Genomic DNA, 144,179 nt, shown 5'->3' with positions numbered 1-144,179 from the left:
TTAGAATTAGTATCTTTCCTATTCCATTTTTCTATATTGAACTTTTATAATGGATTTAGCATGTATGTTAATTTCATTTTAAAATACTCCCACGACCAGTTAACCCATTTTTGGATAGCCAGCAGCATTGCTGGGAGTAGTAATGGTCAAGGCATTCAACTTTCAAAAATGGAGCAGTATGAAATTTACTGGGTTGTTTACTGAACATAAACTGAAGTTTTGATATTTGTGCACACTGCAAATTGTGTGCCCGCAGTGGTGTTGCAAACGGTTTCACAGAAAAATGGTGTCCTCGAGGCCTATGGAGTAGCTCCATTTCAGAATAGTAGTATGTGTTTTGACTGGTACTTCTGAGATTGTCTTTTACAAACCCTGCATTAAAATTGCATGAGCAAGGAAGGAGTTTTAAAATTGAAAGTGTGTTCAGAATCTCTTGATTCCTCTTTAGTTTGAAGTGAGTTAGGTTTTGAATTCTTCACTCATTTTCAAAGTAAAATTGTATCCAATGTTATGTCTGCAGGTTGTTTTCTGACCTGGTATTTACAGGGCTTGGAAACCAGTATGACTAAACAGTGATCCTTGTTTCAGATGCTTAGGAGTTCTGCAATATGGCTTTTCAATCTTTGAACATACATAACGACGGGCTAAATTGACATCCTAAAAGATTCTCAAAAAAAACTAAGATTGCAATTTTAACACAGGTTACAAACATAACTGAGAAAAATTCTTAAGGAAATGTGTATTTGATGGTTCCTTTAAAGATTTGCAGGTGCAAACCAAAGTTTGATATGAAGTTAGTAACCTATAATCAACGCTGTACACTGGACTAATGCTATTTGTTTTAATTTCCTCTTTTTAAAAAAAAAACTATCTTTTTATATTCATCCTGCTCCAACTCATCTATGCTGTGATGTATACTGAAATACTTTGTCATGGCATCAGTGTGGACTGTAACTGAGTGCAGCAAGGAAATTTTATTGATCAGTGTGGTTTTTCAAATATGCAGCTCTTATTCGCATCTTGATCACTTGGAATCAGTTGTGCTTCTGTAGTACTGTTGCAGTATGGGGGTTAGGGTGATCAAATAGTCAAGGCTAAATCAACATCGCAGAACTGCTGGGACAGCATTTGTAGCTAGCTTGCACAATTCCTTTTCTTTAATATGTGTTAAGGAGAAAATAATGGGTACTGAGGAAGAAAAATCAACCATGGAAGCCTGTCATGGGCAATATTTAATATAACGCACTGTTTAAATCTGGGAATTTCTTCATGTTACACTGCTGTACATGCACTCATTTGAAATACAGCAACTTAGGTTGAGTTTGAAGTTTAGTTCTTTGGATTTAAAAAATCTTGGTAGACCAAACTATGCTTTGTTGCACAAATTATGACGAATCACTCATTTGGTGCTTTAGCCACCCATTAATGTTCATACTGATCACTGAGAATCCAAAATTTTAACCTCTTTAACATCCAGAAACCTTTGGGCACCCAAGTTTGAAATTCACAAATGTCCATCCAACTTTTTGCACATTGTGATGAGAGACATGGAAATTAATTTTGAAGGAACGTGCAAGCTTGGCATACTAATTCTATTTGTTCTCCCTTCCAAAGGTTCTATTCGGAGAAGGTAATTAACGGATTTGTAGAGTTACATTAGGGATAAAATGCACTGCAAAATCTGTAGCCTCATGCAATTTTGAGACTTTGACAGTTGCTTCAGAATATTTCCAAGCTGCTTAGGTAACGTATGCCATATGCTCAGGGACTGATTGAGAATGACCACCTTGTGTTGAGTTAGATTGTGTATTTTACCATGGTTCATGAATGCTGTATGTAATTGACGTGTATTTTCCATTTAACCTAATGCATCAACAGTTCTGGCACTCAAACTGGATGTGTTCCTTGAATGCAATTCAGACTTCAACTAAAATAATTTGCAGTTGACAATATCTGTTCCAAATATTGGGTTGAAACAAAGAGCAGTACAATAAACATCAGTTAATTTGGATCTATGGGGAAAATATCTCTTTATGAATTGTATGTGCTTGCATGTTCTTTTAAAGTTGTTAACAACTGGGTTGACTTACCCTGCAAATGTTGGATCCCTGCCAAGTAATCACACTGTTTTTGTAATAATTTTTAGAGATATGTAGACTGTCTGCTTTTTTTCCTTCCCTCTTTTGCATTATGAACATTTATTGGGAAACAGACTACAGAACCTAATTTTAATTGAACCATTAAAACACAAAAGACAAAGGAGCTGCCATCTGTTCTCAGAATACTCACCCGTGGCACCTCCCCACCAGCTTGCATTCTCATCAGACCCAGTGTGAGTCAATGTACTCAGTCACCTGCTCAGCGGTAGTCTAGGTGGATGTGATCTGAAATATTTTCCTGTTTTAATAAAAAAAAAGTTGGGATTTTGAATTGCAGAATCTTACAGGATGAGTAGATTGTGTTTGTTGGTGTGCAGTGTAGTGCTGTATGACAGCTTTTCTGTTCAAAATAAAATGAGCATATGCAACACATAGACACAACAGAATCACCCCAGTGAGAGTTATGTACATTTTTGTTAGAGGCACACTTTTTTAAATATTTGACTTTTGAACACTATGCTTAATAAAAAATATTATTTTGGTACTTTAGTCTCTGTGTCGTCTTCCGGAAATCAGTTTTAAAGCACCGTTTTACATTGGATAACATAAACCAGAAATTCTGACAATTCCTTTCTGAGCCAGTTCAATTATGTGTAAATTCATACATTGTTATTTTTTTAAAAGCAATCTGACAAGTAGATGAGCTCAGATTTAAAAAGAAACTTCAAGGCATGTTTATTGTAACAAGAATTGTTATGTATTAATACTTAAGTTTTCAATAAAGATTGACTTGTGTTGCTTATCTTGTGTTGTGAACTTTATTATGCTTTGGTTAGTAGAACTGATGTTACAGTCCATTGGATGGCATTTGATTTTGATGACAGCATAACTCATTGCCAATTGTTAGATCAATCAAATAGATTACTCCACATTTTTATAGGTTTGGATACCAAAGATAAATCAACTTGATTTTGTGAATAGGGACAGAAAGTACAAGCAATTATATGTCTGTACACCTATTAAAATAGGATATCCATGTGGTCTGTGAGCTAATCAATCCAGCTCAGTCCTTGGCATGGAATACCAAAGAATTACTGGAAATAAGTTTTGGGCTGCATATAAGTGTCACCAGTATTCAGCGAGAATAGAGTTGATTGGGTAGTTCCCCTGTCACTCGCCTCAATCACTGATTTAAGTGATTGGATTGATTTTATGTTGTGTAATTTTTGTTGTGACTATCCACACACTGCATTTGGCTGGAGAAATAATTTATAGTATGTAACAATCCGCTCTCTGCATTTTGCTGGAGAAATCACCAGACCTTTGAGAAGTTACTTTTGTTACTTCAGTTAAAAGAAATTCTTTTTAAATAGAAACTCTGTTTCTCTCTCTACAGATGCTGCCTGACCTGTTGAGTATTTCCAGTACTTTGTTTTTATTTCAGATTTCCAGCATCTACAGTATTTTGCTCCTCTTTTTAAATACACTCTGTTTGTTGGCTTTGCTGCACACAGTTTGCTGCAAGGCCTGCTCCACTGCCAGCTCATTGGTTGACACAGTGGGATCAATGGACAGTTTGTTCCTGTCGGTATAAATAAGCCAATGTCAGAAGACTTGCTCTGAACCTATCAATTCTGAGGTTGCTGTCATGTGATCTTTGCATACACTGGATGGTGATGTACCATATACACTCCATTCTCATTGTAATGTAAGTAATTATGTGGAAGACAGCACAGTTTTGCACAATTACAAACATCACATCTCAATAGAGTCACAGTTGAAACATAAGCACGTTGACTCCAAAACAGCTATAATTATACATGCTTAAATTGCGTTAGTCTGACACCACCTGCTTGCTTAGCATTTCCCTGTGTAATTGTTACAACCTAACCTAAAAAATGTGTTGGCATCTGGTGCTCAATACATTATCAGAATGCAATATTAATAGTGACGTCAGTATTAAACTGTTTTTCTTGTACAGTCACTACCCTACACAGATGAGCTCCATCAATCCACAACAATATGATCTCTGCAGTGAATGCATGAAATAAAAAATAAAAATGTTGCAATACACCACAGATCTGTCAGCATTTGAAAAGTTCAAGTTTTGTGTGTGAACTCTTCAGAAGTCTTTTGTTCACTTAGTGGGCTAGACTTTAAGTAAAATGCAACTATTTTAATTGACTGAATCATCTGTTCCTCTGGTAAGCATGAAAAATTCACCAAAGGAAGCTATCCTAGTTTTTTTTTTCAAGCCAGTTTAATTGAAATGCACCACTGTTCTGAATATGGAAGACATAAATGTTATGCCGAACACCTGGATTAAAAAAAGTTTTATCTTAAATTTGTTTATTGCCTGTGATTCATTTGTAGAGATTCAGTTCAAATATAACATTATATCTCAACTTCACAAAGATTATAAAGTATAGTAGTATAAATATAATTTGTACTTTCCATGATAGATTAACAGTTCTATATAAACTGTGATTTGCTGCAATTTAACTTGCAATGATTAGATGTGGCGAGATAGGCCATTCGGTTCATCTAGCCTAAAAACCCTAAATCGCAGCATCCCAACTGTTAAATCTTAAATCATTTCAAGGTTTCTGCTTTTAATGCAGAAACAAGAAGCCCATTCCATAATAAAAACAAAGTGCTGATGAAAGGTCACAGACCTGAAATGTTAACTCTGCTTCTCTCTCCACTAATGCTGCCTGACCTGAGTATTTCTCGCACTTTGTTTTTATTTTAGATTTCCAGCAACTGCAGTATTTTGCTTTTATTTTAGCCCATTCCATATCTGTCCTGTCTTAAATTTGTCTTATGCCAGTCTGAATCTCTGCCTCCATATTCTGCTCTCATAATTTAAATAGGTGGTGTACCAGATTTACTTTTGCTATTACATGAGCTCCTGAGTTCTGTCTTGGTGTGAGAAGGTAAAGTTTTTCCCTTCTCAGGCCTCAGATGCCAGGATATGACAACTCAAGGTGTGGTCCATTTAGAGCACTGGTTTCAGCATGAGATCCTGTCACTTGTACTCCGATTTGGCTATGTCAGTAAGCATTATATTTGCTCGTTTGCAGTAGCTGGATATATTGATTGCTGAATCTAATGCCCCGATCTCTCAAATTCACAGCTATTTCTATGCCATTCATGTAATTTTTTGTTATTAAAAACCAAGTATAAAAAAACAGCCAATTTGATAATTTCTCAGTTACAAATAGTACTCAATTAATCAGGTCTAAGGGGTTAAAGTTTAAATTAAAAAGCGAGGAATAGTAACACTGAAGGGTTGTGAATTTTTCAGTGAAATCTTAGATATATAGTTAAGTAAAAATGTTTAGGTTAACCTCCCTATAAAATAGTAACAGTACAAGGGAAGCAACTGGATAATGAATAACTGGTGAGTGTCTAAGTCTCTAAGTTTATTTCTGTTAAATCAGTTAATAGTCTATTTAAATAGAGGCATAGCATCTTGGTCCTGCGGAGTGCACATAGTGTTCCATGTGGGAACTCTAGGGTTTTTCTCGTGTCCTGGATAGCCACATGTGCAGGACCAGATGCAGTCTGAGGCTACTGAGGGAAGTAAGGGTGGAAATTGCAGAAGCACTGGCAATCTTGTAATTCTCCTTTGATACAGGGGTAGTACCAGAGGCCTGGAGAATTACAAATGTTGCACCCTTGTTCAAAAAAGGGTGTAAGGGTAAGCCCAGCAACTGCAGGCCAGTCTGTTTAACCATGGTGATGGGAAAGCTTTTAGAAACAATAATCTGGGACAAAGTTAACAGTCACTTGGACAAATGTGGATTAATTAAAGAAAGCCATCATGCATTTGTTAAAGGCAAACTAAGTTAGATTGAGTTTTTGATGAGGTAATAGTGGGTGGATGAGGGTGATGTGGTGTACATAGACTTCCAAAAGGTGTTTGGTAGTGTCTCATAACAGGTTTGTCAGCAAAGTCAAAGCCAATGGAGCAGCATGGATAGAGTTGGCTGAGTGACAGGAAACAGGAAGGATGTGGTGAACTGTTGTTTTTTGGACTAGAGAAAGGCATCAAGTGGGTTTTCCAGGGGTCAGTACAAGGGCCACTTTTCTTTATCCATGTTAATGACCTAGACTTGGGTGTGCAGCGCACAATTGGTGGGTGACACAAAACTTGGAAATATTGTGAACTGTGAAGAGGATAGTGATAGACTTCAAGAGGACAGAGACAGGCTGGTGGAATGGGCAGACGTGGCAGATGAACTTTAATGCAGAGAGTGTGAAGTGATACATTTTGATAGGAAGAATGAGGGGAGGCAATATCAATTAAAGGGTACAATTCTAAAGGGGGTGCAGGACCAGAGGGACCTGAGGTGTATGTGCACAATGATTGGAGGTGGTTGGGTAGGTTGAGAAGTTCATTAAGGCATACGGGATCCTGAGCTTTAAGAATAGAGGCATAGGGTACAAAAGCAAAGAAGTTATGGTGAGCCTTTACAAAATACTGGTTTGGTCTCAACTGGAATATTTTGTCAATTTTGGGCAGCATACTTTAGGAAGCACGTGAAGGCATTGGAGAGGGTTCAGAAAAGATCTACGAGGATGGGTCCAGGGATGAGGGACTTCAGTTTACAAGGATAGATTGGAGAAACTGGGGCAGTTCTCCTTAGAGAACACGAGGTTGATTGGAGATTTGATAAAGGTGCTCAAGATCCAGAGGAGTCTAGACAGCAGAGAGAAACTGTTTCCATTGGCAGAAAGGGCGATAGGCAGAGGACATCAATTTAAGGTTGAATGGCAAAAGAACCTAAAGTGACATGAAAAACTTGTTTATGCATCAAGAGGTTAGGATTTGAAGTGCATTGCTTGAGTGGTGAAGGCAGATTCAATAGTGGCTTTCAAAGGGGAATTGGATAAGCACCTGAAGAGGAAAGATTTGCAGAGCTAAGGGAAAAGGTGGGGGAGTGGGACTGGCTCAGTTGCTCTTGCAGCTAGCTGGCACAGACGCAAAGGGCTGAATGGCCACCTTCTGTCTTGTAACCATTCTATGATATGAATTATATAGTAAACCTATCCCTATTGATTTTCATCTGCCTCTGCTTTGGCTGTTTGTCTGTTACCTAAACTCATTTCGTAAGTCCATAGTTGCCTGTTTATTTTTTATTTATTTAGAGATACAGCACTGAAACAGGCCATTTGGCCCACCAAGTCTGTGCCGACCAACAATCACCCATTTATACTAATCCTACATTAATCCCATATTCTCTACCACATCCCCACTGTTCTCCTGCCACCTACCTACACTAGGGGCAATTTTTAATGGCCAATTTACCTATCAACCTGCAAGTCTTTGGAGGTGGAAGAAAACTGCAGCACCCGGCAGAAACCCACGCAGACACAGGGAGAACTTGCAAGCTCCGCAAAGGCAGTACCCAGAACTGAACCCGGGTCGCTGGAGCTGTGAGGCTGCGGTGCTAACCACTGCGCCATTGTGCCCTCCATCTAGTTCAATTTTCCCCTGTCCAAGTTTTGTATCATTTGTAAATTTGGCCAGCTTGCATTAAGTTTTTAAAACCTAGGTTAAGTAATTTGGAAATACTTAGGTGTTCTAACACCTATTGAATGTATCCTTGCAGTTGTTGGAGGTCAATCATCTCAGCTCTATGACATCATTGCAGGAGTTCCTCAGGGTAGTGTCCCAGACATAACCTACAGCTGCTTCATCAATGAAATTCCTTCAATCATAAGCTCAGAAGTGGGGATGTTCACTGATGATTGCACAATGTCCAGCACCATTTGTGACTCCTCAGATGCTGCATTTCTGCACGAACTGTTTCAATAAGATCTGGACATTATCCAGGTTTGGGCTGATCAGTGGCAACTAACATTTGTGCCAGGCAATGACCATCTCCAATAAGAGAATCTAACCATCTCCCCTTGACGTTCAACGGCATTAAGATCGCTGAATCCTCCACTATCAACATCTTGGGGGTTACCATTAACTGGAAACGGAACTGGAGTAGCCATATAAATACTGTGGCTACAAGAACAGGTCAGAGGCTAGAAATCCTGTGGCAAGTACGTCACCTCCTGACTCCCCAAAGCCTGTCCACTGTCTACAAGGCACAGGTCAGGAGTGTGATGGAATACTCTCCACTTGCCTGGATGGGTGCAGCTCCAACACCACCCAGGAAGCTCAACACCATCCAGGACAAAGCCAGCCAGCTTAATTGGCACCCCCTGCACAACATTCACTCCCTCCACCACTGATGCACAGTGGCAGCAGTGTGTACCATCTACAAGATGCACTGCAGCAACGCATCAAGGCTACTTAGGCAGCACCTTCCAAACTCACGATCTCCACCACGTAGAAGGACACAGGCAACAGATGCATGGGAACAACAACACCTGCAAGTTCCCCTCCCAGCCACATACCATCCTGACTTGGAACTATATTGTCGTTCTTTCACTGTCACTGGGTCAAAATCCTGGAACTCCCTTCCTAACTGCACTGTGGGTGTACCTACCCCATATGGACTGCAGCAGTTCAAGAAGGCAGCTCACCACCGCCTTCTCAAGGGCAATTAGGGATGGGCAGTAAATGCTGGCCTGGCCAGCAACGCTGACATCCTATGAAACAAAAAAAAATCAACATATTTTCATGTGGGCGAAAGTGTCAAGTGTTGCATTGGTAGTGAATGTCCCATTATCATTTGGGGCAGTCAGGTGAGGGAAGAAGGAAGACTAATTTCCATTTTTGAAGTTATTGCACATCAATAAGCTGAATTGAGTGTACAACAGCTTGAGTTCTTGTAGTGTGACTGCCTTTGTGAAATGCAAGTACTTATTTCTGTACTTGGAGGAATCTATTTTCTTCCTTGGTGCAGCGTATTGAATTTATTTCCAGCTTTTACTCCTATCTCTAATAACATCTGAAGTATTAAACTGAAAACTGCCATCTGGAACTGAGTATTAACTGGTAGTGTTGTGGAAGGATATAATTAATCTCATGGGATTCTTGTGAATGGTGCCAGATGGCTGGTAGCACTAATTATTACTGCAAGCTTGAAACATTTTACAACATTAACAATTCTATATAAATGCAACTTGTTACTCCTCTCGGTTTGAGTCTTGGACTCTAAGCATTGAGTCAGAAGACTAACAGTCTATGACTATTGCTTAATTTCATATGTGTCTATTTGCATGCATGTTTTAGATACAGCTCCAGACCTGAGCCCATTACTTCTATCTCCCATTTTCCCCTTCTCTCTTAGCCATCCTTGGGCCCTTCTTTCCTGCTGATTTCCCTTCCCGTCAGTTAGTTATGTCACTTTTTCTTCCCCAATCCCTACTCCAAACCCATCACTACTTCCTATTCTTTAGCCACTATCTTCATGCTTGAGCTCCCCCTTGGATAATCTCACAGCTACCCTTTGTGCCTCTCCGCTTTCTCAGTGATGTGTGGTGGCTGCAGTATGTGGGAGCTCCTGGATGCCACGCCAACCACATCTGTAGTAAGTGTCTGCGGCTTAAGGACTCAGTAGATGAGCTGCAGACATTGCGATGCATCAGGGAGGGGGAAAGTTACCTGGACACTTTGTTCTAGAAGGCAGTCACATGCGTTAGTATAGGGTCATCTGATTTGGTCAGGGACAGGAGGGTGTGACAGAATCAGGCAGGTAAGGGGATTGCAAAGGTGGGAGTGGAGCAGCCTCAGCCCGTGTGATTGAGCAACAAGTTTGAGGTTCTTGCAGCTTGTATGGACAAGAGCGAGGGCTGTAGTGTGAATGAGCACACTGACCATGGCATCATGGTCCATATAAGTACCAAGGACATAGGTAGGATTAGGAAAGAGGTTCTGCATAGGAACTATGAGGCACTAGGCACTAAATTAAAAAGCAGAACCTCAAAGATAATAATCTGGATTTTTACCTGAGCCACGTGCAAATTGGCGTAGGGTAAATAAGATTAGGGAAATGAATGTGTGGCTCAAAGACTGGTGTCAGAGAAGTGGGTTCTGGTTCGTGGGGCAGTGGCACCAGTACTAGGAAAAGTGGAGGCTGTACCATTGGGATGGACTTCATCCGAATCTTGCTGAGACCATTGTTCTGGCAAGTCATATAACTAGGGAAGTAGAGAGGGCGTTCAACTAAATAGAGGCAGGAAGGGATCATGTAGGCGAAGATTGAGTAAATTAAAGAGAAATGACAAGGCAATAGATCAAGGTAGCAATAAAGGTAATGATAATCAGAGTATGGCAGGAAGGGACAGTGATTGCAAACTTAAGAGTGTGCCAGCAGATAGGGCCAGAATTTACAAAAACAGTAAAAAAACGGAATTAAGGGCTCTCTATCTGAATTGCCACAGCATTTGCAATAAAACAGATGAATTATTTATTTTTTATTTATTTAGAGATACAGCACTGAAACAGGCCCTTCGGCCCACCGAGTCTGTGCCGACCATTAACCACCCATTTATACTAATCCTACACTAATTCCATATTCCTACCACATCCTCACCTGTCCCTATATTCCCCTACCACCTACCTATACTAGGGGCAATTTATAATGGCCAATTTACCTATCAACCTGCAAATCTTTTGGCTGTTGTCAGCTCAAATAGAAGTTCATGTGTATAATCTTATCCAAAGGTACGTGACATTCAGGAAAGACAGGAAGCTGGGATAAGGTGGTGGGGTACCTCTGTTAATTGTTATGGAAGTATTTCCATTTTTAAAATATTTTGTGAGGACTTGTGTTTTAAAATTGTGGAAGTGAGTTCTTTTGGAGAAGGGAAGAGATTCCATAGGTGTTGGCCTCTTTTTAGTAAAAGGTCACAGGAAGGACTTTGGGACTTGGTTAAAAAATAAGTCTTACTGGATGTCACATCTTTTAAGCTAAATGAACAACAGGAGCTTTGACTCAAGGAAGTTGTTTACAGAGAAGTGACATGCCAAGATTTATGGTGGTCAAGAGTTGGTTTTGTTTTGAATATTGTTTTGAGGCAGTTGGGGGTCAGCCTGCTAAGAGAAAATACCAGTTTTTCCTTTCTCCACCTCTCTGAGAAACCCTAAGAATCCAATGTGAGCTGAACCCTCTGTTGCAGCATTTCTCCTGGAAAGCCTTCCAGACTATTCCTCAACATTGCCTGAAGAGGACTGCTCCAAAAAGATCCCAGTTACAGCTGTCCACACGTATTTGGGATGCCAGAAAAGGGCCAACTGATTTCATTCCATATCTTACCCTTTTTCTTAAAGAATTGACAAGTATTTGGCCAAAGTATTTTATTTTATTTTTTTCTTTGTAAAGTGATCTCCGCAGAGAAAGCCTCTTTATATTTTCTTTAACCTTTGTGTGTGTTGGGCTAAGTTAGAAGAGAACTTTTACATTTCAATCTGTTAATGTTTTGCATCTTTACTGAATATGTCTTGTTTTATAATATTGATAATATTATTTGTTAAAGAAACCTGGTTGGTGGATTTTATTCTGAAATAAAAAGAATATGTAATTGGCCATATCGGTTACTGGGTAAACATTTAAATATATGTTGTGACCTGTGCTGAAGTGGAACAAGAGAAAGACAGTGCACTCCTCCCACCTCAGTCATAACATTATTAAAGAGGAAATGGCAGAGATTAAACAAATACTTTGTGTTTGTCTTCATGGAGGAAAATACTAAAAACCTCCCAGAAATAATGAAGAATCAAGGGACCAGTGTAAACGAGGAACTGCAAGATATTAATATTCGTAACAAAAAGCTAGAGTAAGTACTGGGACTTAAAGTAGATAAATCCCCTGGACCTGATGATCTATATCCCAGAATGTTGAAATAAGTGGCTGTAGAGATTGTAGATGCATTGGTGGTCATCTTTCAAAATGCTATAGACTCTGGAATAGTTCCTGTAGGTTGGAAGGTGGCAAATGTAACCACACTATATAAAAAAGGAGGGAGAGAGAAAACGGGAAACTACAGACCTGATGGTCTAACATCAGTCAAAGGGAAAATGCTTGAATCTATAATAAAGGATGTGATAACAGGACACTTAGGAAATAATGGTAGGATTGGGCAGAGTCAACATGGCTTTATGAAAGGGAAATCTTGTTTAACAAACCTGTTGGAGTTTTTCTGAGGATGTGCAGATAGCAGAATAGATAAGGAGAAACAGGTGGATGTGGTATATTTATATGTTCAGAAAGCTTTTGATAAGGTCCCACACAAGAGGTTAGTAAACAAAATTAGAGCACATGGGATTGGGGGGAATTTTGTTGCATGGATTGTGAGCTGGCTAATGGACAGAAAACAGAGAGTAGGAATAAATGAGTAATTTTCGGATTGGCAAGCTGTGACTAGTGGGGTACCACAAGGATCAGTGCTTGGGCCCCAGCTATTCACAATCTATATTAATGATTTGGATGTGGGGATTAAATGTAATATTTCCAAGTTTGCAGATGACACAAAACTAGGAGGAAGTGAGAGTTGTGAAGAGGATGCAACAACCCTTCAAGGGGATTTGTAGAGGCTAAGCAAGTGGGCAAAAATTTGGCAGATGGAATACAATGTGGAGAAATGTGAGGTTATCCACTTGGGTCAGAAAAACAGAAATACAGAGTATTTCTTAAATGGAGAGGCTGGAAAATGTTGAATTTCAAAGGGACTTGGGTGTCCTTGTTCATGAGTCACTGAAAGTCAACATGCAGATACAGCAAGCAATTAAGAAGGCAAATGGTATGTTGGCCTTCATTACACAAGGATTTGAGTATCGGAGTAAAGATGTCTTGCTGCAATTAGATAGAGCCTTGGTGAGACTGCACCTGGAGTCCTGTGTGCAGTTTTGGTCTCCCTTACCAAAGAAAAGATATACTTGCCATAGAGGGAGTGCAACAAAAGTTCACCAAACTAATTCCTGGGAGGGAGGGATTGTCCTATGGGGAAAAATTTAATTGACAGGGCCTTTATTCTCTGGAGTTTAGAAGAATGAGAGGTGATCTCATTAAAACCTACAAAATTCTTACAGGGCTCGACAGGGTAGGTGCAGGAAGGATGTTTCCTCTGGCTGGGGTGTCTAGAACCAGGAGACCCAGTCTCAGAATAAGGAGTAGGCCATGTAGGACTGCGGTGAGGAGGAATTTCTTCACTCAGAGGGTGGTTAATTTTTGGAATTCTCTGCCCCAGAGGGCTGTGCAGACTTAGTCGTTGAATATGTTCAAGACTGAAATTGATAGATTTCTACATATTAAAAACATCAAGGGTTACGAGGATAGTGCTGGAAAATGGTGTTGAAGTAGAAGATCAGCCATGATCTGATTAAATGGCAGAGTGGGCACGAAGGGCTGAATGGTCTTCTCCTGCTCTTATTTCTTATGTTCTTATTTCTCCAAAGGTCACACTAAACAAGCAACTCCAGCTGTGCTATCCACATCTCACTGAGCTACCTGCCCAGTGAGCATGTTGAAGACTACTCTTGTGAAATTTCCAGTCCCACAGCCCAACCATCACTGCTCTTGGACTCTGCCAGCAGACCACAATCAGAAGCCCCCCCCCCCCCCCCCCCCCCACCAACAGAATATCCATTCACTGCAGCAAGGCCCTTGCAATCAACAACCTTATTGTGGATGGTGTCCTAACCTTTGACAAACCTGGGTCACAAATAGCAACATCAAGACCCTTTCTGAGGCATCCCCCACTAGCTATACTATTGTCCAAATCATTGCGACACCAGTGTGACCCAAATCACAACTTTGTTACTCTCCCTACTGCTCTATTACTTCCACCTCCTTTGATCACCACCTCTTATCTATTGCTCCCCCCACCAGCACGCCCCTCCAATTTCTCAGAAAGATATCCTATCTTCGCCTTTACACTGAGTCACCCCTCATACTTGGTGATTTTAGTCTTCATCTCCGTTCCTTGTCCTTGTTCCTCCAGATTTGCTGACATCGCCTTAGTAAACCCCTCACGGGATATAATTTCTCACATTCATACAGCTGCCACTTTGACCTCTCCACTGTCTCTTCATAAGCATGGTTTCTATTAAAAGCAAGGTCATTTCCAACTACTTCCTTCTACTCCTGTACTTACATTTCCCCACCAACCCCATTTCCTTCTGTGTCCATCACTGTAAGAAAGCTCCCCCCCCCCCCAAAAGTACATATCCAACTACAATTTCTAAGTACCAGCTGCTTCGCCTTTGTGCCTCCATTCGCCAGAATACTTCTCCAGCTATCAATCTGTTTACCCACTCCCTCATGTTCACCTTTGACCCCAGCAAAACCTTTACTCTCTCTGCCCTCGTCATTCCCCTAGCATAGCCTCTGTCTTTTCTCACGAGTCCACTGAACAGATCTGGCACACCACTGGATTAACCATCCATTGTCACATCTGCCTGAATCACATTTAAGCACTCAGCCACATCCTCCTCTGCCAAAGCCACCCACTACTCCAGGATCATTCCGGAGACCAGAAGTTACACCTGGCTTCTTTTTCCCAAACCCCAGCAACTCCTTGATTCCTTCTCCTCACAATTCCACCTCCAACAAATGATGAACTCATAGACTTTTATCATTGGGATTGAGAACACCCGATCAGCTGTCTTTGGTTCTGTCTGTGTACCTCCACTCCTCCCCATCTTGTCCATCAAGCCAAACTTCCCTCCTGCTCCAGGCTGAACATATGTCTTTCTCTAGTTTTTCTCTTCCATCCTAATGCTTTTTGAGTTCATCATGTCCAGGATACCCACCGCCCGCTCCCTTGACCCCATTCAATTTTGCTTCCTAGTGTCCATGCTAACTGATGTTACAAAGGACCCCCCCTCTATCTTTAACCTCCCTTTACTCTTCAAAGTTAATTGTCACATCAGCTCTCAAATCTGTGCCCACCTTTCAAACAATTCTATATTTCAATCTCTCATTAGGTATCCTTCCCTGCCACGGCACTGATATGTCCCAAATCAAAGTCACACATGACATCCTTTGGAGGTGGATCACCCTCCTCAAACATATGAAATTGATGATCAGGAAAAGACCAGCTGGTTCATCGAGCTGGCCCCCGCTCACGATGGCTGGAGCATTATGACTAGACGTTTAACACTGCTGTCTATATCTCTTTGTAGCCTCTTTGCATCCTCCTTACATCTTAATTTCCCACCTAACTTTGTAATATCAGCAAGCTTGAATACATTACATATGGTTCTCTCATCTGAGTAATTAATATAGATTGCAAATAGCTGAAACCCCAGCACTATACTTTGCAGAAATCCACTAGTTTCAACGTGCCCTGCTAACCTGAAAATGACCCAGTTTTTCCTGCTTTCTGTGTTCAGTGCTAATAAATTATCCACAATCCTATCAGCTTGTTAATGGTTGTCAGAGCCTTCAGTATTCAGAATCTATGTCTGTGTAGTGCAAGAATAGGACAGCTGTGTTTCATAAATTTCAGTGAAAAACTTCCTCCTGTATTTCAACACCTTTAGTGTAGAAAAATGTCCCAAGGACCTTCAAAGAGGTGTAAACAGGAAAAACAACAACTCTGGCCAAAAAAGGAGACTCTAAGATAATCAAAAGCTAGGTCAAAGATGGGTTTGAGGAAGACAATTCCAGAGAGTGGGACATTGGCAGTTGAAGGCAATGATGGGGGTGGGGAAGAGTGGAGGGTGCACAAGAGGCCAGAGTTGGAGAAACAGAGTTTTGGTAAGGCTGGAGAGGCTATGGAGATGTGGAAGGTTGAGGCTGTGAAGGGATTTAAACGTATTGATTTTAAATTTGAACCATTGAGGGACTGGGAGCTACTGTACGTCAGTGAGCACATGGTTGATGGGTAAGTGGGATAGGATATAGGCAACAATGTTCCCTCTAATTTCTCTTTGCTGTGCATTGCCTGCTTGTTGTGCTGTGCAACCCCTCTAAGATTGGACATGGCTGTGCATGCATGCAGCTTAGATGGAATGTTGGTGGGCAGCAGAATTTTGTATGTGATGTTTAGAGGGTGGATGAATTGAAGCCAACCAGGAGACTGTTGGAATATTTGAATTTGAAGATGACAAAGTCACAAATGAAAGCTTTAGTAAGAGTTTGGAGGCAGATGATATTATGAAGAGAACTTGGCATCAGAAACTCAGCTTAGAGTGAAAAAGGCTGGACAAGATTGCAAACACTGGTTCAGGCTGAGACAATGATCATGAAGGGAAATTCAATCAGTAGCAGGGGCACGGAGGCAAAGACAATGGCCTCAGTCTTCCCAATATTAGTGAAGGAAATTGTGGCTTATCCAACCTTGGATATTGGATCAGTAGTCTAACAACATTGAGTCAGTCGAAAGGTCAACAGAGGTGGTGGAGATAGAACTTGGTGCTGTCAGTGTTCATGTGGAAGCTAACCCCAAGTCTTGGGATGATATCACTAAGTGGCTGCATGTTGTTGAGGAAAAAGAAAGGGCCAAAGAAAGTTCCTTGGAGAACTCTGGAAGTATCCTTGTGGGGAGCAGGAGGAGAAGGAGATGCCCTGGTTTTGATTGGGTAGGGCAGTCCCAATGAGGTGGACAGTTGAGAGGTGTTGGAGGGGGATGGTGTGGTTGGCCATCCTGGAGGGAGCTGAGAGGGAGGTTGAAGTCACCTAGAATGAGGAATCGTTCAGTATCTAGTCTGAGGAAGAAAACGAGGGAGGATAAGGACATCTTAGACAGAAACTTGGGGTGGAGCTTGGGGGTTGGCAGATAATGTGGATTTTTAAAGAGGAGTGGCTCAAAGGCGGGCAAGGTATCAGAGAAATAGACAGAGAGACTGAGTTGTGACTTGAAGTTGACACCACCTCAGCAGTTTGGGTGGGGCAGGTGATGGAAGGTTTTGGCAGATGGGGAGGTTATTCAGAAGAGATAAGGTGTCACCACCCATGAGTCGTGTTTCACTTAAAGCCATAATATCAATGCAATTGTCTGCATTAAGATCAAGAATGGCAAGAGTCTTGTGCACAAGTGAACAGACATTCTGGAGTTAAATGTGACAAGGAGAAATTGAGCCAATCCAGACTGGTTAGTTGACTGGACATGGGAGGCTTAATTGTATGCCACAACGGCCAACTCATCAAATGAAATCGATGGCAGAATTTACTCTCCAGAAAATCTGATGCTGCTGGGCTGTAATTTCTTCACAGCATCATGAGTCCATAGTAGACCTCCATCTTAATGCCTAAAAGATCTGTAGTTGGAACAAACAATAGGATGCCCAAAGCTCAGCCATAGCGTTTCTCTTGTGTGTGAAATTCCCCAGGCATGAGTTTGAACATATTTGTCACTTGTTGAACAACAGATAGAAGTGTGGAAGATGAGAAAAATCTGTTGGTACTCTAGTGTCTCTCTGCTCTCAGCAATGATGGGCATCCAATTAGGGAGACTGCGGCTGTAATTCTCTCAGATTGTACCTCATCGTTCAATTAAATGTGCAGACATTCTTTTACGTAACTTCAACTGCAGTACTACTGATGTGCTGTGGGTGTCAGCAAACAGCTAACCAGCCATGTTACAGGATGCAGATACTGAGATACAAGTAGTTTATCTTGAATACATCGTCATCACATCTCATCACAAATGATGGCTGCAGAAGCTGATACTGAGACAAATCAGCTGAGAGTTAATTCATATAGTGGCATCAGTCTCCTTACATCAGTTTCCATTTAGTGTTGCATTTCTACGGACAAGCTTTGATGAATATCATCCTAGTTGGAATTGCAGCTGTGGAACTGATTGCAAAACTAAACAACAATTTTCATTTATATAGTGTTTTTAATGTAGTAAAAAGTCTCAAAAGCACTTCACAAGAGCATTATTAATCAAAATTTGACAGTCACAGAAGGAGGCATCAGCTGATCAAAGAGGTAAATTTTAAGGAACATCTTAAAGGAGGAGATAGAGGTAGAGAGACGGCTAGGTCTAGGGAGGGAATTCCAGAGCTTAAAGCCTAGACAGCCAAAGGCACGGCCGCGAATATTACAGTGATTAAAACTGGGGATGCTCGACAGACCAGAACTGGAGGAGACAAGAGATCTTAATGGGTTGTAAGGCTCGAGGAGGTTACAGAGATGGGAGTGGTGAGGAGATGGAGAAATTTGAAAACCAGGATGAGAATTTTTAAATTGCAGCATTGCCGGACTGGCAGCCATTTTAGGTTAGCAAGCACAGGAGTGATCGGTGAACGGGACTTGGTGCAAGTTAAGATATGAGCAGCAGAGTTTTAAATGAGCTCCAGTTTATGTATAGTGGAAGATGGGAGGCTGGCTAGGAGAGAATTGGAATAGTCAAGTCTAATGGGTAACAAAAGCATGGATGAGTTTTTCCAGCAGCAGATGAGCTGAGGCAAGAGCGGACTCAGTATATGTTATGGAGGCAGCCTTGGTGGTGAAGTGGACATGTGGTCAGAAATACATCCCTTCGTCAAATACGATACCAAAGTTGCAAACAGTCTGCTTCAGCCTCAGAAAGTCGCCAGGGCAAGGGTTGGAGTTGGTGGCTAAGAAACGGAGTTTATAGTGGGGACAGAAGACAACGGCTTTGGTCATCTTCATATTTAGTTGGAGAAAATCTCTGCTTACCCACTACTGGATGTTGGGCAGGCGGTGTGCGATGGAAATCACACCTCCAAATGGAAACATATTAATTTTGTCATTTTTTTTTTTAGAGATACAGCACTGAAACAGGCCCTTCGGCCCACCGAGTCTGTGCCAACCATTAACCACCCATTTATACTAATCCTATACTAATCCCATATTCCTATCACATCCTCATCTGTCCCTGTATTTCCCTACCACCTACCTATACTAGTGACAATTTATAATGGCCAATTTACCTATCAACCTGCAAGTCTTTTGGCTGTGGGAGGAAACCGGAGCACCCGGAGGAAACCCACGCAGACACAGGGAGAACTTGCAAACTCCACACAGGCAGTACCCAGAATTGAACCTGGGTCGCTGGAGCTGTGAGGCTGCGGTGCTAACCACTGCGCCACTGTGCCGCCCATGGAGCAGTGCTTGAAACTTTTTTACTGGACATTGCAAAGAACTTGTTTAAAAAAACAGAACTGAACAGCTGTAAACATGGTTGCACATTTGCATTCTGAAAAGACCAGGACTAGCCAACAGACAGTTGAATAGAGAGACAATGGGAGTGCTCACTGATTCAATTAACGAGATAGGTTTTGCCAATAGTGATGATCAAAAGACACCGACAGCTTTTGACTTTGTACTCCACCCCCCCCACCGAGTATGTCTGGGAGGCTCTGGAATCCAACCACCCTCCAAAAAGTTGCTGTTTCAAAAAGAGATGGTCACATGACCTACCTGCTGGTAAGATTCTGTTTTCTTTTTTAATTGTACCGCACAGAAAGGAACAGACTGCAATTTGAACACCAAGGAGAAGATCTCTCTCTCTCTTTCCAGCAAAGTGCCTGGGAACCCATGATAACAGCTTAAACTTCAAGATTACAGACAAAGCCCCTCTTCGGCCTTCTGGTACCAGAGAAGCAAATCTGGAATTGTGCACCGGGTTCCCAGTGAGAACTCCAAAACCTTCACTTCAATCAAGAACACTACTGCAAGGACACTAAGAACTGTATCTGTATTCCATTTATTATGAACTCTACTTCAACATCCCCCTAATTTTTCTCCCCCTCTGTATCTATCTGTGTGTGGCTCTCGTATGCATGCGAGCATGGTTGTGTCGCGTATTTTAATGATTTTAACCAGATTAGAGTGATAAGGCTAATAAACTTACATCTTTCTTGTTTAAACATAAAAAAACCTGTCTGATTGGTTCATTTGCAATTACAATTACAGTGCAGTGAGAAAGGGCTCACTGAGGGGTATGCTAAAATCACTGTATTTTAAAAGATAAACCCTGTTACGACCAAACACCTAAAGGGGAAAGAGGGGAGCCTGAATTCCCTTTCACATCCGGTCATAACAGAAATTTGGGGACTATCGTCCGAGATTGGACCCACAAGCAAACGAGAAATTGGAAGTGGGAAATCAAATTGATCCCAAGCAAAAAGAGAAAAGACTTCAATACAGATTTTCTTGTGGTTGTGTGTGCAAGAATACTAACATGTCCGCGACCGAAGCCAGTACCTCCCCAAGCCAGGGTGAAGTAACTTGGGATAAATTGAAGGCACTATCTATGGAGGAGTTGAGGAATATGGCTGAGCAGTGTGGGATCACTTTCCATGCCAAAGCTAGGAAATTGGAACTCCTTAAGACTAGTGGCCAACCGTTTTTCCCTCAAACCCAAAGAATCAGAGACAGTGTTAGAAATTTTCCCAATTGATTACAAAGTTCAATGAGGGAGATGTGGAGGCATTTTTTTGTAACTTTTGAAAAGCTTGCAAGGCAGTTAAAATGGCCGGCTGAGACCTGGACTCTCCTGCTGCAAAGCAAACTAACAGGAAAAGCCCATGAGGTTTATTCCCTGTTGCCAGATGAGAGTTCATCAAATTATGAACTAACTAAAAATGCTATCCTCGGGGCATATGAGCTCGTACCAGAAGCTTACCGCCAGAAGTTCCACACCCTCTGGAAACAAGCTGATCAAACTTACTTGGAGTTTGAGAGGAATAAGCAGCTGGCTTTTGACCAGTGGTTGAGGGTTCTGAAAGTACAGCCCATATATGAAAACTTCAGAGAAGTAATTCTCTTCGAGGAATTTAAAAACTCTCTTCAATTAATCCTATCTTGTTGCACAATACCAGTCTAGTATAGCCTGCTCTCTGGTTTGCGCCAGAACTTATTGTTCCAAGAAATTATCCTGAAAACATTCTATGTACTCCTCATCTAGGCTATCTCTGCCCATCTGATTTTTCCAGTCTATATGTAGGTTAAAATCCCCCATGATTATTGCTGTACCTTTCTGACTAGCTGCCATTATTTCTTCCTTTATACCCTGTCCTACAGTATGGTTAATGTTAGGTGGCCTGTACACTGCTCCCACAAGTGACTTCTTGCCTTCATGATTTCTCATCTCTACCCAAACTGCTTCTACATCCTGGTCTCCTGAACTTAGACCATCCCTCTCTGTTGTGTTCATCATCATTAATTAACAGAGCTACCCCTCCGCCTTTTCCTACCTTCCTAAATGCCATGTACCCTTCAATATTCAGGTCCCAATCTATGTCAGCCTGCAGCCATGTCTCTGTAATGGCTATCAGATCATACTTATTTATTTCTATTTGTGCTCTCAGTTCATCTGTTTTGTTTCAAATTTTACATGCGTTCAGATACAGAGCCTTTAGTTTTGTCCTTTTATTATTTTTGTAACCTGTTGATTTACTCTTAGATTTGTATGCTCTATCCCTTCCTGTTACAGTCTGTTTATCATTTCCCATATGAATAACTTTCTCTCTTGCCTTGTCTCTACTCCTTGATTTACCATATCTCTTGAAATTTGATCCCTTGCCTCCACTATTCAGTTTAAAACTCTCTCTACTTTCCTAGTTATGCAGCTCCAGCATGGTTCAGGGTAGACCGTCGCAACGGTACAGCTACCACTTTCCCCAGTACTGGTGCCAGTGCCCCACCAACCAGAACCCACTTCTACCACACCAGTCTTTGAGCCATGCATTAATTTCTCTAATCTTATTTGCCTTATGCCAATTTGCATGCGGCTCAGGTAATAATCCAGAGATTATTACCTTTGAGGTACGGCTTCTTAATTTGGCGCCGAGTTCCTCATACTGACTATGTAGAACCTCTTTCCTGAGCAGATGTCCCGAACCCTGGCACTGGGCCGGCAACACAGCCAACACAGGACTCTTGCTCTTGGCTGCAGAGAACAGTGTCAATCCCCCTAACTATACTGTCCCCTACTACCACTACATTCCTTTTTTCTCCCTACACTTGAATGGCTTCCTGTACCAAGGTGCCATGGTCAGGTTGCTCATCTACCCTGCAACCCCCACTCTCATCCAAACAAGCTGAAAGAACCTCAAAGCTGTTGGACAATCGCAAAAACTGAGGCTCCGGCCCTCCGGGTCCCCTTACCTGCCTCAGCTGCAGCCACACTCTCCTGTCCCTGACCACTGACCAAATCAGAAGACCTTATCCTAAGGGTTGTGACCGCCTCCTGGTACAAAATGTCCAGGTAACTTTCCCCCTCCCTGATGTGTCGCAGTGTCTGCAGTTCGGACTCCAGTTCAATGACTCTGAGCCACAAACACTTACTGCAGAGGTGTTTGCCCTCGATCACACTGGCATCCAGGAGCTCCCACATGCTGCAGCCATGACACATCATCTGTCCTGCCATCCTTAATGTATTTTAATTAACTTCTTAATTATTTATTCAATTATTTATTTTATTTTCCTTTTTTTAAATATTTCATTAAGCTTACTACTAGTTCCTTTACTATTTTAAACATTAGGATTAGAATGGACCTGAATCACTTACCAGATACTCACCAAACAGGTAGCTTCTTCCCAAACCAATCACCTACCTGCTTGCCTGTGAGGTTTGATGCTATGTTTGATTTAAATTAAATTAAAAATTTACCTGTATACTCACCCCAGCAGCTCTTTGTTTTCCTGCTCTCTGTTTATTGTGATGTCACTCTGATGTCACTGTTGGATTTTTTTCTCTGCTCTGCTCCTGCTGCTCCCACCATGCTCCTCTCTCTCTCCACTCCCGCCGTGCTCCTCTCTCTCTCCGCTCCCGCCATGCTCCTCTCTCTCTCCGCTCCCGCCGTGCTCTTCTCTCTCTCTGCTCCCGCCGTGCTCTTCTCTCTCTCTGCTCCCGCCGTGCTCCTCTCTCTCCCTGCTCCCTCCATGCTCCTCTCTCTCTCCGCTCCCGCCATGCTCCTCTCTCTCTCTGCTCCCTCCATGCTCCTCTCTCTCTCCGCTCCCGCCATGCTCCTCTCTCTCTCCGCCCCCGCCATGCTCCTCTCTCTCTCTGCTCCCTCCATGCTCCTCTCTCTCTCCGCTCCCACCATGCTCTTCTCTCTCTCCGCTTCCGCCGTGCTCCTCTCTCTGTCGCTCTGTCTCCGGTCCAGTCTTCAGCCAATTCGATTCACTCCATGTGATATCAAGAAACAACTGACGGCACTGGATACTGCAAAGGCTATGGGCCCTGCCAACATTCTGGCAATAGTACTGAAGACCTGTGCTCCAGAACTTGCCGCGCCCCTAGTCCTGTACACAAAAAGCAGGACAAGTCCAACCAGGCCAATTACCGCTCCATATATCTACTCTCGATCATCAGTAAAGTGATGGAAGGTGTCATCGACAGTGCTATCAAGTGGCACTTACTTAGCAATAACCTGCTCAGTGATGCACAGTTTGTGTTCTGCCAGGACCGCTCAGCTCCAGACCTCATTACAGCCTGGGTTCAAACATAGACAAAAGAGCTGAACTCAAGAGGTGAGGTGAGAGTGACTGCCCTTGAAATCAAGGCAACATTTGACCGAGTATGGCATCAAGGAGCCTTTGCAAAACTGGAGTCAATGGGAATCAGGGAGAAAACTCTCCACTGGTTGGAGTCATACCTAGTGCAAAAAAAGATGGTTGTGGTTGCTGGAGGTCAATCGCCTCAGCTCCAGGACATCACTGCAGAAGTTCCTCAGGGTAGTGTCCTAGGCCCAACTATCTTCTGCTGCTTCATTAATGACCTTCGTCCAATCATAAGGTCAGAAGTGGGGATGTTCGCTGATGATTGCACAATGTCCAGCACCATTCGCGACTCCTCAGTTACTGAAGCAGTCCGTGTAGAAATGCAGCAAGACCTGGACAATATCTAGGCTTGAGCTGATCAGTGGCAAATAACATTTGTGCCACACAAGTGCCAGGCAATGACCATCTCCAGCAAGAGAGAATCTAACCATCTCCCCTTGACATTCAATGACATTATGATCGCTGAATCTCCCACTATCAACATCCTGGGGGGTCACCATTGACCAGAAACTGAACTGGAGTAGCCATATAAATACTGTGGCTACAAAAGTAGGTCAGACGCTAGGAATCCTGCGGCAAGTAACTCACCTCCTGACTCCCCAAAGCCTGTCCACCATCTACAAAGCACAAGTCAGAAGTGTGATGGAATACTCTCCACTTGCCTGGATTGATGTAGCTCCAACAACACCATCCAGAACATAGTAGCCCTCTTGATTAGCACCTCATTCTTCAAATAGGAGCAATCAGGGATGCCCACTGCTTCAAAAGGCGGTGGAAGCAGAGTCTTTGAATATTTTTAAGGCAGACATAGATAGATTCTTGATGAGCAAGGGAGTGGAAGGTTATCAGGAGTAGGTGGAAATGAAATGTGGAGTAATCAGTTCAGCCACGAACTTATTGAATGGTGCAGCAGGCTTGAAGGGCTGAGTGGCCTACTCCTGCTCCTAATTCATGTGTTCGTATGTTCATAGGTGATGCTGGGGACATCAGGAGGAGGCCAAGATGGATTATCCACTCAGCACTTCTGGTTGAAGATTGTTGCAAATGCATCAGCCTTATCTTTTGCACTGATGTGCTGGGCTCCCTCATCATTGAGGATGGGGATATTTGTGGAGCCACCTCCTCCTGTTAGTTGTTTAATTTGTGGCAGGACTGCAGAGCTTAGATCTGATCCACTGGTTGTCGGATCGCTTAGCTCTATCATACGCTGCTTACGCTGTTTGGCAAACAAGTAGTCCAGGATTGTAGCTTCACCAGGTTGGCACCTCATTTTGAGATATGCCTGGTGCTGCTCCTGGCATGCCCTTCTGCACTCTTCATTGAACCAGAGTTGGTCTCCTGGCTTGATGGTAATGGTAGAGTGGGGGATATGCTGGGCCATGGCCTACAGCGCCTCATGGATGCCCAGTTTTACATTGCTAAATCTGTTCGAAATCTATCCCATTTAGCACGGTGATAGTGCCACACAACACGATGGTGGGTACCCTCAGTGTGAGGATGGATATTTGACTCCACAAGGACTGTATGGTGGTCACGCCTACCAATAATGTCATGGACAAATGCATCTGTGACAGGTAGATTGGTGAGGACGAAGTCAAGTATGTTTTTCGCTCTTGTTGGTTCCCTCACCACCTGCCGCATACCCAGTCTAGCAGTTTTGTCCTTTAGGACTCATCCACCTTGGTCAGTAGTGGTGCTACTGAGCCATTCTTGGTAATGGGCATTGAAGCCCCCCACCCAGAGTACATTCTGTGTCCTTGCCACCCTCAGTGCTTCCTCCAAGTGGTGTTCAACATGGAGGAGTCCTGACTCATCAGCTGAGGGGGGGCAGTAGGTAGCAATCAGCAGGAGGTTTCCTTGCCCATGTTTGACCGGATGCCATGAGACTTCATGGGGTCTGGAGTTGATGTTGAGGACTCCCAGGGCAAATCCATCCCGACTGTAGACCACTGTGCTGCCACCTCGGCTGCGTCTGTTCTGCTGGTGGGACAGGACATACCTGGCGATGGTGATGGCGGTGTCCGGGACATTGTCTTGAGTATACAAGCAGGGAAGTTATGCTGAAACTTTATAAAACTCTTGTTAGGCCACAGCTAGATTATTGCATCCAGCCCTGCTCACCTCAGATGGTAAGCAAGTCTGTACCTCTTAAAACCATGCTTAGGCTATGTAGCAAACAAGGAACGGTAACTTTTTGTCCTGGAAGCTAGAATGTGAGGACTCTGTGCTCTAGAATGAACAACAACCCACAGTTCACAGCAAGTGTACGCAAGCCAGCCCTGACTGATGGGAGCTACACAAACTTGGTGTCAACACTCCCATCCTACAAGAAACTAGATTAACCGACACAGGCTCTATTCGAGAGGCTAATTACAACTTCTACTGGCATGGAAAGAGTGCTGAAGATCGCTGTGAGCATGGTGTAGGCTTCGCAGTAAGCAATCAACTGACACAGTCAATTGAGTCACCAGTAGCAACCTTAGAGCACCTCATCTCCCTGTGGCTACCATCTGATGGAGGCACAGTCAACATCATCTGCATCTATGCACCTACTCTGAATGTCAGCATCTCAGATAAAGACCATTTCTATGACTCCCTAGGTGTTGTTCTGAGGAACATCACAAAAGGCTATTCATTCTGGGTGACTTCAATACATGTGTTGGGGCAAACAGTGATTCATGGCCAATGTGCTTCAGTTGTCCTGGGGTGGGCAAAATCAATGATAATAGACAATGCCAGTCAATCTTCTATCCATGCTAATATGTTATCCCCTACACCATGAACTCCTACTTTCCACAATAACCTTTCATGTGGTACCTTGTCAAATGCCTTCAGGAAATTCAAGTACAGTACATCAACGAGCTCCCCTTTCTCCACAGCACATGTTACTCCTTCAAAGGACTCCAACAAACTGGTTAAACATGATTTTCCTTTCACAAAACCATGCTGACTCTTCCCGATTACCTTGAGTTTTTCTAAGTGCCCAGCTACAACCTCCTGAATTATTGATTCTAACACCTTCCCCACGACAGACGTCAAGTTAACTGGCCTAAAGTTACCTGTTTTCTGTCTCCCCTTCTTCTTGAATAGAGGAGTGATTATTTGCTATTTTTCAGTCTGATGGAACCTTTCCAGAATCGAGCAAATTTTGAAAAATTAACATCAATGCATCTACTACCTCATTAGCCACCTCTTTTAAGACCCTAGGATAAAGTCCATCAGGACCCGGGGACTTGTCAGCCCACAGCTCCATCAGTTTGGTCAGTACCACTTCCCTGGTGATTGTAATTTCACCAAGTTCCCCTCTTCCTTCCACATCCTGATTTACGGCTATTGCTGGAATGTTTTTTGCATCTCTATAGTGAAGACAGAAACAAAATATTTGTTCATTGCATCCGCCATTTCCTTATTGTCTACTATTTGCTCCCCAGGGCAGGGCGATACTGCACAAAAAAAATCACTAGATCAGCTTCTGTCAAGAAATCCAAACTGCATATGACAAAGCAAATCTACGAGCCATGTACGAAAAGATCAAGAGGGTGCTTGGCTCTGCCATCACCAAAGTTGCTTCCCTGAAGTCAGTGGGCATCTCCCAGTCTGTGCTTGATGCTCTCCTGCATCTTCCTGGAATGGATGAGTTAGATGAAGAACCCACATCACTGGAGCTTGGGAAGGCCATAGACCACCTAGCAAACAGAAGGGCACCCAGCAAGGACGAAATTCCAGCCGAGTTGCTCAAGCATGGTAATTCCATCTATTGCCATATCTTTATGACCTTCTCCTTCATGTCTACACTGCTTGCTATGCCACCAATCTTTGTGACTTTGACAAACTTGGATATTATAGCTCTCTATTGTGTTATCTAAGTCATTAATAAATATAGCGAATAGTTAAGGCTCTGGCACAGATCCTTGTTAAACACTACTAGTTACTTCTTTCCAATTTGAGCACATACTTATTATGCCTACTCTCTGACTCCTACCATCTAACTTATATCCTAACGAGGACGATAACATACCTTCAATTCCATGAGCTTTTATTTTAACTAACCATCTCTTATGTGGAAACAAATTTTGACTCTTTTAATGCACATTGAGGCCAGTTCCCAGAAGAATCCAAAACTGGCACAGCCACTACAGACCTGTCATCAGCCTACAAAATGGTTTGAATTAAAGGACTGATGCTGAAACTTGAAAGAATCATCCCCTGCCTAAAAGCACTACTCCTGCTATGAACGATGCTGAGCAAGAGGCGGCTGTGTTCATTTGGGTGACAAAGTTAACTCACCCCAGTTCCTCAACAAGAGACTGCCACAAGCATCAGTAATTGGGGTGACACTCTTCAATACCTATGTGTCGATCAGTTGGTAGTATTCCCACTTCTGAGTCAGAAGGTTGTGAGTTCAAGTCCCATTCAAGGACTTAAGCCTGAAAATCAAGGATGACGTTCCAGTGCAGTACTTTTCAATCTTCCATGAAGCTCATGGGCAACACAAAACTGCATCCATGCAAACTATGGCAGATGTGAATTCTTGATACACAAGTGGAAAGCTAAAAACTCTCCAGTGTGTGACTGTGATCACACAGAATAGACCATGAAAGATATAAGGACTCAATGCCTGATTCACAACTAAGAATCACAGTGATACACTCCACTAATCCTGACTCAACTATCTGGCTTAACCACCTGAATGTAAAACTATAGCTGTTGCTCTACATCTAAATAAGCCATAAGAAAAAAAGACACGTGGAGCCTTATCAAATGTCTTCGGGAAGTTAGTATAAATTAAATGCATAGACAATCCTTTGTCTACTTTTTTAGTTACTGCCTCAAAAACATCAGTTAGGTTAATTAGCCTTTGCAAATCCACATTAGCTTGCTTGAAGCTTCACAAATTTCTCTTAGTGTTCAGACACTCTGTCCTTAATTATAGATTCCAATAACTTCCCAACAATAGATGTTAGACTAACAAGTCTATAATTTTATTTTCTTTCCTCTCACCTTTTGCAATTTCCATTCTGAATTTCCAATTCCTGAATCAAGAGTGCTTTGGAAGATTATGGCTAAAGCACCTGCAATTTCTTCAACTATTCCATTAAAACCCTGAGGTGAAAAGTCCTGAGGACTTGTCAGTCTTCAGTGCCATTATTATTTCAAATACAGTTTTCTTATGTTAACTTGAGTGAGTTCCAGTCCTTGATTCGTTATCAGTTTCCCTGGAATGTCAGGTATATTATTATCACCATCCTCTACTGTGAAGACTGACACAAAGTAATAAATCAAAAAGTCTACCATTTCCTTGCTTTTAGTTGCAATATTATCTGCATCTGTTTTTAAAGGTTCCACATTACCTTAGACTACCCTTTTTCTTCTAATTTAATTGTACAATTTTTTTGTGTTAATCTTGAGATCCTCGAACATTTCTTTTCATATTCCCTTTTTGCAGCTCCTACTATCTTTTTTGTCATCCTTTGCTGTTCTTTATATGTTGCCCAGTCCCTGAATCGTCACTAGTCCTAGCACTTCTGTATGAGATTTCCTGTAGTTTTATGTTATCCCTCACCTCTTTTGTTGACCATGGCTGGTTTATTTGGTAAGTGGAGCTCTTGTCCTATAAAGATATATATTATCCCTGTATTAAGCTAAAATATTTTTTGAACAATTCCCACTGCTTATCTGTAGCTTTACCCAATAACAGTTTTGCCCAGTTTGCTGTCAACAGTATCTGTCTCATCCCGTTAAAGTTAGCCTTACCAAAAGCTAGAATCTTGGTATTGTGTTATGTTTCTCCTTTTCAAGCCTAAGATTGCATATGATCATATTATGATCTCTGTTACTAAATGTTCCTGATCATAGAACCATACAGCAGAGAAGGAGCCTTTCAGCCCATTGTGCTTGCCCCATCTCTTTAGTAAATTAATACTAACTACCCCTCTGCTTTTTCCATATATACTTTATATAAATTACTTTTCGTAAAAAATTAACTCACAAAGAAATTCTGAAGTTTATATGTTATGCCACTTTCTTCTACTTAATGCAAAACATTACTTTCAAGGCCTAGGTCTTAGTTGTATCAATAACTTTTTGTTGATTGGAAAATTGCTAAAAAAAAAAAACCAACAAGTTCTGCTTTGCAGATGGTCAGTGTCAGGCAAACCCCCACCTGCCAAGGCTGAGGCACACATTATTTCGCCACATGAACATTAAAACTTTAAAAATTGCACTCTCTGATTGGAAAGACATTTCCATGGTAACAGACAATGTTGAAACAATGGAGACTCTGCAGTTGCTCTGCAATGCACAGAAGTGGTCAGACTGGTTTTAGTCACATGGCTCGCTGGCTGGGGCAGGGAAATTTGAGTCTCCAACAAGGGATGTAAAGAGACTGTTCCATATAAGGAACTAGTCACATGACTAACCTGCTGAGCACCCTGGGAGCTTTTTGAATTTGAACTCCCAAACAAAGAAATTGCCAGGCAGAATGCCCTGTGCTCTCCTGGAACTAAGAACACCTCCTGCCTGCCTATCTCTCAGGGACCTGAAACCATTGAAGACACGTGAAACTCAAAGCGAGAAAAATTTCCTACTTAAACAAAGTTTTCAGCAGATTACTGGGCCCCAACGAAACGCAAGAATATAACTTCAATCATGGACTAGAGAGAGCTCGAGAAACAGTAACAAGATTTTGCCTCAAACTGTGCTACTTATCGATTCTTCTACTCTTTTTTGTCTCTGCATGTTTATATCGGTGTGCATGCTAGCGTGAGCACGTCATAGATCCACAGGCATGAACTGTATTAGAGTTAAGTTTAAGGTTTAATAAATTTCCTCTTTCTGCTTTAAGCCTAAGAAAGCCTGTTTGTGTTCAGTTATTTGCCTGATAATTGGAAACTGTGAACAAGAATTCACACAAAGGGTAGCTCAAAACACAGTGTGTTTAAGAAATAAAACCCTGTTACAATAAGACCAGGTAAAGACAGCGAAAGACCCCTAGACACCTTGCTCACCTGGTCATAACATCAGTCTAGAGGTGATTCATATATTAAAAAAATCCAGAACTGACCTCTGATAAAGTCTCAAAGACCATGGCTTCGGCAGTTTTAAATTCACTCTATTACCTCACAGGTTTTTGGACTTTTGCATACTGGTCTGCATGGGGCAATGCTTATAAACAGCAAGTGTTGGCATGCTTTGTGAATACTCATTTTACTCAAAACCAATATAAAAGGGGAGGTGCTTGCCAACCACTGTCCTGGCTAAACCAGCGAACACGGCACAGACTGGAGATCAAACCTATGACTTTCCTGTTCAGCATTACAATGGGCAGCACCTAAGTAAAGGTTTATTTAAATAGTTCAGTGATTATATTTCATACCTGTAGTCTGAGTGTTTGAGTTATTGTGCAATATAACATTTTACATACGATCTGCAAAGCTCTGAGATTGATTAATAACCTGTAACCAGAACCTGGGTAACCATTGGCAGATATCATCTGTCTCATATTAATTTTCAAATGATGGATCACCGAGTTTCTTTCTGTTAGCAACTTCACTTTCAGGGAATACTACTACAACAGATTGTTTACAGCTCATTGCATTATCCTTTATCTGGGTTGCATATTTCACAGTTCATGGTTCAGAGGTTTATGGGTAAGCATTGGTGACATCACAAAGGAGTCTTGGTTACCATTCTCAGTCTATGGTCAATGGCTGTTTCTTATTCTTGTGTGAAAAATAGACCTAGTTGCTTTTCAGTAAGTTCATCTGCAGGACAAGCATGTGGATATTTATATTTCTTAACAGCAAATTGGGCCCTTTTAATAATCGAGTGAAAAGGTAAGATGGTACAATTATAGCTGTTTCAGCTGATGGAATGTCAAAATAAATCATTGAAGTCGGTGAATGGCAGAGCAGGCTCGAAGGACCGAGTGGCCTACTCCTGCTCCTAATTTGTATGTTTGTATGTTCAAATGCTGGGAGAAATCACTTGTTTCCTAAAGTAAAATGGGTACGTTTTAAAGGACAGTTTGATATTTGAGTTGAAGTAAAATGCCCATAGACACAAACAAGTAAATGCTTTGCTCAATACAACAACCATATTGGAAAGAATATTGAAGCACAGAAATTCCTGCATGTTAAAATTACTATTTTTAATATGTAAACAACGTGCTCCTAAAACAAAAAGGGAACATTTCCTCTGTGCAGGAAACATATAAACAACTTGGTGCTAAAACGAAGAGGGAACATATCCTCTGTGCATGAGGTGTAGCTAAGTTGTTAACACACTTATGAAAAACACATTTACAATTTCACTACACATTGGTCGCAAAATTTGGCTCCACAACGCATGTCTTGCCTTTGCCTGCCCTAGTGCTCCTATGCAGTGCTACTCCAGTGGCCGCATCATGACTGCTGGAAGGCTGCTGACTTTCACTGGAGGAGACTGCAGATGGCCTTGCAGGACACCCTCTGGCAGCTCTCGGCTTTGACGATCCGGTTTTAGACTGCACCAAACCAGTTGAATCCAGTTGGAAATGTCAATTGGTCTTAACTGGTCTCTTCTGGTCTCAACTACAAGTAAGTGGTCTCAACTGGTGTTGGCTGGATACAGCTGGGATAACTGGCAATCTTAAGTGGTAACCATTTGGTACTCCCAGTTGCCCAGTCGACTTTAACTGGAATCATTTGGGCTTATCTGCTACCAGTTGGCTTGCTGATTAGTTCATTTGGGAGCAGTTGGTCGGCAAAGTGGAACCAGTTGGAATTATGTGGAGCCAGTTGTCATACAGCTGCTTCAACTGTAACCAGTTGCCAGGCAGAATCTTTGAACTGGAATCCAACTGAATTGACTTAATCAAATCAGTAAGACTGCCTGCAGCTGAAAAGAAAATGCCCCTGTGTCTCTGTCTGTGTGCTCTTTCATTCGTTGGACCCTGCTTTTGTATCTTTTTTTTTCAGAGCTGCCCATGTGATATCCATAGAACTGGAATGTATTCTACATTACTGCAGCCTTCACTGACTAATATAGCTCTGTGAGAAGGTGTAAAATATGTTTAAATTCATGTTCTGATTAAAAAGGTCTAAGTATATTTAAATTCATGTTTTGATTGGAAAGACTGTAAAAATGTGTAAAGTCATTTATGAAAAAGCTTTTTATTGAAAGGATTGTCATATTAATTTTTAAAGATGCTGTTTTATGGAAGTGCTTTTGTAACTGACAGTGCCATTATGTCTGGTGAGACAGGCGAAGCCAATCAGGTTAGGGCAAAGGTATCAATTGTTATAAGGTGAGAAAGGACAAGCTGCACAGAATTTGCAATTTGGCATGTAGGCACCAATGGAGAGAAAAAATACAACAACAGTGTCCTAAAAACACAGAATTGATAGAGACATAGCAAGAACCACAGAAGAAGAGGCTAGAGTAGAAGTAGACATCAGAGAAGGACTGAAGACAACATCACCTGTGTCCAGGCAGCTTCAAGGAGCAAGGATCGACAGTGGCTAGTCTACTATCGCCTGTTGTTAAGTATTTTGTTTAAGCATTTATTCTGTTGACTTGCTGCACCGAAACCATTGTTTGAATGTAATTAATTTTAAAGTTTTGTATTTTGATTACAGCTCTAACTTAACTTTTACACTTTAACAGCTGTGTTCACTTATTTCTTGATTTCTGCACTGTTTGATTTGGTTTTTACTATTTAAGTGTGTTTTGTGTTTTTCGACATCACAATCAAATTTGAAATGAACACTGCAGTCAAGAGTGTTTTTAGCTTCACTGCATGACCACAGCATACACCACATAGGTAATTTTCACTTGTTAGTGGTACTTATAGGAACACTTTTCACAGGTTAATACCGTGCTCTCAAATGGAACGAGTTGAGCCAGAAACCAGTCTAACTGGTCACAACTATAAGCAATAGAATTTTCAGCTGAAACCAGGTTCACTGATCTCAACTAGAGCCAATATAATTTTCAACTGAACAAGTTCAAATGGTCAAGTGGAACCAGTACAACTGGTTCAGTTGTCCAAATTTCCATGGTCAACTGGTTCAAGTGGACCAGTTACAACTGGTTTGGATTTATGGGATGGCAGCAGTCTGGGCTGGCTGAAAGGAAAGCAGGTTTGTGCACTACAGAGCCACTGCCACTACCCCACGGCAGCACTTCAGCAATCATAATAATCTTCTGGAGCACAGATTGTTGGACTGCTGCAAAAGCCTGCAAATCCCTTTGACCACTGGTAGCCACAGTCATGATGGCAACAGTGTGAGTCTGATGGCACTAAGCATGGATCTCATAACATCAGTCTGAGCTTCCACTGCAGTGCTGAGACATTGGGTGGCTTCTGCCTGTGCTGCAATGGAAGCTGAGACATAAGCTGTATCATGACTTGGTCTGCTGTCATGGAGCTGGCCACCACTTCCACACTGGAAAGGATAGGCTCCAAGCTCTACATGTAGCCTTGTGCCGTGTTGGAGCAGAACTCCTCCATGCTTCTTGACAGTGATAGGAGGCTCAGTGGCAGGCCTGCCAATGCATCAAACATCTCTGTGTGCATGACCATCAGCATTCTCCTGTAGGCTGTGATCCTGAGAGGACAGTAGGTTTGTGCTTCACAGAGCCACTGCTACTCCACCGGGGCAGTGCGTCAGCAACCTTAGCAATATGTTGGAAGACAGCTTGCTGGACTTCCATGATCCTGTAAGCTCCTTTGATCTCTGGTATCTGTAGCTATGTTGGTAGCAGTATGAGCTTGAATAGCAGAAATCTAACCTTGATAAATATGCACAATAAAATGCTTGGTACATTGGCAGGCCTGCCAGTAAGCCTACATGAAATATCAAGCGGTACAGAAGAGTCTGTGAGATTTGCAGCAGGGCTAACGTGTGAGGGTGAAGTGTAGCAATGAACGTTAGCTATGAGTCGCGAAAGATAGAGATTGTTGGTAGGTGAGTGATGCGGGTGTGGTGCATTGAGCAATCTGTGAAGCCAATGGTGCAGTTGGTGGGATATGGCATTTGATGCATTCACTGACCTTGACCACTCGTGCGTGGTAGTTGAACCTCTTGCAGCATTGCATCCAGGTCCTTGGGACTAGATGCCTGGCATTGTAATGGCTATCTATTCCAATTACCTATTCAAAGTTTGTCTGAAGGCCTCCTGGCCCCCTGTGGATAAAGGCCATCCCTTCTCCTCTCCACCTTCTTCACCAAGGTGTCACTATCTGAGCTGGTGGCTGCGAATGTCAGATCAAGTGATCGAACCTCTTCATTAACAGTGTTGTGTTGCTCTCTCTTCCTTCCTCTGGGGCTGCTGTAGCTGGGCAGGTTGCAGTTCTTAGGTGTCTGAAAGCAGAAGATCAGTAGACTAATGCTTTGTCTTTCAACACACCATTAACATATTGTTTGCCTTTGCTCCGTGACCTTTTGGTCAGCTATGTGGCCTGGTCCAATCTAGACCTCCTTTGTTATCTCTTGCCCCACCCCCACCTCACTTGCTTATAACCTGTGACTTTTCTAATATTTGTCAGTTCCGAAGAAGGGTCACTGATGCGAAACGTTAACTCTGCTTCTCTTTTCACAGATGCTGCCAGACCTGCTGAGTGGTTCCAGCATTTTTTGTTTTTATTCCATCAGAATCAATGCGGGCGAGTTGCGAATCTTGACTCCAAGGCCCAAAAAGTAGGGCAAACCAATTTTTAGTCCATTGTTTTCATGGATCAGTTAAAAATAAACCTGAATCAGTTTTTAAACAGATTAATAAAGGTCTGTGGTGGAAATCTAAGGGGGGCAATTTCACCTTCAGTATTTGGCCAGTTAACCCGCTGCCATGCTTGCGAGAAGTGCAGTGATGAAAAATTACAGACGAAAACTGAAGCGTTATAAAAACTGACTTTACCCTTTTAAAAAATGGACAATGCTAGTAAAAATGGCCACAGAAGGTAAATGGCCTGCCCTTTGTATATTCAAAGGCTGCATTTGCTGACAGCGCAACCATTAGGTGGTGCAATACTAGCACATGCGCAAATGCAGCCTCTTCCACTTACACATCACTGTCTGTGACGTTCAGGCAGCTGCCAGGATTAAAGATGGCACTGCTCAATTTATCACAGAAAAACAACTTTAACTCGAAAATCCGCTGAAAGGTTGCCATCGCCGCCTCCATCCCACCCCCAACAGTCCCCTGCTCCTTCCTGCCATTGCTTCATTTGTATAATTTCTTGGATGTCTCCTGCTCAACTGTTTTGGTCTTTTTGGACAAAGAAAGAACTCGGGTATGATACTGCTCCTCACTTCCCTCCTGCCCTGACACCCCACTCTCCGGCTGCTCGCTTTCCGCTCCTTGCTTCCCCCACCCCCATCCCATTCTCCAGCCGCTCGCTCCCCGCTCCCCGCCACCCCCCCCATCCCGCTCTCCGGCTGCTCGCTCCCCCCTCCCCCATCCTGCTCTCCGGCCACTCGCTCCCCGCTTCACACCCCCCCCACCCCCATCATGCTCTCCGAACGTGTGCTCCCCGCTTTCCCCCACCTCCCACCACCCCCCGCCCCCACCCCCGGCTCTCCGGCTACTCGCTCCCTGGAGCGAGTGGCTGAGGGGGGAGAATGGCCAGTGGGACGGGAGAGGGTAGCTGAGTGGGGGGAAGCGAGTACCAGATGACGTTTCCCCGCGCATGCGCTAATTAGTCCTAGCAAGTGGGAAGCTGCGCATGTGCAGCATCTCACTGAGTACAGGAGACTATTTGCACATGTGCTCAGTTTGGAGCGTGCTGATGACGGCGGGCTGCTGCATTGTCAGGAGTCACTTTGATATTCAAACTATCTGACAGGGACAAAGTAATACCTTTTGAGCTGGGAGGAGTCAGATACACCCATCCTGAAACATTCCTGAATTAAACGGGTTCTTCTGAAACACAGAAGGTATAAAGTGCAAACATGATAATAGGATTCTCATCCTGAACCCATCAAGGGTCACTTTTGAATTGAATGGGTTCCTCTGAAACAAAGAAGGTGTGAAGTAACCACATCCTGGGTCATTGGTCACCACAAGGAGAGAGATCCACATTTCCCAACAGAGACAAAGGTGTGAAATCATTTTTGACCTTAAAGATAGCTCCCTGAAGAGAGAAAGAGAGAGATATCTAGAAAGAAGCATCACCAAGAAGCTTGTTTCCAGCTAAGGGGCTTGGAGCAATCCAGCCATCCAGAAGGAAAGCGTCCTTCTGTAGTATTCTACATCTTTACATATGCAGCAGTGAATTAAAAGTGATCCACTGTCTTCAACTGGACTTTCCACAAGAGAGAAACCTACAAACACCTAAGGCTTGCAACCAACGAGAACTTGACTTCCAAGAGAATTCAACAGGTTTACCATGACCCTCGAAACCTACCCCACTTACCCCTTTTCCTCTCTACCTGTCTCTTGTGTGTGTGCATGCGCGAGTGAATGAATGAGTGGATGCGGGTGTGACAATTTTGGGATAGGCGTATTGATCAATAAATAATTGATTTTCTGTTTTAAGTCTCCTGTCTGTTTATTTGACAAATAAAACACAATGGGGTTAAACACTAATAACAAAACACATTTGCTGCGGTCAGGTGGCAGTTGACTAGATAGCCATTTTTAACAGCATTGTTCACTTTTTAAAAGTCAATTTTTTGAAAGACAATGTCAATTTTTAGAACTCTTCAGTTTTAGTCCGTAATTTTTCATTGTTGCATTTCGTGTACACGTGAAATCAGGCACAGTATTTAAGAGTTTACAAGACATATGCACAGTCACGGGCTATTTTTAACTTTGTCATTATAGTCTCCCTGGTAACAGAAAGGAGAGAATCTATCACTAAACTCAAGTAAAGCAGCCATTGTGATTGGTTTAGTTATGGATATGACAGCCTGCTATTATTTGAATGGATCTGGCAGTTCTGAATTTGTAAAGAGCCTTGGCAATCACACAAGGGGTCATACGTACAAAAGAAGCCACAGGAAGGAACTTTTGAATCAAACAGATTAACATATTTGCAGAAAGTTGAAAGGAGTTAGCTGGCTCCTGCAGCCCGTGGACAATATTAAACTGATGGAAGCTGAAGATGCATAAGTGGTTTATTGAAGACGAGTTTAATATATAGATGGCAGGCTTTTGTAGCTTTCCCTTTCAAGGCAATGAATAATAGTATTTCTAGCATAAATAAAGATAAAATGTCTTTACTATTTCACTTCATTGTTTAATACAGTTGTTTAATAGTTTTAAACTTTACAGCAAAAATTGCAAATCTTTTATAAGAACCGACAATGTTGAAGAGATCCCAGCAAATCAAGTTAACAACAGAAACGTAGGTATTTAATTTAGTAAAAACACTTGATAAGAAGTTAGCTAGAATGAAAGGATTTTGAGAGGACTTTTGAAAGAGGGGAAAGAGGTGATGTAATTTTGGAAGAGAATCCCAGAGAGTAGGAATGTAATAATTTGAACATCTGCCTCCTTAGGTAGTGAGGATGAATAATAGTTCAGAGTCAGAGGAATGGTAGGTGCCGGTGCAGCTGTAGCAATTTGAAAAACAAGGATAGAGGTTTTGAAATGTTTGCTAGGCCAGAGTTGAGCCATACAAGGAAGCAGATGAGAATGCGAAGGGGCTTTGCGCATGATAACACTTAGCATCTGAAAAAGAAAGGGTCACGTTTCACCTGGAGTGTTCACTGGATCTATCTGATCACCCTGTTGTGCATGTCTGGTGTTTACTGCTGTTGAAACAGGGCCTGGATACCATGGGCAGAGTCGACCAGTTTGCAGCTTTAATGGCAAAATGGCTGATAAATGTGCCTTGTGCATTCCCACTTCACCCCAATGTTGGCAGCCCTGCCTTCAGCCGTTAAGGCTTAAAGTTCCAGAACTCCTTCCCCAAATCTCGCCACCTCTCTCTCCTCATTCAGAACCCTCTTTAAAACTTAGCTCTTTGACCAAGCTTTTGGTCCTAATGTCTGATGTGCAGTTGGCTTCATTCATCTTTATTTGTTGTGGTGTTATGTTAGGGCATCGAGAGTTTTCTTCAATGAAATAGTCTGACCCTCAGAAATAAACCATTTAAACTTGTGTAATAAATCAGACTTGATTTTTATTGGTGATAACAGATGGAGAATTCCATTCATAAGACCATTAAAGTATGAGTTTAAAAGGGAAATGTACTGTACTGAATTACCACATAATACTAAATATTGTTAAGAGAGAGATTACGCTGAATTCATAAATGCGCACTCAGTTGTGCGCAACATTTCCCATTCTTGATGTAGCTGGAGTAAAATTTCTTGAAGTCACGGGAGGTAGAATCTGCTCCTGAGCTGTCTCTAAACAATAAAATAGGTGTACAGGTATCCCTCCGAAGCATTTGTTATGGGTGATTCGTCAGAGTACATTTCCTTTTCAATATTGTGAATTTGTGTAACTGAAATGGAATAGTTGTGAGCTTATAATAAAACCTCCATAAAGTGGAAATCAGAATTACAGAGTAAAACTAGCCCAAAGAAGTTAAATAGATTGCGTGTACCAAGATGGGAAGTAATATTAATAAGGAACAACAAGAAAGAAGGTGGGCCACAGTTAATATTTGTGAAGCACAAGTTAGAAGTTGTACTGTGCAAAAATTACCAGCAGAGGGTAAGATAGATGAACTGCTCCGCCTGATGAGCATGGAGGAGAGCACATCCACACAGTTCTGTTGTGGTTCAATAACATCTTTGACATTGCACATCATTCACATTATTGAGCATGCTAGTTCCCATGTACCGTGTTCACTTTCCCCTTTTATCTGCATTCAGTCAAGCTTCATAGGCAGACATTCAATACCAAAGTATTATGGTGTCATTTTTTTTAAGCAAAGCAAAACCTCCTCATGTTACTGAAAGCTGTGGTTTGAAATCACATCTGATTCTGTTTCTGGTTCTTCCGATGACAATGATTCTGTGCTGCTTGAACTCGAAGAGGAGCTGGAGGAAGAAGAAATCTGGGCCATCACTGAATTCTTGTTTTGACGAGGGCATGTTGGATATGTTGAAGCTTTTATTGGTATTTGTTCACACTCACGATCTGCTTGGCAAGAGGTTTGTTTGGCCTTTCCTGTTTATGAAAGACACAGGGAAAAATATTAATCACAGGGGTCAAAAGATACTTCCTCACTCCCTCTGTTACCCCCAATCAACATTCTAAGCATACAAATCTTGAGACAGAAGATCAGGGAGTACGTCAAATTTCTCACCATAATCCTTCAATTGCTTCTCTGTACAAATTGATCAATTTGTTTTCCAACCCTATTTATAATTTTTTGAACCCATTTGTTTTATCCAATGTGCAAAAATAAAAGTTCTTCCTGATTTTCCTTCTCATGCCTACCTTAAAAGTTTGTAATAGTGCCTGTTCATCATGGCAAAGACTTCAATTTGCCTCGAAAAACTCCTTCAAAATGTTGAAAACTTTAATTAGGACTCTTGCAATACTTTGTTTTACCAAAAACAATAAGCTCAACATTATCTTTCATCCAAACAAGTTCCTTGTACCTTAAATCACCTTTGTTATTTGCCTCTGAATACTCTTGATGGCAATAACATCCGTCCTTTAGACAGAGACCAGAACGACACACAGCACTCCAGGATGAGGTCTGACCACTGCCTTATACAGCAGTAATACAATCTTGTTTTTTATTTATATACTCTGTCAATCACTAATGTAACCAAGAAGCTTATTTGTCCTTCTAAAAAAAAATTGCAGCCAAGCACTTTGATTTGTTCCTCGTACTCTTGTGTAAATAAATGTTTGAAAAATGTCGAGCACCACAAAAAAAGACATTTTAGCAAACAATGGGCCACATAGTTTAAAAAAAAGAGTTGATTTAGTTCATCCCACTGATACCATAAATTGGCAATATAAGTAAGTACACTTTATTAAAGCTGATATTTATTAACAGTCATGTACCACACTAACTTCACATAGGAATTGTTTTTCCAGGGGACATGCATACTATTTGTAAATGGGTATGTATATTTGCATGGTGGTTATAAACTGAGGTTCAAGGTAGATGAGTGCAAAGACCACTTGTCTCCAACATTGACTTCATTGTTATGGTTGGTTACACAATTTGTGGCCAGACAAAAACAGGGATAAAGATCTGATGTAAGTAGGGTTATCAGTTTTTGCAGAGTGGGCAGTGTAACTGAACTGAATTAAATCAGCGTGAGTTTGTTTATTTCACAAACCTCATCTTACTTGAAGAATGCTTTATTATGTAAAAACTACCCTCTAAAATAGAGTGCAGAATGGTTTAGATTTTTAATAAATTGAGTCTGGTCATAGGATATGAATCTTAAGTAAGAACTGAAAATGATGTCCAAATTGCTCTAAGTGGACATCATTAATAACTTATGGTTGGCAGTGTTTCTTGGCCTTTCAGATTGGATGTCTCCATGATAAAGCTGGTCAACTACCAAGACAATACTTAATAGTTGGAGGATGAGCAAGGATACTGGCTCAGTAATCCTAATGAATAAATAATCATGTCTATTAATAGTACACATGGTGAATAAAAAGCATCCTTTGATACAAAGACAGAGTGCACTTGAAACTGCAAGAACAGCTGGGTATGTGAGAACTAGTTCTAATTAGTCTAGTGTAGCATGATATTTACAAGCATAGTAATGGCAGGATCAGAAGATTGGCAAATGCTCGTTACAAAATGTATGATGTGCAAGCTACACAATATTGAGGATGAGTACATATACATAATATGTCAGTGAGTTGTGTTGCTGAAGCAAAGGAAATGCTAATCTAGGGCAGCAGTTGGTCAGAGTCTGCAAATACTAGGATGGGATAAATTTCGAGAAGTCATTTTCTAGAAGGGGGAAGAACAGAATATGTTTTGACATAACCTGCTGGTTACACTGTTCAAGGAAAATCCTGGCCTATGATGTTCTGACCCTTCAATTCATGAGAAAGAGAGGATGTATTGATTTGAAATAAAAACAGAAAGTGCTGGAAACACTCAACAGGTCAGGCAGCATCTGTGGAGAGAGAAACAGAGTTAATGTTTTAGGTCTGTGACCTTTCATCAGAACTGGCAGAGGTTAGAAAAGAATTAGGTTTTAAGCAGGTGAAGGGTGGGGGGGTGATTTGGTGGGGAAGAGAACAAAAGGGAAGGTGTGTGACAGGGCAGAGTGCAGGAGAGATTAAATAACAGCTGTCATAGGACAAAGGCAAAGAGCGTGTTAAGGCTTGTGGTAAAAGACAAAGCATTAGTCCAGCGAGATTCTTAATGGCAGAATAATGGGCAGGTCTGACTACATGAAAAACAGGCATGTGGTTAAAAAATAAAATAAAATTATACAAAAAATATAAAGATATAAAAAAAGGCCAGTCATGCTCTGAAATTGTTGAACTCGAGGTTGAGTGTACAAAGCTGTAGAGTGCCCAATCGAAAGATCAGGTGCTGCTCCTCGAGCTTGCGTTGATGTTCACTAGAACACTGCAGCAGGCCAAGGACAGAAATGTGGGCATGAGAGAAGGGACGGGTGTTGAAATGGCTGGCAACTGGAATCTCGGGGTCATGCTTCCGTCTGAGCGGAGGCATTCCGCAAAGCGGTCAATCTGCGCTTGGGCTCCCCAATGTAGAGGAGACCGCGTTGTGAGCAATGAATACAGTATACTAAATTGAAGGAAGTACAAGTAAATCACTGCTTCACCTGGAAGGAGTGCTTGGGGCTTTGGATGGTGAGGAGAGAGGAGGTAAAGGGCAGGAATTACACCTCCTGCGATTGCATGGGAAGGTGTCGTGGGAAGGGGACGAGGTGTTGAGGGTAATGGACGAGTTGACCAGGGTGTCACGGAGGGAACGATCCCTTTGGAATGCTGACAGGGGATGGGAAAAGAAGATGTGTTTGGTGGTGGCATCACGCTGGAGGTGGCAGAAATGGCGGGGGATGATCCTTTGGATGTGGAGGCTGGTGGGGTGGAAAGTGAGAACAAGGGGAACTCCTGCATTGATTTGCATGTCTTTGTTTAGTCAGTGCAAGCTTGCATGGAATCGAACAGTGAAATTTGCACCACTAATCAGAATGATGCTCAAAATCTAAAGTTTTGATGGTTAGGGGTGGGTGGGTCTTTATCTAGTTTACACCAGCATTTTGGGTTAGAATACTATAACTTAATAAGATATTTAAAATGCTGAAAGGCATAGACGACTGAACTTATAATTTGAAAATTAGGTAATGTGCTTACAATATTGGCAAGTCTTTTTCCATAGAATAGTTGAACAGAATCCCAATAGTCCATTGATCAGGCTATACCTGAATTACTGTGTTCTGTTTTAGTGACAACACTGTATAAAGGATTTGCATACATTGGAAATAAGAACAACAGGAATGATCCCAAGTGTATAATGGATGAGCTCTGAGGAAGGATCACAGAAGCTCAGGTCGTACAGTCTAGAGAGAAGATTGCGGTGGATTTTGTTAAGATGTATAAAACAAAGGAGTGAAATTGGTCTAGGCCAGTAGCGTGGCTCGGAAGCAAATCAGCAGCCGAGTTTCCACTGCGCCCGATCTTCTTTCCACTGAAATTCATAGAACAATAGTTCAACTTCTTTTTGGAGATTCATTTCCCAGTCTTACTGTTGCTTTTACTTGGCTCAAAATTAAAAATGTTGGCAATATTTTCCAAGACAACAGAAAATAAAAACTGGCATGGTGTGTAACGGGCTGCTGATTCACTACAAGCTTGTTTTGCACTGCTGTTCCCCTGTAGGAGGGCATGGCAAGAATGCAAAGAGGATGTTGGACATAGTGGCCAGGAAATTCCTCTAAATGAATAAGGGCAACATATAGTGTCACTTAAAAGTAAATCAAGTTAATATCACTAGAGAGCATAAATTTAAGTGTTTGGAATAATCAGCTTGGTAATGTACTAAATAAAAGTAATAAAGACAATGACATACATTTGACTGCTATACTGGGTGCATTAATATACTAGACAGATGAGCATCAGTGGAACTAATGACAATTTTCTTGTCCTTGACTGTTCTTAGGTTATTACTATTAAGGGCAAGTCATTGTTATATTCCTACAGCAGCATCACCAAAAAATATGCCAAGGCTGTGAGAAGCTGAGTGGGTCAAACGCTGGTCACCTCTTCTTGGTCAGAATAGAAGGTTGGCACTATTTAGAAGTGCCTTGTCTTCTTTCCCAAAGTGATCAGCCATTCCAATGAATGAGTAAATGATGAGGACTTTGATTCTATTTCTTAATGTCAACCTTCCAAAGACAAACTTTCCAATATCCCTCATAACAGATTTCATAGTATTCACTCCATACAGATGGAATTAGGAAGAAACTTTAACTCTGGCTTTTTCCGATAGTGTAACAGGCTCCCTCGACTACATGGTGTCATAGGCAGAAAACTCAAAGAGTCCATGAGACCTAAATCTGGTGGTAGTATTGTTTTGTTGTTTTAATAAGAAATTGCTTTTGTATTTATCAAAATGCTGTTGAGTACCCTAATATGACTAAGCAATGGAGCAACGGCTTTATGGTGAATTTGACTGCAGTCTGTCTTTGGCAGGAAAAATAAAGCTTTTCTTACTTCAATGTCTGCATTCACCTGTTTGTATACAGTAACATATTTTCCAAAGTGATTACATTTTACTAATTTTTCCTGATTCACTGCCGCTTTCTCTGTTTCTGCTTTGATTATGTTGTTTATCTCAGTAATTTCTGTTCCTCCTTATATTTATTTTGCTTTAGGTATGGATTTCCAAAGCACGTACATATCTCTGTACTCACTGTGGGTTAGACAGTATAGTAAGAGGCTGTGCCTGAAAGGCAGACTGCAAAGGGTGGTGCTGCAATGGGAGGTGCCAGAGTCACCAGCCATGTTCCACAGGGGTTGGTTTTGGGACCGCTGTTGTAATTTTTTGAGTGGAATTTAGAGGAGGGAACATTGCCTAAGGTAGTTAAGTTTGCAGACGACACAAAATAGTACAATGGCCAATCATGTCAGCTGATATGCAGTAACTCAGAGAGACTTGATAGGCTAAGTCAATAAGCAAAGGTGGTGAATGGAAATCAACAGGTAAGTCTAAAGCGGTGAGATTAGGTAGAAGAGGTATAGAAGAGTTATGAGTACGAAGTATATATTATATAAGATTTAAATCAAAAATCAGAGATTTGGGAGTTTTGTTAGCTCAGTTATTAAATACCAGTTCAGTGTTCAAAGAATCATAGAATATGATCATAGGCAGTCATAAAAGCAAATAGAATGTTAGAATGTAGAGCTAAGGGTGAGATTTATAAGTCAAAAGGAGTGATTTTGAAGTTTCATATGACCTTGATGAGAACATGTGGAGTAACATATTCTATTTTGGTCTCCATATTACAGATGGTCCTAGAACTACTGTACAGAGCCCAAAGATGGGCTATGAGGCTGATTCCTGAAGTTAGAGGGCTGAGTAATGAGGGATGATTGTCCACTTCAATCTCTCGAGAAGAGCGGGGAGAGGGGGGGCTTGATATTCAGCCTCAAGATTTTCAATGCTATCAGGGAATTAGATCCAGGAAAGTTTTTTTATATTATTAGGCACAACATTTCAGCACTGTTGAAATGTGCAATTTGATGCACATTTTTCCTTTGTTTATGTCAAATCGAGTAGATTTTCTGATCAGTTATATGCAATTAACAGATGTAAATCTCTGGTATGTTAGATTTCCACCTGCTTAGTGGCACATCCACTTTTTCAATCAGGTTTTGTACTTGTGTCCAGCAGCCTGCAGTTAACAAAATTAAAATGACTCCCAGCAACTTTATTTAGAAATGCACAAAATTTCCTCGTCCTTTGTAAAATTTGTACTCATTTGCCTATTTATTTAAAATGGCAATCCAGGCTGCTAGGGTGTGCCGTTCATGGAAGTGTATTTAAAAAGTCACACAGTAAAATATGTAGCAGCACTTTGAGACTATTTCCTACTCCTTTTTCCTTATTTTGTTTTGTTTCTTGCCTTCTTCCATTTAGTTGATCAGAAAACTATGCAAATGTTCTACTTTTTTTTTGGACAATCGCAATATTGAAACCATGGGTTTTCCAAAGGAAATTACCATTTACTTCCCAATCCCAGAGATCCTGTGTCACCCTGCACCCAAACAATTTTGGTATACTCCTAGAAATATAATCTCTGCTAGTTTAGTAAACTAAATTTCTACAAAATATCTTATGAAATGCTTTAATAAAATCCAAATGATATCACATATGTATTCTTATCCCTATCCATACCTTTGGGTACTCTTAATAAACTATTCTATTAAGTACTTCTTCACTGACTTCCATTTGCAAACCCATTAACTCTTTTCAAGTAGATTGACAGTCTATAAGTGCTTCACTTGAGCTTGATAATTGCTTCCAGAATTTTACCTGGAACTGACATCAGACTGATATGATCTTTAGTGACTCAGATCCCCTCAGTTCCATTTTTAATTAAGGGCACTACACTTGCCATTCTACACTCCTCTGCCAGTACTTCCTTTGCCAATCAGTTCATAAATATCTTTATTAGTGATATTGTTTGCTCATTCTTAAGGTCTTTAAGAACATATGATTTTATCCCATCTGGTTCAGGTGCCTTACTTGAATCTCACTCAAGTATCCAGTTATCAGCTCAGTTGTGTTGTCATTTCTATTTCACTCTTCAGTTTGTCTCTCTTGAAACAACCATGTTGCTTCCTTAACTTTCCTTTAAACTTATGAATACTGAGCTGAAGAATTTGTGCAAACTTTTGACTACGTTCATATCTTAACTAATTGTGACTCCTCTTTTTGTAACCAGTGGTTGAATTATCTTTTGCACATTCCTTTTTTTGTGATCATGTATATAATTTCCTTAGCAATTCTAATTCCAGGTGCTCGCTTTGCTCTTTTAACACTCCTATTACACTCTGACCTTTTTATACTTAAGCTTACTGCACTTTGTTCAAGACCATTTTAATATCTACATGTCTTTGTTACCTCCAATAACGTTTTCTACCATCCTGCCTTCATTTGCTGTTCCACCCCCCCCCCCATCTCCTAGTTCTTCTTTCAATCACTGCATTCTTATCATTTTAAACCTGTTCAATCTAGCTGCTTTTGCTCCATTCTCCTCTCACCCTTGTACATTTAATAGAATGTGCCTTCCTGAATTTCAGCGATCTATTTACTGCTAATATTTTCCTTTCTCTATATTGAATCATTTAACTCTATGATTGTGTCCCCCAGCAATAATGACCTTATTCAAACACTAAACCAAAAAGGAGGCCCAACCAACTCCATCCACTCACACCCTCCTCTGCCTAGCTGAGCTTGCTCTCACATTGAACAACTTCTCCTTTAACTCCCCTCATCCTCCAAGTAAAAGGTTTTGCTATGGATACCTGCATGGGTCCTAGCTATGCCTGCCTTTTTGTGGGGTATGTGGAACATTCCTTGTTCCAGTCCTACATGGGCCCCCTTTCTCACCACTTTTTATGAGACATTGATGACTGTATCAGTGACAATTCCTGCTGTTGACCTGAAGAGGAAAATTTCATCAACTTTGCTCCCAATTTCCACCCTTCTCTTACCTTCACATGGTCCATCTCTGACTTTTCCCTTCCCTTCCTTGACTTCTCTGTCTCCATTTCTGGGGATAGGCTATCAATAAATATTCACAAGAAGCCCATTAACTCTCCCACAGGTACCTTGACTACACTTCCTCACACCCTGCTTCTTGTCAGGAATTCATTCCATTCTCCCAGTTTCTCTTTTTCTGTTGCATTTGTTCTGCTGATGCAACCTTCTACAGAAGCTCTGATATGTCTTCCTTTTTCCTCAACTGAGAACTCCCCTCCCCAATACGGTTGACAGGGCCCTTGACCGTGGCTGTCCCATTCCCCCCACTTCTGCTCTCACCCCTTCCCCTCTTTCCCAGAACCATGATAGGGTTCCCCTCATCCTCACCTTCCACTCTACCAGCCTCCATATTCAATGGATCATCCTTTACTATTTCTGCCACATCCAGCTTGATGCCACCACCAAACACATGACTAACTGGCTGTTCCAGGGCTTTCTTCTGAACATGGCCATGGAGAGTTTGAACTCAGAGTGTCTGTTTGCTCCTGGACTGAGAAGATCTCTCCTGTCTGCTCCCATCTCTTTCTCACAAGCCTCTGAAGACACATGAACCCCAAGACAGAAATGTCTCCTACAACAAACAAGGTTTAAGAAGAATACTGGGCCCCAATGAAAAGCAAGATCTACCTAGAATCCAGGACTCTACAGTGAGCTCCAAGAACTGTAACAAAAACACTTCAGATATTGCTTCAAACTTTTCCACTTTACTTTTCTTCTGCTCTTTTCTGTCTCTATTTGCATGTGTGTATCACGTATGCATGCTAGCATGGGTGAATCATGTATCTGTAGGCATTAACCGAATTAGAGTTTAAGTTTGTTTAATAAATTTCAACTTTTCTTCTTAAACCTAAGAAAACCTGTTTGTGCTGGTTTCTTTGGCTTATAATTGGAAAGCGGTGAACAAGGATTCAGCAAAGGGGGAGCTAAAAGCACGGTGTTTAAAATTAAACCTGGTTACGGTAAGACCAGGTGAAGGCTGCGAGGGACCGCTGGACACCTTTCTCACCGGGTTATAAAGAAATGTGGGTACTAGCGTTTGGAATTTTACCCACAAATGAGAGAAATTGGAAGTGGGAAACCAAATTGTTCCCAATCAAAAAAGAGCAAGATTTCAATACAGGCTTTCTTGTGGTTGTGTGTGCTTGAATACCAACATGTCTGCAACTGAAGCTAGTAGCTCTCCAAGATGAAGTAAATTGGGATAAGTTAAAAGCACTGTCTATGGAGGAGCTGAGAAAAATGGCTGAGCAGGTGGGATCACTGTACGTGGCAAAGCTGGGAAGTCTGAACTCCTAAGACTAGTGGCAACCATTTTTCCCTTGAATCTGAAGAAGCAGAAACAGAGTTAGAATTAGACTCTGACAGGGTATTGCTAGCAAAGATACAACTAGAACAAAGGAAACTTGAATTGGAAGACATGGAAAGAGAAAGAGAGAGACAGGAGAGGGAGAAAGAGAAAGGCTTCCAGAAGGAACATGAAGAGAAAGAAAGAGAGGTTAGAGAGAGAGAAAGACAGGAGAAGGAATGAGAGAAAGAATATTCCAGAAAGAATGCGAAGAAAGAGAGCTGAAGTAGTTTGCGTTAACTAGGGGGTGACAGAGTAACCCCAGTGAAAGCATAGCCAAAATGGAAGATCGTAATTCAGGGCTGGGTACAAAATTGTTAAAACTAGCTCAACTAATTCCAAGATTTAATGAGGAGGATGCAGAAGATTTTGTGTCCTTTGAGAAACTGGCAAGGCAGCTAAAATGGCCAGCTGAGATCTGCCCTCTTAGAATCATACAGTCATAGAATTATACAGCACAGAAACAGGCTCTTCGGCCCATCTTGTTTGTGCCGGCCATCAAGCACCTATCTATTCTAATCCCATTTTCCAGCACTTGGCTGTAGCCTTGAATGCTATGGCTTTTCAAGTGCTCATCTAAGTACTTAGTCATAGAGTCATACAGCACAGAAACAGGCCCATCATGTCTGTGCCAGCCTTCAAGCACCTACCTATTCTAATCCCATTTTCCAACACTTGGCCCATAGCTTTGTATGCGATGGCATTTCAAGTGCTCATCTCAATACCCCTTAAATGTTGTGATAGTTCCTGCCTCGACCACCTCTTCAGGCAGTGCGTTCCAGATTGCAACCACCCTATGAGTGAATTTTTTTTTCCTCAATTCCCCTCCAAATCTCCTGCACCTTACCTTTAATCTATGCCCCCTGGTTATTGACCCCTCCGCTAAGGGAAAAAGTTTCTTCCTATCTAATCTATCAATGCCCCTCATAATTCTGTATTCCTCAATCATGTCCCCCCTCAGCCATCTCTGCTCTAAGGAAAATAGCCCTAGCCTTTTCAGTCTCTCTTCATAGCTGAAAAGCTCCAGCCCAGGCAACATCCTGGTGAATCTCCTCTGCACCCTCTCCAGTGCAATCACATCCTTCTTATAGTGTGGTGCCCAGAACTGTACAGTGTACTCCAGCTGTGGCCTAACTAGCATTTTATACAGCTCCATCATAACACCCCTCCTCTTATATTCTATGCCTCAGCTAATAAAGGTACGTATCCCATATGCCTTCCTAACCACCTTATCTACCTGTGCTGCTGCCTTCAGTGATCTATGGACAAGTACACCAAGATTCCTCTGACCTTCTGTACTTCCTAGGGTCCTACCATCCATTGTATGTTCCCTTGCCTTGTTAGACCTCCCTAAATGTATCACCTCACCCTTTTCAGGATTAAATTCCATTTGCCACTGCTCTACCCATCTTACCAGCCCATCTATATCATCCTGTAATCTAGGGCTTTCCTCCTCACTATTTACGACACCATCAATTTTTGTGTCATCTGTGAACTTACTGATCATACCTCCTATATTCACATCTAAATCATTAAGGTACACTACAAACAGTAAGGGTCCCAGCACCAATCCCTGTGGTACACCACTGGTCACAGGCTTCCACTCACAGAAACAACCCTCAACCATCACCCTCTGCCTTCTGCCACTAAGCCAATTTTGGATCCAATTTGCCAAATTGCCCTGGATCCCATGGGCTCTTACCTTCTTAACCAATCTCTCATGCGGGGACCTTATCAAAAGCCTTACTGAAGTCCATATAGACTACATCAACTGCTTTACCCCATCTACACATCTAGTGCAGTGGCGCAGTGGTTAGCACCGCAGCCTCACAGCTCCAGGAACCTGGGTTCGATTCCGGGTACTGCCTGTGTGGAGTTTGCAAGTTCTCCCTGTGTCTGCGTGGGTTTTCTCCGGGTGCTCCGGTTTCCTCCCACAAGCCAAAAGACTTGCAGGTTGATAGGTAAATTGGCCATTATAAATTGTCACTAGTATAGGTAGGTGGTAGGGAAATATAGGGACAGGTGGGGATGTTTGGTAGGAATATGGGATTAGTGTAGGATTGGTATAAATGGGTGGTTGATGTTCGGCACAGACTCGGTGGGCCAAAGGGCCTGTTTCAGTGCTGTATCTCTAATCTAATCTAGTCACCTCCTCGAAAAATTCAATCAAGTTAGTTAGACACGATCTCCCCCTGACAAAGCCATGCTGACTATCCCTGATTAATCCCTGCCTCTCCAAGTGGTGATTAATCCTGTCCCTCAGAATCTTTTCCAATAGTTTTCCAACCACTGATGTTAGACTCACCGGCCTGTAATTACCTGGTTTATCCTTGCTTGAATAATGGTACCACATTTGCTGTCCTCCAGTCTTCTGCTACCTCTCCTGTGGCCAGACAGGATTTGAAAATTTGTGTCAGAGCCCCCATTATCTCCTCCCTTGCCTCACATAACAGCCTGGGATATATCTCATCTGGGCCTGGGGATTTTTCCACTTTTGAGCCTGCTAAAATAGCTAATACTTCCTCCCTTTCAATACTAATTTGTTTAAGTATATCATAATCCCCCTCCCTGATCTCTACACCTACATCGTCCTTCTCCATAGTGAACACAGATGAAAAGTACTAGTTTAAAACCTCACCTATTTCCTCCGGCTCCACACACAGATTGCCACTTTGGTCCCTAATGGGTCCTACTCCTTCCCTGCTTATCCTGTTGCCCTTAATATACTTACAAAATGCCTTAGGATTTTCTTTTATCTTGCCCACCAGTGTTTTCTCATGTACCCCCTTCACTCTCCTAATTACTTTTTTAAGTACCCCCCTACACTTTCTATACTCCTCTCGGGCCTCTGCTGGTTTTAGTGCTCTGAATCTGCCATAAGCTTCCTTTTTTCCCCCTGATACAATCCTCTATAACCCTTAATATCCAGGCTTCCCTGGATGTGCTGGTCCTACCCTTCACCTTTCCGGGACCATGTTGGCTCTGAATTCTCGTTAATTCCTCTTTGAATGACTCCCACTCGTCTGATGTAGACTTTTCTACAAGTAGCTGCTCCCCATTCACTTTGGCCAGATCCTGTTTTATCATACTGAAATTGGCCTTCCCCCAATTCGTACCTTTATTTCCGGTCTGTCTTTGTCCTTTTTCATAACTACCTTAAATCTTACAGAGTTATGGTCACTATCCCCGAAATGCTCCCCCACTGACACTTCTACCACTTGTCCAGCTTCATTCCCTAAGATTAGATCCAGTAGCACCCCTTCTCTTGTAGGATTTTCTACGTGCTGGCTCAAAAAGCTCTCCTGGATGCACTTTAAGAATTCCGCCCCCTTTAAGCCTTTTGCACTAAGACTATCCCAGTTAATATTGGGGAAGTTGCAATCCCCTACTATTATTACCCTATTATATTTTACTACAAAGCAAGCTAACTGGAAAAACCCATGAGGATTATTTACTGTTGCCAGATAAGAGTTCATCAAATTATGAACTGATCAAAAATGCTATCTTCGGGGCATAGCGTTTAAAGTTGAGAACCCTCAAGCAGCAAGCTAATCAAACTTACCTGGAGTTTGAAAGAAATAAGCAGCTGGCTTTTGAGCAATGGCTGGGGCTCTTAAAGTACAGCTCAACTATGAGAACTATGAGAAATTTAAACACTCTCTCCCACTCTCCATGAAGACCCATGTCGAGGAGCAGCGGCTTCAGAGAGCCCTGCAAGTGGCTGTTCTGGCTGATGAGTTTGCTTTAATTTATAAGTTGGTTTCCCAGGGGAGAACCTTTCCTTGTCACTCCCACAAATCCAAAAAGCTCAAAGGATGGGTAGGTGATCTCTGCCGAAGCAGTTCTGGGAGAGATAGGAAAGTAGGAGACACAGGGCGCCCACCTCTAGCCAAAAAGGTGCTGTGAGCAAGAATGAGACTCAGCGACCTGTGTGCTTTCATTGTAATAAAGCAAGGCATTTAAAAGCTAACTGCTGGAAACTAAAGGGAAAACCTATCGGGTTAATCAGGGCATACTCGCTCAGTAAAGGAGAAGGGACCCTGATGGAAAGCAGAGCAGAACAAGCTGTGACTTTATCTGCAGTAAGAGTGAGACTCAGGAAGCTTACTACTGCAAGTGCAGGAAATGTTAATAGGATTCCTGAAGGTTATCAGGGTTTTGTGTCTGAAGGGAGAGTAACCCCATACTCCTTGAGTGGGGCAAGCAAGCCCATAGTAATTCTCAGGGACATGGGGCCACTAGATCCTTTTTACTGGGAAAAGGCATGACCTTTCCCCCAGAGAGTGCAGTGGACACCAAAATGGTGGTGAATGGTATTGGAGGGCAGTGTATGCCTGCACCTGTACACTGGGTGCACCTGGAGTGCGACCTAGTTTCAGGACCGGTGACGGTAGGGATTGTCCTTAGTTTGCTTGTGGATGGAGTTGATCTGGCAGGGGTGAAGGTGGTAGCCCCCACCATTAGTGAAAGAAAGTCCGCAGGAGGTCAGAGAGGCAGGTGGCAGGAGACGGACCCCTGCAGTTTCCATGAATGTGTAGTGGATCAGGTCATGATCAAACCAGCTCCCCCAATGGAGACTGAATTGGCACTGCAAGCAGATGACCATGAGTTCTGCCTGTCCGAGACTTTCTTTGGAAAGTTAGGAGACCCAGGGAATGAATTAAATGGATTTTCCCTAGCTGAGGCTCAGCGAGTCGACCCAATATTATGAGAGTTAGTACAGGCTGCCCAGTCTGCAAGTGAAGTAGATGGAGTCCCTGATTGCTACTATTTAAAAATTGAGGTACTGATGAGGAAATGGAGTTCTCCTAACGACCTGAGGGCAAGGGTGCACAGAGGTACTGGAGAGAAATATTTAGAAGGTCCCACGAGACTACAGTGGTTGTACATGCCAGTATATGAAAGACCAAAGCCTGCATAAGACAACAGTTTGACTGGCCAAACTCCACAAAGATGTGGTGGAGTACTGCAGGAGTTGCCACGTGTACCAGGTTGAGGGGAAACCCCAACCTACAGTGAAATCTGCACCCCTAAGTCCTGTAACGGTGTTAGGAGGACCCTCTAGCAGAGGGCTGGTGAACTGTAAGGGACACCCACTGAGAACAAAAGGGGACAGGCAGGCACAAGGCTAGCAAAAGTTTAGAAAGGGAAGGGAAAAAAGTGACCAAGAGGGCAGGTTAAAGGACGTCCAAGAGGAATCCTGGAGGAAAACCATTAATGTCTGGTCAGCCAACCTCGAAAAATGTGAAAAAGCAGACCCCACATCCTCCTATGTAAATGCAGACACTAGAAGCAGGACACCAGAGTTGCTAACAGCATTTACAGGAACTTGCAGAGACAAAGAAAGACCTCTAGGGGGCAAAGAAACCTTGAGAGTGATGCCTCACCTAGTTGAATTGCCACAGGGAAGTGCAGTAGAGTCTGTACAAATACCTGCAGGCAGGAATGTCCTCTGAGACAAAGGGAGATTGGCAAAGAATACTCCCCCCCACCCCCCATAGTCAGAACCAAAGAGAACCACCCATTCTCCAAAGTCAAAAGCCTTTGCATGGACTCAGCAAAGCACTGAGAGAGAGTTCAGGATAGACCTGCCCACTACTGACTCTCCGGAAAAAAAATTACCTCAGCAGGAACAAAGACCCTAGGCAGCAATGGAAATGGGAAAACGAAAGAGAAACTTCCCCAAAAAATAATCACGTTTATTGGGATGCCAAAAAAGGGGCGATTTTAATATGTTTTAGGATTTGTGAATGAATGAGAGAAATGCATGGATTTTTTTCTGTATCTTATATTTTCTCTCGACCCTTTTAATGAATTGCGCTTTTCTCAAATCGCATTTCATTCCATTGGGTGTGAAGGTGTCATGCTGGGCCCCCACCTGCCAAGAATGAGGCACATCAATTTTGTCATGAACATTGATATTTAATTGTTGCTGGAGCGAGGAAATGACCTGTTAAACAGATCAGCCGTGGATGGAAAATTTTTTTTACATTCTAACAGACATCGAAGGTGAGGAAGCGCATCCCAGGGCCTGCTAAGAAGGGTACAATCCATAGGGGCCAGGACTGTTCAGACCAGCTGGTCACATGACTAACTGGCTATTCCAGGGCTTTCTTTTGAACATGGCCACAGAGAGTTTGAACTCAGAGTGTCAGTTTGCTCCTGGACTGAGAAGATCTCTCCTGTCTCTTTCTCACAAGCCTCTGAATCAACTGAAGACATATTAAATGCAAGACAGAAATGTCTCCTACTGCAAAAAAGGTTTCAGAAGAATACTGGGCCCCAATGAAAAGCAAGACCTACATACAATTAAGGACTCTACAATGAGCTCCAAGAACTGTAACAAAAACTCTTCAGATATTGCCTCAAACTTTTCCACTTTATTTTTCTTCTGCTCTTTTCTGTCTCTCTTTGCATGGATGTATTGCATATGCATGACAGCGTGGGTGCGTCATGTATCCCTAGGCGTTAACCAAATTAGATTCACCAAAGGGGGAGCTAAAAGCACGGTGTTTAAAATTAAACCCTGTTACGGTAAGACCAGGTGAAGGCTGAGAGGGACTCCTAGACACCTTTCTCACCGGGGTCATATCAGCACCTTTCCATACAAGTACAGGAGATGTAACACATGCTCTTTGACCTACTCCCTTGGCACCTGCAGGGCCCCAAACACATCTTCCAGGTGAAACAGTGATTCACTGTTGCTGCTCACAAAGTGGTCTGCTCTATATTGGGAAGACCAAACCCAGATTGGCTGACCGCTTTGAGGAACACCTCCATTCAGTCTGCAATCTTGCCCCCAAGCTCCTGGTCACCTGCCATTTTAATTCTGAACCTCAACGTAAGCTTGAGGAACAGCACTTCATCTTTTGATTAGGCACTTTACAGCCTTCTGGACTCAACGTTGAGCTCAACCATTTCAGTTCATAACCTCTGCCCCCATTTTGTTTCCTTTTTCTTTGTAGGTTTTGGTTTTAGTCTTGTTTTTTCCCTTGTTATTGTTTTCAAATGGCAGCTGTTCATCATTCTGCCATTCACACCTCCTCTAGACACATCTTTTGTTTTTTACTTGTCCCATTACCACTCCCTTTGGCCCAGCACCATCAACTCTTTTGTCATTTAATCTCCCCTGTCTTCCATCCTCTTGCAGATCTTCCCTTTTGTTCTTTTTCCACCCTCCCCACTTTCACTTGATTAAAATTTATTACATTTCTAACCTTTCCCAGTTCTGTTAAAATGTCATTAACTTGAAATGTTTACTCTGTTTTTTTCTCCACTGATGCTGCTAGACCTGCTTGAGCATTTCCAGCATTATGGGTTTCTATTTTATATTATTGCTGCTCAACATTACGTTGAGTAAAACACATCCAGAAATTCTTGACTCTCTTTTCCCACAAAACTACCCAAATGCTATTATATATTTGAATAGTTAACTTTCCCAATAAGGCATTATCTTTGTTGGATACTTTACTTCATTTTAAGATAACTGATTAATGCCAATTGTTTGGTCTGGGGTCTGAAGCATATTCCCACCATTAGCTTCCTTTTGCTTTCCTTATTTAACAGTGATTCAGTCTCCCAAACAACACTAATGTCCTGCCTTTCCTGTAACTTTATTTTTCTTTCTATATAATGCTATTCCCCACCTCTAAGCACACATTTATCTTTTCTGATCAGCCAATGGTCTTTGTTTCATATCCTATTCGTGCTCCTTGCCTCGACAGGTTTTCATTTTACCCACAACATCCACATATCCTATGTGCACTAATCTTCCTCATTCTGACATCATTGCTGTAAGATTTCAACAATTTTGGACAATTTCTTCCATTCTATTCACATTGAAATTCTTCCTTTGTTGTTTAATACTTAGCTTGCATATGATTTTCCATGATTCTTCATTGCCTTTCCGTACCCTGGGCCTTTTTTTCCCACCTGCACCTTCCTGACCATCTTGTACATCTCTACTAGCCTTAGTTTCGCGACCATCCTAGCTTAAAAATTCTGCCATCCGCAAGCCATTTATCCTGTCTGACAATGCCACAGTCCCTTATCTGTTCATTTGAAGTCAGAGCCCATCTGGTTGGTAATGTTTCCCCTTTCTCAGCGGCTTCCCAGTTCCCAAAAATTCTAAATCCTTGTTCCCTGCCCCATACTCTTAGCTGCACATTCATATGGTAGTCTTGTAGTTCTGGTACTGGACTAGAAACACAGAGGGGTTTTATAAGTTCAACACATGACAGCAGGTTGTGGAATTCAATTCCACAAAATTGGTAATTCGACATTCACTCTCCCAAAAAGCTATTGGTGCTGAGTCAATTTCAAGATTAAGATCAGCAGATTTTTATTAGGTAAGGGTATCAGTTATGATCAAATAGAGAAGCGAAACAGACTTGAGGTGCTGACTGGCCTTTTCCTGTTGCTATGTATATAATAATTATGACACTGAGCCAGTTGGGGATCATGATCTCGCCCAATCACTTTCAAATTAGCCAATTTTGTATGACAAAACTGACTGCAATAAATTTACTCAACCTTTAAATTCCCCATCACGTTGGCTTTTTGAGTCTGACATGAACAGCAACAGGGCATTGGAGGATAATGTGGTGATCTGCTGTATCAAGTTGGCCAGATCTGAACTTTGCCCCTCCCCCTTCCCGACACCTCTTTTAACCCATAGCTCCGCCCGAGTCATACTTTTCCCTTATAAAGTCTTATGTCCACATTTATAATTGAAACTTCCTATTTGAACTTGTCACATTGTACTTGCACCCTCGTATTAATGATGGCACCATAGTGCTCAACTTTGTGTCTTCCATCTCCTCACCCTGTTCTGAAAGCATCTACTAAGCGCCAACCAGTTCTAGTGCTCTGCTTCCCAAATTATGGTAAGTTTCACTATTTAACCAGAATGATATAAAATCAAAGCATTATGTAAGAATAAGGAACTAGATGTATGATTTTAAAATGGGTTCCAAATTATGCTGCTCACCCAAGTCTCTAATCTCACTTCAGACACACACACAGCTGCAGACAACATTGATCTTGACTTCTCAGATGCAATTCCATGGGAGATTAGCTAGTACAATGTAAATTTAGCAACCTCTCACTTCTTTGTTCCAGATTATGTTTGCCCTTTTTACTATTCCTGCTCAAATTAGTTTCAAAAACTAAGAAAATTCATGGTTTTTATGATCATGGACGATGGAGCCAAACCTTCAGAAGAATAAACCTTAGCATAACAGTAAATAATTGTCTTGCCTTGCCACCTGTTATAATTAGAGTTAATTAAACCTTAAAAGTCTAAAATGCTATCATTAAAGGAATAACTTGCAACTTTTAGAAAACATAAAACACTCAATTGCTCTCAAAACTAGGGAACTGATTTCCTCTGTGCATTATGTGTAACAAAATCATAAATCTTTTCTTCATAACAGGCTTACAATTTAATTACACATGACACAAAGAGGAATCTTTCCCACATGGTCCATAATGAAATCCTACATTTGCAGAGATTTAATGCCTGTTTCAAGTCTTGTGCTTTATTTCCAGAATGGACCCTTATGATTTATATATTTAATAGAAGCAAAATCACCTCTTTTCTTCTTCATTGGCTTATGTGCAAGTAGTTTTGCCTTCTGCTTTTGGGCTTCCGTGATGCCAAAGCCTTTAAAAGTAGCATAATGTAATATATTAGTGCAGGTCAAAGCAATTGAAGCTAGGTTTCAAATGTCTTTGTTTTTAATAATTACAAATAAATTGTATTTAAGCAATATAATATGCATCCCAGTATTCAATATTTGAACTATGTTAAATGGGGTGGAGAAAGGAAAATCTCATTAAAAACAATTTAATGTCCTACAAAACATTTAGCTGGGAAATTTACAGTAATTGCTTGACTAATCTACCATTAGAAGGTGTTTTGTTTTATTTTCTGCTTGTGAGTTACAATATAGGTGACAATTTGGAGGTACAAGTGATGCAGTGTATATGACTTCTCAAGGGATGCTGACTGCATTGAAGAATGCTGGGTAATAATGAGTTATTGCCAGTTTGAAGGTTGGAGATATATTTATCATATTTGTACTTTTACTTATAACACTTGTAACATGCCTGTAACTGAAATATTAATATAATGACTGTGTTCCAGAACTACCCAAAACAAAACATTCAATACTGTCACTTGATATCCAACAACCATCAATGATTGGAATACCTGCCTATGTAAGATGGCAAAGGCCCCAAATATGACAGCCCTTTTGCACCCCCACTCCAAGTTCCCTGTTCTGACTCTGCATCTCCTCTCATAACTCATGTGACACAACTAGCATGTTCTTACTGCACCTTAGATGGAGTACTCAGCTAACAACATTAGCTTGCGATGCTTCAGATTTTGTGCTACTTCAAGTATATAGTGTCACATCCCATTTATATTGCAATTTTAATACTCTGGGAACAGACCTGCCCCAGTGTTGTGTAAAGCAAAGTAGCCATGCTGGCAGTAATCATTTACCTTTGCCAGATAGGGAACAAAACCTCTTCAAGACGTTGTGTTCCCTTCCTGCAGAGGCATATGAAATACCTTCAGACACTGCATTATAATACTAAGGGAGTATAAAGTAAACTATGACTGTTTTGAGGCAGCTGGAGCAGCAACTTGCACTTATAGAAGGCATTTAGCAGTGAAAAATATTTCGAGGTACAGAAGATGGGCAGTCTGGAGGTTAGGGTAAGAATCGTCCAGAATTCAGCCCAGGGTGGTTGAAAGCTTTCACACAAAACTTGTTTTCCTCGATATTGTCAGGATATGCTCCTTGAACAAAATCATGGTTTTAAGAACAATAAAAATAAATGGGAGGGAATGACCAGACATTGTTAAAAAATTATCTTAATGCATTATGATTATATGTTTCAAAGAAGTACTACAGCTAAATTGTCTTCAAACTTTAGATTGTTGATGTTTTACCCTTTTGTCACAGAGCCCTTACCTGGAGTTTACTATGGGAGTTCCCATGTATGCCTTTATATGGGTAGCAGAACAGGAGCAAATGGAAACAGGGGTGTGCAGGGTAGTGCTGCACCAAAAGAGAAGGCCATCAACTAACAGCTACTCTCTCACCAAAGTCTGCAGCCCTGTCACTCCCTTGATTTCTCATAAGTGGTCTACTTAAGGAGGTAACGGTTCACTGAGGAGGCACTGAAGGAAGAGTCTTCTCCCTTTATAATGTGACCTGCAAACATCCCCACAAACACAAAAACAAAACCAAAGAACATACAAACTTCAGAACACTAATCTTCCTATCACAATTCATTTTACTGTGCACATGTATATGTACAGCAAGTGCTTCTTGTTTGCTAGGTGCCTCTCTGTGCAGTTCGTGAACTTATCTTGCACCGTGCTGATGTACTTCTTTAAGGCTAGGCACCTGAATGCATCATGAATCATCAGCCTTTTGATACCAACGTTACCTCAGGCTTCTCTAGCCAAGGAGGACTCTTCATCTACTTTAAGTGTATCAGCAGCCAGATTCTGCATCTTGATACTTATATTAGAAGGTATCTGAGAGGGCTGGCTAGTAAGGTCACATCAGCTGTCACAGGAAGAGAATGGCAGACCCAGAAATCTAGCCTAGCCATATCACTTGTGTTGGGTCTTTGATTTGAGTACCCACTGAACAGCAGGAGGACAGACCCAAGGGTGTCAATTAGGTTCGGCAGTCTCTGACAAATGTTGCTTCAAAGTTCTCAGAAAATGCTTTCCATCCTTTTCTCCAAAAGGTTCAGCAAATGCTGAAGACCAGAGGTCAAAGCATTCACTTTGGAAGACAGATGCAGAAGTTCATGGTGTCACCACCTTTTTTTAACCCACACTGCATTCTATCAAATCCTTCTGGGATACTGGGGCTGAAGATGGCATTGGACGTCACCGTAACGTCTGTCTTACAACCTCCATGATGATCCTCAGTGTCTCCATGTGAGTGTGAGGCTCAGCCAACACCATTCGTTTTAGTCTTTCTGATGAAAGGTCATCAACCTGAAACATTTACTCTGTTTCTTTCTCCACAGATGCTTCCCAACCTGCTGAGTATTTCCAGCATTTTCTGTCCTTATTTCAGATTTCCAGCATCTGTAGAATTTTGCTCTTGTCATTCATTTTACAATAGGCTCACAGAGACCTGGGCCTCTGGCTTTCTAGCCAGGGGCTGACTTCTGCGGAGCCTCTGCTGTCCGCTGTTGATTTTCACTTTTACCTCTGACATTGTGAGAGTAATGAATGAAGGAGTGTCACACGTATAAAGACACTGCAAGGCTTAGGAAGGGAAGATAGTTTACTTTTGCTACTCCAATGATATCATTAAACTTCTTCCTGCACTGTAGAAAAATCCCGGGGCTCAAAGAGGTGGCACTCACTGCAAACAGCCACCTCCCTCCACAGAATGTCTGCCACTTTCTTGGTGGATGTCTTAACCCTGGCCTGTGACTCCAACCGGACCTCCCTCCTGCTCTGTATTTCTATTACGTTGTCATGTGGGTTCAGCTGCTTAATGTTTGCCACTCATTTTTTTTGATTTTTGACATTCAGTGGCATCCCCTTTAAGCAGCAAAATGTATTTCCTGCTGCTGTAACAGGTCTCTGCTTCTCTTCGAGGTATTTTTGGGTTCATTTTCCCATTAACCGTACCCCCACCCCCCACCACCTGTCCTGCCTCTAGGTAATTTCTGAACTCCTGACTGTGGAAAATCTCCCCTATTAAATTCAGTCACAACCCATTCAGGCCCTAACATAACTCCCCTCTCCGACTGCACTGTTTTCTGCTCCCTCATTGTAGCTTGTATTGAGAGAGTTTGAACACCTCTTCCTCTTTACATTAGCTGACCACACAGGGTGAACATCGCAACCTGATTGTGGGTGGAGACCTTCTGTGCCTCACTGATTCTGTGAGAATTTCAGGCTCATAGGTTTTCTAAATTGCCTATAATTTAACCAAAACTCTCCTATTGTAATAAATTAGACCCCAAACTAAGATCTTGGAGGCAGCTTAGTGTAAAAATTGCTGATTTTTTAAACAATGAGCCACTTGAGATACACAACTAAGGTTTTTTCCAGTTTACATGGGCAGTAAATGGAACAAAATAGAGTCAAAATAAGAAACATGGCAGAAAGTCAAATTCTTCAGAATGGTCTGAAAATTCTCATGGTTTAAAAGAAATTGTACCAGAAAACAAATTCCTTCTCTATGAGACCAAGGAGGTGGCTAACAAGTCCTATGGGAGAATTTGCTGGATCTGTGCCTGGCATATTGGATCAGTTAGGTTGGAGTGCGCACCTGTGCACCATTTAAATGGTTCAGTCCAGTGCATGTGATCACAGAAAATCTCCTCTTATTGGCTGGGATTTTGTGTGGTCCCCCTGACGTGTGGTCAGAGGCGGAGGTGGGGGGGGGGGGAGGCATGGAGTATTGCAACGGATGGTGGGGGTTGGGGGTGGAGGCCCCATCACCTCCCTGCTGCCAAGCGATCTTCCCGGGCGTGGGATAGGCTGATGATGGCCTCCCACCCAGACCCCAATTGAGGCCCTTAAGTGGCCGATTAATGTCTAATTAAGGGCCTCTTCCTACTGCCACTGGGATCTTACCAGTGGTGGGGGGGGGGGGGGCCTCCACCATGTGGGGAGGTTGCCTTGTAACACAGGTTTTGGAGGTTGTCCCTCCTCTGTGGGAAATTTATGGCCTACAGAGGACCCCCACCAGGAACAACTTTACCTCTGGGACCTCTCTTCCCCCCGGACTGCACGACCACCCCCCATCCCTCGCTGGGGCCTTCTGGACTGGCCCCGGTGATCCTGCTTCCACCTACCTCTGGTCCAGGGTTCCAGTGCTGGATCTTGGTCCAAGGCCTCTGCAGTACCAGCAGTGGCCATCGCTCCTGGTGACACTGCCGAGCTGCCAGCCAATCAGAGGGCTGGCAGCTCTTGGAAGCAGGATCCCTGTCTTTAAAGGGACAGGAATGCCAGCTCGTGAAGCTTTGATTTAAAAAGACCGGAGGATCGCTGTGGGAAGGCGGGTGGTGGGGGGTTGGGGGGAGAATGAAAAGGCAGAGGTGGGGATTCCCCCCCCCCGCACACCTCTTGAGCCAGACGTTGAGAGCCCCACCTCCAGCACAAAATCCAGCCCATTGTATCAATGTCAAAAGTCACATATAGAGCTAAAAATTATCAATGCCTGACAGTAATCTATACTGAGGAGCTGGACAAGAAATGTTTTTAACTAAAGAAGAAAAGGAATATTCCAAAGTGCAGATTTGACCAAAGACTATTAATCTGTAGCAGAAGAAAGAGTGACTGCAAAAGTACACTTTGTAGAACAGGGCACCTCTTGTTACTTGACTGATTCTGGTGAGTGTTAAAAAAAATTAATCATTCCATCGCCTGATATCCACAAATAACTGTCTCAGGTTAATACAGTTTGCAATGAGTTAGTATACATACTAGACCTTTACAGTAATATTCACATTCTTGGTCTAATATTTTCTTTTTTATAATATCAAGTTTGATTTTTCAATGTTGCTGGAAAACTTGGGGATATAGTTCTTACTTTCTTACAGCAAATGAATAAAATCCTTTCTCTTCTCTGCACAAGTGATTCTCCTTCATTTGCTCTTTGATCACAATAGGAATCTACTGTGATTGCTAAGGGAAAGATGTTTGACTCTACTGCCCAGAGGCAATCTCATGTGTACAGATGCCATGTACAGGTCTGCTGCAGCAGAAGGACAGATCGTTCAGAGTTCCCAGGTGCTGTGCCCAGCACAATCTGAGAGATGATGGATGAGAGCACTTTTGCTAGATACTGAAAAAAGATGCCAGGAGGCTGACCAGCTTAGATCTACCACATGTACTGGGATGTGAGCACATGGTGAATCCAGTGGCATTCCTCTATTACAAGTGGATGTTACCTTTCATACCTCTTGCAGTCAGAAATAGGGCCACCTTGAGACAAATGTTCAGGCATCATCCTGCATCACTGTGGCTAATGTACTATTTTGTCCTTCTGGAGGGAACTGCTACTTAGGATCTTGTCCTAAGCTTCAAGTTGGAAATAAAAGAATTACAAGAAGTAATTTGAGAAATCTTGCATTTTATGATATTACCAAATTGGAATGTCAAATAATATGCTTTACAATTTAATACATTAATTATTTTATGTTTTACACCAATTTATTTTGAGATATTTTAAAATTTCACTCAAAGAAGGATTTATTATTGACTATCATGTTTTCACATTACAAGGGATAGTCAACGCAGTTACATTTAACTTGTTATTCGTTAACAATGCAGATAATCTTTACTTACCAAAAATGATTTCTGTTCCTTTGAATAAAATTGTTGTGTCCATCACTTCTATATCCAATGTCTTTCTCCAATCACTATAAAACATCTTGCTTTCACAGTTGATTTGAAAGTGGCAAATCAGTGCAGTTTGGAGTCCATCCAGATGAGTGACTTATGAATGTTTTCTGTAAGCAGCTTTTCATGTTCTTCTTTGTGGTTTCTACCCTCATTTGAATATTGATCAGTCACTTCATCTTCCTTGGTGGGTAGCTGTGCTGCTGCTTGCAAACATTGATAAGATGGATGTCATCCTGTCTTGCCCAGGGCCGCTGGCATTGTGGTGGGGTTTTCTTCCATATAAAGTGACAGAAAAGGAAAACAAAATGTTGGTTCCAAGATACACCTTCATAAAGAGTTTAATGTGTGACATGTATGGTTCTGTGTTTGTCAAAGTGAGAAGGACATGGCATAACAAAAGCTTGAGGGAAGACTCCAGCTTCACATTCCCCTGTTCACTTGATGCTCTTAGAGGCAAAGTTGCCCCAGGTTGATATCCTGAAAGGGATCAAAGGGCTTGTAACTTCATGGTTTTCTCCAATTTGCTGGTATTATGAGCTATTTTGTTCTGCAAGGATAGAAGTAGGCTTGAGGTGTGGTAAATCGAAGAAGCAAGTACAGCAACAGATATGTCTTCAACCTGCAGTCCATCATGAGGGTCAATAAGTGGCCATGCATTATATCACTGGGTTGGGTAACAATGATGTGCCTGTAAAGATGTCATTGTGTAAGGTTTTCAATTGTAAATTTTCAATGTGAAGGTGTGCCTTGTTGGAGTATGGAAATACTCAGTAAGCAATGTAAGAGTTGTAAATTGCATAGGTTAGCAGTAATTGCATAACAGATTGACAGGCATGTTGTATTTCTACTTAGGCAACTACATGGCATATTGCACCATTGTATAGCTGCGCCATGGTGCCATCTTTTATATGTTCACTGGTTCTGTGGGTAAATACATTGCACTGCCTGCCACCTTCTGCCAGTTATAACTGTACTGCTGTCCTATAGGGAGAGTCCCAAAGGGTCAATTCTCCTTGCACTTGATCCATGCAGCTGTACTTCCACTTTGCTATCTACAGAAAGAGGTTTGGATGCTGTGTTGCTCCAAATGTTTGCCCATGGACTCCAATTTTTGCTCCACTGTTTTTTTTCTGCTACTTCTTTAGTCCTGCTCAGCATGTAGAAAGGCAACTGAAACCTCTTGTGCCCCATTCAGCTTTTGGAAAGGTAGACAAAAATTTTACCCTCATATGCATCCTCTTATGTATGCCAGCTGCAAACATGTTAAATATTCTGTGGGCCCCTGACCCTGCCCTCAACTTTGGTTAGCTTCCAGTGAAAAGCCCATCCAGGCCAGAGTTCATACTGCATGTATAATCAGAGCTGTCCTTTGCTGGGATCAGCCATTCCTGTTTCGAGTGAATGCACTAGTCCTCCAGCCCAGGAATCAACAAGGGAAACAATCCCTTCAAAGAACAATGCACTATAACTGATGGAAAAGGCCCTCTCCCTTTCTCTCTATCATATTTTAATATATTGTTGAGAGCCACAAATTTAGCTTATTGACTAGAAGAGACAGGGCTGTTAGCTAAGCAGAACAATCAGAGCTACTGTAATAATAAAACGAAGCAACTCCATGCAGCACTACATTGAAACTGGGATTTGTGTCAGTTCATTACAAAACCTAATCTGAATGAAACATCAAGAGAGTCTTAGACTGCTACTTGGTCTCATATTAACCAATCAGTAGATATGCTGCACAGAATCCCAATCTGCAAGTGTTCTGAAATCAAGTATAAACCACATTTTTACCTGAATCTTCATCATTTTTAACTAGTTTTCTTTCATCGTCAAAGGCATGAAGCCACAGCAGTTTCTCCGAGGCTTTCTTTGCACAGAGCAGATGTACTTCATCATCTATAAGCTTGTTTTGAAGTTTGAAAGCGTTCTTAACCTTGACATTGAATTCCCAGTCTTTTCCATCCTCTATATCTACCACTAGCACACTGTCCATGTCTATTCTGTTCTTGTAGTATAGCATGTCACGACGCAGAAGATCCTATTAAAAAAAAGTCCCACAATGCAATGGATTATTTGGAATATCATCTATTAATCTGTTAAACTGGCCTGGAATCAGGAACAACTTCTAAACCATTTCATAGAATCATAGAATCTTACAGCACAGAAGGAGACCATTTGGCCCATTGCTCCACTGCTGGCTCTTGGTCCCACTCCCCTGCTCTTTCCCTACAGCTTTGCACATTTTTGTTGTTCAAGTACTTATTCAATTTCCTTTTGAAAATTATTCTTGAATCTGCTTCCACTACCCTTTCAGGCAGGGCATTTCAGATCATCATAAACAGCTGCATACATTATTTTCCTCACCTCCCCTCGGGTTCTCTTGCCAATTATCTTAAATCTGTGTCATCCGGTTACTGGCCCACCTACCAGTGGAAACAGTTTCTCCCTATTTACTCTATCAAAACCCCTTTCTTACTGAAATTCCAGCAATGCAATATTGTATAGTAAAACCTGCAGTTAAAAGTATGAGATAAATTTGCCTCTCCAGAGCCATTCATGTGCAAGCTTTTGCACAATTATTCAAGATTGTTATATTGATATTACTATTGTTCATGCTTCGACTTTCTCTTTGCTATTCAGTCCTGCTCAGTTCTGGGTTCCTGCTCATCTTGACACTGACACATCAATATTCATGTTGAGCAGTGTCACATACATGGATGAAAGGTTAGTTTCCAATGGAGTGTCAGGCAAGTCTTACTTTACATTAGTTGTTATTTGTAGCACTTTAGTTTAATGCTTCCCTGTGCCCAATACTGTTGAGGTGTTTCCATAATAGAATGTTGTATTTTGTCATTTAACTTTTCCCGCTTTAAAAAAAAGAATCTGGCTGTAGCAGAGTAGTGCAATGTCTCAGTGCCATTGTGTGATTATGTCTAATTGTCTGAAAGCATTATTCCAAATGATAATGAACGTCCGGGTTTGTTCAGGAAAACACCAATTCAGATTAACTTCCTGCTCCCTTCCCGATAAAATAGGAATTTAAAAATAGATATAAGGAAAATCCTCCTGATTCCTCTCACTTCCTTTTCTCTTTTGAAGCACAATTCTTGAATTTCCTGCCATTCTCTTTTACACGAGACAAGTGCCAGAGTGCATTGGCAACCCTATGTTGCGTGTTTTTTAATGTCACAGACATTTACCATATCAGTCGTTCTGGTGTGTAGAATGTAATCATGCCAGGCCATACTCGTCTTCTCATAATGACTGGGAGCATCGTAACTCAAGAAGAGCAGTGATAGTACATGATTTGAAAAGCAATTGTGAACTGAATTTCAAGGTATGATTAGAGATTTTTTGAGTAGGCTGACTAAGGACTGTTGAAATCGCCTGAGCCTTCATTTCCCCACCTGCCATAAAGAAATTGCCATTCTTCTCTTTGGGATAGTCCACTTAAGGTTGAACAGACACAGCTAATTCTTCGAGCCTTTCAGAACCTCAACACTCCAACCCTTGCACCCCCGCCCACTCCCCACCCCGCCATTAAGTATTTATGGTGTGCCAGTGAGGCAGGCAGTCTGAAATTGAAGTCTTTGCTTGGTAGAACTGCCTGTGGAAGTGTGACTATCTCATGTGGTGTATGATAAGGAGGCCAGAAGATCAATTTCCATCACTCCTTGGGCCTCTTGCTTTGGGCACATGCTGGTCATTCCTACCCCCTTATATTTAATGACAATTGAATGAATTAGGAAGGCTTTTCTGTTGATGAGGAGAGTTAATGTTAATTCAACTTCTTGACATCATCCTTCCATCTAACTCTGCAACATTTAAATTAACCTTGGCGGGAATCTCCTGCAAATATTAACACATTCCTGGTGACCCCCTATCCTAACTTCTGATGGCCAGTATCAACGAACTAAAGAAAAGCTTCATTGTAGAATATGATTTTACTGTTGTACAGCAATAGAAATAATTTGCAAACTAATCAAAAAACAACATAAAATATAGAATTCAGAATTCATGAGGCACTTCTTGCTACACTGTGGGCTGGATTTTAAGGGAGGCGAGCTCAAAAAATGGCAGCACGTCAAAGAGCCTCCGCGATCTAAAGCACGGCGGCTCATTTAAACAGCCGGGTGGGCCAGCCCCCTCCCCCCCACCCCCAAATCACGTGGAGGGGATGGGCTGTCCAACCCTGGCAATGGCATCAGCTGCCTGTGCTCAGGCGCTGGTGCCATTTTTAAACGCTGTCAGCATATTAAAATTTTTAAATATCCCCCAAAATTAAATAAATATATTTCTTATTCTCCTTTGCCGCCCCCCCAATAACAATTACAATAACTATTTGCCCTTCCTCCCCAAAACACTTATCTCTTACATCTGACCTTCCCCCCCACCAAACAGCACAAAGTTTAAGGTTCAACCTTTCCCACCATCCCCACACCCATTACATGTATTTGACTCCATTCCCCCCCCACTGCACTGATAAACTTACCTCCTCCACCCCCCTCCCCACCAGCATGGCGCCTCGTTTCCCCAGACAAGGATCTGAAGGCACGGGAGTGCCGGCCACAGCGCCCAAAATTGCGGCAGGCCCTCAAGATTTCAGGTAAGTATATTTAAATTTATTAATTTTATTAATTTAAATATTTAAATTGTGGTCCCATTGCCCAGCGGCAGGGGGGACACCTCGGAGCCTCACTGCCGCTGGGAGGATCGGGCTGGGCCCTCACGGCGTCGAGGTCCATGGCGGGCCTCATCCGGCGCCATCTTTATGCCAACCTTCCTCTCACCCCCCACCACGGATCACGACGGCGAGGCCTTCTTAAAATCCATCCCTGTATGTGCGGCCCCAGATAAGCAGAATCTTGTAGACCCCCTTGTAATATTTCTGTGACAACTTTTATAAGTAACACTGATGGTGGAAGTCTCTTTTAAGCAAAGATTATTGTCTCGCTATGAATTTACCTTCTTACATAAGATTGCTTGATGGTCAAAGAGGAAAACTATCATGTTCTTGCTCTTGCCTTGTGGCTTCATGATCACAATTAATTCACCACTTTGGATTAGTTCCGAGCTATGTTCCAAAATATCTTCTCCCTAAGAAAAAGACACCTATGAGGAGCAGCTTACCATAATTGTTGACATACAACATGTAATTTTTCATTGAGAAGCAGGGCCAAAAGCAGCTGCAGGTTTTAACCAAATAGATGTTACATAGGAGAAAGTTTATAAAAATGACTTTGAATTATATGTGTGTATGAGAAGCCTAATTTTGCAAGATAACAGAACCTAAACCCACATACATACTACAGGCAGAGGTTGTAAATCTCTGTCGCTGAAACAGAGCCTTGCTAGTTGCGAATGTGAGGCATGGCATTGCAGCTCTGTCTCTGTCTTGTGCTTTTGTCTAAAGAGGCTCTGCTAGTGGAGCCTCTCATGTTCCTTCCTGATGTGTAACAATCTGCATTTAGATAGCACCTTAAGCATAAAAAAATGCCCCAAATACTTCACAAGTGGAAATCAGCAGAAACATTGATACTGTCATGGTCCTGTGGTTTTTTTTTCAGGAATATGCAGTTTGCCTTTAAGGCTTGCAAAGGATCAGTATTGCTTTAAGAACCAGCAAGCCTCAGGACTTATAGGAAGGTGCATTTTCGGTTGCCTTGGAAACAGCCATTTGGAGTCTGTGATTCAAAGAGTGTATTCTCGTTACCATAGATACAGCCACTGGGAGTGAGTATTGATACATTTGTTACAATTCAATTTTGAACTGGCTTTTTAGTTGAAGTCAGTTTGTTGTAATAGAATACAGACACAGAGGACACACAGACAGCTGTGGTGACAGCTCTCAATCATTTAAACTGAAGGAGTAGGATTTTTTGTCTGTTAATTATTATCTCTCAAAATTCTAAGAAAAAAAGTCAAGCCAAAACAGAGATCTCTGGTAATTTAAATTGAAGGAAGGGTAGTTAGACTGTGACAATCTTTTATCCCTCAAAAACTCTAAAGTCAGATTGATTCTACTGAAAGTGTTTGCAAGTCGTTAATTGTTGAAATTCGCTGGAGAAGGAAAGCATCACCTACTGCTAGAATTAGACTGCGGACTGTTCTACTGTGGAAGAACCTTTTTTCCGCATTGGATGACTGTGAGGACTTCAAGCAACATTGGACTATAAATTTGCAAGGACTCTAATTTTTTCTATTTTAAATGTTGTTTATATCTTCATAGTGTTTAAGAATTTAGATCTTCTAATTAAAGAGTTAATTTGTTGATTTAAAGACACCTGGTTTGGTTAGCCTCATTCAGGGGTTAATAGACAGTACAATTTGGCTGAGTCTTTCTTTAAATTGAAAAGTTTTAAATGATATGTTAGGCGATCTGTGGAGCGATGGGATTGAATTAACAGTGCATTTCTCCCACCACAATCACAATCATATATTTTGATTGGGGGCTTTGATTGGAGCGGTCGGTTGTAACAATACCATGGAGTCAGGGATGATTAAAAGCTTTATGGATATATTGGTTTTCAAAGCAATTTTAAGATAGATGGAGGAGTTTTGGAGGGAAATTCTTGAGTGGATCTAAAGTGGCTGAAGATATCACGCCAAAAATGGGGTGTAGGAAGGGAAGGAATGCAGCAATTGCCAGTTAGAGAAATGATAATGCAGGAGGGCTAAAAGATTCCAGATATAGGCTGGGCAAAGCCATGGAAGGAGTTTAAATTCAATGGCCTGGATTTTGCAGTCAGTGGCAAGGGCACTTTCTGGTGACCTGATGAAAGCTGCCCACAAAAATCTAACCATCTCTGTGGTAGGAATTTTCTCTTTCCCAACGGCAGTTCAAATCTGGCACCATGTCTTGGTGTGCAGCAGCAGTGATGTCAGCAAACGGGTAGGCAACCAGTCAAATTGAAGTATTCACACACAGCAAACACTTAATACCCTTCACTTTAAATTTTCAGATAGGGAAATGAATGTATGACAGTATTAAAATAGAAGCTAAAATAAAGCTAATCAGACTTTTCAAACAGAAAAAAATGCATTTAAAAATGTGAAATTTTTAATTCTTATGGAAAAATCTGATATTCCACAAATATAAAATTAGCTTTTCAGTGCCAGTAAGGACGTGGACTCGATAGGCTGAATGACCTCCTTCTGTGCCATTATGACTGTATGACTCGAAGGTGTTTAACAGTAATTACAAAATTAGTGCACCAAGTTACACCTCAATCAACAAAGTATAACATTTTCCAGGCAAAGTGTGCATAAGAATTTCAATGGCAGAAAGATCAAGACAGGTAATGTTATGCATCTGGGCAGTCTTGGTGATGTGGGCTTCAAAGCTCAGTTCAGGGTTGAATAGGATGCCAAGGTTTAACACATATTGGTTTAGTGTGAGCAAATGGCAGGGGAGAGGGATGAAATCATTGGCAAAGGAACGGTGTTTACAGTGAGGGCCTAAAACAAAGCTTTGGTTTTCCATACGTTAAATCTGAGGATGTTGTGGCACATCCATGATTTGATATCGAGCAGACAGTCTGACAGCATAGAGTCAGTCACAAGTTCAAGAGTGACGATGGATAGATAGAACTGGATGCCATAAACAAATACATGGAAGCCAACCATGTGTGGATGATATCACTGAGGGAAGGTAGGTAGATGAGAAAGAGTTGGGGGTGGGGGTGGGGGTGAGGGACAATGATAGGGACTCCAGAAGTGACAGGATGGTCATTATTGGGGATGTGCTGGCTGTGTTCAGGAAGAAAGTATTGGAGCCATTTAAGGCTTGTCCTACATAGCTGAGCAATGGAGGAGAGGTGAAAGAAAAGGATGGTGTGTTCCAATGTTTCAAATGCTGCAGCGAGGTTGTGGTGGACAGGGCAGGTTCTCGCACCACAGTCACAGGCAATCAGAGGTTTGAGAGTTTGGGCAAAATCATAGCAGTGCTGTGGGCAGAATGGAAGTTTGATTGAAAGAATTGAAACAAGGGGCATGATTTTGCATTTTGGGTTAGGACCCTGACATTGGGGTCAATTGGTGGTCAGAACCCTGCACTGTGTGAGAAACTAATTACAATCAGCATGGGAACCAGTAGTGGTGGTCGAATGGTCAGAAATTATGTGGGGAAGAGATCAAGTTTACAGGTTAGTGTCTCCTGGTGGAAATGAGTGATAACTGATGGAGGAGAAAAAGCAGAGGGTCATTGGAAGTGGGGAAGACAGGAAACAGGGGTGGAGGCAACTGTATGAACCTTGAAGACAAAGAGATCCATGATTTCTGCACACTTGGAATTGTAGGTAAGGGTGGAGTAGGGAGACACAAGTTCTTTGAGGAGATGGTTTCATGTAGAGAGTCGAAACCTTATCCTTGTGCTTCAGGAAGCTCCTGGAGTAGTTGATGGTTTTTTCTGAAGAGCAAGAACCACAGCAATACTTGTTATCCTCCAGTCTGATCTGGAGATGATGACCAGAATGGATGTGTCTCAGTTATGCTCAAGTTTACAATTTTCTGTTTTGAGGAAATGAAGTTGGCAAGCAATTGAAGAAAGAAATATATCAAGAGCAGACTTCATCACACAGGCTTCTATTAATTATTGATTCAGTCAAGAATAAAAAAAAGGATTTTGAGAAGATGTTATGGATTACTTAATTTTATATTGAAATAGTATGATGTTTTGAATTATATTAATTAATACATATACTAATTCAATGAAAATGAAAATATATGCATCACTATAGTGTTAGTGATGTGCTCATTTATAAAAGTTAAATATTGAAATTAATCTTACTCAAGAGAGGGGACAGAGGGTAGAAGGAAGGAGGAGCAAGATTTATTAAGTTGTTCCAGTTAATACCTTCCAGTTTACAACTGTATTCTGCCACCTAGGGAGCTTTTCGAGGTTTTCAATCCGTCTCTTACGTTCATTAATCACATTGGCAATATTCTTCATGGCAGTTGTAGCAGCTTCCACGTTTTTGTAATCCCTCAATAAATGAAGAAGTGATGATTAGTACATTGTATCGGTAAAGAAATGAAGGCAAATACTGTATTTAACCATAAAGATTAAACCAGAAGTTTGATGGCACCCTGCTTGCTATTTGGGTGCCCAAGCCTTCAGTATGGTAGGCAAGAAGTGCGCTCTCATTATGAACTGGAAGTGTACCACCCACCATATTGGTAGAAACCAGCAAATATATGTCATATGTCCAGGGCCCATGCCTGACACAGGCATTAGGTCCTTAGCATGTGCAAATAAGAGACATATGCCTGTTTGAGACCCCCTGTGAAAAATTGCATTGTCTTGAATCGAGCCATTAGGGTAAACCAGGTCTAAATGTATCCTTAATGAACTGCTACAAGCCACCACGAAAAAGTTAAGTTTGTTAAAAAAAAACATCTCAGAATGCGGAGCCAGGAGGTGCTGGAGTGCTCTTCCAGACCCCACGTTAAAACTGTGCAACACAGAGGTCTGAAATCAGAATTTTTCGGCCAGAATCATCAAGTTGGCTTGCCCCTCTTTCTCCTGATTTTTGAAAAACAAATTGAGTGACAACAGTGAGGTAGACTATCAATTTCCCAACCATTACATAAAAATGTCCACCCAGTGTAGAAATATGCTGATTTTCATTTACATTGATTTCAATGCAGTGGTGTAATGGCATTGTCACTGGATTAGTAACCCAGAGATCCAGGGTATTGCTCCGGGGACATGGGTTTGAATCCCACCATGGCAGAAGGGGGAATTTGAATTCAACTTATTAGAATCTAGAATTTAAAAAAAAATTTGGTCTAATGATGGCCATGAAACCACTGTCGATTGTTGTAAAAACCCATCTGGTTCACTAATGTCCTTTAAGGAAGGAAATCTGCTGTACTTACCTGGTCTGGCCTACGTGTGACACCAGACCCACAGCAATGTGGTTGACTCTTAATGCCCTCTGAGATGGCCTATTAAGCCACTCAGTTGTATTAAACTGTTACAAAGTCAATAAGGAATGAAAGCTGATGGACCAACTGGCAGCAGCCTAGGCACTGAAAATGACAACGGCAAACACAGCCCTGTTGACCCTGTAAAGTTCTCATTACTAACATTTGGATGCTGGTGCAAAAGTTGGGAGAGCTATCGCACAGACTAGTCAAGCAGCAGTCTGACATAGTCATCCTCACGGAATCATACCTTACAATGTCCCAGACACTGCCGTCACTATCCCCGGCTATGTCATGTCTCACCAGTACAGTGGTATACAGTTGGGAGGGAGTTGCCCTGGGAGTCCTCAACATCGACTCCAGACCCCATGAAGTCTCATGGCATCAGGTCAAATGTGGGCAAGGAAATCTCCTACTGATTACCACCTACCTCCCTCCCTCAACTGATGAGTCAGTACTCCTTCATGTTGAACACCACTTGGAAGAAGCACCGAGGGTGGCAAGGGCACAGAATGTACTCTGGGGGGGGGGACTTCACTGTCCATCACCAAGAGCAGCTCGATAGCACCATTACTGACCGAGCAGGCTTAGTCCGAAAGGACATAGCTGCTAGACTGGATCTGTGGCAGGTGGTGAGGGAACCAACAAGAGGGAAAATCATACTTGATCTTGTCATAGAAACACAGAAAATAGGAGCAGGAGTAGGCCATTCAGCCCTTTGGGCCTGCTCCACCGTTCAAAAAAGATCATGGCCGATCGTCTCATTCAGTACCCTGTTCCCACTTTCTCCCCCTATCCCTTGATGCCTTTGGCATTAAGAAATATATCTATCTTCTTCTTGAATATATTTAATGACTTGGCCTCCACTGCCTTCTGCGGTTGTGAATTCCACAGGTTCACCACCCTCTGAGTGAAGAAATTTCTCCTCATCTCAGTTCTAAATGGCACACCCGTATCCTGAGACTGTGACCCCTGGTTCTGGACTCCCCAGCCATCGGGAAAATCCTCCCTGCATCTAGCCTGTCTAGTCCTGTTAGAATTTTATAGGTTTCTATGAGATCCCCTCTCATTCTTCTAAACTCCAGTGAATATAGGCCTAGTCGTCGACCCAATCTCTCCTCATACATCAATCCTGCCATCCCAAGAATCAGCCTAATAAATCTTTGCACTCCCTCCATGGCAAGAACATCCTTCCTCAGATAAGGAGGCCAAAACTGTACACAATGCTCCAGATGTGGTCTCACCAAGGCCCTGTATAACTGCAGTAAGACATCCTTGCTCCTGTACTCAAATCCTCTTGCAATGAAGGCCAACATACCATTTGCCTTCCTAACTGCTTGCTGCACCTGAATGCTTGCTTTCAGCGATTGGTGTACAAGGACACCCAGGTCTCATTGCACCTCCCCCTTTTCCTAATCTATCACCATTCAGATAATAATCTGCCTTTCTGTTTTTACAACCAAAGTGGATAAACTCACATTTATCCACATTATACTGCATCTGCTATGCATTTGCCCACTCACCCAACTTGTCCAAATCACATTGGAGCCTCTTTGCATCCTCCTCACAGCTTACATTCCCCCCCAGCTTTGTGTCATCTCAAACTTGGAAATGTTACATTTAGTTCCCTCACCCAAGTCATTAATATACAATGTAAATAGTTGGGGCCCAAGCACTGATCCCTGTGGTACCCCACTAGTCACCGCCTGCCACCCGAAAAAAGACCTGTTTATTCCTACTCTGTTTCCTGTCTGTCAACCAATCCTCAATCCATGCCAGTATATTACCCTCAATCCCATGTGTTTTAATTTTGCACACTAACCTCCTATGTGGGACCTTATTAAAAGCTTTCTGAAAATCCAAATACACCACATCCATTGGTTCTCCCTTATCTATTCTACTAGTTACATCCTCAAAAAACTCCAATAGATTTGTTAAGCATGACTTCCCTTTTGTAAACCCATGCTGACTTTGTCCAATCCCGTTTATGCTTTCCAGGTGTTCTGCTATCACATCTTTTATAATAGACTCTAGCATTTTCCCCACTACTGATGTAAGGCTAACTGGTCCATAATTCCCTGTTTTTTCTCTCCCTCCTTTTTTAAATAATGGGGTTACATTTGCCACCCTCCAATCTGTAGGAACTGCTCCAGAGTCTATAGAATTTTGGAAGATGACCACCAATGCATCCACTGGTGGGCCACTTCCTTTAGTACTTTGGGATGTAGATTATCAGGCCCTGGGGATTTGTCAGCCTTTAACCCCATCAATTTCCCTAGTACTTTTTTTTTATTCACACTGATTTCCTTCAGTTCCTCCCTCTCATTAGACCCTTGGTTCCCTAAGATTTCTGGGAGATTATTTGTGTCCTCCTTTGTGAAGACAGAACTGAAGTATGTGTTTAATTGTTCTGCCATTTCTTTGTTCCCCATTATAATTTCCCCCGTTTCTGACTGTAAGGGACCCACATTTGTCTTCACTAATCTTTTTCTCTTCACATATTTATAGAAGCTTTTACAGTCAGTTTTTATGTTCCCCGCAAGCTTACCCTCATACTCTATTTTCCCCCGTTTAATCAACCTCTTTGTCCTCCTTTGCTGAATTCTAAACTGCTCCCAGACTTGCTGCTTTTTCTGGCAATTTTATGTGCCTCCTCTTTGGATCTAATATTATCCCTCATTTCTTTTGTAAGCCACAGTTGAGCCACCTTTCTGGTTTTATTTTTGTGGCAGACAGGAATGAATAATTGTTGGAAGTCATGCACACGTTCTTTAAATATTATCCATTGCCTATCCACCGTCAAGCCTTTTAGTAAAGTTCCCCAGTCTACCATGGCCAACTCACGCCTCATACCTTCATAGTTTCCTTTATTTAGATTTGGGACCCTAGTTTTGGATTCAACTACTTCCCTCTCCATCTTAATGAATAATTCTATCAGGTTATGATCACTCCCGCATAACAAGATTGTTAATTAATCCTTTCTCATTGCACAATATCCAATCGAGGATAACCTGTTCTCTAGTTGGTTCCTCAACCTATTGGTCTAAAAAACTGTCACGTACACACTCCAGGAAATCCTCCTCCACAGTATTATTGCTAATTTGGTTTGACTAATCTATATGTAGATTAAAATCACCATGATTATAGTTGTACCCTTATTGCACGTATCTCTAATTTCTTGTTTAATGCTATCCCTTACATCTCCACTACTGTTTGGGGGCCTATTGACAACCCCCACCAACCTTTTCTGCCCCTTGGTGTTTCTTAGATCTACTCATACAGATTCCACATCATGATTTTCCGAGCCAATATCCTTCCTCACTATTGCATTGATTTTCTTCTTTATTAACAACGCTACCCCACCTCCTTTCCCTTTTTGCCTGTCCTTCCTAAATATTGAATATCCCTGGATGTTCAGTTCCCATCCATGGTCACCCTGCAGCCATGTCTCCATAATCACAACTATATCATAACTGTTTATCTCTATTTGTACTGTTATTTCATCTACCTTATTGTGACTGCTCCGCGCATTAAGACACAACGCTTTAGACATGTATTTTTTAACATTGTTAGTCATCTTAGCTTTATTTTGCACTATGGCCCCATTTGTTTCTTGCCCTTGCTTTCTCTGCCTTCCACTTTTGCTTCTTACCTTTCTGTCTTTCATTTCTATCATTGATTCCCCCTCCTCTATCTCCCTGCTCAGATTCCCATCCCCCTGCCATTCTAGTTTAAACCCTCCCCAAAAGCACTTGCAAACACCCACCTGAGGAAATTGGTCTCAGTCCTGCCAGATGCAACCCGTCCAGCTGGAACTGGTACCACCTTCCCCAGAACTGGTCCCAATGTCCCAGGCCCCCCCCCGCCACACCATTTCCCCAGCCATGTATTCATCTGATATATCCTGCTATTTCTGATCTCGCTTGCACATCGCACTGATATTAATCCTGAGATTACTACCTTTGAGGTCCTATTTTTTAATTTACATCCGAACTCCCTATATTCAGCTTGTAGAACCTCATTCCTTTTTTTTACCTATATCGTTGAATGTAAGTGCTACAGTGGAAGTTTGGTAACTGAGGAAGTTCGGTAAGGAGGGAGTGAGGAGCTCCTTTCGTTTCCTACCTGTCCTCGGAGTGAGGGGAGCTGAGAGCTTCCAAAGAGCACAGCTGACTGGGAGAAGACTCGGAGGGCGGAGTTCCGGGCTGGTAAGTAAAAAAACTTACCTCTGGTAAAAAAACTGAAAGTGATGTCACAGCAAAGCTGTGACCTGATTGGCTGGTAGGGAATTTTTTTACTGAATTTGAAAATAGAACCTTGATAAAAATTGATTAAAACCCTAATTAACTAATTAATAAGTAGAGTAACTAAACCAGAGGGAGGAGATTACTGTATTTAGTTAGCATTTAATATTTATAGGAGGAATCTAGCACTAGGGACCATATAGTTATTATAACAATTTAGTAAGGATTTAATAAGTATTTAGTTATCTTTAATTAATTTATTAATTAGTGCTAGAAATGTCAGTTAGAGGGGTGAAGTGCTTCACCTGTGAGATGTGGGAGGTTCGTGACATTTCCAGCGTTCCGGACGACTACATCTGCAGGAAGTGTACCCAGTTGCAACTCCTCACAGACCGCATGGATCGGTTGGAACAGCAACTGGATGCACTTAGGAGCATGCAGGTGGCAGAAAGCATCACAGACAGGAGTTTTAGAGAAGTGGTTACACCCAAGGTGCAGGCAGATAGATGGGTGACCGCAAGAAGGGGCAGGCAGTCAGTGCAGGAATGCCCTGTGGCTATCCCCCTCTCTAACAAGTATACCGTTTTGGATACTGTTGGGGGGGGATGGCCTATCAGGGGAAAACAGCAGCAGCCAGAGCAGTGGCACCACGGCTGGCACTGTTCAGCAGGGAGGGACAAAGCGCAGAAGAGCAATAGTGATAGGGGATTCTATAGTCAGGGGCACAGATAGGTGCTTCTGTGGACATGAAAGAGACTCCAGGATGGTATGTTGCCTCCCTGGTGCCAGGGTCAAGGATGTCTCTGAACGGACAGGGGGCATTCTGAAGGGGGAGGGTGAACAGCCAGAGGTTGTGGTACACATTGGTACTAACGACATAGACAGGAAGAGTGACGAGGTCCTGCAGGGGGAGTTTAGGGAGTTCGATAGAAAGTTAAAAGACAGCACCTCTAGGGTTGTAATCTCAGGATTACTCCCTGTGCCACGTGCCAGTGACGCGAGAAATAGGAAGATAGTGCAGCTAAACTCGTGGCTGAACAGCTGGATCTGGACCATTGGGATCTCTTCAGGGACAGATGGGACCTGTATAAGAAGGACAGGTTGCATCTAAACTGGAGAGGCACAAAGATCCTGGCTGCGAGGTTTGCTAGTGTCACTCAGGAGGGTTTAAACTAGTGTGGCAGGTGGGTGGGAACCAGAGCAGTAGGACAACAAGTGAAATAAATGAGGGGGAACTAGTAATTAAGGCCAGGAAGAATAAGAGGAAGAGCAGGCAGGGAGATGTTGCAGAGCACAGCGGGACTGGTGGTCTGAAGTGCATTTGTTTCAATGCGAGAAGTATAACAGGTAAGGCAGATGAACTTAGAGCTTGGATTAGTACTTGGAACTATGATGTTGTTGCTATTACAGAGAATTGGTGAAGGGAAGGACAGGATTGGCAGCTGAATGTTCCAGGATTTAGATGCTTCAGGTGGGAAAGAAGGGGATGTAAAAGGAGTGGGGGAGTTGCATTACTTGTTAAGGAGAATATCACAGCTGTACTGCGGGAGGACACCTCGGAAGGGCTGTGCAGCGAGGTAATATGGGTGGAGCTCAGGAATAGGAAGGGTGCAGTCGTGATGTTGGGAGTTTTCTACTGGCCTCCCAACAGCCAGCGGGAGGTAGAGGAGCAGATATGTAGACAGATTTTGGAACGATGTAAAGGTAACAGGGTTGTAGTGGTGGGTGATTTTAACTTCCCCTATATTGACTGGGACTCACTTAGTGCTAGGGGCTTGGATGGGGCACAATTTGTAAGGAGCATCCAGGAGGGCTTCTTGAAACAATATGTAGATAGTCCAACTCGGGATGGGGCCGTACTGGACCTGGTATTGGGGAATGAGCAAGGCCAGGTGGTCGAAGTTTCAGTAGGGGAGCATTTCGGGAACAGTGACCATAATTCCATAAGTTTTAAGGTACTTGTGGATAAGGATAAGAGTAGTCCTCAGGTGAAGGTGCTAAATTGGGGGAAGGCTAATTATAACAATATTAGGCAGGAACTGAAGAATTTAGATTGGGGGCAGCTGTTTGAGGGTAAATCAACATCTGACATGTGGGAGTCTTTCAAACGTCAGTTGATTCGAATCCAGGACCAGCATGTTCCTGTAAGGAAGAAGGATAGGTTTGGCAAGTTTCAGGAACCTTGGATAACGCGGGATATTGTAAGCCTAGACAAAAAGAAAAAGGAAGCATTCGTAAGGGCTGGAAGGCTAGGAACAGACAAATCCCTTGAGGAATATAAAGACAGTAGGAAGGAACTTAAGCCAGGAGTCAGAAAGGCTAAAAGGGGTCATGAAAAGTCATGGGCAAACAGGATTAAGGAAAATCCCAAGGCTTTTTATATGTATATAAAGAGCAAGAGGGTAACCAGAGAAATGGTTGACCCACTCAAGGACAGAGAAGGGAATCTATGTGTGGAGCCAGAGGAAATGGGCGAGGTACTAAATGAGTACTTTGCATCAGTATTCACCAAAGAGAAGGACTTGGTGGATGATGAGCCTCGGGAAGGGAGTGTAGATAGTCTCAGTCATCTCATTATAAAAAAGGAGGAGGTGTTGGGTGTCTTGCAAAGCATTAAGGTAGATAAGTCCCCAGGGCCTGATGGGATCTACCCCAGAATACTGAGGGAAGCAAGGGAAGAAATTGCTGGGGCCTTGACAGAAATCTTTGCATCCTCATTGGCTACAGGTGAGGTCCAGATGACTGGAGAATAGCCAATGTTGTTCCTTTGTTTAAGAAGGGTAGCAAGGATAATCCAGGAAATTATAGGCCGGTGAGCTTTACGTCAGTGGTAGGGAAATTATGAGAGGATTCTTTGGGACAGGATTTACTCCCATTTGGAAACAAACGAACTTATTAGCGAGACGCAGCATGGTTTTGTGAACGGGAGGTCATGTCTCACTAATTTGATTGAGTTTTTTGAGGAAGTGACAAAGATGATTGATGAAGGAAGGGCAGTGGATGTTATCTATATGGACTTCAGTAAAGCCTTTGACAAGGTCCCGCATGGCAGACTGGTACAAAAGGTGAAGTCACACGGGATCAGAGGTGAGCTGGCAAGATGGATACAGAACTGGCTCGGTCATAGAAGACAGAGGGTAGCAGTGGAAGGGTGCTTTTCTGAATGGATGGATGTGACTAGTGGTGTTCCGCAGGGATCAGTGCTGGGACCTTTGCTCTTTGTAGTATATATAAATGATTTGGAGGAAAATATAGCTGGCCTGATTAGTAAGTTTGCAGACGACACAAAGGTTGGTGGAGTTGCGGACAGTGATGAGGATTGTCAGAGGATACAGCAGGATATAGATCGGTTGGAGACTTGGGCGGAGAAATGGCATTTGAAGTTTAATCTGGACAAATGTGAGGTAATGCATTTTGGAAGGTCTAATGCAGGTGGGAGGTATACAGTAAATGGCAGAACCCTTAGGAGTATTGACAGGCAGAGAGATCTGGGCGTACAGGTCCACAGGTCACTGAAAGTGGCAACACAGGTGAATAAGGTAGTCAAGAAGGCATACGGCATGCTTGCCTTCATCGGTCGGGGCATAGAATATAAAAATTGGCAAGTCATGCTGCAGCTGTACAGAACTTTAGTTAGGCCACACTTAGAATATTGCGTCCAATTCTGGTCACCACACTACCAGAAGGACATGGAGTCTTTGGAGAGGGTACAGAAGAGGTTTACCAGGATGTTGCCTGGTCTGGAAGGCATTAGCTATGAGGAGAGGTTGGATAAACTCGATTTTTTTTCACTGGAACGACGGAGGTGGAGGGGCGACATGATAGAGGTTTACAAAGTTATAAGTGGCATGGACAGAGTGGATAGTCAGAAGCTTTTTCCCAGGGTGGAAGAGTCAGTTACTAGGGGACATAGGTTCAAGGTGAGAGGGGCAAAGTTTAGAGGGAATGTACGAGGCAAGTTCTTTACACAGAGGGTGGTGCGTGCCTGGAACTTGCTGCCGGGGGAGGTGGTGGAAGTAGGTACGATAGCGATGTTTAAGAGGCATCTTGACAAATACATGAACAGGATGGGAATAGAGGGATATGGTCCCCAGAAGTGCAGATGGTTTTAGTTTAGGCAGGCATCAAGATCGGCGCAGGCTTGGAGGGCCGAATGGCCTGTTCCTGTGCTGTACTGTTCTTTGTTTTTGTTGGTACTAATATGTATCACGACAACTGGTTGTTCGCCCTCCCCCCTCAGAATGCCCTGCAGCCGCTCAGAGACATCCTTGACCATAACACCAGGGAGGCAACATACCATCCTGGAGTCTCTTTTACGGCCGCAGAAATGCCTGTATGGTTCCCTTATGATAGAATCCCCTGTCACTATAGCCCTGCCACTCTTCTTCCTTCCCTCCTGTGCAGCAGAGCCATCCATGATGCCATGATCTTGGCTCTTGCTGGTTTCTCCTGAGCTGTCTGCCGCTACAATATCCAAAGCGGTATATCTGTTAGCGAGGGCGATGGCCACAGGGGACTCCTGCACTACCTGCCTTCCTCTACTCTGCCTGGTGGTCACCCATTCCCTTTCTGCCTTTGCAGCATTTGCCTGCAGTATAACCACCTCGCTAAACGTGCTATCCACGATGATTTCAGCATCGCGGATGCTCCACAGTGAATCCACCCGCAGCTCCAGCTCCATAATGCGGGTAGCCAGTAGCTGCAGATGGATACGCTTCCTGCACACATGGTCATCAGGGACACTGGAAGCGTCCCTGATTTCCCACATCGCGCTGGAGGACCATATCACGGGTGTAAGTTCTCCTGCCATGACTTATCTTTAGATTACTTAGTTACCCCCTTTAACTGACAAATACTAATTACGCTAGGGGCCTTGTTCTATTCCAAACACTACACACTATAATGGACTGCAGTAGGATAAATAGTAGAAAAAGTAGAAAAACTCACCTTAACCTACTTACCAATCAGCTGATACCCTGTGCCCGCGTCACTTTTTGAATCTGATGTCATTTGGAATTCCGCCCCCTGAAGGTCCCAAAGGTATGCCTCTCCTCAGCTCCTCTCGGGTCTCGGCCTCTCTACCTCTGCTCACGCCATTTATCTCTCTCTCTCTCTCTCACTCCGCTTCTCGTCAGCTCCTCTCATCCTGTTGCAGATGCAATTGTACATGACAGTATTGGTAGGAGTGACCACCGCACAGCCCTTGTGGAGACAACATCCTGTCTTCACATTGAGAGTACCCACCATCGTATTGTGTGGTACTACCATTGTGTTAAATGGGATAGATTTCGAACGGATCTAGCAATGCAAAATACATGAGATGCTGTGGGCAATCAGCAGCAGCAGAATTGTACTCAACCACAATCTGTAACCTCAAGGCCCAGCATATCCCCCACTTTACCATTACCGTCAAGCAGGGGGACCAACCCTGGTTCAATGATGAGTGCAGGAGGGCATGCCAGGAGCAGCACCAGGCATACCTCAAAATGAGGTGTCAACCTGGTGAGGCTACAACCAAGGACTGGTTGCGTACCAAACAGCATAAGCAACATGCGCAAGACAGAGCTAACCGATCCCACAACCAACGGATCAGATCTAAGCTCTGCTGTCCTGCCACATTCAGCCATGAATGGTGGGGGACAATTAAATGACTAACTGGAGGAGGTGGCTCCACAAATATCCCCTTCCTCAATGATGGGGGAGCCCAGCACATCAGTGCAAAATATAAGGCTGAACCATTTGCAACAATCTTCACAGCCAGACGTGCCGATTGAAAGATCCATCTCAGCCTCCTCCTGAAGTCCCCAGCATCACAGATGCCAGTCTTCAGCCAATTCGATTCATTCCGCGTGATATCAAGAAACGACTGAAAGCACTGGATACTGCAAAGGCTATGGGCCTTGACAACATTCCAGCAATAGTACTGAAGACCTGTGCTCCAGAACTTGCCGTGCCCCTGGCCAAGCTGTTCCAGTATAGCTACAACACCGGCATCTACCCTGAAATGTGCAAAATTGCCCAGATATGTCCTGTACACAAAAAGCAGGACAAATCCAACCCGGCCAATTACTGCCTCACAGTCTACTCTCAATTATCAGTAAAGTGACAGAAGGCGTTGTTACAGTGCGATCAAGTGGCACTTGCTTAGCAATAACCTGCTCACTGATGCTCAGTTTGGGTTCTGCCCGGGCCACTCAGCTCCTGACCTCATTACAGCCTTGGTTCAATCATGGACGAAAGAGCTGAACTCACGAGGTGAGGTGAGAGTGACTGCCTTTGACATCAAGGCAGCATTTGACCAAGTATGGCATCAAGGAGCCCTAGCAAAACTGGAGTCAATGGGAATCAGGGGATAACTCCTCGCTGGTTGGAGTCATACCTAGCGCAAAGGAAGATGGTTGTGGTTGTTGGAGGTCAATCATCTCAGCTCCAGCATTTCACTGCAGGAGTTCCTCAGAATAGTGTCCCAGGCCCAAACATCTTCAGTTGCTTCATCAATGACCTTCCTTCAATCATAAGGCCAGAAGTGGGGATGTTCGCTGATGATTGCACAATGTTCAGCACCATTCACAACTCCTCAGATACTGAAGCAGTCCGTGTAGAAATGCAGCAAGACTTGGACAATATCCAGGCTTGGGTTGATAAAGGGCAAGTAACATTCACGTCACACAAGTGCCAGGCAATGACCATCTCCAACAAGAGAGAATCTAACCATCTCCCCTTGACATTCAATGGCATTACAATCACTGAATCCCCCAGTATCAACATCCTGGGGCGACCATTAACCAGAAACTGGAGTAGCCATATAAATACCATGGCTACAAGAGCAGGTCAGAGGCTAGGAATCCTGCAGTGAATAACTCACCTCCTAACTCCCCAAAGCCTGTCCACCATCTCCACGGCACAAGTCAGAAATGTGATGGAATATTCGCCATTTGCCTGGATGGATGCAGCTCCAACAACACTCAAGAAGCTCAACACCATCCAGGACAAAGCAGCCCACTTGATTGGCACCCCACCCACAACATTCACTCCCTCCAGCACTGACACACAGTTGCAGTAGTGTGTACCATCTACAAGATGCACTGCAGCAATGCACCAAGTCTCCTTAGACAGCACCTTCCAAACCCATGACCTCTACCATCCAGAAGGACAAGGGCAGCAGTTGCATGGGAACACCACCACCTGCGAGTTCCCCTCCAAGCCACACACCATCCTGACTTGGAACTGTATTGCTGTTCCTTCACTGTCGCTGGGTCAAAATCCTGGAACTCCCTTCCTAACAACACCGTGGGTATACCTACCCCACATGGACTGCAGCGGTTCGAGAAGGCAGCTCACCACCACCTTCTCAAGGGCAATTTGGAATGGGCAATAAATGGTGGCCTAGCCAGCGATACCCACATCCCATGAATGAATAAAAAAATGTTGGTATTACTTATTAAAAGCTCTGGAAACATTGAAGGCTATAAGCATGGATTATGTTGAGAGGTTGAGAGCTACTTCATTTCTGGGCCATGAAAGAGAGTTACAATTTGACCAATTTGCTCTGAAGTTACATTGGCAAGTCATGGGACTTGGCATCGGAGATACAAGTTCCAGCCTTTGGGCTCATGTAAATTCTTCGGTATACTAAGGATTTTAGCCAATGCCAATGTGTTGCCATTTGAGTTTTTAAAAAATAAAGGCAAAAAACTGCAGATGCTGGAAATCTGAAATAAAAACGGTAAGTGCTGAAAATACTCAGCAGATCTGGCAGCATCTGTGGAGAAAGAAACTGAGTTAACATTTTCAGGTCAATGACCTTTCATCAAAACTGGCAAAGGTTAGAAATGTAATAGGTTTTGAGCAAGTGAAGGGGGTGGGGGACAGAAAGGAAAACAAAAGGGAAGGTGTATGATAAGGCAGGAGAGATTAAATCACTAAGGTGTTTTGGAATAAAAAGCAAAGGAATGCTAATAGTTGTAGTAAAAGAAAGAGCATTTGTCCAGACTGAGTATGGTGTTATAATGAACAGCTCTGTCCAAAAGGAAAAACATGAAAAACAAGTTTAAGACTGACATTTGGTTAAAGAAAAAACAATCAAAATGGGGTTCATGGTCTAAAATTGTTGATCTCAATGTTGAGTCCAGAAGGCTGTAAATTGCCTAATCAGAAGATGAGGTGTTGTTCCTCGAGTTTGCATTGAGTTTCACTGGAACACTGCGGCAGGCCGAAGACAAAAACAGCAAGTCAGCCAACGACCAGTATGGTTCTGCATGTAGACAACATCTTGAAGAGGAGTGTTCCAAATGTTCTTGTTATAGTCGAATGTTTTATCTCGATAATGTTATAGTTGTTGAATTTCTTATAACTCATGAGGGTTACTTATTCATACGCATATTAATGTTATATTATTTGGGTATGTTATTTAAGGGAAGGCAAATGTTGTGATAGTGTATTTGTTAGTATGTTAAATATAATCATTTAAATATATGTTTATGCTAATATGTGTGTCATCACAGGAAGTGATGCAATACCACGTGATTCAGTTCTCTTGCACAGTTAGTTAGCACGTATAAACTGAAGCAACAACAAGTCTTCATTAAAGCTCTGTGTTCAACCTTTATGCCTGCCCTTCAGCTTCATTTGTATTAATCATACAACATAACCACCACTGTCACATTTAATTTTGAACTGACTGCTTAGAGATGAACAAGAATGACCTGAGGCAACTCCCTCCAAATTTCTCTCTCTACAGCTCCTTAACAGTAAGGCTGAGATCAGGCAATCACTGTGCAGAAATCATGGAAAATATTGCACTGTTACTTTTTAAAAGTTTCAGCTTGTGTTATGAAATTAAGCAAAACAGTAGTAAAACTTTAAATAATCATTGATAAAACTGGAAGGGAAAATAAAAAAATCTAGTTATTAGACTTAATTGTGATATGAGATTGTTCCCTCTGCCATGGTAACAGACTGCTTAGTGTTTTGGTGCTTACTTGTGACTGGTATCGGTGGCTTTCAGCAACTCCAACAGCTGTAATGGATATTTACAGATCTTCTGCACTGGCATTATCAGAAATGCATCCAGTGAGAGCTTCAGCATGTGCTGGTGCAGTCGGCAGGTCTCAAAAAATAAGGCATAGTCATGTATCTTCATGAGTTTACTGGCTTCAGCAGCAGCATGGGGGTGGTTGTTGCAGTATTCAGAGTAGATCAGGAAACCTTGATGCTGCAAAGGGAAAAAGAAAGTAATGAACAGAGTTAAGGCACAATTATAGGAGAAATGGCAGTTGTTTGGCAACTGATGTTGAGATAAATGAAGCGAGAGCAAAACACAATCTTGCCGTCCACTAAAAAGCTGACTGCACAATGTGATATGGCCTTGACTGGATCTACTCGGTCCTTTCTGATGACTGTAAAGACCATATTCAGATACTTAATGACTGGTACATTATGATCTGTTTCGTCGAACTGAAGGAATAAGAGCAGTGCTGTTTTCTGGAGTGTGGCACGTGGCACGTTTTGAAATATCTTTAAATTTTTGCTTTTTGATTAAACTTATTGAGACAAAAATGGCACCGGAGGGCTTGATAAGGTTATTTTACCCTGGCTTTCATTCATGCATTATGTCCCCGTCTATTTTCAGCTGCAGCTCCTGCCACTTAAATCGCGATCAGCCTTAAAATTGGAATGGGCAGGCGATCAGTGGTAAGTCAGCAGTCCTGCTTCAGACATGATTTTCATCTTACTGCCCCCCAATTTTGGATGAGACAAAAATTGGCCCCAATTTCTTTTACTGTTGAAAAGATGGAAGAATGGATGAATCAATTTCAAGCTGTTATTACCGAGGCGGGAGGAGTGCACCTTTTATTCTAGGTCTACTTCGCCACAGGCCACAACATATATTTAAATTTTTTCCCACTTACCGATACGGTCAATCATAGACTCTATTTTTATCCCAGAATAAAACACAGCAAACAGGTTTCTTTAACAAACAACAAAATTATCAGTTTATTATAAAACATGTCTCAACCAGTCATGAAGTAAACCATAAACACACAGATTGAAATATTAAACTTCCCTTTTTACCTTAGCCTCTCATATGCAAACACACAAATACACTGGTTAACCAGGAAAAATAAAGGGATTTGCCATTTTAGAGCTCTATTACAAAAAAAAGATGGAGAAAAACACTTGGGTTAAAACCTGCTCATTCTTGAAGAAGAAAGAGAAGATATGGAAAGATGTCCTTTGTTTAAGTTTGGCGCCCCAAATGCGTAAAGACGGCTATCACTGGGATCTTCCTGGAACAGTTCTTTCCAGGCAGTGCTGAAGATCAGTTTGGATAGGCTTTCCAAGAAATGCAGCAACAGAGATTTCAGATAGCTCTTACAGCAGAAATACGGCAACACAGTTTCAGTGCCCATGCATTTGATACTCAGGGGTTCTTCAAAAACAGAGGAAAGAGGAGACTGGCACACTGGATATGCAGGGTTTCTTTCCAAGTGTGAGAAAGAGTTGAGCTGGGTTTCCTTGGCAGGCAAAAACTAATTGTCTTCCAAGCAGCTTACACTCCAACTCACTGTCCAAAGTGAAACCAAAACAATGTCACAAGAATCAAGCCTCCTGACCCCTATAAATCTTGACCTGTCACTTCTCTGTACACATCTTCTCCAACAACAACAAGCTCCCTGCTGGTATTTTATCTGGAAACGGGTGCCTTCCAGTAAGGGCATTTTTGTGGCACTCCTTGATCTTTTCAGCAATAATTTGTTTTCAAAGCCAGACCTCTCAGTGACCCTGGTAAAGCCCATCCATGGAGTTTGTTCATTTTCCCCAAAATAAACCAATGCCCAACTCTAAGATACACGAGTCCTCAAAAAAACTTAAAAATATAGAAGCACTCGTAACCCCTCCATCCCGAAGGAATGAAATGCCTTTTTTAAATGTGTTTCATTACAAAGTGTGAAAAGATAGATGGAAAAAAATTTGAAAACACACTTTCGCACTCATAGTCATTCACTCTTTACCTGTAGTGAATACAATTCTGTTTTGTACCATCTTTGCATTCAGATAGCTCAAAACAAAGTTAGATTCTAGATAAAGCATCTGCAATTGTATTATTTTGCCCACAAGGTCGATAATTGTTAATGATAAGGTTGCAGTAGTAAACTCTATCGGAACAGTCTGGCATTCTAGTTTTGGAAATTTTCCACAAAGGTTAGGCAGTTATGATCAGTATAAACCAGTGTCTCTCTGTCGTCATGGCAGACATAGACTTCAAAATGCTTAAGAGCCAACAATAAACCTGGGGTTCTTTTTCCACTGGTTGAATATCTTTTTTGGTGTGATTTAGTGTTTTTGGAAAAGTATCCCACTTGCCTTTCTATACCTGATTCATTGTCTTGTAACAGGACAGCACCAACCCCCAGGTCACTAGCATCAATCGCTACCTAGAAGGGCTTAGTGAAATTTGGAGTAGCCAATACTGGTTCATTAGTCAAAATGACTTTCACAGCCTCTCAAAAGATGTTTGGCACTCCCCTGACTACACTATCTTAGTTTTCTTTTTCTATAGCAAATTTGCCAGTGGAGCGCTATGATACTAAACTTTGATACAAACTTTCGGTAGAAGCCACACATCCCCATAAACCTCATGAGTTCTCACTTAGTCTTAGGTTTAGGGACCTCCACCAATGCTTGTACTTTCACTGTTCTTGACAACACTTATCCTTGCCCTACTATATGCCCAAAGCGTGTCACTCACATTTTGCAATTTCACTTTTGGCGAGGCTTATTATTAAATCAGCTGATCGTAATTTTCTAAATAGAGCTTCTAGTTGTTCCAAGTGGTCCTTCCAAGTGTCACTAGATCAGCACATCATCAAGCTAAACTACACAGTTAGGAACACTGGTTAACACTTGGTTCATTAGTCTCTGAAAGTTGCTGGGGCATTTTTTAGCCCCAATGGCATCATTCAGCATTGGAAAAAACCGTCTGCTGTGACAAAGACCGATATTTCTTTAGCTCGGGGTGTTAAAGGAACTTGCCAGTACCCTTTCAACAAATCTACTTTGGTAAGAAACATGGCACTGCCCACTCTATCAATACAGTTTTCCAAGTGAGGTATTGGGTAGGAGTCTGCCTTTGTTACTGTAACTTTTCTTTAGTCTATGCAAAGTCTAGTTGAAACATCAGGTTTAGGCACTAATACCACTGGCGAACTCCAGCTGCTTTGACTGGGTTCACTTAAGTGGTTTTCCAACATGTTTTGGATTTCTGCTTTTACCTGGGCCTGTTTCTCTGGATGTAAGCAATAAGGATCCTGTTTTATAGGAAAGGATTCCCCTACATCCACATCATGTGTGGCTAAGGTTGTACATCCTGGCTTATCCCTACAAACTCTTTTAAATGTTGTGAGTAGCCTTGTTAGGTCTTTTTGTTGTTCTGCATCTAAATAGGAAAACATAGGATGGAATGTTATGCCTCCCAAATAAGCGGGTTGTTAGCGGGGGTGGGGTGGGGGCATAAAATTGAGTGGGAGGTGGGGTGGGGGGCCCTTTTCCTGATCCCTCCTGCCTCCGTTGCAAACTTATGCAGGGTGGTGGTGGCGAGAAATGGCCTACCCGCCCCAGGCCAATCAAGGCCCTTAATTGGCCAATTAACTGGCACTTAAGGGCCTCCGCCCACCACCACGGGTATTTTCCCCTGGGTTGGTGGCTGGCTGAGGCCTCAAAAAGCCCACCTGATGAAACCAAGCAGCCTTCTTGCAGACTCCTGACTGGGTAACCTGTGCCCCAAAATGGGCTGCCCCCAAAGCCACAACACTCCCCCTGGCTCTCCAACCAAATCCTTTTGCCACACCAGGATCCAACCGATTGCCCCAGTGATGCCCCAAAAATCAACCTTTTTCCAGGGCCATCCTTCATCTTCTTCCAATGGACGGGTGTAGTCTCAGCTGTGGCCACCGCTCCCAGTGGCACTGCCGGCTCGCTGATTGGCCAGTAGCTCAATTAGGCGGGACTTACTGCCTCAAGGGGGTGTGAATCCTGCCCAAGACCAATTAAGGGCCTGGGGAGTGTAAAATCCTGGTCTGGCTCTCCGGGCCTGGTGGAAGCGGACTCGCCACCAACTTTTCGGCCGGTGGACAGAGCTCCCGCCCAACGAAAAATTCCAGCCCTAGTGTCCAATCTCTCAAGCAATTCAACATTCAATTCAGCTAAACGGATAGTAGGAAGTTCAATTTGAGAATTGTCTAGGCCTCCTTCTGCTTCATCCTCACTATCCCTTTCATCCTTCACTGTCCCTACTACCTGACATACCTGTGCCTGCTTATCCTCCTCTTGCGATTATATTGTTTTAACATATTGATATGACACAGCTGATTCTTTTTCTGGAGATCTGGGGTGTCAATCAAATAATTTACCTTACCAATTCTCTTGACCACTTTAGATGGACCACTGAACTGTGCTTTTAACGGTTCTCCTTGCAAAGGTAGTAATACTAACACCTCATCCCCTGGTTAAACTGTTTGGGTCTTGGCATGTTTGTCTACCCCTTTCTTCATTGCTGTTTGGGAAGCTTTAAGGTGTTCCTGAGCCACTTTGCAGGCTCTCATGTGTCGTTCCTGGAATACGGATGCATAACCTAACACAGAAGATTCATCCCTCAAACCTTCCTTTGATTAGTTTTAGAGGACCTCTTATCTCATGTCTGTAAGCTAATTCAAAAAGACAAAACCTGTAGACTCATTAGGTGAATTCCTAGTAGCAAACAAAAGAAATTCTAGCTCTTTATCCCAATCATGGGGATATTCATGACAGCAGCATCTGTGGAGAGAGAACGGATCAGTTCTGATGAAAGGTCACTGACCTGAAACTTTAACTCTGCTTCTCTCTCCAGAGATGCTGCCAGACCTGCTGAGTATTTCCAGCATTTCTTGTTTTTATTTCAGATTTCCAGCATCTGCAGTATTTTGCTTTTATGATATTCATGACTGTAATTCCCTGATCATCGTTTTGAAGATCTGATGATAGCTTTCTAAAGCCCCTTGTGTCTGTGGGTGGTATGCTGAAGGCCTTAACTGTATTATACCCAAATTACCCATAACTTCCTGAAATATTTTAGACATAAAATTGGAACCTTGATCCGACTGAATCTCAATCAGTAATCCATATCAAGTGAAAAACTAGGTTAACTTCTCTACTGCTAACTTAGCAGAGGGAATGACCTCTGGGAACTGAGTAGCGATATCCATGATAGTGAGTATATCACAGAATCACAGAATAATACAGTGCAGAAGAGGACCTTTGGGCCGTCGAGTCTGCATCGATGCATTAAAGACACCTGACCTGTCTACCTAATCCCATTTCCCAGCACTTGGCCCATAGCCTTGATATATTGGTATATATTCGTATCCTGCTTTTGTTTTCGGTAAAGGTCCTACACAGTCTACCAACACCCTACTAAATGGTTCCCCAAAAACTGATATGGGAAAAAGAGGTGCCGGTTTTATGACAGGTTGCAATTCCCACACAATCTAGCATGAATGGCATGTTTTACAAAACTGCACCACGACCTGGCCAGTAAAAATGTCGACTTATGCGTGATTTGGTTTTCCGGAGCCCCACATGTCCTGCTATAGGAATTTCATGTGCTATCCGTAATAGATCCCAGCGAGACTTTGGTGGTACCGCAGATCTGTGAAGAGGTATCCATTTCCTCATCAAAATCTCATTTTTAATATAATAACTTTCTGGAACTCATTTTGCCTCAGCTTCAGTTAGAACTGATTGTGCCACTTTATTTAACTCTGGATCAACTAGGTGAGCCGTGATCAGAGAAGACTTATGAAACATTTCCTTTGGATTATCCAAATCCACCAAAAGAGTTTCAGATCCCATAGCCAACGGATCAGATCTAAGCTCTGCAGTCCTGCCACATCCAATTGTGTGTGGTGGAGGACAATTAAACGACTAATTGGAGGAGTTAATGATGGGGGAGCCCTGCACATCAGTGTAAAAGATAAGGCAGAAGCATTTGCAACAATCTTCAGCCAGAAGTGCCGAGTTGATGATCCATCTCAGCCTCCTCCTGAAGTCCCCAACATCACAGATGCCAGACTTCAGCCAATTCAGTTCATTCCATGTGATATCAATAAACGACTGAAGGCTCTAGATACTGCAAAGGCTATGGGCCCTGACAACATTCCGGCAATAGTACTGAAGGCCTGTGCTCCAGAACTTGCACGCCCCTAGCCAAGCTGTTCCAGTACAGCTCCAACAATGGCATCTACCCTGAAATGTGAAAAATTGCCCAGGTATGTCCTGCACACAAAAAGCAGGACAAGTCCAACCAGGCCAATTACCAGCCCATCAGTCTACTCTCAATCATCAGTAAAGTGATGGAAAATGTCATCAACAGTGATATCGAACAGCACTTTACTAAGCAATAACCTGCTCACTGATGCTCAGTTTGGGTTCCGCCAGGGCCACTCAGCTCCTGACCTCATTACAGCCTTGGTTCAAACATGGACAAAAGAGCTGAACTCAAAAGGTGAGGTGAGAGTGACTGCTCTTGACATCAACGCAGCATTTGACCGAGCATGGCATCAAGGAGCCCTAGCAAAACTGGTCAATGGGAATCAGGGGGAAAACTCTCTGCTTGTTGTTGGAGGTCAATCATCTCAGCTCCAGGACATCACTGCAGGAGTTCCTCAGGGTAGTGGTCCTAGGCCCAACCATCTTCAGCTGCTTCATCAATGACCTTCCTTCAATCGTATGGTCAGAGGTGGGGATGTTCGCTGATGATTGCATAATGTTCAGCACCACTCACGGCTCCTCAGATACTGAAGCAGTCCGTATAAAAATGCAGCAACACCTGGACAATATCCAGACTTGGGCTGATAAGTGGCAAGTAACATTCGCACCGCACAAGTGTCAGGCAATGACCGTCTCCTAAAACAGAGAATCTAACCATCTCCCCTTGACATTCAATGGCATTACGATCACTGAATCCCCCATTATCAACATCCTGGTGGTTTACCATTGACCAAAAACTGTACTGGAGTAGTCATATAAATACAGTGGCTACAAGAGCAGGACAAAGACGAGGAATCCTGTGGCGAGTAACTCATCTCCTGACTCCCTAAAGCCTATCCACCATCTACAAGGTACAAGTCAGGAGTGTGATGGAATGCTCTCCACTTGCCTGGATGGGTGTAGCTCCAACAACACTCAAGAAGCTCGACACCATCCAGGACAAAGCAACCGGCTTGATTTGGCACCCTATCCACAAACATTCACTCCCTCCACCTCTGACGCACAGTGGCAGCAGTGTGTACCATCTACAAGATGCACCGCAGCTACTCAGGGAGCACCTTCCAAACCCACAATTCTGCCACCTAGAAGGACAAGGGCAGCAGATGCATGGGAAAACCACCACCTGCAATTTCCCCTCCAAGCCACACACCATCCTGACTTGCAACTATATCGCCGTTCCTTTACTGTCGCTGGGTCAAAATCCTGGAACTCCCTTCCTAATAACACTGTTGGTGTACCTACCCTACATGGACTGCAGCGGTTCAAGAAGGCAGCTCACCACCACCTTCTCAAGGGCAATTAGAGATGGGCAATAAATGCTGGCCTAGCCAGTGAAGACCACATCCCATGAACGAATAAAAAAAGATATTCGACTATCTATCTGTAGTGCCAATTTTACCTCTGTCAATTGAACTTGTTTAGCCATTGCTCAGGTTACTACGCATGAAGGAAAAAGCCTGGAAGCTTTTCCTGCAACTGTTCTGTCTCTTTAACTTCAATTAGTTTTTCTGTGATTACTAGAGAAGCTACAACTTTTGCTCTGACCACATCATTCCCATGAGTAGGTCAACTCCGTCCACTGACAAACTGTGGGCAACTCAGACAGTTACCATTTCAGACATTAAGTCACACTCAAGGTGCACCCCCATACAAAAGTACAGGAATATACTCCTCGCCAAACCCATTCACTAAAATTTTGGCATTCACTGTGCTCTCTGGTGGAAATGTTCTGCCTTTCCCCAGCAAATGAGTTTGTGTGGCTCCTATATCCCTAAGTATAACTATAGATTTGCCTGTGTCACTTGAGAGATAAGGAGTTACTTTTCCTTTTGACAAGAATTCCCTATAACTTTCAGGTATCTTATTCACACCTCCTGCACTCACATTGAATTTTATATTTGGCCTTACAGCTGCAGTTAGAGCTAAGCCTGATCTGTCGTACTCTCGGTCAGGGCTCCTTTCTCTGCATTGGCTTCATGTACCCCAGTAAATCCCATAGGTTTATCCCACAACTTCCAGCATTCTGCATGAAGATATCCCATCTTGTGACAATGGTAACACTTTGGATTGCGGACTTGACTTCCACCCTTAGCATCTTCTTTTCTGGCCTGACAAGGAGATCCTTGGGCGTTCCCAGCTGTCCCTTCTTGTCCCTCACTACTTGCCTTCCTTTCACCCTCCCACCTTCTATCTTTCTTGGATTTGTGGGGGGTGATGGACAAAGGGTTTGAGCTTATTGACAAGCTCATAATCATCAGCAATTTCTGCTGTCTGTCTGGTTGTTGAAACCTTCTGGTTCTCTACATGGGTTCTTACTAATGGAGGGAGTCAATGTTTAAATTCTTCCAGAAGAATTAATTCCCTAAGGTTTTCACATGTGACTTCCATCTTTAGTGCCCATATCCAACAATCAAAATTAATTTGCTTTACCCTCTCAAATGCCACATAGGTCTGCCCAGACAATCTCTGGAGGTTCTGAAATTTCTGCCTGTATGCTTCAGGGACTAACTCATATGCAGTGAGAAAAGCCTTTTTTGCCATCTCATAATCTGCAGAAACTTCCTCAGAAAGCATGGCATAGACTTCATGAGCTCTGTCCATCACCCTGCTTTGCATAAGCAGTATCCAGCTTTCCTTTGACCACTTCATCTGTTTGGCTATCATTTCAAAACAAATGAAAGATGCTTTTACGTCCCTTTCCTCAAATTTAGGGAGGGCTTGCACAAATTTAAACAGCTCCCCACTGGGTCCTGGGCTGGAATCAGATCTTTCCTCACTAGAACTTTCCTTGGAGCCAAGACCATCTTAGTTCCATCTTTTATAATTTGAATTCCTTTCCTTCTCTGACTCTTTCTCTTTCCCATTCTTTTTTCCCAAGTTCCAGTTTCTTCATTGTCAATTCTCTTTCAAGTTCAAGTTTTTTCAATTCTTTTTCCTCCTTTTTCTGTTCAATATTAAGTTTTTCCATTTCCTGTTCCTGTTCAAGCTTTTTCAATTCTTTTTCTGCTCAAGCTGCTTCATCTGTAACTGAATTTTAACTAATTCCAGTACATGACCCTCTGGTTTGCTTCTTCTTCTTCCAATTGAAAATGTTGTGCTATGACTTCAATTTCGATATTTCGATGCCCGATATGACTAACACATGAATTTTTCCCTAACGATCATTCGCCCCTAACCTTCTGACTTTTGCCCTTCAGCCCCTTCCCACCATCCCCACATCCAATAAAAAGTCATTTCCTGCACCCCTCCCCTCCTGCCCTGAAAGTTTGATTCCTCCCCCCTCCCCACCAGTTTCCTGCCTTAGAACTCTGTACGGAGTTCCGAAGATGCGCGAAGGACGAATGGCAGCCATAGAATCAGCATGGGATGGCCGCCACCTGCAGGTAAGTTAATTTACATTTGTTTATTGTTAATTTGCATATTCAGATGAAGGGCCCGCCGCTAGGTGGCGGGCGGGGGTGCGCGGGGGCTGCATCGATGTCCCCCTGCTGCCAGATATATGCAGTGGCCCTTCTTGACATCATGGGTCAAGGTGGGCTTCTCCCTGCTGAATTTTACCAGCCACCCTGACGTGACCCATGGGGTCAAGGAGCTGGAAAATGCAGCCCTATTTTTATCCCAGAATAAAACATACTAATCAGGGTTCTTTAATAAACAACAAAATTATCCAGTTGTTATAAAATAAGGCTTAACCAGTAATGAAATAAAGCATAAATACACAGACTGAAATATTAAAGTTCCCTTTTTCCCTTCATACACACGCACACACACACACGTTAACCAGAAAAAATAAAGGGATTTGCATTTTAGAGCTCTATTACAAAAAAACAAACAAAAAACACTTGGGTTCAATACTTGCTAATTGTTGAAGAAGAAAAAGAATATATGGAAAGATGTTCTTTTTTTAAATTTGGCATCCCAAATGCGTCACTGGGATCTTCCTAGAACAGTTCTTTCCAGGCAATACTGAAGATCAGTTTGGGTAGGCTTTCCAAGAAATGCAGCAACAGAGATTTCAGATAGGTCTTACAGCTGAAATGTGGCAACAGGTGTTTCTGTTCCCACCCATTTGATACACAGGATTTCTTTTCAAGAGAGAGAAAGAGATGATCTCTGTTTCCATGGCAGGCAAAAACCAACTGTCTTCCAAGCAGTTTACACTCCAACTCACTGTCCAAAGTGAAACCAAAACAATGTCACAAGAATCAAGCCTCCTGACCCCTATAAATCTTGACCTGCCACTTCTCTGTACACATCTTCTCCAGGTCACAACAACAAGCTCTCTGCAGGTATTTTATCTGAAAACAGGTGCCTTCCAGTAAGGGCTTGTTTGCGGCACTCCTAGATCCTTCCAGTAATTGTTTATTTTCAAAGCCATACTTCTCAGTGACCCTGTTTTCCCAAAATAAACCAATGTCCAGCTTTAAGGTACGAGTCCTCAAAAAAGTACTTAAAAATATAGACGCAGTCGCAACAAAGCCAATCCCTCACATCACTGATGTGACTAACTGGAAACATTGAATGACTTGCCAATCACATCAAATCCTTAATCTTTCACTTGCACCATCATCATATTCATGTTTCCTGATCCAGTATCTATCACTTTACGTTTATCTGCAGCACAAGGCCCAACAGATGCGTTTTGTTGGAAAAAGCATTTGATGACTAATTTGAATAAGCTATGTTAGTTTATAAGCATCACCAGCTGAGGTTTAAGGCTATTCTATGTGTGATTGTCCAGGGTAAACCTCAATTTTATTGTACTGGTATCTTACATCTAAATCCTTTTCAAAGCACCACCAGACAAAGAATCCACTGGAATCCAGTTATAAAGTTTCTTTCATAAAGCAGTCTTGTCACAAATATCCAGCATTTGACTCCTTCTTTCTATCTTCAGCAAAGACTCAGGTGGGAAGAGGTATATAATGCCATGCAGTCAAATGGAAAAGAGATCATCTCCTGTGCATGAGACAGGGCACACTATTGTTCACAATTATCATTAACACTTTATGTACACGTCACTGAAGTCACAAGGACCTTTTACTCAACTCACCTATAAGCCTTAATCTAGTAGATTCTCTGACTGCCTATTTAAGCAATCTATGGACTGCAGTAGCCATGGAGGAGGGTTTGGTTGGCCAAGCAAGTAAAGGAAATGTTCATACTCTTCTTTGGCTCCTTTTACAAAGTTTGAATTAAAATGTAGACAGAGGGGATAATCTTCACCTTCATTACCTATGTGGTAAACTGGTGGAGTGGAACATTCACCCATTATAGCACCCGCCTGATTTTCATTCTAATGTAACCAATAGAAATGAAAATGGGCTGGGTTCTATTGTGGGTTGAGCTTCTAGTTTACCGCCTAGGTGGTAAAGATGGAAATTACATCCCAGCCACATTTAAAGAAAAAAAATTAGTTACTTAATTGATAGGAACGTGTTACTTATGTGTACATCAAATGAAGCAAAATGCATGTGTTTTTTTCCTCTGCATGTAGTGTCAATTCTATTTAGCTTCACGTAAGTCTAATGCATTTATTTGTCTATTTATACATTGCATTGTGTAGTGAGCTTTTGGCTTAGTGGTAGTCTTCCTGCTTCTTGGAGAGCATTGTGAGTTGGATTTTCTTCCTCAATCCTCAGGCTGTGTTATTTTATGAGCTGCAATTTCCTGGGTGTGTGAGTTGAATACAGTGGGGTGAGGTAAATGGGTTACCTGGGATCTCCGAACGTTGGGTCCAATAATTTATCTCCTGAACTAGGAGACAGAAAAGAAAAAGGAGTGATGGAGATGGAAATAGGATGAATTAGAGGCAAATTAGATATAGATAGAGAAATAAAGAGAGGGAAAGCAAAAATAGATTAAGGGAGAAAAATAACAGACAAAAATTAAAAAAACAAATAAATTATAAAAGATTGAAGAAAGCATTACAAAATTGATGACGACCTCCTGTTTTTGAGAGGTTCATGACATGCAGTGTAAATTAGCCAACAATTTGTGATGATTCACAACTCATGGCATATCTCTTCCTTGCCATAAATTGCGAGTTTTTTTATGCATTAATAATGGCGGATACTGTGAATTCGCCATTACTTTCCCAGCAGTTTCAGGACCAATGTTGTTCATTAAACTCTGAAAGGAGACAGCCTTAATCTGAAAATCTTAGAGTTGTGGTGCAAATATTCTATGAACTGATTGGTAATGGTGCATTTTGGGAGTTTTGTCTTACATAGAGTGACCATGGTGCATTCTAGAATTGTCTTTATTCAGTTAGGAAGCTCCACAAATGAATAGACTGCACCTATTAAATACACATGAGCAAAAAACAGAGGTTTTGTTTAGTGAACAATCTAAAACTGTTCCATTTCTTTAATACCATCCCTACATAGGATAATTGACCAATTACAGACTTCCTTATAATAATGTTTATGTTGGTTGAGAATTTTAATATTTGGCAAATTCATGTACTTCATATGAATAATTAATTCTCAATAATATATCAGTCTCCAAAAATTCTGATCTCTGTTCACCCATTCTTAGTGCACCATAGAAATGTTTACTCCAATAAACAAGTAAATAATTGTTTATTGAGGACAGATTATTGGAAAAGGATGTCTTCTGAGTTGCAGAGAACAAAGTCTGCTTACAGAATTTGTTTTGAACTACAAGAAAGTTTCCATAAAAAATCTAATTTGTAACTATTGCTGACAGAGTGATGGAATGCAATGTCCAAAGACTGCTGAAAGGTTGAATTGTCAACTGAAATGAAAACTCTATAATATATGTTAGATTTTTTTTCCTGTTTGTAGTCCATGCTGTTTTGTAACAGAAGGAAAAGCTGTAGCAAATACAATATTATCATTAACTTCTTTATATAAAACAAGCCGGTACCTGAACCTCAGTCCTATACAAGGAGATAAGAAAATTTATTTTCTGAAAGTAACCTTGAAACTTGACATACTCCTATCAACAATAATATGAATCATGAAATGATACAGCATAGAGGGAGACCATTCAACCCATCATGCCTGTTGCAACACTTTGGTAGAGCTATCCAATTGGTCCCACTCCCCAGTTGTTTCTCCATAGCTCTACAATTTTTCCACTTCAAATATTTATTCGATTTGCTTTTGAAATTTACTATTGAATCTGCTTCCACCACCCTTTGAAGCAGATCACAACAACACGCTGTGTAAAAAAAAAAAAGTTTCCTCCTGTTGTTTCTGGTTCTGAACGAAGCGCATTCATTTTTAACCAATCACGGATGGGAAGCACCTGTGGAGATAAAAGTTATTGAGCAACTAAATTGTATGGATTTTGTTCAGCCTGCTTTCATTAGAACTTAACTGCTGACCCATTGACCCAGAAGCAAAAGAGTTAGTCATGAGGGCACCCCCTCCCCCCACCCCCAGACCATCAGAAAGCCGCCTGCTTTTGTCAGGCGGCTTCTCTCGGATCTGGGCTGCCCGACCAGCCATGAGTAAAAACCCTGTGGCGGCGGGTGCAGGCCCTTAAGTGGCCGTTAACTGGTCACTTAAGGGCCTTGATTGGCCTAGGGTGGGCGGGCCATTTTTCACCGCCACCGCCCTATATAAAGTGGCGGCGGAGGCGGGAGCAGATCGGGAACAGGCCCCCAAGCCTCCCGCTCCATTTTACGCGCCTCCACCCCCCCACCCCCATCACCTTCCCACTCTTTGTGGGCATAAAGCTCTGGCCCAAGTCTTTGGGACAGAAGTCTCAAGCATGTCTATATGTTTAAGTTTAACCTGCAACCTTGATGGAAAGTGGTTGATTGGTTAGACTTTCAGAAACAATAGCCCAGGTTTTGCGGGGAGTGGGGGATGTAGGTGGTGGTGGTTGTTGATGGAGAAATGTAATCGTTTGCACTCTAAAACGGACCGCAAATTCGGGATGTCGAGCATGGGTAGATCAAAGCAGAAATCCTAAATTTGCGGTCTGTCACTCTGGCTTCTGACACAGGCTGCGCTGTGGACCACTACCCCCTACCCCGCCCCCACGCAAAGAGTGGACAGTTGTTAAAATCAGTGAGAATTTCAACTTTTCTGCTTCCACATTGCCATTTCAAACCTCTTAAATTGATCCGCCTTGTTCAATCACATGTAACTGTTTTCAATGGCGATGCGATTAATAAAATTTGATGAACAACAAAACTTTTCCTGAAAAAATAATTTTATATTTGCAGAGTGCTGTTAAATGATAAATTAGATTAAATTTCTAAGCTAAATTTTAATGGACAGAAAACGGAGAGTAGGAATAAATCAATCATTTTCAGGTTGCAAGGCTGTAACTAGCGGGGTACTGCAAGGATTAGCATGTGGGCCTGAGCTATTTACAATCTAGATCGATGACTTAGATGAGTGTAATTTATCCTAGTTTGCTGATGATATAAAGCTGTGTGGGAAAGTATTCTGCAAGGAGGATACAAGAAGGCTGCAAAAGGTTTTGGACAGGTTAAGTGAATGGATAAGAATGTGACAGATGGCGTATAATGTGGAAAACTGTGAAGTTATTCAATTTGGTAGGAAAAATAGAATAGCAGAATATTTTTTAAATGATGAGAGATTTGGAATTGTTGGTATTCAAAGGTATCTGGGTGTCCTTCTACACAAGTCACAGAAGGTTAACATGCAGTTACAGCAAGCAGTTAGTAAAGTGAATGATATGTTAGCCTTTATTACAAAGAGATTAGAGTATAAGAATAAAGAATTCTTAATGTAATTAACTCGGGCCTTGGGGAGACCACAGCTGGAGTGTTGTGTACAGTTTTGGTCTCCTTACCTTTTTTTCTATTCGTTCGGGGGATGTGCCAGCATCTATTGCCCATCCCTAATTACCCTTGAGAAAGTGGTGGTGAGCTGCCTTCATGAACCGCTGCAGTCCATGTGGAGAAGGGAGTTCCAGGATTTTGACCCAGCAACAGTGAAGGAACAGTGATGTAGTTGCAAATCAGGATGGTGTGTGGCTTTGAGGGGAACTTGCAGGTGGTGGTGTTCCCATGTGTCTGCTGTCCTTGTCCTTTTAGGTGGTAGAGGTCGTGGGTTTGGAAGGTGCTGTCGAAGGTGCCTAACGAAGGATATACTTGCTCTTAAGAAAGTGCACAACATAGGTTTACTAGACTGATTCCTGGGAATAAGAACAGGTTTGAAAGATTGTATGGCCTACTTCTGCGCTTATTTTTTTATGTTCTTATTAATTGACTGCTGATGTTAGAATTGAGCTCTGTTAATCCATGCATGAGACAAAATTATTTTTCTTTCAAAGTGAAAAAGGGCCATTCGTTCCATTAAACCCAGTGTATCCAGAGAAAACCATGTATGACTATTCCATCATGAACTTCCTTCCCATATCTCCTGCTGATCCACCTCCATTAAGCAAAGTTCTTTCCCCTTGCACTTCAAAGGGAAAATAATCAGCAAGTGGTGTTGGTATTTCGAAAAGCTGCAGTTCCTCTTCGAAATCATTACCAATCCAGCTTCTGTTAAAAGATATCAGTTGGGACTTAATCAGCTACCTTCTCTGGGAGGTAGTACCTGATACAGGTCTTCAGGAATATGAATAGTATAGTGAAGTAAACAATCTATGTAAATTGGGCAATGAGCATAGGGCAAAAAAAATACAAGCACAACATTTACAAGCTTTGAGCAAGGTTAGTGATTGGAAAAAAACTCCTCCACCAAGTTAATGGATATATGGAACATACTACACAGCAGAAGAACAATATAAATAAGGTAACAAAATACATTGGATTTGCGGCAGGTTAGAAAACTTTTGTTTCGCAAAAATACAATTTATTCATCAAAAACTGTAAAAAAATACATTACAAAACAGTTCCAAATTGACATTCCAGAAAGTGCAAATGAAATCAGTTTCCTTCAATAGAGAACGTGAGATGCCTCACAACCCTTTCCATTCCATTTTACATGTAATGTACATTTACATTACACAGCAAAACCATATTTTGGTGCATACAGCCTGAGGGATTTTACACAGGTTCCAGCCCCTTGGTATACTATGGCAGGAGGACCTTACACCGTGGCCTTTCCCCATTGAGCCTTTGCGGCGTCTGCCCCAAGCTTTAGTGCGTCCCTCAGCACATAGTTCTGGACCTTGGAATGTGCCAGTCTGCAACACTCAGCCGTGGACAACTCTTTGCGCTGGAAGACCAACAAGTTTCAGGCAGACCAAAGAGCATCTTTCACCGAGTTGATGGTTCTCCAGCAGCAGTTGATGTTCATCTCAGTGTGTGTGTCTGGGAACAGCCTGTAGAGGCTGTTACAGAGCTGCTCAGGATGAACTTCGACAAAAACCACTGCATCTCAGAGGGTTTGAAATCTTTATGGAGTAAAATCTATGGTGGCATGCTAATATCCAGTGGTGCATATCCTGAAAATTGTCTCTTCCATTTGAGAGCTTCACAACAGGGTCATAGCAGATGCTGCAATTTTGAACTATTTGGGCGAAAAATTTAACTTGCCCTGGTTTCCAATGGGAAATGAATAGCATGATCCAAATGGGCAGCGAAGATAGCTTGAGACCCAATCAAAATTGGGCCTTGAGTCCATTAGCATTTAACTGGCAACCCGAGGATACCAATTGGACATCTCGCTGCAGTCACTGGTTATTCCGAAGAAAAAGAGTGTATGACTCTAAAAAGAGGTGAAATGAAGGGCAATGTAGGAGATTGTGGGGGGAGGGGGTGAAGGGAATGTTAGTGGGAGCTTTGATTTGCAGTGGCCCACAGTATTATTGTGGAGTCAGGAGGAGCACACTGGTGACACCGGACTTCACAGAAATGAAGCTACAAGAAATGCATTCTTACTTTTACTGTGTGGTCATCCAGGCCTGAATAACTGGAGGAAGCATATGCGGTATTAGCTCTGCCCATTTGCAGACTGATTTCAAATTTTGTTTGATAACTGTCCTGTGAAGTATATTGGAATGTTTTGCTACATTAAAGGTGTTATATAAATTCAAGCTGCTGTTATTGATTTTGATCAGGCTCCTACTAGAGGCGTTTGGACCTCAATTGTCATATGCGAGCCTTCTATTGCCTGTATCAGGCAGATGCCATGCAAACCTAGATATCGCTGGCTTCCAAGTGGCTTCCTAGATTCTGTAAAGGTTCCATCAGACTGGAAAATAGCAAATATAACCCCTCTATTCAAGAAGTGGGGGAGGCAGAAAACAGGTAACTATAGGCCAGTTAGCTTGACGTCTGTCATGGCGAAGGTGTTAGAATCGATCATTAAGGAGGTTATGGTTGGGCACATAGAAAAACTCAAGATAATCGGGAATAATCAGCATAGCTTTGTGAAAAGGAGATCGTGTTTAACCAATTTATTGGAGTTGTTTGAAGGAGTAACATGTTACATGGATAAAGGGGAGCCCATTGACACACTGTACTTGGAATTCCAGGAGGCATTTGACAAGGTTCCACATAACGGGTTACTGAGCAAGTAGGAGTTCATGGTGACATATTAGCATGGATAGAAGATTGGCTGGCTGGCAGAAAACAGAGAGTATGCATAAATGGGTCCTTTTCTGATTGCAGGGGTCTGTGCAGGGGCATCAACTGTTTCCAATTTATATCAATGACTTAGATGAGGGGAGCGATGGCATGGTAACTAAATTTGCAGATCACACAAAGATAGGTAGGAACGCATGTTTGAAGAGTACATAAGGAACTTGCAGACCAATATAAATGGGTTGAGTGAGTGGACAAAAATCTGGCAGATGGAGTATAATGTAGGAATATGTGAAGTTGTTCACTTTGACAGGAAGAATAAAAAAACAGAGTATTAGTTAAATGAAGAACGACTGCAGAACTCCAAGGTGCAGAGGGATCTAGGTGTTCTAGTGCATGAGTCAAAAGAGTTAGTATACAGGTACAGCAGGTAATAAAGAAGACTAATGTAATGCCATCTTTTATTACAAGAGGAATTGAAAATAAAAGTAAGGATGTTATGCTTCAGTTATACAGGGCATTGGGGAGACACATCTTGAATACTGAGTGCAATTTTGGTCTCCTTATTTAAGGAAGGATGTGAATGCATTGGAGGCAGTTCAGAGGAGGTTCACTAGATTGATACCTGGAATGAGCAGGTCGAAGAAAGGTTGGACAGACTGGGTTTGTTTACACTGGAGTTTAGAAGAGTGAGGGGAGACTTGATTGAAGTATATAAGATCCTGAATGATCTTGAGAAGATGGATGTAGAAAGGATGTTTCCTCTTGTGGGGGAGTCCAGAAGTAGGGGGAACTGTTTTAAAATTAGGGGTCACCCTTTTAGGACAGGGATGAGGAGAAATTTTTTTCTCTCAGAGGGTTGTGCAACTTTGGAACTTTCTGCCTCAGAAGGTGGTGGAGGCGGGGTCATTGAATAATTTTAAGGCGGAGGTAGATAGATTCTTGTTAGGCAAGGGAATCAAACATTATCGGGGGTAGATGGGAGTGTGGAATTCGAAACACAAACAGATCAGCCGTGATCTTATTGAATGGTGGACCAGTCTAGAGGGGCTGAACGGCCTACTGCTGCTCCTGATTTGTATGTTCATATGTAAGTGGGCTTGTGGATTGATATCATAGAGTTTCACTTAATTGCTTTTAGGGACTTGGGACAAGTTGTGCAGAGCTGCAGCTACTGCTAGATGGTATCTTTGGTTAATTACCTTGCTCAGAAGAGTGAATGAACTGGAAGAATTTGTGAGGTGTAGGTAGAACAAATGGGTCTGTCAGTCAAATTGCCTTTTTTTCATTGCTTACTTCCCAATGTTTTTACAGTGAGTTGTAGCTGCACTTCGAGTTATGTGAAAGATTGAATCCCTCCTCTGACTCATGGCTTCTCATGATTGATGAGTTTTACACAACCTAAAAGCTGCCACAACCTATCATAAACAGTAGTGAGGCGGAATCTAAGTAATGTAAAAAAATATCTCAAATCAAATGAGCTGGCATGTTGTTAGCAGGAAATACCAAAAAAGCTACTCACAAAATCGAGAAAGCTGATGCCAATCTCACTCAAGTACGGTTGTTCTGGATTGTACCCCCTCTCTAGAACTTTCAGAAATTTCTTCTGGAATTTGTAAATGTCCTCAATGTTTGAAAATAGGATGTTCACCCGCTCCTGTGAGAACATTTCAGTTTTTCTCCGGCACTGCTTGTAGTAACCCTAACGGATAAACAGACAGCAATAATTCATCTGAGGCTCCTTTTACAACTTGCCCATCTCAAAGCACAACTGACTGGAGCAGGAAGATACTTACAAATAATTTAATGAATGGTTCTGGACTACCCAACTCAATGACTTAAAGTGATGTTACAGAATTATTATGAAAATACAACCATCCAATTGTTTAATTTTTAATAACTTTGCTGTGCCACATTCCAAGGAAAGACAGATTATACTGAAAATTTACAGTAAAAACACAATATTTACTAAATTCTGCATTTCTTATCAATCAAATTGAGCATGGTTGGAACTTTTCTGTGTTCATTTATTTTTGGAGCATGAATGCTCACACTCATGAAAGAATGATAGAGCTGGGAAATGAAACAAATTTTTTTTTTCACCATACCCTGTCCGTCGAATCTATAGGGCTGGATTTTACCTGCCCCCTGACGTCGGAGGTTGTGGTTGGGGGCCCGAAAAATGCCTCCAGGAGAGGCCCGCAACGGGCCTTGAAGCCGGGAAGGCCCTGCCCAATATTACAGGCGACGGCGAGGCCTCATGGCAGCCCCCCGCCACTCGGCGACAGGACTATCATTACAATATGTTAATTTATTAAAATCAAGGAATAATTACTTACCTCGTTGCGCTGGCGTCCTGCTTCCATATTACAGTTGCTGGCCGGCACTCCCACGGAGTCCAATCTCCGAACAGAGATCTGATGCGGGACACTGATGGGGTGCGGGTGGGGGGTGGGGGGTGGGGTGGTGGGTTGGTGGTTGGGAGGTAAGTATTTCAGTGTGCGGGGAAAGGGGAGAGGGAAAAAAAACTTACCTGATTGGTCAAGGGGGTGATGGGAAAAGATAAAGGTAAATGTTTCTGAACTTTGGGGAGGTTGAGCAAAGGTCAGATATTCAAGGTAAGTATTTTGGCGGGGCGGGGTAGAGTGCAGGAATGATATGTTAGGTGATTGGGGTGGGATGGTGGGAGAGGGGCTAAAAAGATTTAGTTTAGTTTAGTTTAGTTTAGAGATACAGCACTGAAACAGGCCCTTCAGCCCACCGAGTCTGTGCCGACCATCAACCACCCATTTATACTAATCCTACACTAATCCCATGTTCCCTACCACATCCCCACCCGTCCCTATATTTCCCTACCACCTACCTATACTAGGGGCAATTTATAATGGCCAATTTACCTACCAACCTGCAAGTCTTTTGGCTTGTGGGAGGAAACCGGAGCACCCGGAGAAAACCCACGCAGACACAGGGAGAACTTGCAAACTCCACACAGGCAGTACCCGGAATCGAACCCGGGTCGCTGGAGCTGTAAGGCTATGGTGCTAACCACTGCGCCACTACAATTATTTTTAATATTCTGAAATGAACTGTTGCTTTAAAAATTAAAAATGTCAGTAAAGGCTCTAAGCCCTTTAAAAATGGCGCTGGTGCCTGCGCAGATGCCATTGCCAGGGACGGAATGTCTGCCCCCCGCCCCCCACCCATGTAAATGAGCCACTGCGTGAAATATCGCGGCAGCTCTGCCGTGCACATCTCGCGCATGTGTCGCGCCATATTTGAAGATTTGAAAATTTCAGTCCATAGCGTGGTACAGATTCAATTCCCCGAAAAACATGTCACAAACCCAAATCCAAAAGAGCACCCATAATACAAAACTATTGTCTCATTCCCTTGCTCCCTGCAAGATGTCTTTGAGTTCATGTGTCATGATCTACAATGGCAAGCATGATATTGTGACTCATGGCTACTGAGAATAAGTTGACTGAAGCCGTTTTGTTATGACCTGACGAACAGAAGAGAGTTTTAATTTAGTCTTAATTTGAACAAAGAACCCAGAGCTGACAGGATGTGTTGCAACCCATTGCACCAACCAGCTCCCATGTTAATGTCGCCTCAGGCTTTTTACATGATATCAATTATATTAAAAATTGTGTTCTCAGGATAACTTAACGTGTTTTATAACCATTTAAAATGCAGTCTCATTGATTAAAACATCAGCCAATGTCCCTAAAACAACAAATGAATAACGGGGTCGGGGGTTGGGGTGGTTCTCCAACCCAAGCACCAAACTATTACGTTCCACCATCCTCGAAAATGTTATATCCCTGACAATTGTTCTATATTTTATTCTCATATACCCATGTTCTCATTTCCTTCATCATTTGTAAAAACTGCTGTAAAATATTTAGTTAGTTTACCTGCTATATTGTGATCCTCTCCAGTTACATTTCTCCTTTATCGCTAAGAAATCCCACTTTCTCTTTAACTTTTTTTTTATTCATTTCATGGGATGTTGGTGTCACTGGCCAGACCAGCATTTATTGCCTATCCGTAACTGCCCTTGAGAAGGTGGTGGTAAGCTGCCATCTTGAACTGCTGCAGTCCATATGGGATAGGTACACCAACAGTGCTGTTAGGAAGGGAGTTCCAGGATTTTGATCCAGTGACAGAGAAGGAACAGCGATATAGTTCCAAGTCAGGATGGTGTGTGGCTTGGAGGGGAACTTGCAGGTGGTGGTGTTCCCATGCATTTGCTGCCCTTGTCCTTCTAAGTGGTAGAGGTCGCGGGTTTGGAAGGTGCTGCCTGGGTAACCTTGGTGCATCTTGTAGGTGGTACACACTGCTGCCACTGTACGTCAGTGGTGGAGGGAGTGAATGTTTGTAGATGGGGTGCCAATCAATCAATCAATCTTTGTCCTGGATGGTGTTGAGCTTCTTGAGTGTTGTTGGAGCTGCACCCATCCAGGCAAGTGGAGAGTATTCCATCACACCCCTGACTTGTGCCTTGTAGATGGTGGACATGCTTTGGGGAGTCAGGAGATAAGTTATTTGCCGCAGGATTCCGAGTCTCTGCCTGCTCTTGTAGCCACGCTATTTATATGGCTACTCTAGTTCAGTTTCTGGTCAATGGTAGCCCCTAGGATGTTGATAGTGGGGGATTCAATGATCGTACTGCCGTTGAATGTCAAGGGGAGATGGTTAGATTCTCTCTTGTTGAAGATGGTAATTGCCTGGCACTTGCCACTTATCAGCCCAAGCCTAGATATGGTCCAGGTCTTACTGCATTTCACACCGACTGCTTCAGTATCTGAGGAGTCGTGAGTGGTGCTGAACATTTAATCATCAGCGAACATCCGCACTTCTGACCTTATGATTGAAGGAAGGTCATTGATGAAGCAGCTGAAGATGGTTGGGCCTAGGACACAACCCTGAGGAACTCCTGCAATGATGTCCTGGAACTGAGATGATTGACCTCCAACAAGCACAAACATCTTCCTTTGTGCTAGGTACGATTCCAACCAGCATAGAGTTTTTCCCCTGATTCCCATTGACTCCTTGATGTCAAATGCTGCCTTGATGTCAAGGGCAGTCATGCTCACCTCACCTCTTGAATTCAGCTCTTTTGTCCATGTTTGAACCAAGGCTGTAATGAGGTCAGGAACTGAATGGCCCTGGCAGAACCCAAACTGAGCGTCACTGTGCAGGTTATTGCTAAGCAAGTGCCGCATGATGGCACTGTTGATGACACCTTCCATCACTTTACTGATGATCGAGAGTAAACTGATGGGTCGGTAATTGACGGGTTGGATTTGTCCTGCTTTTTACATACAGGAGACACTTGGGCAATTTTCCACATTTTGGTATAGATGCCAGTGTTGTAGCTGTACTGGAACAGATTGGCTAGGGGCACAGAAAGTTCTGGAGCACAGGTCTTCAGTACTATTGCCAGAATGTTGTCAGGGCCTATTGCTTTTGCAGTATCCAGTTCTTTCAGTCATTTCTTGATATCACGCGGAGTGAATCGAATTGGCTGAAGACTGGCATCTGTGATACTAGGGACTTCAGGAGAAGGCCGAGATGGTTCATCAACTCGGCACTTCTGGCTGAAGATTGTTGCAAATGCTTCAGCCTTATCTCTTGCACTGATGAGCTGGGCTCCCCCATCATTGAGGATGGGGATATTTGTGGAGCCACCTCCTCCTGTTAGTTGTTTAATTGTCCATCACCATTCATGGCTGGATGTGGCAGGACTGCAGAACTTCGATCTGATCTATTGGTTATGGGATCGCTTAGCTCTGTCTATCGCATGCTGCTTATGCTGTTTGGAATGCAAGTAGTCCTGGGTTGTAGCTTCACCAGGTTGACACCTCATTTTGAGGTATGACTAGTGCTGCTCCTGGTATGCCCACCTACATTATTCATTGAACCAGGGTTGATCCCCCAGCTTGATGGTAATGATAGAGTTGGGGAATATGCCAGACCATGACGTTACAGATAGCGGTTGAGTAGAATTCTGCTGCTGCTGATGGCCCACAGCGCCTCATGGATGCCCAGTTTTGTATTGCTAGATCTGTTCGAAATCTATCCCATTTGGCCCGGTGGTAGTGCCACACAACATGATAAAATGTATCCTCAATGTGAAGTCGGGACCTCGTCTCCACAAGGACTGTGCGGTGGTCACTCCTACCAATACTATCATGGACAGATGCATCTGCGGCATGCAGATTTTCCTTTGAAGATGCTGATGCAGCTCCTTACTATTTCTTTTTATAAATTTTCATGTTCCCTTTTAATCTGCCTTACTACCTCCCTGGTATGCATTCTATATTCCTCATTATTATCTTCAGTAATGTTAGTATGGAAAAACTGTTTGCATTAACTGATGGTGCAAGGACTAGGGGACACAGATTGAAAGTTTTGGGCAAGAGATGCAGGGGAAATGTGAGGAAGAACTATTTAACGCAGCAAGTGGTAATGCCCTGGAACTTGCTACTCATGAGGATTGTGGAAGTGGAGACAATCGATGATTTCAAAAGGAAATTGGATGAGCACTTGAATGAAATAAACTTGCAGGGCTATGGGAGTGTGGGCCTGACTGGATAACTCTGTGAAGAACCAGCACAGACTCGATGGGCTGACTGGCCTCCTTCTATGCTGTAAATGACTCTATGACTCTAGCCCCAACTTTTTCACGTGCCTCGTTTTAAATTTGAGTTTAATTGCAGTCCATTTATCCATGAAACTCTATGATTTGATGTACTCCTTTTTTGCTTTATTAGAATATATTTACTTTATACTGTGTCCGTCTCGTACTTGAAGCTATCCCACTGCTGATTCATCGGTCTTTTTGTCCAGTTAATTTGTGCCAGATCTTATCTCACTGAATTTTGCTTTCTTTGTGGCCCTTATCTTTGTTACTCTTTTCTGTTCTTACATTCAACCTAACTATGTTGTGGTCAAGTTGTTCTCCTATTTTTGCATCAGGTATTTGTCCCACTTAATTTCCCAGAACAAAATCAAGCAACGCTTGTTTGATTGTTGAATGTGAAACATTCTGAATTAGGAAATGGTCCTGGATGCTGTCCAAAACTTGTTCCCCACTTTGACCACATGCATTGCCTTTATTTCAGCTGACCTTGGGATATTTGAATTGCTCAGTATTATTGCCCTTTTCTTAAATATCTCTGTCTGTAGAGCTCTTCTTCCATCTCATCTCCACTGTTTGGTCACCTGTAATGCACACCGAGGATTGTACTATTTCCCTTCCTGTTCTTAACCCAATCCATTTAGATTCTGTATTAAGGAATTCCCTAGGATGTCCTATGAGGGGGTGGAATCCTTTACAAACACTGCCACTGTATGCACTAATTCCCTCCCCATCCCTCCTAAAAATGTTGTCGTCAGGAAGGCCACGGGACAATGCGAGCAACCTTAGAGCATGCCATTAGGGTACACAAGGTGAGATTCAGGTGCCTACATCAGTCTGGTGGTGAGGGTCTCACGTATCGTGGTCTGCTGTCCACTGCACAACCTGTTGCTACAGAGTGGGGGAGGCATTGAATAATGAGGACAGCGAGGAGCGTGATGCCTCCTTAGATGATAAGGATGTGGAGGAAGAAGCTGGCCAAGCAAGGGAGGCTCGCAATGCCCTTATACATTCGAGTTTCCTTTGATCCTTACTGCCAGTTGTAGGTTGACCAATAAAGACTTACCTTTACGCAGCTTTGTTTATGCCTTCCTTCAGGAAGCATTCGGTCAGTACTCAGATGCGCAGGGTTCAGCTAGCAAGGCTCCAGACTTGACCCCTCACAACATGATCTCTTGCCTCGTGCACCTTGACAGAGGCAGGGTTGGAATGAAATGCTCAAAGGCCATAAAAAAGAGTAAGGACATCTTGTGCAATGGAAAATTATCTAATATTCCTGTCAGCAAACGCTACCCTTTCCATTTACAATACATATTCTCCCATGAATGCCCCGTATTTCTAGGTGCTCTTGTTTATTCTTTTTCACACCCTCCTACCTGGCGTGCCCCCTGCACAGTCCGCTGAAGTGGAGGCAGGCTGTTGACCTTGCTGCCTGATAACTTGGGATGACCTTGGCAGTTATCCTCTGGATGCCTTAGGCCTGGAGGGCCGTGGCATGCTGAGGGCCTCCTGCACAGCAGCAGTACCACCCTCTGTCATCAGATATCAAGGAGGATCTGGTGTCACTGGCAGAGGGACAGAGGAACAGCTGCCCACACCAGAAGCACCCTGATAGGAGCCCCCAGCAGCTGCTGCTGTTCCTCCCTTGCAAGGCCGACTTCTGCCTCCCTGCTTACCGGAGAGTGCAGAGGCCTCCTCTTGCCTTACCACTGGGGCTATGCAGGTCTTCACAAATATCCTGCAGACATTGAATAATGTGCTGGATGTGGCTCTCCAGGAGAGCCGCCAATCTCTCAATGGAGGACACCACTTATGTACCAGTCAGAGATAGTGCAGCACTCAAGGCCTGGATAGACTCCTTTATCGTCCACACTTGGGCACGCATTGCCTCTGGCATCTCCGCCTGACCTCTTGCTGTAGCTGCAGCATTTCCCGTGATGCTGCCGACACCAGAGGCATGTCATGAGCCTGGGGCTCAGCATGGGCCTGATCTCCCACAATCCTCTGACTGTCAGAGGTCTGGTCTGTCACAAGCTCTATCAGCCACACGGGCACGTCCGTGCTGTGTCCACCAGATTGTGCACTTGAATCTAACCATGTTGGCATCCCTACTGATGTGAGAGTATCTAGGGTGGTGGAGGTTGTGGGGTATGAGGTGACACTGCACCTTCTGAGGCTCCGCCCTCCCCCTCAGAGGTCACAGTCTCTCCCATAGTATCAGCGGCTCTTTGTGGATGTTCAACATGACTGGCATGAAAGAACAGAGACAATGAAGGGTCAGGGGCCTCCCTCCCATCATAGAAAACACCCCTATGTTGGAGATCCCTGTAGGCACAGGATGCTTCATGCACAACATGGTTCCATCACTGTAGATGCACCCTTGTGCCCCATGGTGACCTTGCTCACCATCTTGGGTATGTGCCCCTGTCTCTCCATCCTCAACACTTCTTCCATCCTGTGGCCCAGCCAGCTCCATGGCCTCCTCCTCCATCGGGGTCAGGACATGGAGAATCGGTAGCCCACTGCCAGTCTTTGTCCACTTTTTGCAATTGTATGCTATCTTCTCCTTCAGACACAAAGATGAATGTTGTTGGTCTTCCATCGAGAACAATTCCAAGACATATGCTGGTGTTTGTCCATTAGTTACGGATGGAGAAACACAGATGCCTCCTGCATCTGGTGCTTTTCCAGGGACCTCAACAGGGTCTCCAATAACAAATGGCTTCCTTTCAGGGCCATTTTGCCATGCCTCAGGCAGCTTGTCTCTATGGCCCGACCCTTTGCCATGTCTGGGTAGGAACTCCCTCTGCGTTCAATGCATTGTCCTCCTCTGACAAAAGCAAAGCCCAAGAGCTGAAGTCTTTAAGAGGTGCTCACTTTCACTGTTCACATAATGTCATTGAGTCACTTGCAGCTCTGTATCGAGGTCCTTGCTGTGACCTCATGGTTACTGACCTCTTTCACTATCTGCAGCCAGGTTTGCTTGGTTAGGTGCCCAGCTCTCCCCTCTTCCTGTCCTTAGGGAAGAGAATCTCTTGTCTTTCCCTGGCAACCTGCAAGAGAACCTGGAGGCGGGCATCGTTAAAGCATGGGGTCACCCAGGATCTTCCTTCTGCCATCATTGTGCAGGCTTGCTCCCCTGACAAAATCCTTAAACTTGGCAATGAAACATTGAATGGAGGGCTAGTAGCCCTTTAAATTTGGCGCCACCACCTGCTGCAGCGTCAACTGATGCCAGCGTCTCTGGCCTCACCTCCTTCCCTGCCACCATCCTCTGTATTGCACCGGCCCTGCGCCTCATTCACCTTAGTTGGCCGGCGGCCACATGATCGCATGTGTCCGGCCGCTCTGTCCCCAATGGAAGCCGCACTGGCTTCCAGTCCCGACATCGGGACTTATGGCTTCCAAATAAAGTATGGCCCCAAGTTTCCTAATTTGGAGAATTACTTTTTAGGCAATTTATTCCTACAACATTCTGCAAACAACAAGTGTGAAGCTGTAAGATGGGACCTGCACTAATGACGAGCGTTATTTAGAGTGCCAGGTACGAAAATTATTTGCAAGGTGATTTTTTGGAACTTTTCTTATTGCAAAATATCTGGGAATACTCTGAAGTGATTTTGGATGTGTTTCTGTGAGCTTCTTGATTTATCAGAGTCACATCCTCATGGTGGTGGGTGGGTGGGGGCGGAGCAAGGGGGGAGGTTGGAGGAGTAGGTGACTTGTCCACACAAAGGCTGCAACAGGTATGGGGGCATCAGTGACAGTGCCTCTGGGTCTGCAGCACCACGGGGAGATGGAGCAGAGGCTGTGGAGAGGGTAAGCTCCACAACATTCCCTCTGTCAAGTTGGAGCCGGACTCCTCCATTCTCCTTGACAGTGCCAGGAGACTGTCTGGCAGGCCAGCTAATACACCCAGCATCTTGGTGTGTATGCCCAACAGCTCTGTCCTGTATGCTGCCCCATTGAGGTCTTCATCTGAATCTTCTGCAGAAGTATTCAACTACCACTTTGCCCTCAGGTGAGTTGGAAAATGCTTTCTCCTTTACCACTGGCCTGGCTGCAGGTCACTTGTGACCAGATGATTTACCACATGCTGATCCCAACTCTATACTAGTCCCCAAGGTAAGCTCAGTGCCAGTGTTTGAGCTGGAGGCAGATCAAGTGATGGAGCCTCTTCATCAGCGCTGTGCTATTGCTCTCTTGCCTCCTCCTTAGGCTCCTGTGGTTGGGCAGATGGCAGTTATTGGGTGTCTGCAAACAAGAAATCAGAAGGGGAAGGTTGGTGTGAGGGAAGCAGGTGGGGTGGGAAGCAAGAGGTCCATGGTTACACCATCAGCAGCTTGCCCATCATGCCAGATAGCAGGATGAGGGTGAGCTGGGAGTTTAGAGAGGGTACAAGGCAGGAACATACTGTAACCCTCAATGTCAGATGCCATGGACCCTGTCGTAGCCAGTCCCATGATACGGAGAGCCATCTCCTCCGTAGGGCTTATGAGATGCAGGTGTCCTTGTTTCCCTCCAGTTCTGTGCTGCTCCCTTCTATTATGTGTCACCTTGTCTTGCAAGGGAAAGGGCAGTGTTGTATAGCACTGTGTTTGCATGATAGGCCTGCCATAGCTGAATAGCTGGAGGTATGAGAAGGCAGCGCAAGGTGGGTGTGAGGCTGGCAGCATTGGTAGGTATGTGAGGTGGAGTATCTGGATGTTAGGCCTGAGTCCTAATTGCCAGGGTGTGTTGCTAGATGAGTGATGGGGTGGTGGAGCGGGTGGGTGGAGTGCACTGAGCAGCGTGAGAGATTGGTGGTATGGTATGCCAGAGATGTCACCTGGAGATACATCTGGCATTGAGCACCCAATTGAGGTCATTAGATTTCTTGTGGCACTGCTGCCAGGAGTTCAAGTCCAGACTCCAGGAGTTGACCTCCTTGGTCACCTGCTCCCACTCCCTTCTGAGAGTGGCCCATGAGGACCTCCCTGGCCACCTGTGGAGTCATGACATCTCTCCTCCTGCCCACCTCTACCACTAATGCTTCCAGAGCATATCAATCACTTTGTAACTCTCTGTCTGCCTTGGTTTTCACTTTGTAATAAATTCACTTTGCATTCCATTAGTCTTCTTTATTATCTGCTGTACTGTATACTAACTTTTTGTGACTCATGCACTAGAACACCTAGATCCCTCTGCACCTTGGAGTTCTGCAGTCATTCATTGTTTAACTAATACTCTTTTTTTTTGTTCTTCCTGCCAAAGTGAGCAACTTCACATTTTCCCACATTATACTCCATCTGCCAGATTTTTGCCAATTCACTCAATATATTTATATTGGCCTGCAAGTTCCTTATGTACTCTTCAAACATGCTTTCATACCTATCTTTTGTCATCTGCAAATTTAGTTACCATGCCATCACTCCCCTCATCTAAGTCATTGATTTAAATTGGAAAAAATTGATGGCCCTGCACAGACCCCTGCAGGACTTAACTCATCCCATCCTGCCAATCAGAAAAGTACCCATTTATGCATACTCTGTTTTCCGCCAGCCAGCCAATTTTCTATCCATGCTAATATGTTACCCCCTACACCATGAGCTCCTACTTTGTGCAATAACCTTTTATGTGGCACCTTGTCAAATGCCTTCTGGAAATCCAAGTACAGTACGTTATCAGGCTCCCCTTTATCCACTGTGCATGTTATTCCTTCAAGCAACTCCAATAAACTGGTTAAACATGATTTCCCTTTCATAAAACCACGCTGACTATTCCCGTTTATCTTGAGTTTTTCTAAGTGCACAACTACAACCTCCTTAATGATTGATTCTAACGTCTTCCCCACGCCAGACGTCAAACTAACTGTCCTACAGTAACTGTCATGAAGACCCCCCCTGCCAAGAATGAGGCATATTAATTTCATCATATCAACAATAATTTTAAACTGATGCTGGACTGAAGAGATGACTTGTTTAAAGAGATGAGCAATGGGTGGAAAAATTTGCATACTAAGACACTGTTGCCTAGGAAAAGACAATGGAACTGCTCCCCGATCCAATTAGCCCAAATGGATTTTGATCACCAGACAGTCAATGTGGAACAAGACAGCATTCCATTCCTCCCCCCACCCGACTAACCCCACTGCGGGTGTCTGCTAAGATGAAAAGAATACACAAAATTGCAGGAGAGTTTGTTAAAAAACAACTAGTAACATGACTAACCTGCTGGCCCAGGGTTTTTGAATTGAGTCACAGGACAGTTTGAAAACAGAGACTGCTTTGAAGACAAAAGAGAAGGGAGGTCTCTCTCCCTGGCGTGCTCTCTCTCATGAATTTCCAGATCCACTGAAGACACCTAAACCTCAAGAGAGAAGACTCCTATATCGAAACAAGTTTTAAAGCGTCCACCGGGCCCCAACGAAACAGCAAGATTTAACTGCAATTAAAGACTCTACAATGAACTCAAAGGACAGTAAAGAAACCCCAGCTATTGCTTCCAACTTTTCCCCTTTATTCTTTCTACTTTTCTGTCTCTACCTGTGTGTGTGTTTATCATGTATGCATGCTAGCATGGTCGCATCACATATTCATAGTCATTTTAACCGAATTAGAGTTTTAAGGTTAATAAACTCCCACCTTTCTTGTTTAAATATAAGAAAACCTGTCTGGTTGATTTCTTTACCTTACAATTGGAGAGCAGTGAGCAAGGATTCACTGAGGGGGGAACTAAAAACACGATGTTTTTAAAATTAGCCCTGTTACTGTTAAACCAGGCAAAGGCTGTGAGGGAATCCCTAGACCCCTTTCTTAGCTGGTCGTAACAGAAACTTGGGGGTTCGTCTGGGTTTTGACCCACAGACAAACGAGAAATTGAAAGTGGGAAGTCAAATTGATCGCAATCAAATAGAGAAAAGATTTCAATACAGATTTTCTTGTGGTTTTATGTGTTCGAATACGAACATGTCTGCGACTGAAGCCAGCACTCCCCAAGCCTGGGTGAAGTAACTTGGGATAAGTTAAAAGCACTGTCAATGGAGGAGTTGAGGAAAATGGCTGAGCAGTGTGGGATCACTGTACGTGGCAAGACTAGGAAGTCTGAACTCCTAAGACAAGTCGCCAACCATTTTTCCCTTGAATCTGAAGAAGCAGAAACAGGTTTAGAAATAGACTCTGACAGGGTATTGCTAGCAAAGATACAATTGGAACAGAGGAAACTTGAATTTGAAGAAAATGAAAGAGAAAGAGAGAGTCAGGAGAACGAGAAAGAAAGAGCCTTCCAGAAGGAACGTGAAGAAAAAGAGAGAGGAAAGAGAGAAAGAGAGACCCTTCCAGAAGGAATGCGAAGAGAGAGAGAGCTGAGGCGGCTTGAGTTAAGTAGGGGACGACAGAGTAACCCCAGTGAAAGCATTGCCAATATGGAGGATCATAATTCAGGGCTGGGTACAGAATTGTTAAAATTTTCCCAACTGATCCCAAAATTCAATGAGGGAGACGTGGAAGCATTTTTATATCTTTTGAAAAACTTGCAAGGCAGTTAAAATGGCAAGCTGAGGCTTGGACTCTCCTGCTACGAAGCAAGCTAACTGGAAAAGCCCATGAGGTTTATTCCATGTTGCCAGATGAGAGTTCATCCAATTATGAACTGACAAAAAATGCTATCCTTGGGGCATATGAGTTAGTACCGGAAGCCTATCGTCAAAAGTTTAGAACTCTCAAGAAGCAAGCTGATCAAATTTACCTGGAGTTTGAGAGAAATAAGCAGCTGGCTTTTGAGCAGTGACTGAGGGCTCTAAAAGTGCAGCCCAGATATGAAAATCTCAGAGAGGTAATTTTGAGGATATAAAAAGTCTCTCCCACTCTCTATAAAGACACAGAGGAACAGAAGGTTCATAGAGCCCGGCAAGTCGCAGTTCTGGCTGAGTTTGCTTTAATCCATAAGTCTGTTCCCCAGGGGAAAACCTTTCCTAGTCACCCCCACAAATCTGAAAGGGCCGAGGGGTGGGAAGGTGATAGAAGCCCAAGCGGTCCTGGGAGGGAAAGAAAAGCAGGAAATACAGGAGGCCCTCCTCCATCCAAAAAGGAAGGTGCTGTAAGTAGGGGTGAGACCCGGACACCTGTGTGCTTCCATTGTAATAAAGCAGGTCATCTAAGAACTGACTGCTGGAAACTTATAGGGTTAATCAGGCACACCCGCTCAGTAAAGGAGAAAGGACCCTGATGGAAAGCACAGCTGAACAAGCCGTGGCTTGAACTGCAGCATTTGTAAGACTCAGAATGCATACTGATGTGAGTGCAGGAAAACTTAATAGGACTCTTGAAGGTTTATCAGGATTTTGTGTCTGAAGGGAGAGTAACCCCATACCCCTCGAGTGGGACAAGCAAGTCCATCGTAATCCTCAGGGATAGAGGGGCTACTTGATCCCTTTTACTGGGAAAAGGCCTGATCTTTCCCCCAGAGAGTGCAGTAAATACCAGAATGGTGGTGAATGGTATTGGAGGGCAGCGTACGCCTGTACCTTTATGTCGGGTGCACTTGGAGTGTGACCTAGTTTTGGGACCAGTTACTATAGGGATTGTCCCTAGTTTGCCTGTGGACGGGGTTGACCTGCTCCTAGGTAATGATCTGGTGGGGGATCTGGCGGAGACTGAATTGGCACTGCAGGCAGATGACCATGAGATCTGCCTGTCAGAGACTTTCTTTGGAAAGATAGAAGATTCAGGGAATCAGTTAAATGAATCTTCCCTAGCTGAGGCTTAGCGAGGTGACCCAGTACTGAGAGAGTTAGCTCAGGAGAGAAAAATTAAGAATGGCCCAGGAGATTACAGTGGTTGTACGTGTCGGTATATGAAAAACCAAAGCCCGCTTAAGACAGCAGTTTGACTGGCCAAAACTCCACAAAGATGTGGTGGAGTACTGTAGGAATTGCCACATGTGCCAGGTTGAGGGGAAACCCCAACCTACAGTGAAATCTGCACCCCTAAGTCCTATATTGGTGTTTGGAGGATCCTCCAGCAGAGGGCTGGTGAACTGTAAGGGGCCCCTGCCAAGAACAAAAGGGGTCAGACAGGCACAAGGCTGGCAAAAGGTTTAAAAGGGAAGGGGAAAGAATGGACAAAGATAGCAGGTTAAAGGAAGTCCGGGAGGATTCCCAAATGGAAGCCTCTACTGTCTGGTCAGCCAACCCCGAAATGTTTGAAAAGTTAGACCCCACATCCTCCTCTGTAAATGCAGACACTAGAGTCACCCCACCAGAGTTGCTAACACCGTTTACAGGAACCTGCAGAGACAAAGAAAGTCCTCAAGAGGGCAGAGAAGCCACAAAGGTGATGCCTCACCTAGTCGAAGTGCTGCAGGTGAGTGCAGTAGATTCTGGACAAATACCTAGCAGCAGGAGTGTCCCAGAGGACAAAGCAAAGATTAGTAAGGAATTCTCCCCACCCCACCGCCCCCCCCACCACAGTCAGAAGAAAAGGGAATCAACCATCCCCTAAGGTAAAAAGCCTTTGCTTGACTCATCAAAGCACTGAAAGAGAGTTCAGAGTGGAGCCACCCACTGCCGATGCCCATGAGCAGAACTCCAACCTAGGGCTAATTAAATCTAACCCGCCCCCTGCAGACCTCAACAGGAACAAAGACACCCTAGGCAGTCATGGAAATGTGCAAACTGAAAAAAATTCCCCAAAAAAATCACATGTTTATTGGCATGCCAAAAAAGGGCAGGTTAAAGCAGCATTGCTACCAAGAAAAGACAGGGGGAAACAATTTTTAGGATTTCTGAATGAATGAGAGAGATACATGTGTGTTTCCCTGAACCTACTCTTCTCTCTTGACCCTTTTAATGAAATGCTGTTCTAAAAATCGCATTTTATTCCATTGGGTGTGGAGGTGTCATGAAGACCCCACACATGCATCTCTCTCATTCATTCAGAACTCACGCATATTAAAAAGTTTCAAACTAAATTCCCCACCACTTGGCTTTTCAATTTGAAATTGAACAAATTCCTACAACAGAAGCTACCAGAAGAGAGAGATCCTTGGCTGAGGCTTGTGCGATAATCTTCATGTAGTATGCAGCCCCATGCTTGCTGGAGGTTAAAAATGAGGCATATTAATTTTGTCATAGAGCATTAATTTTAAACTGTTGCTGGACTGAAAAGATGACTTGTTTAAAGAGATGAGCAGTGGCTGGAAAAATTTGCATTTTAAGAGACAGTTGCCTAGGAAAAGACAATGGAACTGCTCCCTGATTCAATTAACCCAAATAAATTTTGATCAGCAGACATTCAATGTGGAAAAAGCCAGCATTCCATTCCCCTCTGCCCCCCACCCCACCACACTGCGGGTGTCTACTAAGATGAAAGGAATCCACGAAAACGCGGGAGAGTTTGTTAAATAAACAACTAGTCACATGACTAACCTGCTGGCCCAAGGTTTTTGAATTGTGTCATAGGACAGTTTGAAGACAGAAACTGCTTTGAAGACAAAAGAGAAAGAAGGTCTCTTTCTCTGGCACACTCTCTCTCATGAATTCCCAGATCCACTGAAGACACTTAAACCTCAAAAGAGAAGACTCCTACATCGAAACAAGTTTGAAGGCATCCACTGGACCCCAACGAAATGGCAAGATTTAACTGTAATCAAAGACTCTACATTGAACTCAAAGGACAGTAAATAAACCCCAGCTATTGCTTCAAACTTTTCCCCTTTATTCTTTCTACTTTTCTGTCTCTATCTGCATGTGTGCATGCTAGCATGGTCGTATCACGTATTGGTAGTCGTTTTAACCAAATTAGAGTTTTAAAGTTAATAAACTTCTACCTTTCTTGTTTAAATAAAAGAAAACATGTCTGGTTGATGTCTTTGCCTTATAATTGGAAAGCAATAAACAAGAATTCACTGAGGGGGAGCTAAAAACAAGGTGTTTTTAAAATTAAACCCTGTTACACTTAAACCAGGCAAAGGCTGAGAGGGAACCCCTGGACCCCTTTCTCATCTGGTCATAATATTACCTGTTTTCTGCCCCCCCCCCCGACTTCTTGAATAGCGGGGTTATATGTGCTATTTTTCAGCCTGATGGAACCTTTCCAGAATCTAGCGAATTTTGAAAAATGAACATCAACGCATCTACTACCTCATTTGCCAACTCTTTTAAGACCCATCAGGACCCAAGGACTTGTCAGCCCGCACCTCCATCAGTTTGCTCAGTACCGCTTCCCTGGTGATTGTAATTTCAGCAAGTTCTTCTCTTCCTTCCACCTCCTTATTTATAGCTATTACTGGAATGTTTTTTGTATCCTCTTTAGTGAAGATAAAAGCGAAATATTTGTTCATTTCATCCACCATTTCCTTATTATCTACTATTAACTCCCCATTCTCACTCTCTAGAGGACCATCACTCACTTTACTTACTCTTCTCCTTTATAAATACCTGCAGAAACTCTTGCTATCCATTTTTACATTTCTAGCTCGCTTGCTTGAATACTCTAATTTCTTTCTCTTGATTAACCTTTTAGTTATTCTTTGCCATTCTTGATATTCTGAGCAATCATCTGACCTGCCACTCATCTTTGCACAATTATATGATTTTTCCTTAAGTTTGATGTTTTCCTTAACTTCTTTAGTTAACCACAGATGGTGGGTCCTCCCTTAGAATTTTTCTTTATAGTAAGAATATACTTATTCTAAGTATTCTGAAATATCCCCTTAAATATCTGTCACTGCATCTCTATTGATCTATCTCCTAGCCTAGCAACCCAATTCACTTTAGCCAGCTCCGCTTTCATGCCCACATAGTTGCCCTTATTTAAGTTTAAAATACTAGTCTTAGACTCACTTCTTTTTCTTTTGAACTGGATGTAAAATTCAAACATATTGTGATCGCTGCTATCTAGAGGTGCCTTTACTCTGAGGTCATTAATTAATCCTGTCATATTACACAGTACCAAGTCTAATATAACCTGCTCTCTGGTTGGTTCCAGAATGTGCTGCTCTAAGAAATTGCCTCAAAAGCATTCTAAGAAATCCTCATCCAGGCTACTATTACCAATCTGATTTTCCCAGTTTTTGTGGAGATTAAAATCACCCATGATTATTGCCGTTCCTTTATCATAAGCACCCAATATTTCTTCTTGTATACTTCCTCCTACATTGTGGTTACTGTTAGGGGGTCTGTAGACAACTCCTTCTTCTTTCTCCTATTATTCCTCATGTCTACCCAAACTGATTCTACATCCTGATCTCCTGAAGCAAGGTCATCTCTAACTATTGCACCAATGCCATCCTTGATTAACAGTGCTACCCCTCCACCTTTTCCTAGCTTCCTGTTCTTCTTGACTATTATATACCCTTCAGTATTGGGGACACAAACCTTCTCATCCTGCAGCCACGTCTCCGTACTGCTTATCAGATCATTTTTATTTGCATCAATGTGCACTATCAGATTGTCTATTTTGTTATGAATGCAACGTGCATTCAGATACAGAGCCTTTAGCTTTATCTTGTTATCTTTGTAACATCTAATCTCGACTGTTGGTGTGTTCTTTGGTTTTTTTCTCTCTGTCCCTTCCTGCCATTCTCTGACCTTCATTTCCAATATTACTATTCTGCTCTCCTGCCTTGACTCTACGCCTTGATTTGCTACATCTACCCAGGCTTGATCACTCACCACTGACGCCCACCCCCCACCCCCCCCCCCCCACCCCCACCCCCCTGTTTAGTTTAAAACCCTCTACTTCCCTAGTTATACGGTTTGCTAGAACACTGGTCGCAGCAAGGTTCAGATACAGACCGTGCTAACAGTACAGCCTCCACTTTCCCCAGTACTGGTTCCAGTGCCCGACAAACCGAAATCCACTTCTCCCACACCAGTCTTTGAGCCACATATTCATTTCACTAAACGTATGTGCCCTCTGCCAATTGGCATGTGGCTCAGGTAATAATCCAGAGATTATGACCCTTGAGATTCTGCTCTGCACTTTGTTGCCTGGCTGCTCTTACTGTCTAAGCAGAACCTGTTTCTTAGTCCTACCAATGTCGTTAGTACCTACATGGACCACAACACCTGGATCCTCTCCCTCCCACTCCAAGTTCCTCTCCAGCCCTGAGCAGATGTCCCAAACCCTGGCACCAGGCAAGCAACACAACCTTCTAGACTCATGCTCTCGGCTGCACTGATCAGTGTCAATCCTCCTCCCTATACTATCTCCGACTACCACTAGATTCCTTTTTTCTCCCCCCACTTGAATAGCTTCTTGTACCACAGTGCCATGGCCAGTCTGCTCATCCACCTTGCAGACCTCGCTTTCATCCACACAGTTTGAGAGCACCTCAAACCTGTTTGACAGTTGCCAAGTCTGAGGCTCCTCCACTATTGTCTGCTCGGTCCAGTTACCTGCCTGACTCATGGTCACATCCTCTTTTACCTCACTGCAGACCAAAACAGATGACTTTGTTCTAAGAGGTGTGACCTCTAGAACAAAGTGTGCAGGTACTTTCCCCCCTCCCTTATGTTGCACAGTATTTGCAGTTCGGCCTCCAGATCAATAATCCTGATCCGGAATTCCTCTAGCTGCTTACACTTTCTGCAGACATGTTTGTTCTGGATCGCCTTGACATCCAGGAGTTCCCACATACCACAGCTACAACATAACACCTGTCCTGCCAATTTAACTTATGCTATTAGTTAATTTACTTTAATTACTTTCTTAATTAACTTAGAATAATTCTTAGGTATCATAGAATTTACTGTGCTTATTAAATGCTAGTACCACCTTCAATTAAAATTGTACTTTTCTTGATTGCACAGATATGTAGACCTTTCTACTGGTAATAGATCTTACCAATGCTAATAAAGCTTTGACAATTCTAATAAACCTTACTACTATTAGTAAACCTTACAAATACAGATAAACACTAATAATACTTAATGCAGTTTACGTATTAAGTTGTGAAAAAGCTTTAAATGAAGACTAATTTATTGACTTAGTTTCTCGTCACGATATCGACATACCTGGCATTATTTTACCTTGCATAAATAGTGAATCTCTGCCCACACACTTGATGTAGCAATGCAGAGTATTCTGGACAGATATCCATCCATCAGGAGTGATCTTGGATCTCTCTCTCTGTCTCTGTCTCTCTCTCTCCCTGTGTTCACCCCTCTTTCTCTGTTCCCCTGCTCTCTCTGTTTCCCCCTCTCTTGCTCTTTCTCCCCTCTCTCTGTTTCCCCCGTCTCTCTCTCTCACTGTTTCCCCCTCTATCTCTCTGTCCCCCCCTTTCTGTTCCCCTCTCTCTCTATTTCCCCCCCCCCTCTCTCTGTCCCCCTCTCTCTCTCTGTCCCCCTCTCTCTCTGTCCCCCTCTCTCTCTGTTCCCCTCTCTTTTTGTTTTCCCCTCTCTCTCTGTTCTCTCCTCTCTCTTTGTTCCCCACTCTCTGTTCCTCCCTTCTGTTCCCCCTCTCTCTGCTCCCCCCTCTCTGTTCCCCTGTCTCTCTTTGTTTCCCCCCCACCCTCTCTCGCTCTCTCTGACAATTGCAATGTGCGGGTGCACTGAGCACAGCAGCTTTGTCGTTGGTTAGTTTGATTAAAAACATTGCACTGGGTTTCACAGCTGACAGCTGCTGAACCAGGAATGCGCTTCCCAACATGGAACAGATTCCAGGTTTTCAGCAGGCTTTTAAAAAAAGTTGGACAACCCTGAATCTGTCCAAGTTGGGAAGTGCGGTCCTGCTTCAGCAACTGTCCCCTGCGAAACTCAGCACGATGTTTTTAAAAAGGCCGCTCTGCAAGAAGAAGCCAATGGGAAATTTCCCATCTCCAGTCACAGAGCACTGGAGAGGATGAGGAACAGCCCCGGGTACAGTTTACACCCGCAGGGCAAATTGAAACCTTTGGCGGGCCGGATCCTGGCTCACGGGTCACATGCTGGAGAACCCTGGCCTCCACACTATTTTTCACTCAGTTGCAGGCACCCATTGCCTAATTGAGGCATTTTTATCTGCTGTTGTGCTTCTATGAGGTAATTGCTCAGGGATGCAACATGGTAGGAAACAGGCTACTCATTCAAGAGCTCATAAGATGCCCTTGGTCTAGGAGCTGGGACCTGATAGAGTCCAGATGCAGAGTGCAGGAACTCGGTGCCTCCCAGGGCAGTCCAGCCCCACTTGCATTTCCACTGCATGACTGCTGGCACTACTACCTGTGGCTTCGCATTCCAACTGATCTGAAGGAAAGTGGGCTCTACGAGGTGAGGTTGAGAGCAATGGCTGCTTGTAGGAGTTAGTAAAGGTCAGCCCTCGTTTGCTTGAGTGAGGAGAGGGCAAGCTTGAAGTGCACCCCCATATAGGCAGTTCGTTGATTCAGAGATGAGAAACTGGCATTGCTGCTGGTTCTTAAAAGGCTTGCAGGAGCTTAAAGTGGAGGTGCAGTTTTTCCTTGCCAAAGCAGGGAAGCAACACTGCGGAACTTCAGGATGATGTCTGGGGTAAGAAGAGTTCCGCGAAGCACTGAGGATTTCAAATTCAGCCACGGAGGTAAAGGAGGTCAGATTTGCCTTGGATGTCCAGCAGCTGCTAAAGCAAGTTGGTGAATGGACATGGCGGGAGGTCACACAACACGTGAATGTGAGCAGCATTATCTGCAATACATGATTTAAGCTCTGAAACAAATCTAATGATCTCACTAGCCACCAACCTCCTCCCAGGAGACCAAAATCGCTCCCATTACCTTTTGTGGTGGGGAAGGGGAAAAAATTGGCAGGAAACAAAATCCACAATTGTGCAACCTCAAACATAAATAAACTGCCATCTGTACCTTACCTCACAGATGTCCTTTAAGTTCTTGACATAGTCTCTCTCTCTGTTTATGATCTCCTCGACGATGTAGTGTCTCTTCTGATTTTTCTTTTCCTGTTCTGGAGAGCAAACATTTTTTGTTGGAGTCGGTAATGGAAGAGATTGGGTCTCACTGTATTCGCCGTAGAAAACATAGTCGTCCTTTTCTTCATCGTACCCTAACTTTAAGAACAGAAGGTAAGGCTACTTTAACATGCAAAATAAATACAATCCTCTAAAACCATGTTCAAAATGAGACCAGAGAATATGCTGAAACTAATGCCATTGTTGTTTCTTGTAATGATTTATGATATATAAGCAAGAGGCTGTACCAGGAAATTTGGCACTTATAGTTCCTGCTTCGTGTCAATAGTAGGGCAGTGACTGCCATTTGATTACCACTTTAAGCAAATGGTAACTCCATGATCTGTGCTATTAATGGAATATCAAAATAATTTTAATGAAATCTACATTACTAATAGCTGAAAAAGACCACTTCTAAAAAATATTAACGATCTTACATTTTACACGTAATTCCCATCTGCTGTTTAACTTTATGTTGCCAAACAATTTCATATTATAACAATAGTTAGTAGGCAATGTGGAGGCTTGTTCAGCCTGGTAGCACTGTGGTGTACAACATCAGATTACTACAATCTTTAAGTGGCTTTTGTTTAACTTTTTTCCATTTTAAAGTTATTCATTTGGCATTGGTTCCCACATTGCCTCTTCCAACTTGTGCCCCTTCATGGGCCTAACCCTCTTCCTCTATCGGTTCTCAGCCCTCCCACACCATTTGACCTCAATTCCTAGGCCTCCTCCCCTCTCCCTCTTCACCCACCACCTGTACCCCCAAGGCCTGCCCTCAACTCTCAACTACTCCTGATATTTCCTGACCATACTCAGTCTTCAACACCGAGTCTTTAGCTGCACCCACCCTCTGTGCTTAGGGCTTTGCTTTCCAAACATTGGCTGCAGCTGCCTTTGCAATTGCTATGCTTGATCTTGGCTGCACATGTCCTTTCTGCCCCAGTGGAACTTTCACCCACAATCATTGAACCCCTATCTGGTGTCTACACCCATTTCTCAACTCTAAGTGAAGAGGTGCCGAGAGATGGTAGGGGAATGTGGGGAACACAAGTGAGAGGACAAGTGTGGGGAAGTGAATGGTCAAGGTGAACGGAAGGGTACAGGGGAACATGGACAAGGGGTGAAAGAGGAAGTGAAATGGAATGTAAAGGGTGGTGGTGGGATGGAAAGAGAGAGAGTAAGTGGGAAGGGGAAGGGGAGGAGACATGATGGATAGAGGTGAATGGGATGCAGGTGTTCAGCATAGATGATACAAATAACATCCTAGAAATAGCTGTAAATCAGGAAATTGATGGGAGGGAGGAACTCAAGAAAATTACAATCAACAGGGAAGTGGTACTGAGAAAATTGTTGGAGCTGCAGGCTGACAAGTCCCCGGCTCCTGATGGGTTTCATTCTAGGGTCTTAAAAGAAGTGGCTAGTGCGGTGTGTTTGATTTTCCAAAATTCCCTAGATTCGGAATTGGAAAATAGCGAACTTAACACCTTTGTTCAAAAAGGGAAGGGAGGCAGAAATCAGGAAACTACATGCCAGTTAGGTCAACATCTGTCTTCGGGAAAATGTTAGAAGCTATTATTAAAGATGTTACAGCATGGCATTCAGAAAAATTCAAGGTAATCAGGCAGAGTCAACATGGTTTTGTAAAAGGGAAATCATGTTTAATCAATTTATTGGAGTTCTTTGAAGAAGTAACATGTGCGGTGAATAAAGGGGAACTGGTGAATGTACTGTACTTAGATTTCCAGAAGGCAATTGATAAAGTGCCTCATCAAAGCTTATTGCGGAAAATAAAAGCTCATGGTGTGGAGGGTAACATTTTGGCATGGATAGAAAATTGGCTAGCTAACAGGAAACAGAGAGTAGGTATAAATGGGTCATTTTCTGGTTGGCAAGATGTAACGAGTAGTGTGCCAGAGGGATCAGTGCTGGGGCCTCAGATTTTTACAATTTGTATAAATGACTTGGATGACGGGACTGATGTGTGGTTGCTAAATTTGCTGATGACACAAAAATAGGTAGGAAAGTAAGTTATGAAGAGGACATAAAGAGGCTAAAAAGGGATATAGATAGGTTAAGTGAGTGGGTAAAGATCTGGCAAATGGAGTATAATGTGGAAAATGTGTAATTGTCCATTTTGGCAGGAAGAATAAAAAAGAAGCCTATTATCTAAATGGTGAGAGATTGCAGAGCTCTGAGATGCAGAGGGATCTGGGTGTCCTAGTGCATGAATCGCATAAGGTTAGTATGCAGGTACAGCAAGTAATTAGGAAAGCTAATAGAATGTTATCGTTTATTGCGAGGGAAATTGAATACAAACGTAGGGAGGTTATACTTCTGTTATCCAGGGTATTGGTGAGACCACATCTGGAGTCATGTGTACAGTATTGGCCTCCTAATTTAAGATAGGATATAAATGTGTTAGAAGAAGTTCAGAGAAGGTTTACTGGACTAATACCTGGAATGGGCGCGTTGCCTTATGAGGAAAGGTTGGACGGGCTAGGCATATATCTGCTGGTGTTTAGAAGAGTAAGAGGCCACTTGATTGAAACATATAAGATTCTGAGAGGTCTTGACAGGGTGGATGTGGAAAGGATGTTTCCTCTTGTGGGAGAATCTAGAACTAGAACTGTTTAAAGATAAGGGGTTGCCCATATAAGACAGAGCGGAGGAGAATTTTTCTTCTCTCAGAGGGTCATGAGTCTTTGGAATTCTCTTCCTCAAAAGGCGGTGGAAGCAGAGTCTTTGAATATTTTTAAGGCAGAGGTAGATAGATTTGTGATAATCAAGGGGGTGAAAGGTTATTGGGGGTAGGCGGGAATGTGGAGTTGAGGCTACATTCAAATCAGCCATGATCTTATTGAATGGCGGAGCAGGCCCGAGGGGCCGAGTGGCCTACTCCTGCTCCTAATTCATATGTTCATATGTTCATATGATTGAAAAGGAGGTAAGGGGCCAGGGAGACAGATTTATGGCAGTAGAGGCTGAACTGAGCTGTGCAACAGCAGCATAGAAGGCCATGGGGGGTAGATTGTGTTCAGTTTTGGGCACTTTAATTCAGGAAGGCTGTCAAGATGTAGCGAGGGTGCAGAAGAGATTTACTGAGATAATGCCATCAATGATTGGCTTTAGTTGTGAGGAGCGTTAAGTACTTGGCTCCTTCTAATTCGAATGAAGATGGTTAAGATGCGATCTACTAGAGGTGTTCAGCATTATGAAAGGTTCTGTTAAAGTAAATCAGGAAAATTATTTCCACTAGTCAACGAATTAAAGACAAATTTTAGATCACCAAAATAATGAAAGGAGAGTTTAGAGGTTTCTTTTCATGCCAAGGGTTGTTAAGGCATGGAATACCTTGTCATAAATGATGGCAGAAGCAGAAGCATGATAATTTTTAAAGAAACATAGAAGGATTTACAACACAGAAGAAAACCCATCTTGTCTGTGCTGGCCAAAAAAGAGCTATCCAGTCTAATCCCAAAATCCAGCTCTTGGTTTGTAGCCTTGTATATATCTATATATCTAAGTGTTTTTAAATGTGATGAAGGTTTCTGCCTCTACCGCCCTTTTCAGGCAGTGAGTTCCAGACCACTACAACACTTTGAGTGAAACCATTACTCCTCATCTCCCCTCTAATCCTTCCACAAAAGACTTTAAATCTATGCATTCTAGTTATTGACCTCTCTGCTAATGGAAATAGGTCCTTCATATCCACTCTATCTAGGCCCCCCATAATTTCATATACCTCAATTAAATCTCCCCTCAGCCTCCTTTGTTCCTAAGAAAACAATCCATCCAATTTCTCTTCATAGCTAAAATTCTCCATTCCTGGCAACATCCTCAAACCCCTTTTGTACACTCTCTAGTGTAATCACATCCTTCCTGCAATGCAGTTACCAGAACTACATGCAGTACTCTAGTTGCTGTCTAACTAGTGTTTGATACAGTTCTAGCATAGTCTCCCTGCTGTAATACTCTAGGCCTTGGCCAATAAAGGAAAGTATCCCATATGCCATCTTGACCACTTTATCTACCTGTCCTGCTACCTTCAGGGTTAGACATAGATTCCAAGCTCCCTCTGTTCCTCTATACTTTTCAGAATCCTACCATTTATTGTGTGTTCTCTTGCCTTGTTTATCCTCCCCAAATGCATTGCCTCATACTTCTCCAGATTGAATTTAATTTGCTACTTTTCTGCCCACCTGACCAGTCCAGTAATATTTTCCTAAAAGGAACTGGATAAATATTTGAAAAAGGAAAATGTGTGGGTATATGAAGAAAAGGTAGCAAAACGGGACTAAGTGGATGGCTTTTGCAGAGATCCAGGCCAGCCCATGGGCCTGGATGCTTTCCTTTGGTGTTCCTATAGCACAACAGTGACTACACTTCAAAAGTACTATATTGGCTCATTCACTATGGGACATCCTGAGGGCATGAAAGATTCTGTATAAGTTTAATTTTCCTTTTGGTGCTGTACAATGCTAGGATTCTAAGATGGGAGGTAGTTGTGGAGAGTAATGACTGAGCTGAGGGGACAAGATAAGTAAGGGAGAAAGCTGAGGGGGACACTGAGTCCAGTTGGGCACCCCATTTTAGGATGTAAGCTACGGAAAGTGCAGAAGGAATTCACTACGGTGGAGCGAGAGAGGTGAATGTTGCAGGTATGAGAAAATAGAGAAGGGAGAAGAAAAGGGTAGTGGAAAATGGAGCAGGAAGCAGACTGAGTGCTGGTGGAAGAGTGAAGATATTGGTTGGATATAGAGAATTAGACAGTGCAAAGTAGGAGATGGAAAAAGGGAGTGGAACTCAGGAAGAGTGAAGCCTGATGGCCTCCATCATGCCCCACCCTCAAACACAAAATGTGCACAGTTTTCTCTTCTACACACCTCAAAGTATTACAAAACTTCTCTCCTCAAACTGCCAGCCCTCTTTCAATCTGCCCTCACGCTCCCCACCTGCCCCGCTCCCATTTTCCCCCTGGTCTCATGCTTCTACTATCATCATTATCCTCCTACTCTGCTACCCATTTACTTGTTGTGGCAACTGGCACAGATGGAATAGCATGGACAGACTATGATGGGTATGGGAGGTTGGAGGGGAGCAATGATTCTCCGTTGATTCACTATTTGAGCGATTGCCTGGGAGAGTGGCATCTCGTAATATCAATATCACACAAAAAATGCTTCAAATTTCCCAGGAAAAGAACATTTTAATGCTTCATCATCTTTGAGCGCATCTCTTAAAAACTGCTTTCTAAATCCTTTCAGTAGCTACATTGCTTTATCAGAGGATAAAAATGGTTTATCCTCTGGCCCACTGTTTGGAACACCTGGAAACTCACTTGTACATACTTCATAAAGATAGTAACACTGACTTGATCTACAGTTTACCAGTAGCAGTACTTACAAATGAATTTATCCTCGACTTGACAAAGCCAATTGGTCCGGCCATTCTAAGTGGTAGTCAAAATTGATACTGAAAAGGCTCCAATTCCCCACATTAGGCTTCCGATTGTACATCAAATTCCCAAATTGTTGTTATGAGCAAACCAGCTGTTGTTCAACTTTGCTTAATGCCAGCTTTGACTGAAATTATGCACTATATCAGTAAGCCATTCACTCATGTTAATGCTGTACATAGGATGTGTCATAATTGTATCATACAATGGCTGGTGGGTAGGTCACTTCTGTAATTTGAGGTAAAAAGTTTACCCATCATAACCTGAAAACATTACCAATAGTATTTTTTTACAGACCTGAATTACATTAATTTCAAAAAAGAATCAATTTTACTTGCCTGGGTTATGAATTTCATTTTGTATTATGACACTACTGTTGTTTTGACTGCTGAAGATTGCTTGGATAAGGTTTATGCTTGATGATGGAACCTTACTGAAAATTGTTTCCCAAGTTTACCTGAAGTGTTTAATAAGTGTATAATAGTACAGTTTGGACCAGAACACGAGGCAGCATTCTTACTGTGGAGTTCCAATGATGTCACACACAACAGGGAATAATGCTGTGTCATCTGTCCAGTATTTTTTCTACCCTAACATATTGAATTTTTTAACCGCTATCTCTGATCTTTCTTTGTCACTAACATGTACATTCTTTGAGTTGAAATATAGATCAGGCATGATCGAATTGAACGGTGGAACAGACTCATGGGACTGATTGGGCTACTCTTGTTCCTATGTTCCTCTGCTAGCTAATTTTAGTGAATAAGTAAGTAGATGCAAGTTAAAACAGCTTCATTTTATGATTTACTTGCACCTACTTTCAGAGAACAACAAAAAATAAGGTGATGACCAAACTAGTGCAGGGCCTTTCAGAACATTGGAATGGAGATAAATGGCTCAGGATTTAATATTGTGTTGCATTATGACCAGGAGCTCACAGAATATCTAGTTCTTTCATATTGCAAGTATTGCATAAGCTTGTGCCCATCACACATCAGGCAACACATGTTTTTATATGCAAGGTTTAGTGTCTCACTTGCACCTTACATTTCATATTCATAAAACCGGAAGACAAATCACAATTAATATGATGAATCAATAATCACTTGATAGAGTAAGATAAAAACTGTTGGAAATACTCAAACAGTCAGGCAGCATATGTGAAGAGGAAAACCAACCTAACATTTCAGGCTGAAGACCTTTTATCAGGATAGCTGGAGTAAAATTTGTATGAAGGGGTTGTTGACACCAACTTAACTCACTGCCTGAGGAAGAAGAACTCTGAGCGTTAAAAACATTCTTTTTTTTGTATTTAAATTGCAGAGACTCTGTTCCTTGCCATGTCCCATCGAGGACTCTTTTTAAATCCAAATTTATGCCCCACTAGAATCAAGCCTAAGTGGTGTGAAACCTTCAGCTGCTGGACTCTTGCATCAATTCTTCTTTAAGTTGGACCTGTCATGTTATCATCAGCACAGGCAGAAATTTCTTTAGTTTCACAAGTACACAAATGTACCCTTGAGCCCTCAACATAAATTAGGACAGCACCATTTTTGGCACAACAGTGACATAATCCCAGGATGCTATGCAAATAAGAGTGAGATAAACCTTTGACGTGGCTGATATATGTTGGTTCAGTATGCTGCCACCTTATTTTGCTATTGTTCTCAATCTCACCACTGATCAAAATATTATATGTCCGTTCGGTACACTACCGCCTTATTTAGTCTAGCCAGACAGATTCTTAGTCTGTATTAGTTAAACAATAACCTTCATTACATTATAACTATTTACACTCCACACTATCCTGGTGACTCCTCCAAAAGCCACGCTGCATCTATCCTCGAGTCTGTCTCACATGTAATCTCTTTATTATGGTAGGAGGTATTCTTTACATTCTCACAAGATTAACCCTTTCAGACCCTTATACTACATCTCGCCCCCCACACCCCCAAGTCTTTATCCAAAGAGATATTTACATACATTCACTTTTATTTATATACATAGATTCAATCTGTCACAACTCTCCCTGATCTTGTTGTCGTCAGATGGGGAAGATTGATGGTCTTTCTCTGATCTCTTGTGTCTTTACTTGGACAGCCTTCATTAAGGTTTGTAGTATTTGGTGCTTACTGAATTTCTGGTTCAACGTCTGATTCGTCTAAATGTATGACAGATTGACCTCTTTGCTGTAAAGGAATACGATTCCTTCTATTTCTTCTTATAGTACTTTCTGAAGTCCTTAGTAATTAAGATTGCTGTTGATTCTCTTCATTTTGGAGAATTACTCCTTCTCTGTTTTGTTCTGGTACCCATACCTTTTGCCCTTCTGACAATTTTGGCAAGTTTCTGGTACAGTATTTCTTGTTACAATTATGGGCTCATTTCTTTTGATACAACTTTTCTTTGTATTGTACTCTCTGATAATCCTTGCTTTATAACCCTGGAAGTAATTTCTTGGGTAGAATTGGAGGTTGTGTTTGAAGTTTTCTTCCCATTAAGAGTTCGGATGGTGCTAATCTGCATAACAATGGAGTAGTTCTGTAGGTCAGAAGTGCGAATTGGAAATCTTAGAACAACTCCTCCAGCTGGATGTTTTTGATTAGCCACTGAACTAAATCCCTTAGTATCCTACAATCAAGAGTCTGCCATCATTAGCACCACTTTTCTTGGCCTATTAAAGAATGATAGTTCCATTTCCCTCTTACACCTGCCCTTTCTGATGTTACATTTTCCTCTAACTGCCTTCTGGTAACCTCATTCCTGCCAGATGTTCTAACAATGGCACCCTTTCCAAGGTCTGCACAATGTCGCTTAACTTTGTCGAGATGTGCTCTATATAATTGTCCTCCTGTTGCTTCTGGTTAGCTGCCTCTTCCTCTGATCCTCAGTCAATGATTTATGCTTCAGGGCTCATCGTCTAAAATGTCTAGATGTCACTTGCCCCTGCTTGAAGATAAGTGGTGGGCTGGGGAGGGGGGTGGTGTTGATTAGCACCAAATACTTTAGGTGTTAAAGAGGTAAAGAGGTGACCAAGATGGGTTCTTGAGCTGAAACACCAGTTTAGCTGGTGTCTTTCAACACACCATTAACATATTGTTTGCCTTTGCTCCATGACCTTTTGGTCAGCTATGTGGCCTGGTCCAATCTGCACCTTCTCCTTTGTTATCTCTTGCCCCACCCCCACCTCACTTGCTTATAATCTGTGACTTTTCTAATATTTGTCAGTTCCGAAGAAGGGTCAGTGACCCGAAACGTTAACTCTGCTTCTCTTTCCACAGATGCTGCCAGACCTGCTGAGTGATTCCAGCAAAGAATTTTCCCATTATGTTCTTGCATAAGGATCAACCTGTTAGCTTGAGATGCCTTTTAAGTTAGATGACATTCAACAATTCCTTGCTCTTGGCCTGCATCTGAGCTCCATTCCTCTTCATATTAATGGAGTACTTATTTTTCCATGATTCTATCTCAGTTGGGTCAATTGAATATTAGCCTTTCTACTTTACACACACTGAAATTTAATTGTAACACCTGGCTCTCCATAAGTTAGTATAGTCTCTCGATTAACCTCAGTTCTTGCGGTATGAAGTTTCCTTCACAAAAAAATCCCACTTTTGACAGCTTGTCATCAATGAGGCTTGATTAATTTGGCACAGGAATCCTGCTATCCACAGAGTATGTCCTCAATTCAAGCCTTCCATCTCCATTTCCTTTACAGTGATGCTTCAGAGCACTGGTGTTTTATGTGGATCATACAAAATTCTGTAAGGTAGGTAGTGAATAGGAAATACTGAGATACATTAGAATTTTCTATAGCATGAGTGAAGGTAGAGTGCTTTGGTAATAGAAACTGTGTACACTGTATGAATGAGAATATACTTGAATTCTATTCAGTACCAGTATATGGAAGGGGTTCGATTCATAGAGTTGCAGCACAGAAAAAGGTCATTCAGCCCAACTGGTCCATGCCAGTGTTCAGGCTCCACTTGACCCTCCTCCCTCCTTACTTCATCTCACCGAATCAGCATATCCTTCTATTCCTTTCTCCTGCATGTATTTATCTAGCTTCTCCTTAAATGCATCTATGCTGATCCCCTCAACCACTCCATGCGGCAGATTCAGTTGAGTCTGGCAGAGTGTGAGAGAATAAGCAGCCATTTTGTACAATTACATTTTGAACAATGGCAGAAAATAGAAAGCAAATTTATGCATTGGAATTTTGTATCTGGACCCTTTATTGCAAGAGTGATTCAGGTAATATTTTGTTCCTGCTTAACTTAAGCTGTAATGGGACGATTTTCAACTGCGGGTCATCCCATTCAATATTCACTTGCACAGGGCTGCTTGATGGGATTTACAGATGGATGCCCAGCATCTCAGCCTGAAACATGTGGGAGGCTACTTGCATATTCAAATCGTGGTCCCAAGCTGGTTGTAGGCTCCATTTGTAATTTTCAAGAACAACTGGGCGTAGTGTGCAAGGCCAACACTCCACCCGTTTGTGCCAGGCAGTGAGTGGCCTAACCAGCAGTCCTTAAAGGGACCACTGAAAGTTGCTTTGAAAATGGCCAGAAATATTTTTGGGGGCAACTGCTGTGTGCCTCCACCCCTTCCCTTTTACTACTAAGTTCTGGACTCATCATGGATTTTCCTCGCTCCAGTTTTCAGATTTACTCACACGTGCAGGGAAACTCACTGACTGCATTCTAATGTTGCCCAAACCTGAAAATAGTTTGGCCTTCCACCTGAATCTAATGGACAGGTGCAGCAGATGCACCATCAACTGTGTGTCCACATTTTATGGCTAAAGTTGAAAATCTTGCCCAATATTGGGTCCTGCTACCTTTCTTCTCATCTGCATTTTATACTTTCACCATAAAAAACTTTTTATTCTTTGTATCCACCATTAATATAAAATTCTTCAACCTCGGGTATAACAGATGTTAGATTTGGTTGAGAGCCTCCTTTTCAGTTATCTGACCTTTCAGGTGGACATAAAAGATCCCATGACATTGTTTCAAAGAAGAGCAGGGGAATTCTCCCCGGTGTCTTAGTGAATATTTCTGTCTTAGCCAACGCCACTAAAAACAGGTGATCTGGCCATTATCGCACTACGGTTTCTGGAACCTTGTTGTGCAAAAATTGGATGATGCGTCTCCTACATTACAATAGTGGCTGTATGGGCTAAATTCATTTAGCCCCTGAAAATGGGTGAGGGATTGCAATGCGCGTTAACTTGCGCCTGTTGACTGAAACACAGGCAGCGTGTCAACTTCTTTCGGCCGGCTCATTTCAATAATTTTAGCATCCAGACAGCGCTAACTGTGCTTGTGATTGGCTGGATGAGTGAGCAGGGGGCCAATATCATGAGTTGCTGGCACCATTTAAAACTAGCCTGCACCTTTGAAAGAGGAGATGGATTGAGGCTGGAGCAGGTGCTGGCAGTCATGCAGGAAGTGAATCTGACCTGGAAAACATTGAATAATGTCACAACATGGGAAAGAGCGTGCTCCAAGGTGTTCAGATGGCTGTAGTGAAGGCCTTGGAGGAAGAGATGGAAAGAAGGAATGATGTCCTATATCTTCAAGGGGCCAGGAGGCCCTCCAAACATACACTCAGAGGGCAGTGGGAGCAGACAGCCACAGAGATCAATACCAGGAGTCAAGACCCGAGTGCTGTAAGAAGTTCAGTGACCCCATACGAATGATCAAGGTGACTGAATGCATCTTCAAATGTCACATCCTACCAAGTGCACTACTAGCCTCATCCACTACTTAAGTCACAATACCCCCATCACTCACCTACCAACAATCCCCATCAATCTAGACTGATGCCTGACATTCATATGCTCCACTGTACCCAGTAAAATCATTACTCTCTTTCACTCTTGCTGTTCTGCATGGTACGGCCTTCAACTACACTCCCTTAAGTCCAAGGGACACAGACTTGAATGAATATGCCGGACAACTGGTTTAGCCAAAAACCATGAGATCTAACTGGGCCACATAAAGCACTATTAAAACTGCTCATTATTCCAGGATCATCCTGGAATGCAAAGATAAGATGGAGTATGAGGTCAGGTGACCTCTCCTGTACTGTAAATATACATTGGGATTGTTGGAGCCTAAACCCATCATCACGTCTGGACTAGTCCTGGGGAAGGCACATCAAAATGCTAAATAGACAATTCAATGCCAAATGGCTCCTATGTTTCAAGAATTGGTTGACAAAGGCCTTTGCAGCCAGGAGGACTTTGGATTCAAAGCCAAGATAATAGGTGGGACATAACACCACTTTATCAAGATAAGCCACATTCAAACCCCATTGTGTAACAATGGCCCGTCATTCTAAGACACTGTATGAACACACCAGGGGAGAGCATCTATGGTCACCTGACTGAAACCAAGCCTGATAAGGTTTTTTCTTTTAAAAACAAAGCTCTCTAAAAGGCAGCCAGCCAGGAAGCTGAGCGATCCATTTCAGGCAAGAAGACGACCCTGTCTGTAACCTCTTTAAATCACAGGGGCAGAGACAGCAAGGTGACCTCAAAATTTTCCCACCAACTTTGACTGAGTCTTAAACAAAGGAATCTGCAATACCTCAGTGAACCAAGAAAAGGAACACAAGGCCTGCACCACTGTTAAAAGTTCCTCCCGGAAAACCAAGAAGGTTTCAAAGTGAACTCTTTTTACAACAATCAGACTTAAATGCATGCTATCCTCTAATCTCTAACTCTTCTTGTTTGTGTGCATGAGTGGGGTGAGGTTGCAATATTTTCAGGTATTGCTTAATCCTACAAGAAAACATGTCATTTGTCTGTTTATTTGACCACAAAAACACTCAGGGACCAAATATTTTTAAAAACACTGTCTATGGTCTGTTGAGAGTTATAAAGTGGAAGTCATCCACACCATCTCCCCCTGTCCATAACACCTTTGGAAAGAAATAATGGATTCTGCTTCACAACCACTTGCAGTCTTGAGGGTCTCCATGAAGCTTTCAGAGCTCCAGTGGAAAAAAAGCATAACTTCTAAAATCCCTCTTTGTTACTATAATACCAGTAACATCATAGAGGATCTATGCTGTGTCTTGCCAATGCTTTTATTATATCCCTTAAGTGTCAGTTTGAGTGAGTAGCACTCTGAGTCAGGAGGTTGTGGAGCTGAATTTGGTGCCTTACCTACATCGTGCGGGTGGTGGATGAGGCATCTGATCCACTTGTTTTCGTGACCAAACCTTATCTAAATACATGAGGCCCACTGCCAGTGATAATTATGTTGCTAAATGACAGCTCACTAATTTAGGGAGGGTGAGAATTCTGCCAGGGCAGAAACTGAATGGACCTGCAGCGGTATCATAAATGGGAGGACTGGAAAGATTGGGTGCAGCAATGGAACAGCAGATGGAAGTAGCAGGGAAATGTAAAGAGCACTCCAAACAGCAAGGCATTGAACTTAATAAGAGAGCTTTTAAGCAATCACAAATTATTGCCACACAGGCTTCCAGCATTATCTGATGGCATGATCCCTTTAAGTAGCATTGCAAATGGTTACGCCCCAACCTGTATCATAAATGGTTTGTGGGGGGTCGGAGGAAGCAGCACAAATTGAAGTGAAAATGGCATTTGAGTTCTCACAACATCATCGGGCTGTATTTTACTGTATTCACAGACCCCCTAGCTTTTCGGTTATAATGCAAAGCGCTGGTCACCTAAATCAAGGTTTGCTCAAAAATCACAAGTGTGTCTCTGACAATGTTACCTGCTACTGCCTCATTCACACTAACAGAATGGGTGGTGGTGGAGATGAAAATCAACCCCACTGTGCTCAACACCCATTTCCAGGAATTGAACACACACTTCAGTACAGTACTAAGGGAGTGCTGGATCCACATCCTTTGGATGAGACATTAAATTGTGGCATCCTCTATTTGTTAGATAAAGGAATTGTTGGCACTTTTCAAAGAAGCAGTGAGAAGCTCTCGCAGTTTCCTGACCAACATTCAACCAACATCAAGAAAAACAAACTGACTTCCCATTCATCATATTTGCTATTTATGCCAACTTGCTGTATGCAAGTTGGCTACTGAATTTGCCTACATAACAATAATCGTCACACTTCAAAGGTAATTCATTCAACATTTTTGAGCAGCCTGAGGAAGTGATGAGGTTCTATATAAATGCAATTTTTTCATTATGTTTTTAATATATTTTCTCCTTAATATGTTCTTTTATTACCTGCTCCTCCTGTGCTTCAATACTCTTCATTGGTTCCTTTGGGATGTTGCTGTATTCACCCAATGTTTCATATATGTGTTCTTCTTGCCAATTAGGGCCTTCTGCAACAGTATCATATATATGTTCTTTTTGCCAATTAGAGTCTTCTGCAACTGTATCATATATATGTTCTTCTTGCCAATTAGGGTCTTCTGCAACTGTATCATATATATGTTCTTCTTGCCAATTAGGGTCTTCTGCAACGGTATCATATATGTGATCTTCAGGATTCAGCTTCAAGAACAAAAGCAAAATAACTATTTTAGTATGTGAAATTACTTCAAGTTCCCCACCACAGTTGCTTTTATTGTGCTGTCTGATTCTGCCCTCAACTGATCACACATTTCAGCAGGCGTCATAAGATAATGATAAGAGTGTAAACTCTGGTTGTTTTTAAACCTTTCTAGCCTGGGTGCTGGGTCACTGTGCCAGCGCCATTGGTTAGAGTGGGATTGGTTCAACTGTACATACTGTTGGTTGAACCATAATCTGATCTACCCAAATTGCAAAATATCTGTTTAAAAAACATTCACAGATGGTCTGCAGTTAAGTGTCTATTTTCCATAATATCTATCACTGACATTAATGTCCCCTTGACAAAGGTAAACTTTGTTAGTGGTAGTCATTGAATCATACAATGATACAGAAGAGAAGGAGGCCATTCATCCCTCTGTGCTTGTGCCAGCTCTTTGGTGGATCTATCCAATTAGTCCCATTCCCCTGCTCTTTCCCCATAGCCCTGTACATTTTTTTCCCTTCAGGTATTTATCCACAGAATCATAGACTGGTTACAGCATAGAAGCAGGCTATTCAGCCCATTGTATCCTTGCCAGCCTTCTGTAAGAGCCACTCTGCTATTCTTACACCCATGCCTTTTCCCCATAGCCATGCAAATTTTTTCTTCTCAGATAGATAATTATCCAATTGCCTTTTGAAAGCCACGATTGAAGTTGCCTCCACCACACTGTCAAACAGTGGACTCAGATCCTAAGAACTCACTGTGTAAAAACGTTGTTCCTCATGTCGTCATTGCTTCTTGTGCAATCCCCTTAAATAGATGTCCTCTAGTTCTGGATCCTTGTGTCAATAGGAACAGTGTCTCTCTATCTACTCTGTCCAGACCCCTCATAATTTTGAACACCTCTATCAAATCTCCTCTCAAACTCCTCTTCTCTAAAGAGAACAGCACTAGCTCCTCTAATTTATCCTTGTAAATGAAGTCTCTCATCCAAAAAACCATTCTCGTAAATCTTTCCTGCAATCTCTTCAATGGCTTCACATCTTTCTTAAAGTGTGGTGCCCAGAATTTGGACACAATGAGCTGAATTTTGCGGCCGCAGCTCCTGCCATCAGGAACACAAGCAGGAGCCATTGCTGCTTGCGCGGAGATTGACCTACCACATGCAATCTTCTGGTGGCCGGCCAATTAAGAGTCTTCAGTCGCAATTGCTGACCACTAAGGGAGTGAAGGCGGGAAGAGAGACTGCAAAGCGGCACGAGTTTACGCCATGGCAGGTGCTGGCGCCATATTTAAAGGGATGGCAGCACTTGGTATAATGGGAACTGCCAGGACATCTTTAGAAAGGAAGGAAAGCTGCAGGGATAATGGAAGAAGGAAGACCTCAGGTGGCCCCATTGTTCAGCGATGCCTCCCAGCAGGCTCTCCTCCAACCTGCAAGAGCAAGGCAGAAGGTCCCCTTCCCCATGGACAGAAGGAGGAAACCTGCCCAACTGACCAAGTAGGCCTGGATAGAGATTACAGAAGAAGTCAGCAGCTGTGGAGTCACCCCCAGAACGTGGATCCAGTGCCTCCAGCATGTCAATGTCCTTATTCGTTCTGCAAGGTGAGTACTCCATATCTCTTTTCCTTTTGGAGCTTGCATGTGGCACTAATAGAGGGTGAGTTTGGTGGAGAGGGAGTTACTACATAGTCGATGGCAATGGGGTTAGGCAGTAGCATATTCTGTCAAAGGCATGACTGTATCTCAGTAAGAGGCGCCCGAATGTGATTGTCGACTCCAGCACGATCCCTCGAGAGTGGCCGAATGCAGAAGGCATTGGTATGCCTCCATCATGGACCACTGGCCTGCCACCAGCATAGGCGTTGTGCTTGTCATTGTGGGGCAACTAACAGTGTTCACCTTTTAGTGTTGCAGGAGAAGACAGCCTATAACCTAAAGGAATGGGCCAAGAGGGGTTCCATACCTGGCTATCCTAAACCCCATGGAGGAGGAGGCATTGGAACTGGCAAGGCAGCATAGCACCGCTCCATCACAGATAGCGAGACAGGAGTGCAGACACAAGAGAGTGAGTGGCCAAGTACAGAGACACAAGGGAGTCTCCAGCACGTATGAGTCATAATGCTCGTGTGTCCACCACTGGACACATGGAGCTCCACAGTAGGTGTAGTTGGAAGGACGCAATGGGAAGTAAATAACCCTTTAATTTATTTGTTCTTTAATGCAAGTCACACAGAAGAACAGAGAGCCTCTGAGGAAGAGAAGAGGAGTTCAGAGGGTGCGCCATCATAAGGGCGGCATAGTGGCGCAGTGGTTAGCACCGCAGCCTCACAGCTCCAGGGACCCGGGTTTGATTCCGGGTACTGCCTGTGTGGAGTTTGCAAGTTCCCCCTGTGTCTGCATGGGTTTTCTCCGGGTGCTCCGGTTTCCTCCCACAAGCCAAAAGACTTGCAGGTTGATAGGTAAATTGGCAATTATAAATTGTCACTAGTATAGGTAGGTGGTAGGGAAATATAGGGACAGGTGGGGATGTTTGGTAGGAATATGGGATTAGTGTAGGATTAGTATAAATGGGTGGTTGATGTTCGGCACAGACTCGGTGGGCCGAAGGGCCTGTTTCAGTGCTGTATCTCAAATCTAATCATTCCCCTGCACCCTCCACTAGCACAGATACTTTAATGTTGATAAGTGTCCATTTGTGCATAGATTTAGAGTCACAGACTGGTAAGCACAGCATAGATGTGCCCGAGCAACTAATGGAGGCTGTGACTGTTGGAGGCCAGGGCA

The 144,179-nt window shown here is 42.8% G+C and overlaps 2 protein-coding genes across 7 annotated transcripts in view; one reads left to right on the top strand and one right to left on the bottom strand.

The window, feature by feature from the left end:
- fam168b (family with sequence similarity 168 member B) overlaps positions 1-2,901 on the top strand; it is a 59,918-nt gene extending 57,017 nt beyond the window's left edge. For all 6 annotated transcript variants that reach the window (XM_068041996.1, XM_068041995.1, XM_068041992.1 and 3 more), the window contains exon 8: positions 1-2,901. This exon is cut by the window's left edge and continues 2,332 nt beyond it. The gene's annotated coding sequence lies outside the window, so the exon portion shown is untranslated.
- A 62,777-nt stretch (positions 2,902-65,678) lies between these two features.
- LOC137375016 (rho guanine nucleotide exchange factor 4-like) lies at positions 65,679-108,145 on the bottom strand. The gene is made up of 6 exons (XM_068041641.1): positions 108,116-108,145; positions 106,395-106,574; positions 87,063-87,295; positions 72,765-72,894; positions 68,876-69,007; positions 65,679-65,948 (listed from the first exon to the last, which is right to left on the bottom strand). The coding sequence occupies exons 1-6, from the start codon at positions 108,143-108,145 to the stop codon at positions 65,679-65,681; spliced, it is 975 nt and encodes a 324-aa protein (XP_067897742.1).
- Positions 108,146-144,179: the final 36,034 nt, after the last annotated feature.

The sequence above is a fragment of the Heterodontus francisci genome, chromosome 11 (assembly GCF_036365525.1).
Source record: "Heterodontus francisci isolate sHetFra1 chromosome 11, sHetFra1.hap1, whole genome shotgun sequence".
Classification (NCBI taxonomy): Eukaryota; Metazoa; Chordata; class Chondrichthyes; order Heterodontiformes; family Heterodontidae; genus Heterodontus; species Heterodontus francisci.
The sequence above is the reverse complement of the archived record's forward strand: the minus strand, read 5'-3'. Positions and strand labels throughout refer to the sequence as shown.

Excerpts from the sequence above, each read along its gene's own strand:
- LOC137375016 (XM_068041641.1), bottom strand. The coding sequence starts at position 108,145 with ATGGCGCGACACATGCGCGAGATGTGCACG. Across the intron at positions 72,895-87,062 it reads GCCACCGATACCAGTCACAA|GGATTACAAAAACGTGGAAG; the intron begins GTAAGCACCAAA and ends TCATTTATTGAG. Across the intron at positions 69,008-72,764 it reads ATACAGTTGTAAACTGGAAG|GGAGAAGATATTTTGGAACA; the intron begins GTATTAACTGGA and ends TCTTTTTCTTAG.